Below are 144179 nucleotides of genomic sequence, written 5' to 3' on the forward strand. Positions count from 1 at the left end.
TTTTCAGTATTGGAAAGAAAGCTACAGTAACTTTGTATAATAGTATAATAGTATTTGTTACAGTACGGCCCGCTGACGCACATATGGCAGTCGAAGCGGCCCACCAATGGTAGTGAGTTTGACATGCCTGCTCTACACCATCCTTAAGAAACTGTGAAACACAGAGAGACACACACACATCATCGAGATATCAGTGTTTTCGGTATCAGGGAACCCTAAAACATTGAGATCCGCTGAAAACAGGAGATCAAACTTTTTGACAAATCTAAAGCTTTCTCTCCTCCCCATGGTGGAGGAGGGCGCAAAGCAAAAATGCATGTTAAAGCTCTTAACAATTACACAGATAGAATTTAAATGAACATGGAGAAAAAAATAAAGTAATTGCTTGCATTAGGAGTGCTGTAGATGAAGAAGGATCGGTCAGTTTTTTTTTGGTTTTAGTTCATTCAATAGAGCAATGTAAGGTGTTAAGATGTCTTCGAGATTGTCCTTGAATTCCATTTCATTTTCTTCATATTCAGAGAAGAAGTCCACGAGTTGTTTGGTGTCACCTAAGCTTTCCAACCTGAGCTCCTTCACTCCATCTTGCTTGTCGAGCTGTAGAGGTCATGTGGCTGAGAACATGACGTCAATTCATCAATGGCTTTCAACGACAACTCGAACCTGTGAAAGCAGATCCTGCAGATATGGAGATCCGACTGTGTTGTGTGCTCCACAAGTGTGACCGAGCTCATGCACACCATGTATCAAAAGTAATCAGCCACATTTAAATATGCAAGACCTTGACCTTTTTGGGGTTCCCCTAATTTTTGACTCTCTACACTCAAAAAAACATTCATTTTTTTGACCCTTTTTTGGACCATGTTTTGTGCAGGAAAAGACACCCTTATGATAAGGAGTAAACCAACAGGTGTCCTCAGCAAAAACGATCAGGCATGCCACGTCAACTGATCCTCCTAATGGGATACGAGGGTCAAAGTTCATCCTTTTCACAAAACTTTTAAAAACTGGTAATCAGTAATGTAGGCATGTGGAGTGACGTTTTATGCTATTTCAAGGTTTAAATACAATATATTTGATATTTGATTTTTTACCGGTGGTCTTAGCCTTCTAAGAGTTATTCCTATCAAACATAAGCATGTGGGGTGTCGTTCAAGACCAATTCAAGGTCAGTGATTATGAATATGCCTTCATTTTTGATTTTTGATCCTTCACTAAGGATTTAGCCCTCCATGGACCTCTGTCGGGGGGTGAAAAATGATACATTTCCATTACAGTTTAGAATATTTAAACTTTAAACATTTAAATCGAGGCACACATTTTAATATTTCAAATATCTGATGCCTTTCTTCTTGTTTATTATGTACTTCTACCTCATGAAGTAATTCATTACATCTCTTATGAACACCCAGAATTATACCGGCTTGTGCTAATTCAGACTTTTTTTTATTTATTTTTGTTTGTTCCAAGGGACTGTGGTCTTTCACAAAAGTTATTTTTTCTGGCACCCTTGTTTCCTCGTGTTTTCCTTTAATTGTGTCCCATTGTCAGCGGCCATATCTTTTATTAACAGGATCTTGTGTTTGCGTTTCTCCATGAGTATTCATTTAGACAGACCTGTCCTTATGTATGGAGGGCAGTGGATGGCTCGGTTACCATTTCAAATTTGTAAATCCATCTACGCACTCAGAGCCTGTCTTCATGATTTAAACTCAAACTCGTATAAATGAGATCAAAAAGTGACATGGAGTAAAATATATAAAGTGTGTTGGGCCATCTGGAAGACAACAGCTTGGGAAGGTTCAGAAAGCATTTGCTCCCGTGCGTCGTCAGTTCCTGATCTGCACCCAGATGTCTATTACTGCCATTACTTTTAGTCAGCTTTAATGTATTCAGTAAATTCAGAAAGTCTTCAGAGCCCTTCACTCTCTGCATACTTTACGGTGTTGTACATTTAATTTGAAATGGATACATTTGTTATTATGGACCGTCAATTTACCAAATGTAACCTTGGAGGCTTATATAGTGCCTTTCATGTCTATCTATCTATCTATCTATCTATCTATCTATCTATCTATCTATCTATCTATCTATCTATCTATCTATCTATCTATCTATTTTACAGTGCCTTTCACACTATCTATTTTATAGTGCCTTTCACACTATCTATCTATCTATCTATCTATCTATCTATCTATCTATCTATCTATCTATCTATCTATCTATCTATCTATCTATCTATCTATTTTATAGTGCCTTTCACACTATCTATTTTATAGTGCCTTTCACACTATCTATCTATCTATCTATCTATCTATCTATCTATCTATCTATCTATCTATCTATCTATCTATTTTATAGTGCCTTTCACACTATCTATCTATCTATCTATCTATCTATCTATCTATCTATCTATCTATCTATCTATCTATCTATCTATCTATCTATCTATCTATCTATCTATTTTATAGTGCCTTTCACACTATCTATCTATTTTATAGTGCCTTTCACACTATCTATCTATCTATCTATCTATCTATCTATCTATCTATCTATCTATCTATCTATCTATCTATCTATCTATTTTATAGTGCCTTTCACACTATCTATCTATTTTATAGTACCTTTCACACTATCTATCTATCTATCTATCTATCTATCTATCTATCTATCTATCTATCTATCTATCTATCTATCTATCTATCTATCTATTTTATAGTGCCTTTCACACTATCTATTTTATAGTGCCTTTCACACTATCTATCTATCTATCTATCTATCTATCTATCTATCTATCTATCTATCTATCTATCTATTATATAGTGCCTTTCACACTATCTATCTATCTATCTATCTATCTATCTATCTATCTATCTATCTATCTATCTATCTATCTATCTATCTATCTATCTATCTATCTATCTATCTATCTATTTTATTGTGCCTTTCACACTATCAATTTTAGAGTGCCTTTCACACTATCTATCTATCTATCTATCTATCTATCTATCTATCTATCTATCTATCTATCTATCTATCTATCTATCTATCTATCTATCTATCTATCTATCTATTTTATAGTGCCTTTCACACTATCTATCTATTTTATAGTGCCTTTCACACTATCTATCTATCTATCTATCTATCTATCTATCTATCTATCTATCTATCTATCTATCTATCTATCTATCTATCTATCTATCTATCTATCTATCTATTATATAGTGCCTTTCACACTATCTATCTATCTATCTATCTATCTATCTATCTATCTATCTATCTATCTATCTATCTATCTATCTATCTGTGTTGATTGTTCATTAAGGACAGGCTTGACGTTATCATCATTTTGTTTTTTTTGTTTTTATTTCTGCTTCTTTAACAGTGCAGCTGGGATCAGCATTTTGGACAAAACATTTACATCCTTTGATCTGCTCCTTAATCGTTGCGACCTCAAAGTGTTACTCCTCCCCATTTGCACCTGCTGTTTTCAGGTTAGTTTCACAGTATTGGTTGCCCCAGTAACTGAGTGGAATTTTGTTAAATCTTTCTTTGTGGAACAGGAAAATCTTGATCTCATTTCAAAAAGCAGGATTAGTAAATTATCTGTATATCTTTTACCTCACAGGTCATGTAATTCTGACTTAATCTGTTTTAGGTTTCACTACATCCTAGTGGTCCAAAATGGAATTAGCTAGATCTGTTTGAATCCTGACATACTAACAGGATTTCACACTAATCCTGATTTCTGGAAGAGACTCCTGTAGTGGATCTTCATTTAGGTGTTATCCTTGTATTTATTTAGTCATTTAGTCATTTTTTTGAACCTCTGCAAAGTTTAATTTCCCCCTTATGACATGTAAATAATAATAATAATATAATAATGATTTATTTATGTAGCGCCTTTCATGCACTCAAGGACACTTTAAAATTCAATACACACATTAACAAGACAGCAGAAATTACATAAACGAAAAAGAATAATACTCATTGAAAAGATGTGTTTGTAACAGAAGTTTGAAATTAATAATTGATTTTTCCTCGCAAAGCCTGAGAGGGAGAGAATTCCAAATTTTAGGGGCTATCACTCTGAAAGCTCTGCCACCCACAGTTACTAACCTGTATTTAGGTACAGTGAGTAACTTAGCGTCCAATGATCGTAATGCACAGGCAGGAGTATAAGGAAGCAGCAGCTCTGATAGATAATGAGGGGCTAAACCATGAAGGGCTTTAAAGGTGAGAAGAATAATTTTATATTTGATTCTTGAAGAAACTGGCAACCAATGTAAATCATAGAAGACAGGAGTGATGTGAGCAGATTTTTTAGTGTGTGTAAGTAAACGAGCAGCAGAATTCTGAACATATTGTAATCTATTGATATATTTAGTCGGGAGGCCATAAAACAAAGCACTGCAATAGTCCAGAAGGGTAGTGATGAAAGCGTGAATGAGTGTTTCAGTATCTTTCACAATGAGGAAGGAATGCAGATGAGCAATGTTGCGAAGATGAGAAAAGGCTGTTTGTACTATTGAGCTAATGTGTGATTGAAAAATAAGAAGCTGATCAAAGATGACTCACAAATTACGGACTGATGCTAAGGGTTGAACCAGGATCCAATCAATGTCAATTTTTAGCCCACAAAGGGTAGAGAGGACAGATTTGGTACCAACCAATAAGTTTTATCAGGATTGAGTTGTAATAAATTATCTGTCATCCAATGATTGATTTCCCGAATGCAGTCAGTCAGCGCAACAGGTGAAGATGTTGCAGTTGCATCAACACTTACATAAAGTTGTGTGTCATCGCCATAGCAGTGGAAGCTCAGACCATACCAACAAACAATCTCACCTAATGGGAGCATATAGATGTTGAAGAGGATTGGACCGAGAACTGACCCTTGAAGGATACCTTGTGTGAATGAAGTAGTGGCAGATTTGTATTCCCTAATGAAGGCGTAATACTGGCGATCACTGAGGTATGATGTGAACCAAGAAAGAGCAGCACCAGAGATACCAATAGCTGAAAGTCGGGACAGTAAAATGTTATGGCTAACTGTATCAAACGCTGCGCTCAAGTCAAGAAGAACTAGAATAGCGGCCATCCCAGAATCTATCTATCTATCTATCTATCTATCTATCTATCTATCTATCTATCTATCTATCTATCTATCTATCTATCTATCTATCTGTCTGTCTGTCTGTCTGTCTGTCTGTCTGTCTGTCTGTCTGTCTGTCTGTCTGTCTGTCATATAATGTCTAATTTCCGTTCATAATAAAATGCATGTCACATATTTGTATGAATTATGTAGTGCCTTTCATATCTAGCTATCTGTTGTAATCTGTACTGTGCATGTCACATATATCTACTGCTTATGTAAGGAGATCATTCCTCCCCCAAACTATGCGACTCTTCAATTCCACCCGGGGGGTAAACATTAACATTTACCATTATACAAAGTTATTATCTGTTTTTCACCTGCATTATTATCAATCTTTAATTTAATATTATTTATTGTATCGGTATGCTGCTGCTGGAGAATGTGAATTTCCCATTGGGATTAATAAAGTATCTATCTATCTATCTATCTATCTATCTATCTATCTATCTATCTATCTATCTATCTATCTATCTATCTATCTATCTATCTATCTATCTATCTATCTATCTATCTATCTATCTATCTATCTATCTATCTAATGCCTTTCAAATCTATTATATAGTGCCTTTCACATTTATTTATTATATAGTACCTTTCATTTTAATAAGTGAATTATATAGTGTCTTTCATATCTAGCTATCTATGTACCTATCTGTTCTACTGTATAGTGCCATTCATACCTATTTATCTAGTTCTTTATCTAAAACAAATGTGGGGCATAAATGATGTTTTTTATTCTACAGAAAGTGATTGCCTAGTAGTAAAATGTGAATTAAAAAAAACTAAAAGTAGATTTTGTTATTTATTTATGTTATAGACTAGTGTTAATATAACTGTAATTTTAACACACTTGTAAATGAAGGTCTTTTAAAATTTTAATCAATTTATCTATCATAATAGTGCCTTTCATATCTTTCTATCTGTGATATAATGCTATCTATCTAAAGATCAAAAGCTGAAATCTGTCGTTGACGTCAGTGTTTGGACTCGTGATTCAGTACTTTGTAGAAGCCCTTTTAGCAGCAATGCCAAACTTTGAGTCTTCCTGGCTAAGGCTGTACAAGCTTTGCACACCTGGATTTAAGCGCTTTCTCCCATTTCTTCCTGGCAGATCCTCTCAAGCTCCGTTAGATTGAGTGAGAAGTGTCTCTTTCAGTCTGGGCCTTGCCTGGGCCACTCAAGGACAGTCAGAGTCTTGTCCTGAGGCCACTCCAGTGTTTTCTTGACTGTGTGTTTCAGGTCATAGTTGTGCTGAAAGGTGAAGTGTTGCCTCAGCCTGAGGTGCCTTGCACTATGCAGCAGGTTTTCTTCAAGGTCCTGTCTGTATTTGGTTGCAATCTCCTTTCCTAAATTCTGACCAGTCCCCCTGTCTCTGCCACTAAGAAGCAACCCCATAACGTGATGCTACCACCACCATACTTCACCAGAGAGTTGAGATTAGACAGGTGCTGAGCAGTGCCTGGTCTTGTCCATAGAGAGAGTTTGATTTTTGTCTCAGTCTGGAGTCTTTATCCTCATGTTCTCTGAGTGCTTTAAATGACATTTAGTTAAGAGTGACTTCTGTCTAGCGTCTCTACCGTAAACACCTGATTGATGGAGTGCTGCTGAGATGGTCTTCCTTCCAGCAGGTTCTCTCATCTCAGCAGAGGACTTCTGAAGCTCTGTTAGAGTGCCTGTTGAGTTCTTGGTCACCTCCTTGATCAAGGCCCTTTTTGCTGGCTTACTCATTTGGATATACAGTCAACTCGAATCCTGGTGGCTCCGAACGTCTTGTTATTGAGTCCACTCTGCTCCTGGGAACATTCAAAGGTGTAGAAAGAGTTTTATCCCCCCACCAAGATCTGTGCCTTACCACAATTTGAACATGGATGTCTATAGATCTTCATGTTTTGCTTTGTGTCTTGACATGCAGTGTGATTTGAGGGACCTTCTATACACAGGTGTGCCTTTCTAAATGACTCCAGTCAAGTTCTAGAAACATCTCAAGGAGCATTAAAGCAAACGGGATACACCTGAGCACAATTTGGAGTGCCACAGCAATGGGCCTGAATACTTCTATGAATTAGAGATTTCAGTTTTTGATTTTTAACACGTTTACAAACCTTTCGTGAAACAGGTTTACAATTTGACATTATGGGTTAGAGAATGTTGACTGAGCAGCAAAAATCACAAAAGTATCTGTGTGGCATTAAATCTGCAACACAATAAAATATGCAGAAAGTGAAGGGCTCTAAAAACTGTCTGAATCCACTGAATGTGTACACTGATTGTCCTTTAAGAGTGAAGGTGTGATGGCCGGGGTACTGGCAACAGGAAGAATGCAGAGCTCTGGTAGTCCATCAAGTGGTAATGAAGGTGTGGAAGGGCACTTCCACATCTGAAATGGACAGGCAGAGCACACTGTGTGCACTTAAAGTCAGAGAAATGACGACTCGTAGGGAGGACTTTCTTATTTTTAAGGACTGGAGGAAATAGGAAAGGAGCCTCTCATTGGGAAATGTCACGTGAAAGGCCTTCCATGTACTAGAATTCAGAGATTGTGATCCATGACCTTCTCTTCACTTGCTACCTCCCATAGCATTTTAATGCAGAAATGGCCGACAGAAAGCAGCTTTCAAAGGTTGATGCTCGGAGAACTGTCAAGGATGACCCCCGAGGATGAGGTTTACATCAGGATGGGAGAGAGGATTAGTCGAGCTTCTCAACATGAGTCAGGCGCCCCTCAACAAGCTGCAGGAATGAAGACTGAACATGTTGTGTTCCTGCCCTGCCCCTTCAGGACTGCGTCCTTTATGGAAGGCGTTACATTCAGTAAATGTAAGATTGTTCGATCGATGACTGCCTTCGCTGCTGCTCCCCAAGGCAAGCCCATCATGTCCATAACCTGCAACAACCAGACAGCTGTTGAGTGGCCAGAGTCGATAAATCTGCTGCAAAACTGGCCATGTGGCTAATTCATGGGGAATCTAAATTATTAATAAGATAAACAAAAGTAGAAGAAGTGCGCTGCGCATTGCTCACCTAAGTGATTGAGTGGCAACAGTCGGGCTCGCAGTCTCCCGGCACCTTGACAGCCTCTTGTTTTATTGACCACGGCTGACGCTGGCGAGGCTCTGAGCTGGAAAAACACAATTAAGCTTCTTTTTTTTCTTCCCTCTTCTTTTTTGTTCATTTCCACCATTCAACCCTCTCGTAGCAGCAGAACCACAGGAGGCTCAGCCTGCAGATTCTGTGTGATGGGAGACTGGGGAGGTGGAAGGGAGATGTCCGGGTGTCGGGTGCTGAATTTGTGCCAGCTGCCCATTTCAAGTCAAGTCAAGTGTATTGTCATGTGTGCTCAGTACGATGACATTCTGACTTGCATGTCTGCTCAGCACATGTGACAAAAATACAGTAAATAAATATATACAGTATATATATATATATATATATATATATATATATATATATATATATATATATATATATACACACTAGCTGTCCCCTGCTGCTCCACCCACATAGTAGTGAAAGATGACAAACTTCCATCCATCCATTATCCATCCATCCATCCATTTTCCAACCCGCTGAATCCGAACACAGGGTCACGGGGGTCTGCTGGAGCCAATCCCAGCCAACACAGGGCACAAGGCAGGAACCAATCCCGGGCAGGGTGCCAACCCACCGCAGGACACACACAAACACACCCACACACCAAGCACACACTAGGGCCAATTTAGAATCACCAATCCACCTAACCTGCATGTCTTTGGACTGTGGGAGGAAACCGGAGCGCCCGGAGGAAACCCACACAGACACGAGGAGAACAAGCAAACTCCACGCAGGGAAGGCCCGGGAAGCAAACCCAGATCTCCTAACTGTGAGGCAGCAGTGCTACCCACTGCACCACCGTGCCGCCCCTCAGGACAAACTTAAAAAATCAATAATAAAATAATAAAAAATGTAATTCTGATCAAGTGGAAGGTCAAACATTGGCACTGCATCTGCTCGTGTTCAGCTCTGACAGGAGAGCGTACTCTGCGTGGGGAGAAAAGCACATGGCCGTGATATTTCTGGCAATCAGCAGCTACCCTCTAAAAACATCAAACGTTACTCCTTAACAATCTCTACATGATAATGTCTGCTGAACAAATGGAATCACTAGCTAAGCAGATGCAAGGTGCACTCCAACACATGGCGAGTGTGACGTGGAGAGTGACTCAAACAGAGGCTGGTGCGTGAGTGAGGCGGGCCCCCCCACAGGTGACAAACACGCTGTGTTGAGATAAGTTGCAAAATCAAACGGAATGTTCAAGCAAATTGTAGAAAAATACCTGATCTAAATCTGTTAAGTAGTTCTCTCATGAAAAGCGGGCGGACAGACAGACGTTGGATTATATATATATATATATATATATATATATATATATATATATATATATATATATATATATATATATATATTCACGGCATTCGAAGTCTGTGTCACAATCTGATTGTATGGGTGGTTACCTACCAGGTAACGCTTGTGGCTGGCCAGCGATCTGCTAACATCCGCCACGGTGCCCTCAGTTTGTGAAGAGCAGATCATAGAATGGTTGAAAATAGTTTACTGTCAAATAAATGCAAAGAGTACACGACACGTGTTTCGCCCTCATGAGGGCACCGTGGCGGATGTTAGCAGATCGCTGGCCAACCACAGGCGTTACCTGGTAGGTAACCACCCATACAATCAGATTGTGACACAGACTTCGAATGCCGTGAATGTAATTACCCGATCTACATGCTGTCAAATAAAACGAACAACATGCCGTGGCGCAACGTTAGGGGCATCGCCTCTGACGCTGACGTCCGAGGTTCGATTCCCGAGAGGGAGTGCAGTGGAGTGTGTACGCCTGATGAGCCCAGAATGAGGGCGAAACACGTGTCGTGTACTCTTTGCATTTATTTGACAGTAAACTATTTCAACCATATATATATATATATATATATATATATATTGTGATGGATTCGAGGTCTCTGTGACCCCTTGAACCCTCGGACTCGACTACAGACACCAGGTAAAAGTCCAATAATTGTATTTATTTGGACAATACAGTGCACAAAGCACCCTCCTCTCCACAATACTCAATAATAATAACAATAATCAATAATCAATCCTCCACACTCCCAGACACTTTGCCACCCTTCCTCCCAGCTCAGCTCAAATGTCTGGGCTCACCCAGAGTCCTTTTAAAGCCCCTGACCCGGAAGTGGCTCTAAGCCAAACCCACAAGTCCGTTTTCCTTCCGGGTCAGGGCAAAGTCCTTTTCTTCATCCCAGGAGCACATCGCTTCTTCCAGTCACGTGACTGTGACGCACTCCCGGGTTATAGGGCACACAAGAGCTTACTAGCCCCCCTACAGCGACTCCTGGCGGCCCCCAAGGTATCCAGCAGGGCTGTGTCAAAACACTACAAAGTCCATGAGGCCCTGCTGGAACTCGGGGAGCAAATATGCTGTCCGGAGGGCTCCTCCTAGCGGCCTGGAGGTGACGACCGGAGTCCATAGGTGGTCGTCTGTCACAGTCCCTCCCCCTTAGCGACGACCAGTGGGGCGGAGCGTTGATTCCCGCGAGGGACGTCTTCCTCCAGGAGAACGCGAGATCCGGGCCGTGGTTCTGCTGTCTAGATCCCCCAGCGAACCTTGGGGGAACGGTGTATCTGATGTCTCTTCGCTCCCCTGTCCTCTGGGGACAACTCCTCCACACATGGCCCGGTTGCCGGCAGTTGTAGCACCGCCGACGTCCTCCTGGTGGCCTCTCTTCCCGAGACCTGAAGCACCTCGGGAATTCTGTCAGCTCCACCCTGTCCTCCACCAAGGAGGGGTTAACAGCCGCTTTGCTGCTCTTTGCCCTTGTCTTTTCCCTGTTAGGAGACCCGCATTTCTGTGTGGGGATCTCCTGCTTTCTCTGGGGCTTGTGCACAACGTGAGGCTCTCTATGGAAGAGAGAGAGCCTCTTTGCTGTTTGCACGCCCGTTGTCCTATATAAATTCGGAGGCGGCGTCATTAGTACCGTATCGCTCCGGGTAACAGCACTATTCAGCTGCCCCGGGACGATCGGTGCTTCCCCCGCCTCTTCATTAACCAACGGCAACCCCTTTATCACGCGGGTCGGGCTTTTAACGTCCGCCTTAGTCCCGAGCAGCGTCTGATACCGCTGCTCCGGTTCTAACGGACAATTACCCGACCACTCCGTCATCGTGCCACATTCCCTTGTCGGAGACACAGCGCTTTGACAACCGCAACTTATTAAATGCGGTGCCGATTCACACTGTGTCCCCTTATTATATACGGCGCAGATATCCCTCACCTGCACCGCCGAATCAATCGAGGCCGGGGCTTCACGGCCTAACCGCCGAAGGTATTCATCCACCTTTTTTACCGGCGCTTCGGCCGTCGCTCCCAGGTCTCCGATGATCTTCTTTATCGCCTGTAGCATCTGTAAAATACTACGTACGGGTTCGATTAATTTTTCGAGGTCCCGCACGTCTATAAAGTTATTTATTTCGGCCAGGCGGTAAGCCCACTCCCTTGTTAGTCTTACCAGCCAGTCGGGAGCCAATGAGCACGTCCGCTGTCGGCACGTGCTCTGACGGGTCTCGCGGAGGCTTCTGGGAATTGGAGTCTTTTTTGTCTGAGGGCCGGGTTGCCTTCTTTGGCGAACTGCCGTCTGTCTTTATTAATTTCTCGACATCGGGAGCAGTCACTACTCGGCCCTCCTTACCTTTTTGCGGGGTGAGCGGTGCTTCGCTCGCCTCCCCCTTCCCTTTTGGAAAGTCCACGTCCGTTTTTTTTTCGGAGAAGGAGCAAACAGCGGGACGAGGACCACGTCCTTCCCGGAAAGCTTCGGGTTGGGTCACGTGTCCCTTATCGGCTGCCGACATGCGGAAGTCAGTCATCTCTCTCCCCGGCTCGAACAAGAGCTTGCCACCGTTTACAGGAGTCTCGTCTGCATCCCGCAGAGCCTCCGGATGATCTAGTCCGAGGTAGGTGCAAGGTACAAGATGCGTTATTATCAATTTATCCGCAATTATTTTCCCGGCACCTACCTCGTTGCAGTCTTCTTCCATAGGCTTCTCCCGCTCTGTGTGGTCGCTCCTACGCTCCTCCCGAGCATCGGCCATTACGAAAAGAGCTTCTCCACTGGCGCTGCCGCTCTGCTTGCCTCTCTTCTTCCCCATAACGGACCTGGTAAAGGTAGGTTCAGGCGATGTTTCTGCGTGTCTGGACGTTATCCTCTTAGGGTTCTGTCCACAATAAAATTTTGTAAATACAGGTCCTCTGCCAAATCGACAGCCAGAGAATCCTGCCGACTACGCCAATTGTGATGGATTCGAGGTCTCCGTGACCCCTTGAACCCTCGGACTCGACTACAGACACCAGGTAAAAGTCCAATAATTGTATTTATTTGGACAATACAGTGCACAAAGCACCCTCCTCTCCACAATACTCAATAATAATAACAATAATCAATAATCAATCCTCCACACTCCCAGACACTTTGCCACCCTTCCTCCCAGCTCAGCTCAAATGTCTGGGCTCACCCAGAGTCCTTTTAAAGCCCCTGACCCGGAAGTGGCTCTAAGCCAAACCCACAAGTCCGTTTTCCTTCCGGGTCAGGGCAAAGTCCTTTTCTTCATCCCGGGAGCACACTGCTTCTTCCAGTCACGTGACTGGGATGCACTCCCGGGTTATAGGGCACACAAGAGCTTACTAGCCCCCCTACAGCGACTCCTGGCGGCCCCCAAGGTATCCAGCAGGGCTGTGTCAAAACACTACAAAGTCCATGAGGCCCTGCTGGAACTCGGGGCGCAAATATGCTGTCCGGAGGGCTCCTCCTAGCGGCCTGGAGGTGACGACCGGAGTCCATAGGCGGTCGTCTGTCACAATATATATATATACAGTATATATATACATATATATGGCGGCACGGTGGCGCAGTGGGTAGCGCTGCTGCCTCGCAGTTGGGTGACCTGGGGACCTGTGTTCGCTTCCCGGGTCCTCCCTGCGTGGAGTTTGCATGTTCTCCCCGTGTCTGTGTGAGTTTCCTCCGGGCGCTCCGGTTTCCTCCCACAGTCCAAAGACATGCAGGTTAGGTGGATTGGCGATTCTAAATTGGCCCTGGTGTGTGGGTGTGTTTGTGCGTGTCCTGCGGTGGGTTGGCACCCTGCCCAGGATTGGTTCCTGCCTTGTGCCCTGTCTTGGCTGGGATTGGCTCCAGCAGACCCCCGTGACCCTGTGTTCGGATTCAGCGGGTTGGAAAATGGATGGATAGATATATAAATTGTGGCAGACCGCAGAGGCCCTTACCTTGCTGGGACACCTTGACCATGGAAGGACTGGGGGAAGAGAGTATTTTCAGGACAGTTACTCCCCCGGGCCATCACAGGGCAGCCCCCTTGGTTTCTGAGGGCCTGTGACCTCTGCATTACGTTTTTCATCAATATATGCTGCAGTAGCTCTGCTGTGGGGTCGGACCTGACGGGCCTGTCATCAGTCCCCACACACATCAATGAACTTTGGGAACCCATGACCCTTTGGCTGGGTCACCAGTTGCCTCTCCATGGACCACTGTTGGTAGGCACTAACTACTCCCCACAAAACCAGCCATTTTAGAGATTCATCCGTCTATCCATCACAATTTATCTCTTGTCAAAGTCACTCAGATCCTTATGCTTGCTTATTTTTTCAACACATCACCTTCAAGAACTGCCTGTTCACTTGCTGTCTAGCACAGCGGTTCTCAATCTGTGGGGCATGCCCCCCAAAGTAACAAAAAAGGGGGCACGAATGTTGCCATATGTGGTGTAATTTCGCTATTTGTAGGGAAATTTTAAACTTGTAGCGGTGTATCGGCAGCAAAAAATATAGGAATACATTTTATTAGGGTTTCAAAAAAACGTTAGGGGGGCGCGATTAAAACTGTTATGAAAACTGGGGTCGCAAATACTTAAAAGTTGAGAAACGCTGGTCTAGTATATCCCACCCCTGGACAGGTGCCATTGTTACGAGATCATCAGTGGTCCGCACTTCACCTGTCAGCGGTTTGAATGTTGGGGCTGCCTGGTCTACATACAGTACTGTGACAAAGTCCGAGGGGCTTCACATTTCCACTTATTTGCTTAGCAAACACTTTTATCAAAAGTGACTTACAGAAGGGGGTCAACGTAATTGAGTGTACATCAGTCTGTCTGTTCGGGAACAAGTGTGACAGGACAAGGTTACAAAAATGACCATCACAAGTGAAGAGCTCAGAACAAAACCCAAGCAAATTACAATTTCTTGGTTACAAAAATCCAACATTTCACAAGACCACAAAAGGGTCTTCACATGACTCTTAAACACAATGTGGGAGTCGGAAGTTTGAATGGAGGTGGGCAGCTCGTTCCACCAGCTAGGAGCTACATACAAAGAGTCTGGGCTGAGATTTGATACCACACGGAGGCGGCACCTCCAGCCGCTGTTCATCATCAGCCCTGAGCGGTCAAGAAGGAGCACAGGACCTCACAGGTGTCCCCATGTACGGAGGTGCTGACCTGTTGACTACTCTGTAGGATTTGAAGTTAATGTCTGCTGCTACAGGGAGCCAATGAGAAGAAAAGTGCCATGTGCCCGCCTCGGCTGGTTGAACACCAGATGTGCCACTGCATTTTGAATCATCTGCAGCAGCTCGGTGATGACACGTGTGCTACTCCTGCCAGTAGAGAGTTGCAGTCGTCCAGATGTGTCAAGAACAAAGCCAGGGCCAGGAGTTGTGCCGTCAGATGTGTGCTGATCTTGTGGATGTTGTATCGAGTGAATCTGAGAGACTGTGGCAACATGTCCACTACCTGCTAACACTCTTGGTGTTTTTAATAAGACTCACATTTGTAAAAGTATGCAATAAAACAAAAGTTGATGAAATTAATGGAAAATGTAAAAATGCTGCAGCTCTCGAGCCTCTGGACACACCTGAATGTTATGCCATGTCTGCTTTTTCTTCTTGTTGCACACTTTGTAATGGGGCTAATGGGAAATGAAACTTCAACTCCCAGCAGTCCCTGCAGTGGCTCTGATTGGTTGTCTGCTGAAGGTGCAGGGGCTGCTGGGTACAATAGGCCGGCGTGACATTTAAAAGGGGGCCAGTGATACAAAAAGTGGAAGTCTTTTGTGCTTCGTGTCTGGAGTTGCCTGTCAGTTTGCCTTCCCGTTTGGATACCTTGTGGATTCTTGGTTTGTCCCGGATCATCTCCTGTGTTTTGGACTGTCTGGTGTCTTACCTGTTGCACAAGGACTGTCTGAGGATTGGTTGTCATCCTGTGAAGAAAGGAGATCTCCTGATCCCATTCACACGTCGTCATCATCTCATCAGGAAATACCGGTAAGACTATCTTTACATTCATATACACAGTGCTGATCACTGGACTATCTACCTCCATCAGTTGCCATTTTCATGGACTTCATCGTGTGTGGTTTTGGTTAGTAATTTGTTATTGTTGAAATTGTGTTTATTGTATAATTGCTGGAAGGGAACTGGGGTGGGATTGTTGTAGTTTGTATAGTTATATTTTGTGTATTATTGTTTAACACATTCTGTTTTATTACCATAGTGAGAAGTCAAGCAAAATGACACCTTTATATGCAAGCTTTCGAGAAGGCAACTCAGGCACCTTCTTCAGGCAAAGATGTAATACAGAAACTGGAGTTAACATGTGTTTATATACACACCAGGACAGATACAGCCTTGGAAAACCTTTAAGCCAGACATGTTAAATGTAAAATTTTTTTGTCTCTGTGAGGAAGTGTGTGTGAGTCAGGCCAAGGCTGGGTGCGTTCCTGGGATCCTCCACCAAAAAAACTAAATAAATCACCGCCATATCGACGGTGGGAATCTTAGCTGGGTTTTTAGTCCGCTATAACTTTAAACAACGTCACGCAACTTCTTGTATGAAGTTCCCACTTCTTTCCTGAGCTCTGTAATAGAGCTGTGCTTTGCAGCTCCCTCTAGTGGCCTCTGTATAAGCTGCACTTTTTTTTCTGTATTTCGTTGAGGCAGCGGGCTCCTGGGCCTAAGGTCAGTGCTTTCTCCAGCTCACAGCTTATTACACCACACCATACCATACCATTTTATAAGCCTGCTCAGTCTTGAGAGGGGTCACAAGTACAGCTTATTATATTAAGGTGGAATTAAAACCAAAGTGGTCAGTGGAAGGTTGGGCCCTGTCGTGACTGACCAATGCTGACACACAGTGACAATAAGATGTCCAGTTAAAAGAAACTGCGCTTGTTTATTTAGAACCTTGGATTCTGTTGCTTTGGAAATGGAGCCCTGAACCACGCTAGCTACCTCTGGATACTGAAGCTGGCTTTTCATTACCACTTTACCAGTGGACTGTCTGCATTGTCCAAATTGTTGGTGTGGGGTTCAGAGCAGTTGCCTCCTGACTCTAGAGTCTTTGGTTCAAATCACAACCCACTCACTCTCTGTGGAGTTTGCACTTTTGGGCAGGTGAGAAAGTAATGGACTGCAGTGCTCATCAGGGTTCTGGGGTCTGCAACCACACTGCGCAGGCTCAATGGTGAAAGTCCCGATTATCAAGAGCCAGCCCACCAAAAGAAGAAAGAGGTGACATCTCGTAGTGTGCTGACAGCCCCGTAACCAGCTCTGCTCTTGTCACTCTCCATTACTTTTTTGTCACTCACAGCCACAAAGCTCTGAAGACGAATGAAACTTAAAAGACTGAAAAAAACATCTTTCTATACGCCAAGAACTGGTGCAAATGTCAGCCGAGATACTGTCTGTGTGGATCTTCATGTATGTGCTTAGCAGACGCTGTTATCCAAAGTGACTTACAGAAGAGGTCAGCATAATCAAGTAAACTTCAGGCCACTTAAATGGCTTTCTATCTATCTGTTATATAGTGCCTTTCACATATCTATCTATTATATAGTGCCTTTCACATATCTATCTATCTATCTATCTATCTATCTATCTATCTATCTATCTATCTATCTATCTATCTATCTATCTATCTGTTATATAGTGCCTTTCACCTATCTATCTATCTATCTATCTATCTATCTATCTATCTATCTATCTATCTATCTATCTATCTATTTTATGGTGCCTATCTATCTATCTATCTATCTATCTATCTATCTATCTATCTATCTATCTATCTATCTATCTATCTATCTATCTATCTGTTATATAGTGCCTTTCACATATCTATCTATCTATCTATCTATCTATCTATCTATCTATCTATCTATCTATCTATCTATCTATCTATCTATCTGTCTGTTATATAGTGCCTTTAATTATCTATTATATAGTGCCTTTCACATATCTATATTATATAATGCCTTTCATATCTATCTATCTATCTATCTATCTATCTATCTATCTATCTATCTATCTATCTATCTATCTATCTATCTATCTATCTGTTATATAATGCCTTTCACATATCTATCTATCTATCTATCTATCTATCTATCTATCTATCTATCTATCTATCTATCTATCTATCTATCTATCTGTTATATAGTGCCTTTAATTATCTATTATATAGTGCCTTTCACATATCTATATTATATAATGCCTTTCATATCTATCTATCTATCTATCTATCTATCTATCTATCTATCTATCTATCTATCTATCTATCTATCTATCTATCTATCTATCTGTTATATAGTGCCTTTGACATATCTATCTATCTATCTATCTATCTATCTATCTATCTATCTATCTATCTATCTATCTATCTATCTATCTATCTATCTATCTATCTATTATATAGTGCCTTTCACATCTCTGTCTATTGTGATGGACAGCTGTGGTCTTTTTCCATCTGGGAGGCCAATAAGTTAGAAGGACCAGGTGAGCAGACATGCACAGGACACTCCCTTCCTCGGAGTGCTTGATGGCAGCCCCCCAGGGTTGCAGCAGCACCTTGAATTCCTGCAGGGCTTCATGGCAGTTTGCTGCAGCTCTGCTGGATTCAATGACAATGGCCAGGGGGTCTGTGGAGGTGGCAGAGCCCTGCTACACTGAGCTTCCACCACACCTGGGAGTGATTCCAGATCTGGCTGATGAGCCACATGAAGTGCTCCCAGGAGCAGCAAAAAGAGGAGCCGCCTCACTTCATTTGGGGAGCCAGAGTCGGGAGGAAGAGGACAAAGCTTGCCAGAGGAGGAGTGGAGGCGGAACGAGGAAGAGAAAACGAAGAAGAGGAACGACTGTGTTGCATTGTGCTTTGGTGCTTGGGAACTGTGCTACTGTGGGGAGCAAAAGAGAAGCGCTTCCCATTATAATAAGGGTGTGCTGTCTGTCTGTGTCGGGAGGCCGGGGCGCCCTCTGGTGACCACAACATCTATCTATCTGCTATATTGTGCCTTTCACGTATCTGTCTATTATATAGCACCTTAGAGTTCTATCTATCTACTATATGGAGGTTTTCCCAGCTTTAGATGTATCTTCCGCTATCAGGTTCATAATTTATAATTTACATTTTTGTGCTTAGCTGATGCTTTTATTCAAAGTGACTCATAAAAGAGGTCAACACAATCGAGTAGACATCAGTCTGGGGGTGCTGTTTGGGGACAAGTGTTACAGGGCAATGGTACAAAACTGATCAGCACAAGTGGAGACCACAGAACAAAACACAAGCGAGTTCTAATGCCTCAGTTACAAAGCCTGACCACTACTATCAGTTAGACAGAAATTAACAAGACAAGAGGGTCTTCAAATCAGAAGTTTGACTGGAGGTGGGCAGCTCGTTCCATCAGCTAGGAGCTACACATGAAGAGTCTGGACTGAGATTTGAAGCCACGCAGAGGTGGCACCCCCAGCCGCTGCTCATCATCATCCCAGAGTAGTTGAGAAGGAGCACAGGACCTCACAGGTGTCTCCATATACGGAGGTGCTGTCCTGTTGACTTGGATTTGAAGTTAATGTCTGCTGCTACAGGGGGCAAATGTAGTGACCTGAGAAGAGGAGTGACATGTGCCTGCATCAGATGGTTGTCACTGCATTTTGAATCATCTGCCATGGCTTGGTGACCAGTGCCGGTGCTCCAGCCAGTTGAGAGTTGCAGTCGTCCAGATGTGATGAGACCAAAGCCTGGGCCAGGAGTTGTGCCACCTGCTCTGTCAGCTATGGTCTGATCTTGTGGCTGTCGTATCGAGTGAATCTGCAAGACAAAGAGTCTGTTACTACAGGGTCTTTGAAGGACTGGTGGTCACTGCTCACCACCCCAAGGTGTGGGTGTTGGTGATAAAGAGCCGAGCTGAACAGAGATGTGGTGCTAAACAGATAACCAGCAAGTCCATCTTTGCCAGGTTGAGCTGCCAATGTTGCTCCTTCATCCACGTTGCAGTATCAGTGAGACGTGCAGAGATTCTTGCTGACCCTGAGTGGTCTTCTGTAGAGAACAATAGGTACAGCTGTGTATTCTCAGGGGCGCAGTGATAACAGAAACCATGGGACAGGGTGACTTGGTGAAGAGGTGTAGGAGTATAGGAAGGAGAGGAGAGAGTCCTGCACCAATCTTTTTTGCACTCCCCATGCTTGCTTGGTGCACCCTTGACATCTCCTCATGCCAGGGCACACGGTAGGCTCTGCCCATGACGTATGACTCAAACCACCTGACAGCAATCTTAGTGATTCCAAGGTTGGAGAGGCTGGCAAGGAGGATCTGGGCAGGGGTTGGTGTCTGTGTGAGACTGCCCTAACCATGTCTGTCTCCTGCCTTTGGCCTTGTAATGCCAGGATGGGCTCCAGCTCTGTGGCCTCTGTGAATGGACGAGCATCTTATCTGCTTACGGGATGCCCAAAGAGCTGTCAAGCTGGCCTTCCTCACCCTTTCCTAGTTTCATCGTCATCTTCTATTGAGCTATACATTCCTCGTTATGGTGCCATCTTATTAGAAGCCCTCCCTGTGCCCACTCACTTATTGCTCGACAGCTGAACCCAGACAGAAGGCCCACTTTTCCTTTCTTGTCTCACTGAATGTGTGTCACCAAATGTGTGTCACCAGTTTTCTGCAATCATTGCATTGATTGATTCATTCTCAGTGTTGCCAATTAAAAGACCGATTGATTAACACTCACAATACAACTAAATACCCAGAAATATTAGGGGATGCCAGCCACGTGCTCTGGGCACTCCTGATCTGAAGCACTGGCCTGAACACATCTGCTCTGCCTGGAAACTCGACACCCTGTGTGCCCAGAGTGACCAGAGCAGTGCTGTCCTCAACTCAGCTAATCAGGGGATGGAGTGACCGCTGGCCACACTCCAGGTATTCACTCCAGTTTCTTTTACTACAGATGTGCATAGTGGACATGTGCTTTGGTTTTCCTCCAGATGCTAAAGCTGCACAGGTCCATGTGTTTCACTAGAAGTGTTCCTAGTAGACATGCTTGCTGTATTTACTCCAGATATTTAAACTGGACATGTGTGCGGCTTTTACGTCAGTGGTTTCCTGTAGACACTGTCACTGGTTTTACTCCAGGTGTTTATGGTGGGCACGCGTGCTGCTTCTGCTCCCGATGTTCAAAGTGGACACTTGCACTGGTTTCACTCCAGGTGTTCAGCCTGACCAGGACAACACCATCCTTGGCCCACCTCATGTACTGGTCTCACTCCAGATGTTCAGAGTGGAGATGTGCACAAATCTCACTCCAGATGTCAGGGATGTGCATGTGCACGGGTATCAATCCAGGTATTCAGCTGGCCCATACGCATTTATCTAACTCCAGATGTTCTGAGTCTGTGTAAAGAGCTCACTGCAGATGTTCTGCATCACCATATGCACTCGTTTCACTCCACAGATTTCATTCCCCATGGGTATTCATCTTACTCCTGTTGTCTAGACTCGACATATGCACAAATTTCACTCTTCTCATGGCATCTTAATCTTGCCTTTGATGTTGACAGAGGGCATCTAGACTGGGTTATCTGTGCCAGTTTCTGTCCTGATGGTCATCATTTGGCAGAAGACAGTGCCAGGTCCAGCCAAGCTGTTCAGTCTCGGCACAATGCAGAGCTCCGTCTGTCTCCGAGATTTGCAGTGGGGGTCCACTCCATAAATGCAGCTCTCATGCCAGATGTTCAGAGTGGACATGCCAGATGCTTCACATGGACTTCAGTTGTGGATATGAGTTTTGCGCTCCCACCAGATGGTGTTGGTGGACTTGTATTATAATCTTACTCAGGGTGGCCTCATGTCAGAGATTGAGAGCAGACGTCTGCAGTGGTCTCACTCCAGATATTTGACGACTCTGAACTTTAGTCTACCTGCTTGACTCAATACAGGGGGCTCATTGGTTTCAACTCGGCAGTTTAGGTTTGACCCCGTGACATTGACTAAATCCAGCTGTGCATTTTGCCCCCGATGTCTCCTAAATTTCCGATTTTGCGTCTTCCTCGGTTATTCTGTAAAACCGTTAAATCCAAATAAGTGGAGTCTGAAGGCTAAAGGTGCTCACGGCCGCTGTGCCACAGGGGGGCTGTTGGATGTCTGATTGAAATCCGTAACGTGGTGTGATGTAAAAGTTCAGTTTGGATCGAGTATGTGCGCTGCGGGAATGAGGAGGCATTGTCGGACCGCATTTGTGAGACGAGAGGTTATCTTCGTTATCTTGATAGCCCCGAGTCCTGCGTCTCGCCTGCTCCCCTCTCCTCTCCGCCTTTCGCTGTAGCCCCCCTCCCTCCCTTCCGCGAGCCGCCGAAATCATCGCCGCGGCAGAGTGCGCTTTTGCAGAGGGACGACTGCTCACAGCTGCGTCATTTGAACAAGAATCGCGCGCCTCGCTCCTCCTCTTTGAATTACTCACTGAGCCTCCAGCTAAAATCCGAGAGACACTCGCTGGGAGTCGGGCCAGTCGGGCTGTCCGTGGCGCCTCCGGACTCTCAGACAGAGCCGCGAGTGCGCTGCTGCCCATTTGGACCTGACAACGGACGGGGAAATCGGCGGTGTAAAGATCGAAGAAAGAGACTCGGACCTGTGGAGTGCAGAGCCACAAGCTGACGGGACCTGTCGCTGGAAATCTAGAGGGTTCGGACCCCGTATCGCGACCTGTGGAGCGTGGATCTGTCACTTCGGACTTGGCACTTGGGGTCCATCAGCACCGAGTTCTCTTTGTGGCTCATTTGAAGGCTTAATGGCATGGAGCGCTGGGATCTGATGATTTGAGCTCGGGGTTATAAAGCACCCCACCCCCTACACAACCCGCCCCCCACCCCAGATCCTGGAACGGCAGCACACTAACGGGCGCTTTTCTGCACTGAGGCGAGACCTCCGTGCAGCTGCGCCGGGATGTTCTCATTGGCGAGGCGAGCCGTAGCGTCTCCGCCGTCGCTGCTGCTGCAAGGCGCTCCAAGAATGAGGGGGGACAGGTGAGCGCTGCGCCTCGGATATCGTGACACCTGCAGCCGCGCCTTGGGGATTTCTACTTGCTTCTTCTCGCTTTCAAGAAGGATGCTGTTGAGAGGCCTCACTTAGTGGATGAGTTTCTAGTGTGCGGGTCTGTGCGGGAGTTCGGGGGGCTGGTGAGGATGCAGGCGGGCCCGAGAGCGCTGTGTGCGGCCACTGGAGCGTCACTTTGCTGCCTTTGCCTGCTTTGGCTAATCTACGCGCATTGGTTACGAGAAGGTAACATTTTCTAATCTACTCATTAATTATATAGCGCCTTTCATATCTATTCATCTGTTGTGCCTTTCCAGAAGTGCGCTTCTGTTTATGTTTTGTTTTTTGTTGCTATTATTTTATTTACACCTATTATATAGTGCCTTTCATATTGATCTATTATACAGCTCCTTTCCCTTCCAACGATTATTTATGTATCTATTATACAATGCGTTTCACGTAGAATGATCTGTTCTATACTACCTTTCACTTCTTTCAATCTATTTTTGTATCTATGATATTCCATCCATCCATTATCCAACCCGCTGTGTCCTAACTACAGGGTCACGGGGGTCAGCTGGAGCCAATCCCAGCCAACACAGGGCGCAAGGCAGGAAACAAACCCTGGGCAGGGCGCCAGTCCACCGCAGATCTATCATATTGTGCCTTACATATATGTATCTTTCATTTTTTGCTTTCATTAATCATTTATATGGTGCCTTTCATCTAGCTATCCTATCTTTTATATAGTGCCTTTCACATCTATCTATCTATCTATCTATCTATCTATCTATCTATCTATCTATCTATCTATCTATCTATCTATCTATCTTTGAGCATGGGAAAGGTGCTATTTAAATAAAACGTATTATTATTATTATTTATACAGTGCCTTTCATCTATCATATAGCACTTTTCATATCTATCATATAGCGCCTTTCACATTAACTGTTATATAGCGCCTGTTATTTCTTTCACATCTATCTATCTATCTATCTATCTATCTATCTATCTATCTATCTATCTATCTTTGAGCATGGGAAAGGTGCTATCTAAATTAAATGTATTATTATTTATATAGTGCCTTTCATCCATCTATCTATTATACAGTGCCTTTCATTATCTATCTGTCTATATTTGAGCATGGGAAAGGTGCTATTTAAATAAAATGTATTATTATTATTTATACAGTGCCTTTCATCTATCTATCATATAGCACTTTTCATATCTATCATATAGCGCCTTTCACATTAACTATTATATAGCGCCTGTCGTTTCTTTCACATCTATCTATCTATCTATCTATCTATCTATCTATCTATCTATCTATCTATCTTTGAGCATGGGAAAGGTGCTATCTAAATTAAATGTATTATTTTTTATATAGTGCCTTTCATCCATCTATCTATTATACAGTGCCTTTCATTATCTATCTGTCTATATTTGAGCATGGGAAAGGTGCTATTTAAATAAAACGTATTATTATTATTATTATTATTTATACAGTGCCTTTCATCTATCATATAGCACTTTTCATATCTATCATATAGCGCCTTTCACGTTAACTATTATATAGCGCCTGTCGTTTCTTTCTCTCTATCATTCAGTGCCTTTCACATTGTCTATCTCTCTTTAGTGCCTTTCACTTTTATCTATTTATCATTCATTCTATCTGTATTGTGCCTTTCCTAACTATATGTTAAATAGCGCATTTCACACGTGTCTTCCTATCTATAAATCTCTTATATTGTACCTTTCACTTTTTTCTGTCAACTCTATTGTATCTTTCACTTCTTTCTATCAGTTATATTGTATCTTTCACTTTTCTCGACCTCTTTATATATTTCTTACATAGTGACTATGTCACCTTGCGCCTTTCATGCCTCTCCAGCTAGCCATCTATTATATGGCGCCTTTCACTTCTGTCTATCTGCGACTGTAAATCTTGTGAGTGACAGATGCAGTGTGGTGACCGGAGATGCGAGTGTCGCATTCAAACAGCGTTCTCTTTCTGCTCTTCCGAGTCGCAGTTGCTGCAGTGGCCCGGACCCGCCGTTCAGACACAGTCCGTCTGTGCCGCGAGGCCCGTGCGCTCCTCCCACAGTCACGCATAAGCCGTTGATGTGTATGTAGAGACTGGACACGACACGCGCAGCTCGAAATCTTAGCTGTCGTCATATAAAATTCAGGCAGACAGCGATGTGGGCGCTCACTTCCTTCAGACACCCGCAGACAGACGGTCGCAGCCCGCCGCCCCCATGCTGGGCTCCCCGAAGTTGTTCCCATGCGCAGCCCGTCAAGTCTTTGCGGCTCTGGAGTCTCCTGTGCTCCTCACCGGGTCCTCCCACACACTTGGTCTTGGGCATCACAACTGGGCACCCAGTTGTCATAGTGACTCGCACACGCACGTTCTCAGGCCCACTCGGTTTTTTTGTACCGCGCTGCCGGTTGTGTAAGCACATGTGTGCCCCCTATAAGATCCACACTCTCCCGACAGCTGGGCACTTCTGGTTTGGCTGACACGCATCTTCTGAAGCTCAACGAGACGCGCATGATGAACACACAACCGCCCAGTCCAAGTCATACAGGGTGGGAGGTGTCACTCAGACGCAGCCCCCCCCCCCCCACAGTCACACGCGAGCACTGCACCGTCACACACACACACACACACCAGACGACATCATGCGCCTCACACACTCCAAGCGACATTTGTTGGTTTGTGCACATGAAGTTAAGTGTACAGCGTCTGTAAAATAAACTCCTCAGCCCCTGGGGACTTCACTCGTGTTACTGTTACACAGCACTGACAGTCACGGGGACCCAATTTGACATTTTTTGATACGGCTCAACAGAAAAAGACTCTTTAATGTCAAAGTGAACACAGATCTCTGCAAAGGGGTCTATGCTAAGAACTGATTGTATTCAATAATAATATTAATATGATATTACGAGACCCCTAAATCACCACTGCTGTGGCCAACTGGTGTTAGAAGTCACTGAATCAGCTCAATGGAGGTTCCCTCTCTGAGGTTCCAGATGATTCATTGTCAGGCCAACTTGTGGTCAGTCAATATGGTGGTCTAACCTACACAATGAAGACAAAAGAGAACACTCAGAACAACTGCATGATGTTGGGATGGAGACAAGAAAACCTCCAAGTCACTGAATAACCTTTGCAGTTCCAGTTAAACCAGTCATTAAAAAACGGAAAGAGTATGGCAGAGCTGTAAGTCTGCAGAGAGCAGGTGGAGTGATTGTGGAAGGAGAGGACGAGCGAGGGAGGCCATCAAGAGACTGCTGAGAACTCGGAAGGAGCGACAAGCTACAGTGGGATGAGACTGGGCAGACTTCAAACTCCTAAAACGGCATCGCTTGTAGTGTCTGCCCACCTGGACAGTCTGAATAGGACTCCGGTCTGAGAAGACTCGAATTTGGCATTTTCGTGCACTTTATTTTGATCTGACCTTTTTTCAGTTATACAGGGTTTGCCCTCAGGTAGCGTGGCAAAGAGAAAAAAAAACTGCACATGGCATTCCTACCAGAATTTGCCAGAAGGCATACTGGGGACTCTGAAGGACGAAGGTTTTGTGGTCTGACGAGAGCAAAATTTGTGTCTTTTGGTCCACCAACTAAACGCCATGCTTGGTCACTGCACATCATGAAAAAGAAAATCATCCCCAGCATGAAGCACAGAGGGGGCAGCGGCAGCAGGGGGTGGGTTGTGGTGAGGCTTCTCTGCTGCAGGGCCTGGAAGGCTTGCGAGGGTAAAATGAAGGCAGCAAAATGTGGAGGAAAACCTGACAACGTCTGCACCTTCCAGTAAAATGACAACCACAAGTATAAAAGGCAAAGCTACACAGGGATGGCCTGAAAATGACAACGTGAACGCCCTGAGGTGGCCGAGTCAGAGTCCGGATCTCCATCCAACGGAGACACTGTGGCTGTTAACTCACCAGCTCCGTGTAACCCGATGGATCTCGAGCAGATTGTGTGAAGAAAGAAAGGAGAAAAAGGTCAGCCATCATGGAGACATGCAAAGCCGACTAGAGAGATGTGTGCACACCGAATGAAGGCTGTCATGGCTGCCAACTACTCAGAACTGACAGTAACTAACAGTGCATCCAGAAAGTATTCACAGCGCATCATTTTTTCCACATTTTGTTATGTTACAGCCTTATTCCAAAATGGATTATATTAATTTTTTTCCTCAGAATTCTGCACACAACACCCCATAATGACAACATGAAAAAAGTTTACTTGAGGTTTTTGCAAATTTATTAAAAATAAAAAAACTGAGAAATCCCATGTACATAAGTATTCACAGCCTTTGCTCAATACTTTGTCGATGCACCTTTGGCAGCAATTACAGCGTCAAGTCTTGTTGAATATGATGCCACAAGCTTGGCACACCTATCCTTGGCCAGTTTCGCCCATTTCTCTTTGCAGCACCTCTCAAGCTCCATCAGGTTGGATGGGAAGCGTCGGTGCACAGCCATTTTAAGATCTCTCCAGAGATGTTCAATCAGATTCAAGTCTGGGCCACTCGAGGACATTCACAGAGTTGTCCTGAAGCCACTCCTTTGATATCTTGGCTGTGTGCTTAGGGTCGTTGTCCTGCTGAAAGATGAACCGTCGCCCCAGTCTGAGGTCAAGAACACTCTGGAGCAGGTTTTCATCCAGGATGTCTCTGTACATTGCTGCAGTCATCTTTCCCTTTATCCTAACGAGTCTCCCAGGCCCTGCCGCTGAAAAACATCCCCACAGCATGATGCTGCCACCACCATGCTTCACTGTAGGGATGGTATTGGCCTGGTGATGAGCGGTGCCTGGTTTCCTCCAAACGTGATGCCTGGCATTCACACCACAGAGTTCAATCTTTGTCTCGTCAGACCAGAGAATTTTCTTTCTCATGGTCTGAGGGTCCTTCAGGTGCCTTTTGGCAAACTCCAGGCAGGCTGCCATGTGCCTTTTACTAAGGAGTGGCTTCCGTCTGGCCACTCTACCATACAGGCCTGATTGGTGGATTGATGCAGAGATGGTTGTCCTTCTGGAAGGTTCTCCTCTCTCCACAGAGGACCTCTGGAGCTCTGACAGAGTGACCATCAGGTTCTTGGTCACCTCCCTGACTAAGGCCCTTCTCCTCCGATCGCTCAGTTTAGATGGCCGGCCAGCTCTAGGAAGAGTCCTGGTGGTTTCAAACTTCTTCCACTTACGGATGATGGAGGCCACTGAGCTCATTGGGACCTTCAGAGCGGCAGAAATTTTTCTGTATCCTTCCCCAGATTTGTGCCTCGAGACAATCCTGTCTCGGAGGTCTACAGACAATTCCTTTGACTTCATGCTTGGTTTGTGCTCTGACATGAACTGTCAACTGTGGGACCTTCTATAGACAGGTGTGTGCCTTTCCAAATCATGTCCAACCAACTGAATTTACCACAAGGTGGACTCCAATTAAGCTGCAGAAACATCTCAAGGATGATCAGGGGAAACAGGATGCACCTGAGCTCAATTCTGAGCTTCATGGCAAAGGCTGTGAATACTTATGTACATGTGCTTTCTCAATTTTTTTTATTTTTAATAAATTTGCAAAAATCTCAAGTAAACTTTTTTCACGTTGTCATTATGGGGTGTTGTGTGTAGAATTCTGAGGAAAAAAATGAATTTAATCCATTTTGGAATAAGGCTGTAACATAACAAAATGTGGAAAAAGTGATGAAGCGCTGTGAATACTTTCCGGATGCACTGTATTTGATGGATTCTTTTGTATTTTATGTGTGTAACTCACTCGGGCCGCTTGGCACAGATCTGTACTCACTTTGACATTAAAAAGTCTAAAAAATGCCAAGATAAATCAGTTGTGATGCACACAATGGAAATTAAAAATGCCCAAGGAGGTGAAGACCTTTTAAAAAGCGCCAAGTGCTGAAGCACAAGCCATCCCAGAGTGCACTGCTTCCTGCCTGATGACTGGGCAGCCCTGCTCATGTCTCTGTGGCTCACAGTGGGCTGTAGGGTTTATTTTCTTACTTTGGTTACCTATTTGAAAAGGAGCACAGTGCCAGTCGCTGCTCCTCCTTGGCTGTCAGCGGGTACAGCTGAGACACACACACAAGCGCACAGGTGTCTATGTAAAGATCTAAATAATTCAACTAATATAAATCCAGCACCCATTTATATCTTTCCGTCTTCCCACTCCATCCTGCTCCTTTTCTAAATTTTCACCAGCCACATATGCATTTGTTAACGACCTGCTTGGTAAGAGTAGGCCGACTACTTGTGTACTGCACCCCAATCGCCACCACACTTCTTAAATCCTGCCTTCATGCCATAATCCCAACTGTCACAACAATGATAAATACATCCCTTGAAACTGGCTTTGTGCCAGCCACTTAAAATTGCTTCTGTTACCCCAATGTTAAAAAAAGTCTGGTCTTGATCCTGACAATGTTAACAATTTTCAGCCCATCTCTCACTTGCCTTTTCTGTCAAAAGTTCAGCGTGTTGTAGCCTCCTAACTTATCAATTACCATCTGATAATTTGAGGGAACCCTTTCAGTCTTTCAGAGCACAGCACAGTTGTGAAACTGCTCTGCTTTGGGTAACTAATGATTTGCACATGACAACAGACTGGACAAACCAGCCTATTAATTCTGGTAGATCCTGATATTCTACTGTCCAGAATGGAGAACATGCTGGGTATCTCTGGCACTGCCCTCCAGTGGTTTAAGTCCTATCTGACTGATTGGCAAAAGTGTGTTAGTCTTGGCAACAGCAGATTCAGCTCAGTGCCAGTCACATGATGGGTTCCTCAGGGTTCTGTCCTTGGCCCTTTGCTCTTCTGTGTCTATATGTGTCCCCTTGGCCATATCATTTGTAGCTATGGACTGGGCTTTCATTCTTATGCAGATGATACTCAACTCTATTTCAATGTTAAAAGTGAAACTTCATCAGGCTTTCTCAGCTCACAACTTGCTTCAGTTCAGGTTGGTGAGCAGGCACTGGTACAGCGTGTTGATGCTCCCACCACACAACAAAACAGCTCAGGATCCCAGTTGGAAACCCCCAGGCAGACACGCGGCCCAGTCCCACCGTCTGGATATGACCCTCTATCTACCGCAGCCAGGTGTTACACTCATATGAAAAAGTTTGTGAACCCCTCTCAGCCTGCATAATAATTGACTCTCCTTTCAACAAAAAAGATAACAGTGGTATGTCTTTCATTTCCTAGGAACATCTGAATACTGCGGTGTTTTTCGAACAAAGATTTTTAGTGAAGCAGAATTTAGTTGTATGAAATTAAATCAAATGTGAAAAACTGGCTGTGCAAAAATGTGTATCCCCCTTGTCATTTTGCTGATTTGAATGCATGTAACTCAATGCTGATTACTTGTAACACCAAATTGGTTGGATTAGCTCGATAAGCCTTGAACTTCATAGACAGGTGTGTCCAATCATGAGATATAAAGGTATTTAAGGTGGTCAATTGCAAGTTGTGCTTCCCTTTGACTCTCCTCTGAAAAGTGACAGCATGGGATCCTCAAAGCAACTCTCAAAAGATCTGAAAACAAAGATTGTTGAGTCTCATGGTTTAGGGAAGGCTACAAAAAGCTATCTCAGAGGTTTAAACTGTCAGTGTCAACTGTAAGGAATGGAATCAGGAAATGGAAGGCCACAGGCACAGTTGCTGTTAAACCCAACAGGTCTGGCAGGCCAAGAAAAATACGGGAGCGGCATATGAACAGGATTGTGAGAATGGTTACAGACAACCCACAGATCACCTCCAAAGACCTGCAAGAACATCTTGCTGGCAGATGGTGTATCTGTACATTGTTCTACAATTCAGCACAATTTGCACAAAGAACATCTGTATGGCAGGGTGATGAGAAAGAAGCCCTTTCTACACTCACGCCACAAACAGAGTCGCTTGTTGTATGCAAATGCTCATTCAGACAAGTTAGATTCATTTTGGAACAAAGTGCTTTGGACTGATGAGACAAAAATTGAGTTATTTGGTCAGAACAAAAAGCGCTTTGCATGGCGGAAGAAGAAAACCGCATTCCAAGAAAAACACCTGCTACCTGCTGTCAAATTTGGTGGAGGTTCCATCATGCTGTGGGGCTGTGTGGCTAGTTCAGGGACTGGGGCCCTTGTTAAAGTCGAGGTTCGGATGAATTCAACCCAGTATCTTTTTTTTTTAATTAATTTTATTGTAATCATTCCGTACAAATAGATCAATTTTTACAAAAAACAGGATTGAAAACAAATCAAACCCCACCCCTCGAGGGTCGAGGGTTGGATAAATTCAACCCAATATCAATAAATTCTTCAGGATAATGTTCAAGCATCAGTCACAAAGTTGAAGTTACGCAGGGGTTGGATATTCCAACAAGACAATGACCCAAAACACAGTTTGAAATCTACAAAGGCATTCATGCAGAGGGAGAAGTACAATGTTCTGGAATGGCTGTCACAGTCCCCTGACTTGAATATCATCGAAAATCTATGGGATGATTTGAAGCAGGCTGTCCATGATCAGCAGCCATCAAATTTAACTGAACTGGAGAGATTTTGTATGAAGAATGGTCAGAAATACCTCCATCCAGAATCCAGACACTCATGAAAGGCTATAGGAGGACAGCGTCTAGAGGCTGTTAGATTGGCAAAAGGAGGCTCAACTAAGTATTGATGTCATATCTCTGCTGGGGTGCCCAAATGTATGCACCTGTCTGATTTTGTTATGATGCATATTGCATATTTTCTAATCCAATAAACTTCAAGTCACTGTTGAAATACTACTGTTTCCATAAGGCATGTCATGTATTAAAAGGAAGTTGCTACTTTGAAAGCTCAGTCAATGATAAACAAAAATCCAAAGAATTAAGAGAGGTTCTCAGACTTTTTCATATGACTGTACGTGGGCATCTCCTTGGCCTGGTCCAGCCATTTGGGTATTCAACAATGAGTATCCTGTGAGCCGGATCACCCTCAGGGAATCGCGCCACATGGCCGTAGTGCTGCAACTGATGCTCCCTCACAATGCAGGTCATGTGCCTCATTTGGGACTCCATGAGCTACCGTTCATTCGACACAAAGTCAAACCAGCAGTGATTGTTCAAAGAGACACAGTACCGAAGGAGTCTTCATCTCAGGTCACTGGATAGCGTCCATGTCTCAAAACCATATAGCAAGACAGGAAGCACCAGGACTCTAAAGACTTGGACCTTCGTCCTTTTGCTCAGATATCGGGAGCGCCACACAACCCTTTCCAGGGACCTCATGACCCCCCCATGCTCTCTCAATCCGTCTACTGACTTCATAGTAAGAGCCACCAGAGACATGAATGTCACTGCCGATGTAAGTTAACCTCTCGACGAGGTCGACACTTTCTGCTGATGGCTGTGCCTAAGAGGCCATTGAAGGCCTGGACGTTGGTTTTTATCAGGACACTCACTCAGTCTCTCGAGAGCCCCGATCAGAGCCTCCATTGACTCCGTGAAGATCATTGGCAAAGTCAAGATCCGCAAATCTCTCTCCACCAACAGATGCCCTACAGCCACTGGAATGTGGAACTATTTGCCTCAGTGAGATTAAAACCTGGATGGAGCAAATCTCTTTAAAATAAAATTGTAATAAAACCGAATACCTGCAAATTGGCACTAAAGCGTAACCTAAGAAAATGAGCTCCTTCTCAGTCACTCTTGACGGTGATCTCCTCAGACCTTCTTCTGATTCAAGGAATCTTGGTGTAATATTTGGTTCCTCCCTATCATATTCCACCCACATAAACCATTTTAAGAAACTTTTCTACGTTCACCTCCATAATAGATCCTGTTTTCGCTCATTCCTTCCTTTTCTAATGTTGAGAAACTTGTTCGTGCTTATATCACATCCCGCATCAATTATTTTTACTCCCTACTGGCAGGTGCTGCTTCAAATCTTAGTTCACAGCTCCAGATGATTCAAAACTCTGCTGCAAAGTTCTAACATGAACTAGCAACACTGGGCTCCGTGTGTCTTACAGAACTGAATGTAAAATTCTGTTATTAACCTACAAAGCTTTAAATGGCCTTGCACCGGACTACATCAGTGACCAACTCCATCGCTATGCTGCTGTTCACCCCCTAAGGTCTTCTGATTCTGGCAATCTTGTTGTGCCCCACACTAACCTGCACTCTATGGGTGACAGGGCCTTTAGCTGTATAGCGCCCAGACTTTGGAATGACCTCCCTAAATTAATGAGATCAGCTGACTCCATTCATTCTTTTAAAAATCAACTTAAAGCTCATCTGTTAAGGAAGGCTTTTAACTTAACCTGACATTCTGCCTCCTCTTTCAGTCTTCCTCTCTGTCCAGATTCTCAGTATAATTTGTGTGTGTGTTATATCACACATGATGCTAGGCTTTCTTTTATTATTGAATTTAGTATTTTACTTTGGTTTATTGTCTATTATTCTATTTAATGCCTTTGTATATCTTGTATCTATCTGTTTATTTGTATCCGATGTTACATATACCCTGCTATTTCAATAAGTGCCTTTAGCATGGGAAAGGCGCTATATAGATAAAATGTATAGTCATTATTATTACTTTGCTGTGATTAGATACACATGCACTGTAGCCTCCTGTGCCTTCACAGACAGAAGTCTGTTTTCCATTCTAAAGTGACACAATGGTGGACATTGATAGTCAAGTTCAAATCCTCATCACTGCTGAACAAAAGTCAAAATCACCTTTGGATCCCTGCTCTCCTCAACCAGTGCAGATACTACAGCAGGTCAAGGCACTATATACATAAAACTGGATGTCTCAGGGGGTCAGAGTCCTGAAGAATAATGACGAGTGGGCAATGACTTTCTGAGGAAATGCTGTTAGGTGCTGCAAGCTTTATGACTGAGAGCAGGTGTAATGTAAAGTCAGTCAGTCATCGTCCAACCTGCTATATCCTAACACAGGGTCACGGGGGTCTGCTGGAGCCAATCCCAGCCAGCACAGGACACAAGGCAGGAACAAACTCTGGGCAGGGTGCCATCCCACACACCAAGCACACACTAGGGACAATTTAGGATCGCCAATGCACCTAATCTGGATGTCTTTGGACTGTGGGAGTAAACCCACGCAGACATGGGGAGAACATGCAAACTCCACACAGGGTGGAAAACCCAGGTCTCCTTACTGTGAGGCAGCAGTGCTACCACTGCGCCACTGTGCCGCCTCATGTAATGTAAAGGCGCTATATATATCTAACATTATATAGTACTGGATGCCTGAAGAGGTTAGACACCTGAACACTAATGAACGTTGGGCAACAGCTTTCTGGGGTGAAACAATCAATGCAAAGAGAGAAGGTGCTGACAGCCACATAGCTGCAAGTAAGGGAAATGTAAAGGCGCTATATGTAGAGCATTATATGATATTGGAAGGCTCAGGGGTTCAGAGACCTGAACAATAATAACCGATGGGCATTGAGGAAATGTGGTCAGGTGCTGCAGCACAAATGAAAGCAAGTGTAACATAAAGGCACTATACAGTGCATCTGGAAAGTATTCACAGCGCATCACTTTTTCCACATTTTGTTATGTTACAGCCTTATTCCAAAATGGATTAAATTCATTTTTCCCTCAGAATTCTACACACAACACCCCATAATGACAATGTGAAAAAGTTTACTTGAGATTTTTGCAAATTTATTAAAAATAAAAAAATTGAGAAAGCACATGTACATAAGTATTCACAGCCTTTGCCATGAAGCTCAAAATTGAGCTCCGGTGCATCCTGTTTCCCCTGATCATCCTTGAGATGTTTCTGCAGCTTAATTGGAGTCCACCTGTGGTAAATTCAGTTGACTGGACATGATTTGGAAAGGCACACACCTGTCTATATAAGGTCCCACAGTTGACAGTTCATGTCAGAGCACAAACCAAGCATGAAGTCAAAGGAATTGTCTGTAGACCTCCGAGACAGGATTGTCTCGAGGCACAAATCTGGGGAAGGTTACGGAAAAATTTCTGCTGTTTTGAAGGTCCCAATGAGCACAGTGGCCTCCATCATCCGTAAGTGGAAGAAGTTCGAAACCACCAGAACTCTTCCTAGAGCTGGCCGGCCATCTAAACTGAGCGATCGGGGGAGAAGGGCCTTAGTCAGGGAGGTGACCAAGAACACGATGGTCACTCTGTCAGAGCTCCATAGGTCCTCTGTGGAGAGAGGAGAACCTTCCAGATGAAGAATCATCTCTGCAGCAATCCACCAATCAGGCCTGTATGGTAGAGTGGCCAGACGGAAGCCACTCATTAGTAAAAGGCACATGGCAGCCCACCTGGAGTTTGCCAAAAGGCACCTGAAGGACTCTCAGACCACGAGAAAGAAAATTCTCTGGTCTGATGAGACAAAGATTGAACTCTTTGGTGTGAATACCAGGCGTCACGTTTGGAGGAAACCTGGCACCATCCCTACAGTGAAGCATGGTGGTGGCAGCATCATGCTGTGGGGATGTTTGTCAGCGGCAGGGACTGGGAGACTAGTCAGGATAAAGGGAAAGATGACTGCAGCAATGTACAGAGACATCCTGGATGAAAACCTGCTCCAGAGCGCTCTTGACCTCAGACTGGGGCGACGGTTCATTTTTCAGCAGGACAACGACCCTAAGCACACAGCCAAGATATCAAAGGAGTGGCTTCAGGACAACTCTGTGAATGTCCTTGAGTGGCCCAGCCAGAGCCCAGACTTGAATCCGATTGAACATTTCTGGAGAGATCTTAAAATGGCTGTGCAACGACGCTTCCCATCCAACCTGATGGAGCTTGAGAGGTGCTGCAAAGAGGAATGGGCAAAACTGGCCAAGGATAGGTGTGCCAAGCTTGTGACATCATATTCAAAAAGACTTGAGGCTGTAATTGCTGCCAAAGGTGCATCGACAAAGTATTGAGCAAAGGCTGTGAATACTTATGTACATGGGATTTCTCAGTTTTTTTATTTTTAATAAATTTGCAAAAACCTCAAGTAAACTTTTTTCACGTTGTCATTATGGGGTGTTGTGTGCAGAATTCTGAGGAAAAAAATGAATTTAATCCATTTTGGAATAAGGCTGTAACATAACAAAATGTGAAAAAGTGATGCGCTATGAATACTTTCTGGATGCACTGTATATGTCATATTATATACTGTATAGCATTCAAAGTCTCAAGGGCTCAGGGACCTGAAGAATAACAGTCAGTAGGCAATGACGTTTTGAGAAAATGCGGTCAGGTGCTGCAAGTTGCTTTTTAGAGACACCATAAGTCAAGGTGGGAACTCATTGAGAGTATGCTAAGGTGTGGACCCTAACTCTGGAGTAGGGGGACCATCCCAAACTGAGCACACAGACACTACAAATGTCTAAGTTTGAAAGGCAGGATATGCAGCCTTTATTTTGGTGGGTCCACTCCTAGCATGACCATCAAGATGGTGACATGTAGTCTGAAACCTTCACAATCCTAATGATTTGAAAGTGCGAGGTGGCCCATGTAAGCCTCAAAGGTTAACAACTGACATTTTCACTCTTTAATTATGATTGTGACTATTGTCAGCCTAACTGCAAAGGCTGAGACCCCAAAACTGTTACTAAGACTTTCAGTGTGAGACCATCCCTTTGAATGAAGCCTTTTTCCTCTCATTCTTAAAGGCAGACAAAGCTGGAACCACATCTCAGACTGAGACCCCAATGTTTTTGCAGTGACAGGTATTCAAAGCAGTCTGAGACCCCCATTCACTACATATGAAAGGTAGGATGCCTCTCCGTTATTTAGGTGGGTCCTCTCCTTCCAGACTAAGACCTCTTGATGTTGAGGACAAGACCCTAAATATTAACTGGGTCTCTTAAACATGGACTTTGCTATCTGTAAGGCTGGGACCCCACATACTGTATGTTACAGGAGGACCACCTCTCTGTCTGAGATCTAAATCCTTTAATCCTCAAAGACAGACAAAGCTAAGAGCACCTCTCAGGTTGAAACCCCAATCTTTTAATCCCAACAGGCAGACCAAGTAGACCGAGACCCCCATTCTCTAAGAATGAAAGGCAGAAGGCCTCCTCTATATAGCTCCTTACAGACTAAGAGCTCTTAATAATAAGGAAAAGACCCTAAATATTTTATTTTAAGAGGGAGTCTATGAAAACATCAAAGTTAAGATGGTCTCTAAAACATGGAGTTTCTGCATTGTACGTTTTGGACCCCATATCTGTTATAGGAAAACTGTTTCAATGCGAGACCAGCTCTCCGACCGGGACCCTGATCCTCTAATTCTAAAAGGTGGACGAGACTTCAGAGTCTCTCCCATTGAGACCCTCATTTTCTAACGGTTTGTTACCTAGAGAGGTCTGCTCCTATCTTCTTCTTTGTATCTTGAGGTTGAGACTCTAACTGATTTGTAAGAAGCTGTCTATTTCAGCCGTACAGATCAGGTGGTCTTTAAGCTGGGGGCCACATCTGTAGCCATAATGTCGAGTCAGTGACTGGAAAACAAATCCTGATAAATGGCTTAAACGGGCAGCTCGTCATAGTTTGACAAATTGTCTTAGCATTGAGTCTTGAACTCTGCAGGCTTTAATTACGACTAGGGGACCCCCAAATCCCCCAATTCTATTTTCAATAGAAGCAGCCCACCTTTGAGACTGAGACCGAAATTCTCTTACCATGGGATGCATCTCTGTGCAGATTCAATATGGAGACTGGGCATCCTGTTGTCTAATCGTGAGGGGCTGGATGTGTCAGCCTTACTGCTAGGTCTCTGAGGTCCTGGTACACATTCAGTCCATTAAAAACAGATCCCTGCTGTCTGCTCTTCTTTGGTGCAAATATAGAGTGGAGCAGCCATGTTTAATCCTAGAAAATAATAAGAGAAACTAACTGATCAAGGTTGAAACTTTACCACTATGACTACAGAAATGCCACGTTTCCATAAGAGCACAGGGAAAGCTATACGGCCAACCCAAACAAAATTTCACAATAGTGCGGATAATTAAGGACTTGCCCTCATGAACAGCACTACTACACAGAGTTTTTACTTAGTTGTTTGCAAAAATCGAATGCTGACACGTCTAACGCACCAACCTTTGTAGTGGCGCTCCACTGACGTTAATTGGGCAACTCCACTGACCACATTTCTTCATTGCACATCGACAAGAGCGGCACCTGGAGGAGAGACACCACAGCAATGGAAAAAAGCAAATAAAAGTCTGAATTAGTGTAGGTCGCCCAAATTCAGGGTATCAATAAGAAATGTGAGGATTTACTTTATGTGGTAGAAGTACATAATAAACAAGAACAACTGCATCATTTCTCTCTATTATATAAAAAATTCCTGGGATGACACTTTTTTCAAGAGATTTTTTCAATTCCCGCAAGATGAGACTTTGGCCATGAGATTTTTTTCAAGTCCCGTCCTCTTCACCACCATATTCAACCACGCACGCGGTCCTCTCACTCGTATGAATGCTTTTAACAGACACAGTTCCTGCACTCTCAGCTCTTATAAATTTTAACGTTTTCCTCACTTTAAGTTCCCAATTAATAAAGACGTATTATGTCCAAATCTTATTGAAGGATTTCATCACGAAGGGTTATCAACAGCAGAAATGAGTACATGAAGTCAAACGAATTAACGTGAAAATTGTTGATTGGTTATACGGCAAATAGGTTAAATGTGTATCAATAGACTCTGCTGAAACAGTTGGTGGTGATTGTGCAGAAGATGAAAACATCAACTACATCTACATCCTCCGGTCTTCCTCCACGAATGACTGTAGAAAGAAGGATTTATCCAAGAAAGGTAATTCAGGGAATAACATTAGACACCAAAGGAGATCTTGATATGCCACTCGTATTAAAATGTTAACAGTTTCCCATTAGAATAGCTTTTGCAAAGAAAATGTACAAATCTCAGTGCCAAACATTTGAAAAAGTCATTTTACTTAATAGAGAGAAACAAACAAATCTCACTCACAGGCAGTTACGATGAAAGTTGTCACGATGAAAGTCTAAACACAGAATCAAAATTCAATGCGATATTAACAAAAATTTAATTAAAAAAATTGCTTTTACTGAAGTTTTACACTAAAAGTTTAAAATGTATTTGCATGTTAATTTCAAGGTCAAACAGAACGAAATCGTATTACGCAATCAATAACTCTAACATAACATGAAACATAATTTACTTTCAAATAATTATGTTTTACTATTTATTTTTTAATATGGTAAATTACTCGCAGTAATGTAAAATAGTTAGTTCTCTTATGCATATGTAACAATGAAAATAACAATCTGTTTAAATTGTACATCCGCACCCCCATACACGGGCGGCAGAACCACAAAGTGGCTAGTGCGTATCGCAGGTCCAGGAGTTGGCAAGCCAAACGAGCAGGGGGCAAAGCCACCTATTATTTGAAATATTAAAAAGGTGTGCTTCAATGTAAATGGTTATAAAGTCTAAATATTCTCGATTATAATAGAAATTTGTCATTTTTCACTCTCTGATAGACATCCCCATATGGTGTAATAAGACCAAAGGAGACAGTGAGAATATTGGGGCACCCGAGGGTAAAGCCCGTGTAACTGAAAAAATGTTAGATCAAAATAAAGTGCACAAAAAATGGAAAATTTGAGTCTTCTCAGACCACAGTCCTATTCAGATTGTCCAAGTCATATGGCAGTTCGGCCAGAAAAGGCGGGTTCAGGTGGGCGGACACTGGAAGTGACATCGTTTTAGGAGAGCTGTCAGTCTGCAGAGGAAGGAAACGAGAGTGTGTTATCACAAAGCACCACCCCCTAGATTGGTGGAGATTAACCATAACCTGAGCCCTTTAACTGTCTCCCATGCACACGCATGTGAGAGTACCCCAACTTAGCCTAGACCTGTCAGGTCGGGCGATCCAACATATGAGGTCATGGACATGAGAAAAAGCATTAGCATTGGCATGGAAAGTAATCCAATGATGTAGGTCTTTAAACTGATAAGGCAATAGGTCCAAGAACTACCCAGTGACACTGGGATTCACCTCCTTATGAAGAGCCTTCCACTGTAAAGATGCATGGTCCAACACCGGAGTGAATTCATGACCCAAGGGGTAGCACCTCAGCTGGTTAATATCCCTTTTAATTGGAAGGGCCTCTGTCTCCATCGCTGCATACCTGGTCTCATGAATGAATAGTTTCCGGCTCAGATACATAACGGGGTGTTCAACACCATAGACGCTTTGGCTCAGCACAGCTCCAAGACCTGTGTTTGAAGCATCGGTCTGCAAAATAAAAGGTAAGGAAAAATCTGGCATAATTAATACAAGTACTGATATGAGGGCCTGTTTTAGGTCACGGAATGCGGCTTTTGACTTTTCATCCCACACCCCTGTGTCTGCGTGCTTGCTTCCTTGTTAAATTTATCAAGAGCACTGCCCACTCAGAGAAGCAAGGGACAAACTGGTGGTGATTTCCCACTAACCCCTAGAAAGCTTGGACCTGCCACTTGGTTTTATGAGGGGCTCAGTTCTTAATGGCATCAACTTTGGCGAACTGTGGTCACATGGTACCTCTGCCAACCAAGTAGCCTAAATATTTAGCTTCAGTCAACCCAAAAAAACACTTTTTAGGGTTGCTCCCAAGTTCTGTTTCACCTAATGTCAGATGCACAGTACAAACCTGCCATACTTGATCCTTCCATGTGCCAGAATAAACGATGACATCATCTAAGTAGGCAGTACTAAAGGAATTGTGAGGACATGGCGTTCTATCCACTAGATGTTGGAAGGTCACAGGCACCCTGTGCAAACCAAATAGGAGGACCCAGTACTGCCACAGGACACTAGGGGTACTGAATGTAGCCTTTTCCTTTGCGGATTCCATTAAAGGAATTTGCCAGTACCCTTTTGTCATGTCAGGCGTGGTTAAATACTGAGTCTTGCCAAGCTGACTGAGGAGCTTATCCACTTGTGGCATCAAATAAGCATCAAACTATGAAACTTGATTTAGCCAGCGAAAGTCACTGCAAAAACAACAACTTCCATCTGGTTTTGGGACCAGTACAATGGGGCTGGACCAGGGTCTAAAACTGTCTTCTATGACACCAAGATCCAGCATCTATCTGATCTCATGTTCTAATTCCATTCGTTTGGCTTCCAGGAGGTAGTATGGGTGTTCTCCAACTATGACCTCAGGCTCCGTAATGAAGTCGTGGGCAATTGGGGAAGTTTTTCCAGGCCACTTGTCCACCACTTCCGGGATAGACAAGATGTCTGCTTCGAGCGCCTGTTGTTGTTTGAGTGTCAAATTCAAACTGGGGTTAAGGATTTTAGAACGAGTGAAGATGAAGCAAGGTTGTTCTGAGTAGGTATATAGCTCTATTTCCTTCCATGGTTTCAATAAATTCACATGATATACACACTCCGCTGGTCGACGATTTGGTTGTTTAACCAACTAGTCTACCAAACTCTACCTCTGCTTAATTTCATAAGGGCCTTGCCAATGAGCCAATAATTTTGAATGGGAAACAGGAACAAGAACCATGACACAATCTCCAGATTGGAATTCACAGAGAGATGTTCCATGGTTATAGTAGCGAGCCTGTGCTGATTGCGAACACTCAAAATTTTCTTTTAAAAAATGTCTAATCTTAGCAAATCTAATGCATAATTGCACAATACATTTTAAAATATTGGTGGCAGTACCTCTTCTTCCCAACCATCTTTCAATATACAGTGGTACCTCGGTTCATGACCATAATTAGTTCCAAAACTCTGTTCGTAAACCGATTTGGTTGTGAACTGAAGCAATTTCCCCCATAGGATTGTATGTAAATACAATTAATCCGTTTCAGACCATACGAACTGTATGTAAATATATATTTTTTTTAAGTTTTAAAGCACAAATATAGTTAATTAAACCATAGAATGCACAGCATAATAGTAAACTAAATGTAAAAACATTGAATAACACTGAGAAAACCTTGAGCAACAGAGAAAACTAACACTGCAACAGTTCACGCTATAGCGCTACCAACCGCTGGCTAAAAACACTTTTTATTTTTAATGAGTTTTAAGCACAGGGAAAAAAATGAACATTTGAAAAAATCCGTAATTTAATAAACCACCAAGAAAAGTAACATTGCGACAATGCACGCTACGAACCGATCGCTGTAAACAGAAGTGAAAACAAAATCAAGCCCAGTGCATTCTTTACCTTCTCTACCTTATGAGTCCAGCCCGCTCTCGCGCTGCCTGTGTGTGTGCGTCTGTCTCTCTCGCGCTGCCTGTGTGTGTGCATCTGTCTCTCTCTCGCGCTGCCTCTGTGTGTGTGTGTGTCACGTGCTCTCTCACTCTCTCTCTCTTGCTCGCTGCACAGGAAATGTACAGGGAGAGACTGAACACGTACAAACCGAAAGGGAAACTGGCTTGTTCGTATACCGAGTGTGCGGTTGTGAACCGAGGCAAAAGTTTGGCAAACTTTTTGGTCGTAAACCGATTGGTACGTGTACCGAGACGTTCATGAACCGAGGTTCCACTGTATCCAATAATCCCCAGGGTTGTCATCCATAAAATAATTCCCAAGGGAAGAAGCCTGTAGGGGCTTAAGGAACCTCCTGATAGGCAAACAACAAGAGTGGGAGTACGAGGGGATCCCAATTCTTCCCGTTCTTCCTGACCACCTTGCACAGCATTTGTCTGAGCATCTGATTAAACCACTTTACTAAACCATCAGTTTGAGGATGGTACACTGAGGCTTTTAGATGAGTAATCCTGAGTAACTTGGCTACTTCCTTGAACGTTTCTGAGGTAAAAAGTATCCATTGGTCCATTAAGACTTTGTTAGGGATGCCGTCACACACAAAGACCCCGACAAGTTTCTGTGCAATAATTTTAGAATTGGCCAGTCTCATGGGAATAGCTTCAGGGTAATGTGCAGTGTAATCCACAATCACAACAATGTATTTATGACCACATGCAGAGGGTTCAAGAGGTCCTATAATATAAACCCCTATGCGTTCAAAGGGAATATCAATGAGTGATGTGGAAGCTGGAGGAGCACGGTCCTTTTGAGAATTCTGTCTCAACTGACACTCAGGAAACGCAAAAGCAACGGACTTCCTCATTAATTCCGAGCCAAAAAAATTGGAATGTAATCCCCTGTAACATCTTCTCAGTTCACAAGTGGGTATCTAGGAGATGGGTATGTGCCAGTTTGTATACCTGCAACCGGTAAGTCTACAGAATTAACAACAATGATCTCACCTCTCCCTCATGCTCAGCTACACAATATGACAATTATTATTAATTACAAAGTGTGGCCACTGTGGCATGGAATAATTTGTATATTGTCCATCAATCAGAACAACCGTATTCATTACAGACTTGAGGGAATCATCATTCCACTGTTCTCCTTTAAATGATGCTGGCATTTGCCTAAATTGAAAGTGTAGTTCCAAGAGAGGATCTCGGATGACCTCATGGGGTGCAGCAATACTCCGCGATCTTTCGTCTCCGTAGAAACATCCAAGCGTGATTGCATTGTACTTTCCGCATCCCGCTGAGTAGCCACATTACCTTACTTCGAAGTCAGTGGATAATACAGAGTGGAGACAGTTTGAGATGGGTTATTACCATCAATAATGAGGCCCAATATTTTAGCAGAGGTGATATGTGTCTTAACTGCTTTTGCTTTGTGACCAATCCCACCCCAAGATTACTGGGAAAGGGGGGCTGCACATGACAGCCATCTTAATCTTATGAGTCAACCCTTGATATATGACAATACATGTGGCGGACCTATACCAGTGAGTTTCCCCATGAATACAGGTTAAACTGATCCGGATTCCCACTGTTGCAAAACCACATAATAGTGGACTACAATGAAGATGTTGCTGCTTTAGTCTATAAGTGCTCTAATATTATGCCCATTCCCCTATCGTTGTAGACAAGGAACAGGGGATTGACAGTGCAACAGTACCTCTCTCCTTGCACTCAGCTGCAGTCGATCAGTTCACCAAAGTGAAGGTAGTTGAGGATGTAGTAGAGGAGCACTGTGCTTCTCCGTAATTCTGACCGAGGACTCTATGTTGCGATGGGTAGGCTCTGGAGTAGCGACACATCCTATCCGGGACTTATGACAACCAGAAAAACGTTCAGCACGTTCGACCTGTTAGGATACACTGTGCCACTTGAGGGTTGGTATCAGGGATACCATGGAATTAAATTGTTACCTCTGGACTGGCTGTGTGAGGTAGTCAGGGAGGGTGTTCACTAAGTAGTCGCAAGCGATCAGCTCTGTAATAGCTTTGGAGCCAATTTTCTCTAACTTCAGCCACTGCCTGACTCTACCCCACAAATCAAAAGCCTGCAAGCGAGTTGGCCACTCAGGGTCAAATTTCCACTTGTGTCATGCCCTTGCCTGCTGGTCCAAGCTAATGCCATACCTGAGTAGCACCTTGGATTTTAGTTGCTTGTAATTACTTGGGATGGAACCATCTGTCACTCCTTTTAGAGAGTGACTCGAGCTCAGTTACATAACTCTGATTCAGTGAGCTGAATCTGTTGTACTCCCACCTGGACTTTGGGTACCTGTAGATCACTAGCCATTGACTGGAGGACCGCTGTTATGTCCTGCTGTTCCATCATTTCTTAAAGTAAATCCTGCAGACTACACCACTGTAATAAGACTAAAGGAGACAGTGAGAGTGCCGGGGTAACTGTGGACAAACTCGGTACAATTGAAACTAGGTTAGATCAAAATAAAGCATGTGAAATCACAAAATTCAAGACTTCTAAGACCAGAGACCTATTCAGACTGTCCAAGATGGCGATTCTTCCAGTTATATTGCTGCTGGGCAGAAAGAGGTGGATACAGGTGGATGGACACTAGAAGTGACGTCGTTGGAGGAGAGCTGTTAAGTTTTCTGGTCTGTAGAGGGAGGAAAACAGAAAGTGTTATTGCACAGTGCCATCCCCTAGATTGTTAGAGAAGTACAATCACCTGAGCCTTCAACTGTCTCCCATGCACACTCATGTGACAAGGGCCAGATCCGTAGGAAAGGATCAAAAATCAAACATAACATTATATTCATAGTAACTGACCTTTAAATAGTCTAAAACAATACCCCACAAGGTTATGTTTGAAATTTGTCATTTTTAACCATCTGGGAGTGGCTCTTAGAAGGGCTTAGAGGTTACAGAATCAAATATTAAAATTCTTATGAAATTAATGATCCACAACTTTAAAATAGCATGAAAGGATAATCCACATGCAGATACAGCTGATTTTCACTTTTTCAAAGTTTTATAAAAACTTCTCACATCCATTAGAGAGTGGAGCCCTGGGGTTGATTGATGTGACATGCACAACTCCAAGTCCTTCTGATTGTTTCTGCTGAAGACACTCACTGGTGTGCTCTTTATCATAAGGGTGTAATCTCCTGCACAAAGTTTGATTCAGAATGTCCTAAGGATGAGTGTTTAGGGTGTAGAGGGACAAAAATAGTGAAGAACACCCTAAAAGCTTGATATTTTGCATAACTAGACATCAAGACAAATCAAACAGTTTATCAAATGTTGGGTGGGGTTCTCGTACTGCTATGTCAGGAGGTGCCAGACAAAAAAATGGTGAATTACAAAGGGTTCACAAGTAATCTGTATGAACACACTAATTCTTAAACTTCCCAACATGCGCAAATTTTAATTTGACATCTTAGATAGAGACTGGACCTCAGTGCTGACTTTCTATGTCTTTGCACAGATTGCTCCATATGCTGCACACTTCTGGTTCATTATCCCGCTAATGCTACTACAAAAGTCCCAGGACAAACAAATACGGTGTCAAAAATTACACAAGATTATTTAACATTAAATACAAAAAAGTAAACGTAAGTCAACAGAGTGGATATCGGAGGAGATGATCTCTGAAACTGGGACCCCAATTCTTTCTAATCAACTTCAGCAGTGAGATTGGCCTTCTGCTTCTCTGACTGTAAATGGGCATCTCTTACTTTAGGACCCCAATTTTATACTAAAAAGGGGCAACCTCAGAACTGGGATGGTCTCTGAGATTGCAGCTCCTCGTTATGTAACAGGTTCAGCACTGACATGGCATTCTCATTAAGCCATTGTCACATTTTGTGACTTCTAGTTAGTTGCAAGGCATGTCAGATTTGCTGACTGGGTTGCTGATCTCGTTGCCAGACTGTGCCAACTTATGCAAATGAAAATCGCTGGCCATGTCACACTTATTGACTGCGTGACGACCTTCCAGCTAAATTATACTCACCCATTTTTGTAGCAGCCAATAGCTTAGCATGCTGCCTGACAGGGCTGGTGCTTTATGAAGGGTTAACAGGTACAGTGAGTTCAGATGAAATCTCAGCCCCTTGTTTCGTTAAGCCATTCTGTCATTGTACGTAAAATATGAGATACCAAATAGATGAGCTTCTTGTCCGTTTGTGAGGTCCAAAAAACCCACACTCCTCAATCCTTGTCGCTACATTCTGTGCACTTCTGGATGAACCTTCATTGGTTGTCAGCTCTCATGCACACAGAGCCCACCACTATGACTAAACATAGGATTGATTATGTCAGAGCGAGTTAAGGACTAATTGGAGTGAGTTATTGGGCGTGTCACATTAGGAGACTGAATTACAGGAATATGCTGCCAACTGTCTCCGACTCACTAGGATTATGTAAATGACGGCTACAAGTGCAAATTACTGGAAAACTCAAGCACTGTGACGAGGCCTTAACAGCCTCAAAACAGAGAAGGTCTCTGAACGGGTTGGCCGAGGCCGATTACGTTATCAATGGAAGCATCAACGTGTTTCAGGATCTTCACAAACCATCTGAATGTTCAGATGGAGACCCTGACTTTCAAATTCTGTCAATCTTAGTGCTGTGGCCAGGGGTCCTGATTCTTTACTTAAGAGAGGCAGCTTATGCCAGCCTCCTTAGTGAGCCTGTCTCTGAGGCCGAGACCCCAGAGTGCCTAGGAAAAGAGCGCTATCGAGCACAGGAGACCTGGCTGATTGCTTTTTCCGACTCCTGTGGGACACGGAGCTGATCATCTATTCTGAGCACCGCAGGTTCAGGCCAAGCAGTGAGGGAAATAATTTTCATCTCCTTAATAAATCAAAGTGATGGAGTGACTGACCTGCTCCATCACCCTGAGGCAGAGGCTTAAAAGACTGCCGGGTGGAAAGAATCAATTGGCTTTTTTTTTTTTTTTTTTTTTTTTTTTTAATGGTGTGGGCAATAAATGATGTCTCAGACTCGGGATAATTATCCGTTTATTAACTTGGGGTCTTCTTTTGATTGGTGTATGAGGTGAAACGAAACTGGCAGCCACAGGATGCTGAAACTGCCCTGAAGGATGGCCTACAGGAAATGGAACAGCAGGCTCCAGTGCCGTTTCTCTGGTGCCACTCGGGCGGCCTTCTTCACTGAACAGGTAGCCTTGTGAAATTAGTCTGTGCCAAGCTCCATCTAAATGATGGCCCCACAGAGGAAGGAAAGATATTACGGATTTGCCAGAATGCCACTGGCCACCATTTGCCATGCTGTTTCCCATGGACACCATTTTGAGTCCCAAACCTGAAGTGGACTGGAGGATGACTAGTATGACCAGTCACAAGCCATCTGGATGACTCACTGTTATCCCTTTTCAAGAAGGATGATTATGCAGGCAATGGTTAGAGATGTAATTTTTTAATAACAAAATCAAAGTTCACTGACACTCCAGTGTCTAGAAGACAACTTGGCCTGATCACTGACATGCAGGTGATGACTCTCAGGACCCACATGGAGCCTGGCTGCTTCAGCCCCGGAATGGACACCCATCATGATGAAGATGAAATGCGCAAGCAGGCTGAGAGCTTTTCTGCAGGAATAAAAGCTCCCGTTTCCATAGCAACCAGGTTGTTTTGGGCAACTGTGGCGACATACAAGCCCCTCATTAGTATCCGTTCTGGTGACGAGAGAAACTCACTCTCGATTTACCAAGGAGAGTCAAGAGCCCCTTCACAGGGTCCAAGTGGCCAACACGAGGGGCTCGTTTCTCTTTCCTCTTGGCATCTTTCAGCTGAACAATTGCATGTGGGTACAGCCTGCATAAAACCCTGGGCGGGCACAGACACAGAGGAACAAGACGCCAAATCTGGAAATGGGTGGTTGGGGGCACATTGAGGTATCTGGACAAATTTAGAAAAAAACAAACATTTGTGTGTGAGCGCTAGGGGGTCTGAAGGGCTGAGAGTCAGACATGCTGATTTGCTTTGATAGGACACTTCTGCACCGCTAAATGTCCCTAAATGACATTTTTAATAGGACATACACAACTGGTAATGTCCCCGAATGATCTCAGCCTTGAAACTGTGTATGATGATATTTTAAATTGGACACTAGATAAAAGCCATTTAGTGGTCATGAGAGCGTCCTGCACATCCTGGAGCTGCAAAGGGTGCCACATCCCACTGAAGCCAACCCACCCAGTGTGGGTATATATATATATATATACAGTTAATAATAACAGACAATTTCACAAGAAATAAACACTTAATAAAAATATTAGTCCACCACTCCTCCCTCTTACTCCATGCATTAAAAAAATAATTAGCTAAGATAATTTTTTCATGAAAAAAGCAGTTAATGAGAGGGTGGTCAGTGGAATGGTGAGGATGCAGGGAGTAGAGCTGGCGAAGGTGGATGAGTTTAAATACTTGGGATCAACAGTACAGAGTAATGGGGATTGTGGAAGAGAAGTGAAAAAGAGAGTGCAGGCAGGGTGGAATGGGTGGAGAAGAGTGTCAGGAGTGATTTGTGACAGACGGTTTCAGCAAGAGTGAAAGGGAAGGTCTACAGGACAGTAGTGAGACCAGCTATGTTAAATGGGTTGGAGACGGTGGCAGGAGACAGAGCTGGAGGTAGCAGAGTTAAAGATGCTAAGATTTGCATTGGGTGTGACAAGGATGGATAGGATTAGAAATGAGGACATTAGAGGATCAGCTCAGGCAGGATGGTTGGGAGACAAAGTCAGAGAGGCGAGATTGCGTTGGTTTGGTCATGTGTAGAGGAGAGATGCTGGGTATATTGGGAGAAGGATGCTAAGGATAGAGCTGCCAGGGAAGAAGAAAAAAGGAAGGTCTAAGAGAAGGTTTATGGATGTGGTGAGGGAGGACATGCAGGTGATGGGGGTAACAGAGCAAGATGCAGAGGACAGAAGGAGGTGAGAAAAGATGATCCGCTGTGGTGACCCCTAACGGGAGCAGCCAAAAGAGGAAGAAAAAGAAGAAGCAGTTAATTATTACATTACTCCATCACTACTCCCTCAGTACACACCTCCACAAATAAATGTGAATAACCATTTGAGATAATACAAACAATCCACCCATCAGCAAGATGGATATATTATTTTTAACACAATCATTATTCAATCAGATAAACAAGAACAAGACTCCATTTTGTTCACGTACAATTCCATAATTACATGGAAAAAGAGATTTTTTTTAATATTTGTTTCTATACACATTTTCCTTTCTTCAAATGAAATTCATAATTCACACCTCTTACCGCCACACATCTTATTAAATACAAAGTTCAATCCATTGTCACCATTACTCCCTATTACACTCCACCTCTTCTTCCACACATTAATTCAAACAAGTAATTAAAATACTCAGCAGCAGCCGATTTCCTGACTGAAGCACACCAATGCTTTCCCTTAATTTACCAGTTCACCCCCCATAATACCTGTCCTCTTCTCCACATTTCACTGAACACTTCCATGTTGTTAGACATGCAGACAGATAGATAGATAGATAGATAGATAGATAGATGTGAAAGGTACTATATAATAGATAGATAGATAGATGTGAAAGGCACTATAGATAGATAGATAGATAGATAGATAGATAGAGAGATAGATGTGAAAGGCACTATATAATAGACAGAGAGATAGATTGAAGTAAAGCAGTCTATAACAGATAGATAGACAGACATACCCAAAGAGTGAGAAGTGTGTATTTGGCCTGACTCTTATGTTGCCTAATATATCATATTGTTCCATTATTCTTCTTGTAGCCCTGACCAGTATGTCAGAACGTTTAGCTATAGAGCGTAGTGTCACCTCCTTCTGCAGGTGTTTACAAATCATATTTATCAGAATATCAGTGTATCATATGCTGCAGCTCTTGAATGTGCTCTTAAGATGTTCTATTAGAGGCAGTGTGGCGTAGTGATTAAGGCTTTGGTCTTCAAACCGTGTTTGCAGGTTCATATCCCACTACTGACACTCGGTGACCAGGAGCAAATCACATCCCCTGTCTGTACTCCAATCAAAAAAAATGTAACCAATTCTGAAATCTGAAATGTTGTACGTCCATCCATCCATTTTCCAACCCGCTGAATCCGAATACACAGGGTCACGGGGGTCTGCTGGAGCCAATCCCAGCCAACACAGGGCACAAGGCAGGAACCAATCCTGGGCAGGGTGCCAACCCACCGCAGATGTTGTAAGTCGCCTTGGATAAAGGCGTCAGCCTAATAATAATAATACACTGGCCCTTATCATCAATCAGACAACAGTGAAATCAACATTTATATTGGGATTGAAATGCCTTTTACTGAAGGTGCAGTCGCCTGATTAGTCATCTGATTACATTCGGTTTTGGCAGGATTAATGCCTGGTCTTAAATTGAAATGCAATTCACTTGGAGAAGTCGCTAAGCGAAATGCAATACATTTGCTTTGCTTTTAGCGATGACACACAAGCTATGGACATGAATTAAAATGAAATACGCTTGAAAATGGTGTGCCGTAGTGAAAATCAATCGATCATTTGGTTAGTATGTTTTTTAATTACAGCATGCTCAAAGCCATAATGAAATTCGCCATGTGAATGTACACTGCACTGCAATGTAGCTAACCTGTTGGATTGTATTTAATTGTACCACAAATAATCTTCCATAGAAAGCGCCCTTGTACCGTTCAGTAGAGTCTCATTACAAGTCATATCTAGCCATTTTTTTGTGTTAATCTCCTGATGTTTTATTTACTTTTTGTTGTTGGCTTTATTTATTGCACGTTGAAAAATCATTAAAAAGTCACCCGACACACTCAGTCATATAAATCTTGATACAGCTAACGCCAGCCAATTGAATATCAACGGCAATGACTGAGCAGTCAGTCCAGAATACAGTTGATTCAGGTAGATAACACATACAGTATAGCAGCATATGCTGTATCAAGATCAACGGGACTGCTGACAAAGTCTCAAGGTCACCTGTCACACGTTATACACGTTCAAGCCTCCCAGATGAATCACACACCCAAGTCAAAAGCCTAGAGTATTCTTTCTTTATTATCTTACCTGTCACCCTGTGTAGGAGATGTCCAAGTGCCGTTCTTATTGTGCTTTGGAACCAAGCTTCACAAATCCACGTGGTCTTCCTTTCTACTCTGCCTAGGTCAGCTGGCGGTGGGGACATGTGAAATCATCACTCTGAACAGAGACAGCAGTCAGCCAAAAAGGATGATTGCCAGGCAGACAGCCCGCTGTGCCTGCCGAAGAGGGCAGATAGCAGGGACCACTCGGTCAAGACCTGCCTGTGTGGATGGTGAGTCTCTTCTTTTTAATACTTGGACTTTTCCTGGCTGGCACATGCCACCTCCCCACTTTGGAAATTGTGGTGAGGAATACTTGCAGGCTTGTCCTTCAGATAAACTGTCAAGACCGGTGTTCTAATAATGAACACTGCTTAACCTTGCCTTGGGCAACTGCTGGTTAGCCATCCCCTGAAAGGCTGGCTTGTCATGTCTGGCTGGTGCCTGGTGCAAAGAGGCACATTTGGAAATATTCATTTACTTACAAGGGCCTCATAATTACTGCCGTGGGAAATGATTCCATTGGCTTCATCCTTGTTCCTCAGTCCATTAATAACAAAGCTCATTAATGCTTAATGTCACCATGCCAAGATCAGTGGCTTTCTGCAGCTGCAAGCTTTTTGCTCCTTATTTTATTTAACGTCTTGTAATCCCACTTAATGACCTAAGAGGAGGACTGAGACAAGGAGGACAGGCAGAATTTTGGGCTAGCCGGCCAAGCCAGGGATTTGTCTTCCGGTGCTATGGCATTTAGTTACAGGATAGAGAAGACAGGAACATTTTGGCAGGTAGCAACATGTGGACATAAGAGGCCACTGAGACCAGCTTGACCCTCACAATGATGGCTACCTCCCAGTGCCCGATGCCTTCAAAGAGGATGCAGGAGCAGAGTTCACTGCACGGGACAAGTCACTATTAATTAGGCCAATTATCCTCTAAATACTCTAATTAGGTGGGTGGTTATCTGGGTAAAAATGCCAAGGCTATTAGGCAGGCTTCTAATGAGGAAACTTCACATGTTTTATTAACTCTAATTAAAAACTGGAAGTGATAATCCTGGTGAGCACACCTCATGCACGCACGGCAGATGCATAATCACTTCATACATATTACCAGACAGATACTTTGACATCAAGTGGCAATTCAGTCAAGAGAAAAGGGCCAAGAAATCCACTGATAAGGGGCAGAAAGGTGACCAGGGGGGTTACACACAGGACTTAAAGGGGGGGGCATCCTGCCATCCAGCAATCTGTCTAGAGTCACAAGGAGCAGGAGCCGAAGCTGGTTACAGCTCAGCCACACATTATATGGCTCCTTTTAGCATTTTTTAAAATACATTTTCTTTACTTTAAATGGTTTTAAGCATCTTGTAACCCACTATTCTGCCTTAGCATTTCCATCAGAATTTTAAAGTCCTGTTAGACTTTTCCTTTTTTTTTTTATTCACAGTCCTGCCTCAATTTTAAAATAAGGTTGCATTTTACTGCAGGACCGCTTATACTCACTCAGACCTGACCACCTCTCGGCCTTCTTGACACAATTTGAAGTTCCATCTAGCAGAGGTGCATCTGTTCTGGGACTGAAACAGACAGCACATGGACAACGATCATAAGATTATATCTATCTGTCTCTTTTTTCTGAATTAAACACAACTAGCCCCAAAAATATATATCAAGAGAAAGCAATAAAAATATGTTTGCCCTTTCAGTACTTGTTTCTTTTATATATTTCGCTGCTGTTTCAGACTTTTTTCCCCCCATTTTTTCCTTAATTTCTCATTATTTTATTATTCTTTAATTCAAGTCCACTTACTTACAGTGTACTTCTTTCATCTCTACCTTGTTTTATTTATCCTCTTTTTATTTTGTATAGCTATTTACTTACATAATTTGCCCCTAATCTTTTCCTCATTTCCTTTTGAATCTCCTTTTTTCTTTTCTCATTTTTATTTTTGTCTTACTTATACCTCACCCCTATGTACAGTATGTGTGCGTGTACACAATAATGTATTGAACACCCCCATTTTTGCAGTTTTTATTGAAATGCAAGTAGTTCAATTCTAATAAATAATCTGAGATTGTACAAAGGTAAGTTGTAAACTAACAGGTTAAAAAAAAAGCTGAAGTTACTAAAAACTGAAAAATAATGTCATTTTCAGAGTTATACAAAAAGGGCTGCCTCGCAGTTAGGAAACCTGGGTTCGCTTCCCGGGTCCTCCCTGTGTGAAGTTTGCATGTTCTCCCTGTGTCTGCGTGGGTTTCCTCCCACAGTCCAAAGACATGCAGGTTAGGCGCATTGGCGATCCTAAATTGTCCCTAGTGTGTGCTTGGTGTGTGTGTGTGGCCTGCGGTGGGTTGGCGTCCTGCTCGGGGATTGTTTCCTGCCTTGTGCCCTGTGTTGGCTGGGATTGGCTCCAGCAGACCCTCGTGACCCTGTAGTTAGGATACAGCGGGTTGGATAATGGATGGATAGAAATACAAAAAGGCCCTTTTCAAGAAACAAGTAACTTACAGTTTTTCTGTAGCAGTGGAAGTTACTCATCTGTGAATGTAGTGAGAAGTCAAGCAAAATGACACCTTTAATTGGCTAACTAAAAAGATTACAGCAGGCAAGCTTTCAAGGCAGCTCAGGCCCCTTCTTCAGGCAAAGATATAAAGTTAATGCAAACAGTTCCTACAGGTGTTCTAACTTTTGTTGATTACTTACAAGCCCTCTGTCTGCATAAAAGCAATGCTGGAACAAACTGTCACTACACTTTCTGAAGCATTATTTGTAGTGATGCGTAATGAATAAACAAACTAATTATGTTGTACTTGTCTTGCTGTCTGAATGAACATACTGGTACAACGACATTAAAGAACAAATCTATGACGCATATGCACTGCGTGCTAGATTTTATATTGCATTCCGTGACACTCCGGAGCTACAGTGCATCCGGAAAGTATTCACAGCGCATCACTTTTTCCACATTTTGTTATGTTACAGCCTTATTCCAAAATGGATTAAATTCATTTTTTTCCTCAGAATTCTACTCATAACACCCCATAATGACAACGTGAGGTTTTTGCAAATTTATTAAAAATAAAAAAATTGAGAAAGCACATGTACATAAGTATTCACAGCCTTTGCTATGAAGCTCAAAATTGAGCTCAGGTGCATCCTGTTTCCCCTGATTATCCTTGAGATGTTTCTGCAGCTTAATTGGAGTCTACCTGTGGTAAATTCAGCTGACTGGACATGATTTGGAAAGGCACACACCTGTCTATGTAAGGTCCCACAGTTGACAGTTCATGTCAGAGCACAAACCAAGCATGAAGTCAAAGGAATTGTCTGTAGACCTCTGAGACAGGATTGTCTCGAGGCACAAATCTGGGGAAGGTTACAGAAAAATTTCTGCTGCTTTGAAGGTCCCAATGAGCACAGTGGCCTCCATCCTCCGTAAGTGGAAGAAGTTCGAAACCACCAGGATCTGGGGAGAAGGGCCTTAGTCAGGGAGGTGACCAAGAACCCGATGGCCACTCTGTCAGAGCTCCAGAGGTCCTCTGTGGAGAGAGGAGAACCTTCCAGAAGGACAACCATCTCTGCAGCAATCCACCAATCAGGCCTGTATGGTAGAGTGGCCAGACGGAAGCCACTCCTTAGTAAAAGGCACATGGCAGCCCGCCTGGAGTTTGCCAAAAGGCACCTGAAGGACTCTCAGACCATGAGAAAGAAAATTCTCTGGCCTGATGAGACAAAGATTGACCTCTTTGGTGTGAATGCCAGGCGTCACATTTGGAGGAAACCAGGCACCGCTCATCACCAGGCCAATACCATCCCTACAGTGAAGCATGGTGGTGGCAGCATCATGCTGTGGGGATGTTTTTCAGCGGCAGGGACTGGGAGACTAGTCAGGATAAAGGGAAAGATGACTGCAGCAATATACAGAGACATCCTGGATGAAAACCTGCTCCAGAGCGCTCTTGACCTCAGACTGGGGCGACGGTTCATCTTTCAGCAGGACAACGACCCTAAGCACACAGCCAAGATATCAAAGGAGTGGCTTCAGGACAACTTTGTGAATGTCCTTGAGTGGCCCAGCCAGAGCCCAGACTTGAATCCGATTGAACATCTCTGGAGAGATCTTAAAATGGCTGTGCACTGATGCTTCCCATCCAACCTGATGGAGCTTGAGAGGTGCTGCAAAGAGGAACTGGCGAAACTGGCCAAGGATAGGTGTGCCAAGCTTGTGGCATCATATTCAACAAGACTTGAGGGTGTAATTGCTGCCAAAGGTGCATCGACAAAGTATTGAGCAAAGGCTGTGAATACTTATGTACATGGGATTTCTCAGTTTTTAAAATTTCAATAAATTTGCAAAAACCTCAAGTAGACTTTTTTCACATTGTCATTATGGGGTGTTGTGTATGAAAAATGAATTTAATCCATTTTGGAATAAGGCTGTAACATAACAAAATGTGGAAAAAGTGATGCACTGTGAATACTTTCTGGATGCACTGTATCATCTTAATTTGATTTAAATGGCTGCTGTCTTCGGGAAAATAGCCTATCAGTAAATTATTTCAGCAAAACGGTCATGATGACAACTAGCCAATGACTGGCTTGGTAAATGACATCAAGCACCTCCCACTGATTAGATCACTCTGACTGAGTGACTGTGACCATTTCAGTACACTGCCTGACTGAATGAACCAGTGTGCCCCCTACTGATGTGGAGAGCCATTGCAAGTTCATTCACGACCTCACATTCACAGACTCACGCTCACTCCAGTACAGTACACTGAACTAAATCACTGAAAGAATCAGTTTTGTTTACAAACACATGTCACACAGTACATTGAATCTCAGTTTAATGACTGACTGGAGGGTCATCTACTGGAAATTGCTAATATTTTTACAAAACTACATTTACAAATGTACAATTATAATAGGAACAATACAATGTTCCAATGTTAGCCTATGTTTTAACTGCAGCATACACTAACCAGCCTATTACCTGTGTCATACACAACCTATCCCACTCTATAGACCAGCTTCATCCAAAACTGAAATCAATTTTATTTAGTCATAAAAGATGTAAGCAATCACATGTTGTGTTACTTTTGATATCTAGGTTATAAAATGTTGGCTTATTTCATTATTATTATGTGTGAATTATTGATTTTGTTGCTTGTTTTTTATATTATGTATATTTTTGTAGTGGTTAAAGTTGTTCCACTGTTATGATAGTATTTTAGATTTTAAACTAGAATATCGCTTGTTATTGTTTTTGAAGTGAATGAATCAGTGACTCAAAGATTCAAATCATTTCGGTGAACTGAATGAAGTTAATCATTGTTTGGCACATCGCTAATTATTTGTACAATATTACACTGTAAAATGCTATAATAATGGAGTGAAAAAAGCGATTAACAAAGGACAGACAGACAGACCGACTATTACAACACTTAAAAATATAAGAGTTTCCTTTAGAGAATTTGCAAAAAAAGCCACTGTGTCAGTGAATACATTGTCCAGCACCAGCAAAAGGAACATGGAAACTGGAGGAGACTCTGGAACGGATCTGGAAGACCCAATGCCTCACCAGAATCAAAAGACAACCGCTTGTTTTCTCAAAGAGGCCCTTTGGAATAACTCTGAAAATATATATTTTTTTTTTTTCAGTTTTTGGTAACCTAATCTTTTTTCTTTTTTTTTGGCAGTTAAATTTAATTTTTGTATCAATTCAGGTGATTCACTGAACTTGAACTTCTTAAATTTAAACAGAAACTGGAGAAATAGTTGTGTTCTACATTATATCAATGGCAGTATAAACAGTAGATCAAGAGAGAGAAAGCCAGAGACTTTCTTTCATTTTCTTTAAACCTATTTGTTTTAAAAATTCATTCCTTCAATTTTCCATCTCTGTCTCTTCCTGTGTCATTCATCATTTTTATTATTATTATTATTATTTTATTATTATTACCATGCTTATTTTAACTTCACCTGTTTGTTGTCTGGAACAAATCTTGTAATCGATATTTAACCCACTTCCTATTGTCCAAATGACTTGAAATTTTGCACACTTACTCACTTCCGGTGACAATACATGAATCAATAATCAGTTTCACTAATTGATCAAATAATCCATGTTAATTAAGAAATGAAATTTTCATATGAAGAATAGTTCAAGATTTCACTAATAGATGGCGCTAGTGACGGATAGAAATATTATCCATTTTGCATCTTGCATGAAGATGTATGCATATAAACGTCAAAGGAAGTGTTAAAATATTGATTACAAAAGTATACTAGAACAAACCCAAGACTAAAAATTTGAAAATAATATACATATATATATATATAAATACTTTTTAAAAACCATGCTTATATTAAGTTAAAAAGTGTTCTAAAAAGTAAAAAATAAGTCTCTCATATCATCACTCGTAAAATAAAAGCGTGGGCGCTTTTCATCAATCAACATTTAAAAAAGTGCCCACGCTTTTATTTTTTTATATACATACATATTATTTACTTTTTATTCATTCCTTCATTCTCTTTTTCCTTTATCCTGCTTTTTTCTCTTTCAATATATTTGTTTTTATCTTTCTTTCACTGCTTACGTACCTACGGTTTATGACCCATCTTTTTATTCCTAGCTCTGTTACCTGTTTTCCAGTTTCCATGACAAATCTCTTTATGGCTTCCCTTTGGCATTTATTTCCTTCACTAAACCTTTTTATTTTATTCATCTCGTTTGTTTTTCTTTTTTTTACTTTCTTGTATACAAAGTATAGGAAAAGTGTTGTAATCCTCCAAAGATTCGATGTTGAGATTTTTATGAATCTCACCATTTTAGACCTCCCTGACATTCTCGTATGCCAAGTATAGGGCAAGTATTGGAATCGTCCAAAAATTCTATTTCGAGATCTTAATGAATCTTGACGTTTTAGACCTCTCCTGAGTCCGAAAATACCACTTTTTGGAATTATGAGTGTGTACACAAAATAACAAACACAATAACTTGAGTACGCTTTCACTTAAATCAACCAAATTTTGCATTCAAGTATTAGGTACAAAACGTAGATTTCTATCAACTTTTGAGCTATTTCTGCTAACCAGAAGTGGTACATTTTTATTCATGCAGTTCCAGAGTCCGATTTGTTGAACTTTACTTTTATAATAATTATTCAATACATTATTAATTTGATTTGTTGTTGACGGTTCTTTAATGTACATAATATAAAAATATAATCATTGTCTTGCAGTTTACTCCTCATATATCCATCCCCATATCTGAGTATATGAGAAAGTCTAAGGGAGACCACTCCTGATTATTTGCATCTATATCCCATTTGTAATAATTCACACTTTTTTGCCTTTTAGTATGATTTCCTTCATTATCTTGCTTTCATCCATCAATATATTTATATAACACCTTCTAACCTAACCTTTACGACCTATTTTTTCCTTTCATCCCAGGCTGTTTTATCTCCTATTTTTCCATGTTTATTCTCTCCGTTTTCTTTGTCGTTTTTCCTTCTCTAAGTCTTTTTTTCTCCTTATATATTCACCTAACTTTTCTTTTTCCTGCGTCTTTTGTACTGGTATCCCACTTATAAATCTTTCTTTCTTTGCCTCCCTCCCTAGAGATGCGGATCATTAAACTGCAGAGTGTAGGTTTGCAGCTCACGCAGGGAAGGCTTTAGTTTATCGACAAGAACTTATTACAGGAGTCGGCCGTAATCACACGTTGCCTGATGAATTCCACGTTACTTGTCACCGGCGCTGATGACTTCCTACTCAGGGCAAAAACCCAAATGAAAGTGAAGAAAAAAAAAAGGCAAAAGCTGTAAATGAAAAGCTAAACCGTGGGAGGAAGTCGGAGCGAGTGACACACTGGACGGCAGGCTGTTATTTCTTGGCGAGCTACTACTCTGAGCCTCCACATTTATAAGTAGTGACTGTGCCTGCCTGCCGTTTTTGTCGCCCCGCCACCTTCTAAGTGAAGAACGCTGTCGGTGCTAGAGAGCAGCAGCGGAGACGAGCCCTGCAGTGCCTGGTCTAGGTCCTCTTTGGACATACCAGGAAATGCGTATTGTGACCCAACACGACAGCTTAAAGGCTGTCACAACACACTCAGCCTGCAGTCCTCGCATTCTCCACAAAGCCTACCCTTGTCCTCCGCGGTCCACTTAACTGCGGCTCTGTGCCCGCCATGGGCTCATCATCTATCCATAGCCACGCCCCTCTCTGTAATTGGCTGCCGCGACGCTCATACATGCGCTCGCCTAAGCTAATTGGCCGTGAGCGGTAAACATGCTCCTCGTGCAACGAGCGCGCTTCGGTGTTTTGTGACCTGCGTTTTATTTTCAGTTCGCCAACTCGTTTATCATATCAGTGGTTTTCTTTACTGTTCGTTTCAAACGCATCCTCTCCGTGTCCAATTTCAAAGCAGTCGTTCAGAACAGACCAGGGCGCCACCGAAGTGGCTTCTGGACATGGACTATTCGGTAACGGTATGGAGAGGCCTAATGTAACCGTATGGGAGCATAACACTGTCCGGATACAGTCAACGGTTACAGAAACGAGTCTGCACTGCTCACTTAGCACCTTGCATATAAAGGCTTGACTGCTAGACTTAGCACATGGAATACTAGTGTTGGGCATTTCGATTCACATTACTTACTATCCGTTTAAGTGAATCGATTCATTTTCATTATTAGACACCAGTGCATTAGTACAATCAAGGCCAAACGTTTTGAGAATGACACAAATATAAATTTTCACAAAGTTTGCTGCCTCAGTTTTTATGATGGCAATTTGCACTCCAGAATGTTCTGAAGAGGGATCAGATGAATTTCAATTGCAAAGTCCCCCTTTGCCATGAAAACGAACTTAATCCCAAAAAACCCATTTCCACTGGTGTTGTGAAGAAGGCTTCAGGGTGCCCAAGAAAGTCTGCCATGCGCCAGGACTTTCTCCTAAAGTTGATTCAGCAGTGGGCACCACCAGTGCAGAGGTTGCTCAGGAATGGCGGCAGGCAGGTGTGCGTGCAGTTGGGCGAAGGCTTTTGGAGGATGGCCTGGTGTTAAGAAAAACAGACTGATATTCTGCAAAAGGTACAGGGATTAGATTGCTGAGGACTGAGGTCATTTTCTCTGATGAATCCCCTTTCTGATTGTTTGGGGCATCCGGAAAAAAGAAAAGGTGAGCGCTACCATCAGTCCTGTGTCATGCCAACAGTAAAGCATCCTGAGACCATTCATGTGTGGGGTTGCTTCTCAGCCAAGGCAGTAGGCTCATTCACAATTTTGTCTAAGAACACAGCCATGAATAAAGAATAAGACCAAAACATCCTCCGAGAGCAACTTCTCTCAACCATCTGTGAACAGTTTGGACATGAACAATGCCTTTTCCAGCATGATGGAGCACCGGGCCATAAGGCAAAAGTGAGAACTAAGTGACTCAGAGAGCAAAATATCAAAATTTTGGGTCCATGGCCAGTAAACTCCCTATTGAGAACTTGTGGTCAATCCTCAAGAAGCCGGTGGACAAACAAAAGCCCACTAGTTCTGACAAACTCCAAGCATTGATTAGGCAATAATGGGCTGCCATCAGTCAGGATTTGTCCCAGAAGTTGACTGACAGCCTGCCAGGGTGAATTGCAGAGGTCTTGAAAAAGAAAGAAGGGACAACACTGCAAATGTTGACTCTTTGCATAAATGTCATGTAATTGTCAATAAAAGCCTTTGAAATTTACGAAATGCTTGTAATTCTACTTCAGTATATCATAGAAATATCTGACAAAAAGACCTAAAAACACTGAAGTAGCAAACTTTGTGAAAACCAACACTTGTGTCATTCTCAAAACCTTTGGCCACGACTGTACAGATGGTACAGAGGGAGTCACAACCCCATCTGATTGCATCACAAATATATAATTCATAAAGAATACATTATTTTGTTCATATATATATATATATATATATATATATATATATATATATATATATATATATATGTGTGTGTGTATGTGTCTGTGTGTGTGTGTCTGTGTATATATTGTGATATGTGGCCGGGCGTTCATCCCGGCCAATACCCCCAGGCTGCCAGGTGGAGCCCTCCCTGCAGCATGGAGGTCCCCCCGAATGCCAGCAGGGAATTCTGGACAATGCAGTTTTTATCCCCAACCCTGCTGGATGCCGTGGGGGCCGCTAGGGGATGCTGCAGGGAGGAACAAGGATTATTTGTACTACGCCCCAGAAGTACATTCAAGTCACATGGACAGGAGGAATGACGTGCTTCCGGGGAGAAGAAGAAAGGATTTTTATCTGACCCAGAAGTGTTCCTAGTTACGTGGACAGAGAGGGCGAAACACTTCCGGGTCAAGGACTATAAAAAGGACTGTGAAAGACCAGAGCATGGAGCTGAGCTGGGTGGAAGGGTGGCAACGCGTCTGGGAGTGGAGGATTGTTTATTGTATTGATTGATTATTGATTTATTATATGAGTATTGTGGAGTGTAGGTGCTTTGTGCACTTTAATCTAGTCCAAATAAATAATTATTGGACTTTTACCTGGTGTCTGAAGAGTGGTCAGAGGGTTCAAGGAGTCGAGAGGACATTCAAACTGTCACAATATAGAATTATATATTTAACATAATGGTAATTCATATGGCTGAGTAATCTACCCAGATATACTGGTAAATTCCATTTTATTTAGAAATAAATCTGGCAAACTAAGTTTATAATTAATAATAATCATTAATGACATTTACACTTTTCTAACCTAATCAAAGCACTTTACACAGACAGTGGGGACCCACTTTACCACCAGCAGTGTGCAACATCCACCAGGATGACGTGATGGCAGCCATTCCAGTACACTCACTACACATTAGCTATTAGGTGATGAAGGGGCGAGAGCGAGTTAGCCCGTTACAAACGGGGGTGACTAGGGGCTAGAATGGATGAGGCCGTGGTCGGCAGTTGAGCCAGGACCTCGGGAAACACCCTGCTCTTTATAGAAAACTGCCCAGGGAGCTTTTATGACCACAGAGTGTCAGGACCTTGGTTTTATGCCTCATCCAATGGGCAGTGATTTATTTTTACGTCATGGTGTCCCCATCACTGCTCTGTGGAATTGGGATCCACACACAGACCATAAGATAACTGCCCCGATGGTCTCACCGACACCTCTCCCAGCAGCAACCCAAGCTTGTCTTAGATGGTCTCCCATCCAAGTACTAGCCGGGTCTAAACATGCTTTGCTTCAGGTGGATTACCTATAAAGATTGTCCATTTAAGGTGGGTACAGATTTCATTCTGCCAACATACTGTAAATACAAAGATTCTTTATACTCCCTGTCCAAAAGTTGCTGCTTTGCCTCCATCGACCCATAGACTGCATACATAATATGGATACAGGGGCCAATTTGTTAGCCCAAATAAAGAAATTGACCAAGCCAAGATGGGAAGAAGGCTGCTCTGCCAGGTTGGCTATACAGACTATTCAAATAACATGGGTACAGAGAATACCCAGATGTGCTGTTCAGAGGGAGACTGCATTGCCAGTCTAAACACATACTATAAATGTGGAAAAACAGGTCACTTAGACTAAATGCAGAGAATGGTCACATAATGTGTATTCAGAGACTGCTTTGACAGCCAAAGGAAAATGAATGCCTAGTTAAGCTGGGCATGGAGAGAGCTGAGTAAAGTCTATCCACATAACCAATCTAGCCAGGGTACAGTGGCTGCTATGCCAATCTAATTATGCAAACAAATTACCTAATCTATATAAAGAGACTGCTCTGCCAAGTCTAAATCTCTAAATTGCCTACCAAAGAGGGCACACAGGCCGGACTGACCATGTATATGCTGGGTTCAAATGTAAGCACACAGATTACCTACCTAATCTGGGCACAGAGGATGCTTTGCCAGTCTACTTAATGCATACTGAACAGTTAATTTGTGTATTGCTGTGCCAGTTTAAATGTATAGATTACTTATCCATGGAGGGTACACAGGCCAGACTGACCACAAGGACTACTTTAATAAGACCACAGATTTTTCACCTAACCTGGGCACGGAAACTGCTTCTGCTAACTTAATTACAAAGACACTTCACATGGGACTCCTTATCCTGGACAGAGACACCACTCGGACAACCCAGGGGCTAAGCACTTACCCATGATACAGAGCCCAGTTTGTTTAACCTGAACCCGTAACCCACCCAGTTAACTCTGCCAGACCGAGCACACAATTGTGCCAACCCCTTCTGCAACCTGCTACTCTTAGTAACAAATGTGGAGTTCACTGTTCTGCCCACTTCCGTGAGGTGCAACAGATGTTGTGGATTTGCTTGTTGCTTCCAGGCACATGGCTGGAGGTCTGTGATGATGAAGGCAAACGCCAGAGTTGCACTCTGCAACAGCTGAGGAGTTGTCTATGAAAAGCAGTGGTACGCTTGTCGGATCAAATGAAAGGAATATGGAGCATGGCAGAGAGTGCCAGCAGGGCTGGCAGTCAGGTACAGGGCTGTATTTTGTGCCAGTTTTGCCATCATCATAGGGCCCTTTCATCTTTTTAATTCTTTAAAAGAGGTGTTAATGAAATATGGCTTCCCTTCAGTCCTGTGTGTGCTGTCTCACATTTTCAAGTTCAGATGGTGCTTTACTGAGCAGCTGAGACTCTCCTCTCTGTCTCTTATTGCAGCTCGAATCGTTAAAAGCCGGCAGTGGTGTGAGATGACGCCCTGCTCAGAAGGAGAGATCTGCAGTCTGCTGTTCAACAGGTCTGGCTGGACGTGCAGCAAAGGAGGAGGAAGGATGAAGACGGTCACGGTGAGTCCCCACTGTCTAATGGCCTAACCCATCAGAATAGCCAGGCACCGACAAGCACGCCGCTTGTAAGACAGCACTGGTTCAAATACCAGTTCAACCATACCACATGTCTGGTTCCTGAATCCTGCCCAAATTATATGTAATACAAGATCTGCATGAAGACCACCACAGCAGCCAGTGCTAAAATCTCGCCTGAGTCACCAGTAGATAGTAAGAGAGATCAAAATTGAATGCCAGTATGTGGTAGAGGGCTGACCAGTGACACCAGCACCAGTAAGTGGCAAGCCAAAACAGGAAACCAGTGGGCAACTGAAGGGACAAAATTAGGATAGCATTAGGACACGAGGGCACAGGTGAGCATAAGGACACTGTGCTGCGACAACCAGGTGCAAAAGAGGGCACACGGAGATCTGGCGCGGTGGTATGCTGAGTGAGCATCTCAGTAGGCATGGGAACATTGTGCTCTGCAACATCTGTTAGCAAGAGAGATCAAGCTGAGGCATTAGGCTGGCAGATACATTTGGGCACCTGTGTGGAGGAGAAATGCAGAGCTGGCATTCCTTTAAGTTGTAGCGGAGCTAAGCTGGGATGCTTTTAGGCAGGGGTAGGAGAGCTGGTACCCTGGAGGGTAAAGATCAAGGGTAAACAGACGCTAGAGTATATAGTAGGAAACTGAGCTAGAGCTTCAATGGGTGAAGCAGGGCACCACAAGAAACAATGAAGCAGCTAGGACAGCTTAGGGCCATAGGGGAGGCATGCTGGCACACCAGTGGGAAGCAGAATTAGTACCGCAATACCCTCTGATGAGACTGCAAGCGAATAAACTCAGACAAGTGCTTGGTAGGAGGGTAAGCACGTGTATGGGAGGCAGAGGTTTACAACAAGAAGAGAAACACAGAACTGTTATCTGGTCTGCCAAGTAGGGACACCAGTGAGAGACAGAACTGGCACCTAGCAAGCTGCAGTGGCTGAACATGGGCACTAGTATTGAGTGAGATGTGCCACCCTTATGCGAAGGGAGTTACTGTGCTGGAGTATCAGTAAGCAGGCTCAGGGACCCACGAGAGTTTCCAAGCCAGGTGGGAGTCATGCTGATGTTTGGCAGGGCTGCTTGGCATCTTTTTTTTTTATTCTGCATCTGCAGCCTTCTAAATAAAGTAGTCCCCAAAGCCAAGGAGCGGAGTGACACGGAGCGCTCGGGGAGCTGCCCTTGTTAATGGAGTTTACATATGCACTGTGCGTTGAAAGCTCGCCAGCTATTAATATAGATTACTCACCGGAGCTGCAACACACAGGCAATTTGTCTCCACTAGCGCTGTGCTGAAAGGTTCAAAGATTGTATTCTCTGGAGCTGATCCTCTGGAAGCCAATATGCGGCAGACAAGCGCGCACGAAACGGGACATCGGCGTGACTAATGAGAGGAATCGCCAGCCCGTGAAGCAGTGTGAGACGGAAAGGGGGTGTACAGGGAGGAGGAATCCATCCATTTTATGACACCCCACCCCGTATCCAGTTCATTATAGGGGACCTTTTCAAGTCCCTGATCCTTTAAAGCCAGAAGCATCAAAATAAGATCTGGGAATTAAATATATATACTGTATATAAAAAAAATACTTTTTAAAAACCACGCTTATATTAAGTTCAAAAAATTGTACTATAAAGTAAAAAATAAGTCTCTCATACATCACTCTCCAAATAAAAGGTGGGCGCTTTTGCTAGGATTTTAAGAAGTGTTTTTGAATGTTGATTGATGAAAAGCGCCCACGCTTTTATTTTACGAATGATGTATGAGAGACTTATTTTTTACTTTTTAGTACACATAATTTAAAATAAGAGTGTTTTTTAAAAAGTAAATATATAATATAATATATATAGTATATGTATAATATAATAATAATATTAATAATAATATTGGCACCCTGCCCAGGATTGGTTCCTGCCTTGTGCCCTGTATTGGCTGGGATTAGCTCCAGCAGACCCCCGTGACCCTGTGTTCGGATTCAGCGGGTTGGACAATGGATGGATGGATGGATGGATGTATGAGAGACTTATTTTTTACTTTTTAGTACACATAATTTAAAATAAGAGTGTTTTTTTAAAAAGTAAATATATAATATAATATATATAGTATATGTATAATATAATAATAATATTAATAATAATATTTGGGCGGCACGGTGGCGCAGTGGGTAGTGCTGCTGCCTCGCAGTTGGGAGATCTGGGGACCTGGGTTCGATTCCCGGGTCCTCCCTGCGTGGAGTTTGCATGTTCTCCCCGTGTCTGCGTGGGTTTCCTCCGGGCGCTCCGGTTTCCTCCCACAGTCCAAAGACATGCAGGTTAGGTGGATTGGCAATTCTAAATTGGCCCTAGTGTGTGCTTGGTGTGTGGGTGTGTTTGTGTGTGTCCTGCGGTGGGTTGGCACCCTGCCCAGGATTGTTTCCTGCCTTGTGCCCTGTGTTGGCTGGGATTGGCTCCAGCAGACCCCCGTGACCCTGTGTTCGGATTCAGCGGGTTGGAAAATGGATGGATGGATGGATAATAATATTGGCACCCTGCCCAGGATTGGTTCCTGCCTTGTGCCCTGTCTTGGCTGGGATTGGCTCCAGCAGACCCCCGTGACCCTGTGTTCGGATTCAGCGGGTTGGAAAATGGATGGATATATATTATTTTCAACTTTTTTGTCTTGGGTTTGTTTTAGTATAATTTTGTAATCAATATTTGAACACTTCCTTTAATATTTTTATCCGTTACTAGCGCCATCTATTAGTGAAATCTTGAACTATTCCTCATATGAAGATTTCATTTCTTATTCAACATGGATTAATTGATCGATTTGTGACACTGATTATTGATTCATGTATTGTCACCGGAACTAAGTAAGTGTGCAAAATTTCAAGTCATTTGGACAATAGGAAGTGGGTTAAATATCGATTACAAGATTTGTACCAGACAACAAACAGGTGAAGTTAAAAGAAGCGTGGTAATAAAAAAAAAAAAAAAAATCATATTTAATAAATTAGGTGAACGAGGCACAAAACAAATGGATATACAGTAAAATGAAAGGAGTCTCAACTGTTTGACAATATACACCAATTTTGACCCAGACTGTGGGTCCACGCTCTCCCTCATAGCGTGTGCTGTAGTATTTGCATTTTGATGTCGCTCCTCTAGTATTGCCACACATCCGGGTAGTGATACCCCATCCCTCCATCAACCCAATTCCAGTTTGGGAAGGCAGAGTGACTTGGAAAAATGGGATGGAAATGAAGTGGAGTAAGTGCCCTCCGAGATAAGAAAAGTATCTGCTGATGTCCCTTAACACTTTGCAGGTATAATAAGCGCATGGATATCATATCGTCCTTTGACATTTTGCAAATTTTCTCTTATTGCTTTGCGAAAGCTTTGGATTCGTCAAAAATTTCGATCTCCATTTTTCGCACGGATCTCGACGTTTTAGGACCCCCTGATACGGAAAACACTGATATCTCGATGATGGGTGTGTGTGTGTGTGCGTGTCGCAGTTTCTTGAGGACGATCTAGAGCGGTGATTCCCAACGTGAGGCGCACGCCCCACTGGGGGGCAATTTGATTTTTTAGGAAGGGGGGGCAATTCGAGAATTTAGGTACGTTAAACAATTTATAAAATTCACTGTTAAAAATGATGGAAAAATAAATGTTTATTTTTATTTTTTACAGAGACATCTATATATTTATATAAACATAGAAGGGATGGTGAATAACCCTTTAATTTATGATTTTACAACCGGCTTGAGTTTTTCTACTTAGAAATCGTTTTTCCCATTAAAATAATATGAATTGTAATAATGATTATAAAATTTTCCAATATAACAAAAATACACAGAAAAAGCTGTCATTAAAATTATTTTATATTTATGAATATCACGACTCTTATTATATGTTTTCAAAACTGTATTTTCATATTACTTCATATTATAATAATTATTTTTTAACAGTTTCTTAGTGATTTCTTTGTCAGTACTTCAACTATCCTTTCCCTCTTTTGTTTCCATGTTTTTTGGAAGCTTGTTTAGACCAAATGAATGACATTATGGGCTTCCTCCACGTGAGTAGGAGTCCACTTTGTGAATAGGTAATAATAAGAATAAGGTATATGTTACAGTGGGGGACATCATGATTTTAGAGGTGGGGCATGGCCAAAAAAAGGTTGGGAACCACTGGTCTAGAGCTAAAAGAGCTGGACGAAAAAATACCAAACCCGAAATTTAAGCCTGTTACGAGATGATGATGTGCTGATTAGTTTTTGAGCCAAATCGTGCAAGAGAAAGAGGCACACTAGGAGAACCCACCAATACTGTAATTCTGCAATTAATTATGAATTCTCGTCAATTGCTCTCGTAATGACCTGTTTTATGCTCAGAAAGATCAGCATCAGAGCTTGTAAATAATTACTAAAATGTTATAGAATAGTTTGGGTAACTTGGTTCCTAGAGCACAGAGCCTACTGACGCTCCTTAATTTTAACTACCTCATGTATATGAAGAATGGTTATTTTTTCTTACTTTATCCTAAAACTGGAGCGGTTTCACAGCCGGCATTGTGAGGATTTGATTTTAGACTACATTATAATGTTAATGGTCCCTGCCTGAGAGGGGCACACTTTTCAGGTAGCAATGGACTATCAGAAGGAGCAGGGCTACCTGAAGACGTCGGTCATAAAGAGAAGGGTCTGACCGCAGCCTGCGTCCACTGAAGTCCACATCGACCTGCCTTTTGATGTCAGTTGTGACACGCTTGATGATGTCAGTCAATACACTCCCATCGTCACTGTTAAGATAACTCAAGCTATTTGTGGTGAACGTATTGATAAAGGATCAACAAGCCAGACTTACAGATAGAGTATGGTAACCCTCCCACAGCGTAACAGTGGGTATGATGTAGGAATGTTTTATGGGAACATTGCGCGAGGTATGCCTTGGAATTGGTGTGTCAAGAAAGACGCAAAAGTGTCCTGAGTGATATTGGTAGGCTTTATTGCGAGTGACATCAGATGTTGTTGATGCAACGTGACTGACATCAGTAGGCTGCATACTGCAGTCACATACAGTTGTAGCGGTGCTACCTCTTTGGTTCCCTCTACTGCGTAGGTCACCAGACCCTTCTGTTGGACAACAGTTGCCAGGCCAAACCACTTCGGATCAGTTTAGCCGTGAATTCATCCGAGGCTTTGGAGAGGGTCTCAGTCCAGACAGTCTCAATCGTACAACCAGAGACATAAGCTTTTACAATTTTCGGTTGAGGAGAGAAAAAGTCTGGATCAGGACTCATCCCCTCTCCAAAGCCTCAGATGAATTCACGGCTAAATTGGCTCCAAAGTGGTTCGGCCTGGCAACTGTTGTCCAACAGAAGGGTCCCGTGACCTACGCAGTAGAGTGGGGATTGCTGGGGACCAAAAAGGTAGCACTGCTACACACTGCGGCCTATAAAAGGAGCTCCTTTTTACAGTAATTGTTCAGTTTTTGACTTTGTATTAGTGGGTCCCTTAGTTCATGGTGTCCTGATCTGGTTTAATAATACATTTGTTTCTGCCTTTATTTTCACGTCTTTTCTGATCTTTTTCCTCTTTTGTTATATGCTGTCTTAATTTCTGCTATTAGATTTTTGGGATTGTAAAATATTCCAAGTCCTCTTGTGATGCCATTCTGTTTTCTCATGGATGTTATTATTGTATATGTTATTGCAGTAGCGGTTGCTATGGCTAATATCCCGGGGCCACGCCGTGTGTGCCATTGGTATTGTTGACGGGCAAAAATTTGCCAAAGGATTTTTTTTTACCAGCGACCTTGTTCGCTGAATATTTCTCTGAAAATTCATCATTTGACTGTCTTAGACAAGTTTTTTTTTTCCCAGCACCCCATGATGCTTTCCAAGGCCAGTGCAGCATCACAGAGGAGTAGCAGCCATTTTGGATGGGGATGTCACTTCCCAATCCGATCCGTAGATACTGTACACACACATAGGTGCTTTATGTTTGGTGCCCGATCTCCTTCATGCATGCATGAATAATTTATGGCATGTATTTTCATTTAAGGGGTGCATTAGCTGACCATAATGAGAATGTTATGAAAGTAGTTTGTTGTTCTGCATAGATCAATTGTGCATTGTGTCTTCACTGGATTAGCGCAGATCAGCCCCCTAAGTATTTAACGCTGATCCCTTGCATCGCGGGCAGTGTGGGTGTTGGTTAGTTGTAGTGATTGTGAAGTAGAATTTTATCCCAGGGTGGCACGGTGATACAGTGGTTAGCACTGCTGCCTCATGGCTTAAGTAACATTGTAATCACAGCAATTATCCAGGAAAAATGGCAGCAACACTTAAAAGACCATTTCAGCATTATAATCCATTAAAGACTAGTCCAGTTTTTCCATCCTCATTGACTTCAATGCATTTTGCCAAGTTCACCGATATTCCTGGACATTTTCCACGTTTTTGCCAAATTCGATACGAAGTGAATTCAGCGGGGTTTGCTCATCGCTAGTCATTAATGGTCAAGTGTATAAAAGTCTGCCCCGTACACTTCCTGGCTGTCCAAGATTGAATAACGATCCTTTCCTTGTTGGTGCGAGCTTTCTTGTTTGATTTTCTGGCTTAATAGAATCCCTGCTTTGTTCTCTGACTTTGATTTTTGTTGGAATTAAAGAATCTAGGCTTGGCTTTTGAAGGCATTTCATCTTCTGGTCTTGCAATCTTTTCTTGCTTGTCCCTGCACAGGCAGTGAAACATGCATTCCATTTCAATACTGAAACATTTGACAAATGAGAGGTGACCATTCAGTCCATCAGACTTGTTTGGTTACTTGCCAGACTTTCACATGAACTATCTGTCCATTTTGTTATCCTACAGGTTTGTGCTGAGTAGGACAAAAGGCAGGAATTAATCCTGAACTTTAGGACAACCCATTACAGGTCAGCTAAGGTGGCCATTTAATCTTACCCTCATATCTCTGGGAGGAGGAGGAGGAGGAGGAGGAGGAGGAGGAGGAGGAGGAGGAGGAGGAGGAGGTTAGGAGCACAAGCTGATACAGCGCATTGCCGCACCCACCACATGACAAACCAACTCAGGGTCCCAGATTAGGACCCGAGTGCAGCCATACAATGGGTGACACCACAGCACCACACTATTTAAGTTGGAATGGACCATCTGAAGGTTTTTTATGGTGGCTGGAGTTCTGCCACTAACCCCCAAGTTTTTCCCTGCAGGTTGGAGGGCCTTCATGCAGATTAACGTCATACTCAGGATGGAGCAATTGCAGGTTAAGGGCCCAACGAAGTAGAGTCACTTTTGGCATTTACGGGATATCTCTGGGAATCGAAGGAAAACCAGAAATCTGTTGAAAACTCTGCTGACACCATAAAAGTGTACAGACTCCATAGGAACAGGAATTGAAACTCATCTCCTGGAGGTTTGAGGTATAAGTGACATTGCAGGACCATTAAGAAATCTTTTCCCTGTAAACCTGACCAGAAACAAGCAGCATTAAATAGAAGTTCGACCAGATGGCACAATGGTGTGGGGTGATGAATCTTGAATTCAAATCCTGGACAAGCTCACGTATTCTATGGAGTTTGCATGCTTCCCCAGTGTCTATGTTAGTTTTTTCTCCAATTTGATTTTTATCTGCATCCAACCCTGCAATTGGGTGGCAGGATTGACACACCAGCAACTATAAAAAAAACACACTATTCAGTTTGGTGCTGAGGTGTCACCTGCTGATGGCAGCGCTCAGGTCCCAATCGTCGTGTGGTGGGTGCACACGTTCCCAGCCTAGCAGTCAGTCATTGTCCAACCCGCTATATCCTAACACAGGGTCACGGTGGTCTGTTGGAGCCAATCCCAGGGCGTAAGGCAGGAACAAACCCCAGACAGGACACCAGCCCTCCGCAGGGCACACACACACACACACACACACACACACACACACACACACACACACACACACACACGCACACACACACACACGCACACACACACACACACACACACACACACCAAGGACAATTCAGGATGTGCCAATGCACCCCACCTGCATGTCTTTGAACTGTGGGAGGAAACCGGAGCACCTAGAGGAAACCCACGCATGCACCCATGCAAACTCCACGCAGGGAGGACCCGGAAAGTGAACCCAGGTCTCCTTACTCCGAGGCAGGAGCGCTACCACTGCGCTACCGTGCTGCCTCCCAGCCTAGTAGTAAAATTTGATTTTGTCCAGCAGTTCCCAAGACATACCTATTTAGGCAGTTAACCCTAAAGTGTTCCAGTATAAGCAAGTGAGGATAGGCAAATGAGTGAGTGAAGGCCCAGAATGCCATCTAGGGTTGGTTCCTTCATTTCACTCACTGCTTTTAAGATAACCTCCAGCTCTCTGAAACTCTGCACTGGAAATAGTGTGTTTAAAAATGGGGCAGATTAATATTTGCCTGTGGTAATCTGGTCCTCCATTCTGGGGTGGTCTCTGCATTTTTACTTCATGCCGCCAGTATAAGATCAAGATCAATCTCTGCAGCGCAAACATTTCACGTAAGCTTAACACGTGTTTAAACACTCGGGCCACATCTGGACTGTGTAATGTAAACAGCTTGGACAGCAGATTGGATTCCAGTTCAAATTCAGACATTCAGCTACCCTGCTAGTGTAAAAGCAGCATTGTTGGTCATGTGAGGAATCATCATTTCTGAAGGACCTCAGAGTAGTGTGACTGGATCTTCTGAATCAAAAAAAAGCCAATTTTGTTTTTGTTTTTGGTGGCTTTCCATGTCGATGTACAAGGCATGGCCTACCAGGTGGAGTCCCAGTAGCAGACCTGCTATGCTTTGAATTCCTTCTCTGATGTCATGAATGGGAAAGTCTGGACTGACCAGCATGGCTTCTTGTTTTTTTGTCAGCTGTGATCAGGAAAAGTGGTACAGAAAATGAGATGAGACAAGTCTGTCATTGCTTGGCCCAGATGGTTTACACTGCTTCTCCCAGAGCTTTAAGGATCCAGATTCAATTCCTGGGTTGATCATTTTGTATAAAGTTTACATGTACTTCATATTTCTGTGTGGGGTTTTCCCTGGGTACTCTGGTTTCCTCCCATATCCCAGAGATATGCAGATTGGATTTGGTGCCAGTTGGCCCAGTAGCTGTAATTGGGTATGTGCAGGAGTGGTGTCACATCTGAAGTTATTATTGTCTTGGAGTCCTTGGATTCATGGCCAACCTTTAAACAGAGAGGGGTAAGAATATGAGTGACTTCTCACTGGTGACCCTGAATCTGGCTGAACAAGTTACTTAACGTATAGAAGTTATAGATATTGTCAAACAATTGTTCACCACATGGGATGCACTTTTTTTGAGAATAAAAAATGGATAAGAGTGCGACCTGAGGAATTTCATGCTTGTCTCAATGAGACAGCAGTGGACAACCTTGTTATATAAACGGCTCAAAACAATAAAGGCACACTTTTTAATCCAAGTATAGCATCAAGGCAGTGAAACTTCTGGGCTATTGATCTGGTCAGTTAAGTAACAGAGGGGCTTGTTAATTAGTTTCAGCTTCTTTGGTGTTAATGAAATTAACAAGAGGTGCACTAGTGGGGCAACAATGAGACAACCCCCAAAACAGGAATGGTTTAACAGGTAGAGACCACTGACATTTTTCCCTCCTCATCTGTTTTTTAACTCGTTTTGCATTTGGCTACGGTCAGTGGCACCACTGGTAGCATGAGGCAATACCTGGACCCTACAGAGGTAGCACAGGTAGTCCAACTTCTCCAAGATGGCACATCAGTACGTGCCTGTCATTGCCAGAAGGTTTGCTATGTCACCCATGGGCATGGAGGAGATTCCAGGAGACAGTTACTCTAGGAGAGCTGGACAGGGACGTAGAAGGTCCTTAACCCATCAGCAGGACTGACCGCTATCTGCTCCTTTGGGCAAGGAGGAACAGGATGAGCATTGCCAGAGCCTACAAAATGACCTCCAGCAGGCAGGCCACTGGTGTGAATGTCTCTGACCAAACAATCAGAAACAGACTTCAAGAGGGTGGCCTGAGGGCCTGACGTCATCTAGTGAGCCTTGTGCTCACTGCCCAGCACTGTGGAGCTCAATTGGCATTTACCATAGAATACCAGACTTGGCAGGTCCACCACTGGCGCCCTGTGCTTTTCACAGATGAGTGAAAGATCACCTTGAAGACACATTTGACAGATGTGAAAGGGTCTGGAGGAGCTGTGGAGAACATTATGCTGCCTGTAACATTGTTCAGCATGACCGGTTTGGTGGTGGGTCAGTGATGGTCTGGGAAGGCATATCCATGGGGGGACGCACAGACCACTACAGCCTAGACAACGGCACCTTGACTGCCATTTGGTATCAGTGCAAAATCCTTGGACCCACTGTCAGACCCTATGCTGGTGCAGTGGCTCCTGGGTTCCTCCTGGTGCACAACAATGCCCGGCCTCATGTGGCGAGAGTATACAGGCAGTTCCTGGAGGATGAAGGAATTGATACCATTGATTGGCCCCCACACTCACTCGCCTGACCTCAATCCAATAGAACACCTCTGAGATATTATGTGTCGGTCCATCCGACGCCGCCAGGTTGCACCTCAGACTGTCCAGGAGCTCAGTGATGCCCTGGTCCAGATCTGGGAGGAGATCCCCCAGGACACCATCCGTCATCTCATTAGGAGCATACCCCTCCCCCTCGATGTTGTCAGGCATGCATACAAGCACGTGGGGGCCACACAAACTACTGAGGATGATTTGGAGTTGTTGCAATGAAATTTCGGCCAAATGGACTCACCTGCCTGCCGCATCATTTTTTTCCCTTTGATTTTCGGGGTGTCTTTGAATTCAGCCCTCTGTAGGTTGATCGTTTTCATTTCCATCAAGCAATGTGACATCCTTTCATTCCTAACACATCACCATATCAGTCCATAGCAGTAGAGATAGCCAGCAGGATTTCTTTTTCCCATTGAGATCTAATGTGTTTTCAAAGTGTTCCTTTAATTTTTTTTTGAGCAGTTTATTTTTATGCAGTGCCATTGTACAGTGAAGACCATCTTGGTGTGAACTCTTGAATTTTATGAGACTTGCTCAACAATATGTCCAGTGAGTGGGAATGAAGTCCATGCCAGGCCACTTTACATGCAGAAGCTTTATTTAATATAGTGCCTTGCTTTAGCACACTACAAAGGTATAATAATAAAGCCTAAGTCAGTCAGTCATTCTCCAACCTGCTATATCCTAACACAGGGTCATGGGGGTCTGCTGGCATAAGGCAGGAACAAACCCTGGGCGGGGTGCCAGCCCACCACAGGACACACACACACACCCACACACCAAGCACAGACTAGGGCTAATTTAGAATCGCCAATACACCTAACCCGCATGTCTTTGGACTGTGGGAGGAAACCGGAGCACCCAGAGGAAACCCACGTAGACACGGGGAGAACATGCAAACTCCACACAGGGAGGACCCGGAAAGCGAACCCAGGTCTCCTAACTGCGAGGCAGCAGCGCTACCACTGTGCCACCGTGCCACCCTAAAGCCTAAGTGCTTACATATGTTATTGACAGCGAGTGCACCAGCATCACGGTGGCACAGCGAGTTTAATATTTCAAAAAAGGCAGTTATGAGTAAATGCAGACATCAGGTGGGCACAACATTTGAGAATACCTGTTATATTTGCTTTATGCTGATGGAGTCATAGCCCAGTTCAGTCCACATGAGGTACTGACCAACAAAAACAGTGGTCAGTGAGAGCAGACGTTTGCTCAGTAAGAATTAAAGGCAAGAACGAGGGTAGGATGAGTGAGTGAAGAATTGAGGACGACAGAGCAGCTGGGAAGGATAAGCAGGAACAATTTGTGCAGAATAGGAAGTGGCAGGCACAGATTTGGCAAGGTGGACGAGACTTCACACACACACACACACACACACACACACTTGTTCCTAGCAGCATAGCAGTCAGAGGCTGCAAAATTGCTGTCAGGAGAAGGATGAGGAGGAGGAGTGGACACCCACACACGGCCATTGCTCAGCAGAGCAACTTGTCTTGGCGGCTTAAATGTGGAATGAGGTGCATCAGTCAATATGTAACCTGCAGCTGTGCTTCAGAATCCGCACTGCCAAATTATTAGAAAAGCAAGTGAAAGATTACAGTCACTGTGCAGAATCTCGCTAGGGCATCGTCACAAGTAATCAGTCGTCTTCCAGTCTACAAGATGGATCTGGCCGTGCGGTCCCTCAGGGGCAGGTTCAGGGGTGATGGCTAAAGACATCCTGTGATTTGTAGGTCTGTTGAATTGTCCGTGCTAACCGAGTGGTGGACTGAAGGCTGCCTTGGGCTGCAATGGTGTGGATAGCAAGGCAAATGAATGCTGTTGATATTCTTGAGCCACTGACCATGAGACAGTCCTGACAGTCAACACTGCTTAGCCATTGTTCACCATAGGCCTCCCACCTGGAGGGACAGGTTGGCTGGCTGCAAAGCAACAAGCCAACTGTGTTCTTGTAGGGCAGTGTTTCTCAACGTTTTACGTGTCACTTCCCACTATTTCCCTTGTTTATTTTTTTCTCGACCTAACGGGGCATCCCATGGTAATTCAAGCGCTATGTCGTCAGTGCAGAGTCGGGGTTCCCCTTTGCTGATTAGAGGACAATCGTTGGAGCGGAGTCTTGCTGCGATCCACTGCCATTATAAACAAGACCATCTTGCAACCCCAGGGTGGCAAATCTGAGACCCACTTTTGGGTTGTAATCAACTGGTGAAGAAATGTATGGGAGTTGTATGGGACATCTTACATTGGGTGACCTTGGTTCTGTATACTGTATGCTGAATTTCTTTGCTATAACAAATTCATGTTCATTATGACCACAGAAAGTGGTGATGTGTTGCTTGTTGGTCATACAAGCCAGTAAGAATTCTACTGTACTCAATAGTTTGTATATTACTATGGCTGCCACTCCTGTTGTTGCCCTCATCTTTTCAGGGTTCTGGTCTCAGGGTGCTAATCTGCTGTGCAGCAGTATCTTCAAAGGGTGCTGATCATCTCTGGACTAATGAGAGATTGTCACCTGTCATGGCCCTTACATTTTTGTTTATGTCTCTTTCCATTTTGCCCCCATAGCCTCTACCCAAGGAGCCATCTTAAGCTGCTGAGGGGAGGTGAGCTCTTTCTTTTGCCTTTCTTTCTAATTCTTGTTCCAGGGGGTGAGTTGCATTGGTCCATTTTATGTTTGTACACTGCAGGGATGGGGAGGGGGCCGGGGGGGTGTCTTGTCATGGTTAGTGCTTTGTGCCACTTCTCTCTGCTGTGGCAGAAGGGGGGTCTGTGTACCCGAGTGATCTGGAGGAGATCAGGAGGCAGCTGGTCCTGTGGTCCTTCATGTGGGCTGCAGCTTGCTGTACCGTCTTTAAAATTCTGTCCTCATGAACAGTTGCAGACATCAAAGACAAGTCAGGCAGCACGAGTCTGGGAAGGAAAATGATGCTGTGACTAAGGCTGAGGAGCAGCGGACCCTGAGGCTAATGGGAGACGAGACAAGTGTTAATATAGAAACCCACAATATGACTGGCAATATGACAGAGGACATAACTGGGGCTGACTCTTCAGTTTATCAAGACTCTCAACTGGGGGGGCTGCAGACCACTAGTGGGCCCAGTAAACTTTCTGGACAACCACAAGATGAATTGAATAATTATAAAATAGCAGACACTTACTTAAATCACTAACGATCAAGCTATAACAGGAGTGTCAAACGTAACGGCCGTGGTCTGAATCTTTTTAACCCAACACTCGTCATCCTTATTTAAAACACGTTACTTATCAGCTGCAATTACAGTTTTCTCAAAGACCCTCTTTTAAAGGGCACTTCATATATATAGATTGTATCCTTTATGGAAGATCAGCCTGACTACAGACAGACACAGGACACCCAATGTCCAAAACACACACGTTTATTTTCACCACTGCCATTGCAGCACACAGTGCACAAATCAGCAGTCAAATAAGCTCACAGTACTGCTTTCCTTTCTCTTCTACTGCCACCTTCACTCCTCTCCCGCAAGCTCTGTCCTCTGCCTCCCGACTCTGGCTTCCTGAATGGAGTGAGGCGGCCTCTTTTATACTGCACCTGGAAGTGCTCCAGATATTCTCCGATCCTCTTCCGGGTGTTGCAGAAGTGCTGCATGCCAAGGCTCCAGAGCTGTCCATGCACCCCCTGTTGGTGGCCATGGGCTTCTAAGCTCCAAGCCCGTGGCCCTGATGCAAATCAGGGAGGCTGCCCTCTCGTGTCCCAGGGGAGATACTGCTGTTGACATGTCCTCTTCCATGGTCCTCTCCTCAGAAGGGTGTCCCGACTGGGTAAGACCCCCGGCCGTCTGCCACACCTTATAAAGTTTAGCTAAATTCCATTTACAGCTGGCATTAAACTGTATCTCCAGTATCCAGAGAGTGATCGGACGGATGTCCCGCACACGCACGGCAATTCGGGTTTCGTGGTTGCTCACATTTATCAGCACACAGCAGAGCATTGCAGCTACTGAACTGTAATTAGAGTTGGAATGGGCTGATGGTATGAAACCAACAAGAAAAAGGGAAAGGAAAGTCACATGGCTCACTGCCATAAAGAACTTTAGTTTTAGCATAATGGCAAAGATGTGACAGTCTAATTGTATTATGTGATATCATCTACTGTTGAATTCTGCTCTCTACTTGTAATATTTCTGTTGCACTAGTATATTGTATTGAGGATTACTTGTGTTCTGTTCTGTGTATTGTGTTGTATTGACCCCTTTTTTAGGCAACCTACCTGGAAAGGGGTCTCTCTCTTGAACTGCCTTTCCGAAGGTTTCTTCCATTTTATTCCCTACAAGGGTTTTTTTTGTGAGTTTTTTCTGTCTTCTTAGAGAGTCAAGGGGGGGCTGTCAAGAGGCAGGGCCCTGTTAAAGCCCATTGTGGCCACTTCTTGTGTGATTTTGGGCTATACAAAAATAAATTGTATTGTATTGTATTGTATTGTAATGACGACAGTGATACCTCTACATCAGAGACACACAGGTGCCAGGGCTGGCCACGTCCTTCGCAGCTTACCTGACTGCTGCCACCACCCTACGCGATGCTTTTGTGTTTTCTGCTGAGTTGATTGTTGTATGTGGAGAGAAGACAAGTTTGCATTTCCACTTATGTTAAATGTGGTGGAAACACTCCAGTGCTGAATCTCAAGGATAACAAAGTAGCTTCTGTAATTATGAACAAATATCTGCAGCGACTAATTCTGCATTTAAAAAATTTGTTTCAAATTATTATTTTCAGAAATACTTAATCATTCAATGTTTATTTTTAAATAGTAATATGGTGTAGTTAGCAGCTTTTGTTTTTCGCAAAAATATCTGCAATGACAAGTTCTGTATTTTACTAATTACTGGTTATTGTTTGTCCCTAAAAATGGCAACTCATTTTATATTATAATAACGAAATTCAGGTATTAGTAAAATATCTCTGTTTAATAAAAAATCGGGAGTGGTCTCCCCTAGACCTTCTCGTATACTCAGATATGGGATGGATATTTGAGGAGTTAAACCGCAAGACAATAATGATATTTTTATATTATGTACGAGGGACGTTCAAAAAGTTTCCTTCCTTTTATTTAACTCTATTTATTAAGAATTTCAAAAACAAATGACATCACTTTTCTACATAGTTATCTTCGTTTGCGATGCAATTTTCCCAGCGTCGTACCAACTTTTTAATACCCAATTACTACTCCTCCCGCCTTCACCATTTCCAACGAAAATATAAAAGTGTGGAAACTTTTGGAACGTCCTTCGTACATTAAAGAACCATCAACAACAAATCAAATCAAATGAATAATATATTGAACCATTGTTATAAAAGTAAAGTTGAATAAATCGGACTCTGCAGCTGCGTGAATTAAAGGTAAAGTACTACTTTCATTTAACGGAAATAGCCCAAATGTTGATAGAAATCTATGTTTTGTACCTAATTGCTTGTATGTAAAATTTGGTTGACCTAAATGAAGCATACTCAAGTTATCATGTTTACACACACACCCAGACACACAGACATAATTCCAAAAATGGAATATTTGGACTCAGGGGAGGTCTAAAATGTTGAGATTCATCAAAATCGCAAAATACAATTTTTGGACGATTCTAATACTTTCCCTATACTTCATATACGAGAAAGTCAGGGAGGTGTAAACGTCGAGATTCATCAAAATCTCAACGTCAAATTTTTGGACGATTACAATACTTTCCCTATACTTTGTATATGAGAGAGTAAAAAGTGGTGGATATAGGAAGTGCAGGATGATCTGAGGAAAGTCCGAGTGGAGAAAACAGCAAAGTGGACAGAGATCAAATACATTTAAGTAATTGTTATTTTTGTTTATGTTGAAACGCCATTTTGTTTCTTTTTTATTAGGATGCCACAACAGGTCATTAGGGGTGATTACCGGAAATCGCGCCGCTGTTGTTTCATTCGTACAATGGTATTTTCACCAGTGAGACACCGCCAAGAATTGTCCAAGTTTCTACATATATAAAAGTGTAATTCTTGAGAGAAGTTTTCTTCTTTAGTGATTTTTTCCCCCCTCAATGAACCTCTGCACACTTTCTTTATCAGTACGATTTTGGTTAACATTTCTGATTGACCTTCTAGTGAATTCTGTCTTCCTGGTTTTAACCCGTACCTATTTTGACTTTGTTCAGATTTTCATCACCTGGGGGATCTTTTTTCCTGTCAGTTTTATCTCTGTAATTTATGAGACATTACACCGTCAACAAAATTGTCCCAAAATGGTGGTGCCCAGAAGATAAACAAGGGGGCACCATGGGAGACAGTATTTAATTTTAAAGATCATTAAAATGCATTGGAACAAAAATAACCTTAGTCATTGGGTTTATCTGCCTCTAAAACCCCCAAAACAACGTCTAGAATATTATTATAAACTGAAGAATATCTGCAAAAAACTAAAAGCAAAAGTCAGATCATTACAGAAAGTCTAAAACCAAAAAGAATTTTCTTATATGGAAGGATTAACAGTATATGGAGAGCACCAAGTATGACAAAATGGTATAAAGAACAAAATCCCAAAGGCCTCATGGGGCCTACTAATATAAGAGCTTCTACCAGACCCCATCCTCCCTCCTGTGCCCCCTTCCCTCAGTTTACTCCTTCTCCACAGTCTGACTCCAAGCTGAATTAACAACTTCTAGAAGACCCTGTAATACCCCATGCCTTTTCAAACCCCAGTGTAACCTTGGGCCCTGGACATCTTGCAGTTCATGAAACTAAGGAGCAGCGAGAGAATGAGGGACACCAACCATGACAGAAGTAGTGAAAAAGTAGGTCCTTTATTAATTCAGTGCCAAAACCAAACTTTCTTAAAATAGTCAGGAAGTCACAAGTGGCAGAAAACAAACATGCAAAGAACATAATAAATTATTTGTCCCAGGAAAGTTTGAAATGATTAGGAATAAATAAACTCTTAAAATCTAGAGATGCATCAATGCAGCCATTAACCTTCCTTATAGCCTATAGTTTACAGACGTAATTAGAGAAAACACCTTCCTCTCTTTACGAGGAAGACTTCTCCCTGAAATCCTTTCCATCTCTCAATTCTATTCCTTCTCAATCATCCACATCCAATGTCAATGGTCCACTCCACTCTTTATAGAACTCAAAGCCGATTTCACACATTCCTCTGTCCTCACTGCTCCAGAGTTCAGCAGATTCGGACTTCTCTCTGGTGATCCCTGGAAAAAGTCTCTCATCTCCATTCCTTCTCGATCATCCAGTCCCAATGTTGACCACCCACTTCACTCTTTAGATGACTCAGAGCCGGTCGGACACACTTGTCTGTCGTCACTGCTCTCGTGCTCAGCAGATCCGGTCTCACATTGAAGATGCCTGGAAAAAGCCTCCTCACGTTCCTTAAGCACTGCACGCCTTTCACGTTCCTCAGGCTCAGCACACTCTACGGGAACCTCACGATTCTCCACACTCCTTATGCTACCTGATGCTCTGCACACTCTGGCTTTAAATAACAATCCAGGGACACCTCACCAAATCCCTGAATGTCGTTCCATCACATGCTGGAATCCTTATCTTCTGGTGTGTCTCCCGACAGGTTTTAACTCCCCCCTTTAAATCAACAACAACAACAACAACAACAGCAGCAACATTTATTTCTATAGCACATTTTCATACAAATGATGTAGCTCAAAGTGCTTTACAAGATGAAGAAAGAGAGAAAAGACAAAATAAATAAGAAAACTGACATAGTCTCACGTGCAGATGTTGCCCCCTCATACATGTCGTCATTCCATTCCACTCTCATGCTCTTTTGCACCTCTCTACACAGCAGTGCACCCAACATGTATCATTCTTTCTGTGCTATGATGTCCACGTGCCCCTTTTGGTAAGTGCATATACTTAACTATCTATTTGTCTTACACTATCTTATAAATACCGTATATACTCTCGGATAAGTTGGGATTTGATTTTACCATATAATTACCGATATTTTATAATGTCAGTCGTATAAGTCGAATGTGGAAAACTCACACTATTGGTCCAAGAGATTGTGATATGCTAACGCCACCTGAGAGAGTAACCACGGAGCACACGGCCTACGTGACCACACGGTAATACCCTCACTATTCCAAAGTGACGTTTGCACCATTTTGTGTTTTTTGTATCTCACACCCTCATACACCTTTATCGTAAGAGCTTCCCTTATCCACGATGGATCGTTCAATCAGAAGAAAATATGAAGCTGGTTTTAAATTAAACATTGTTGAAGTAGTGAAAGAAATTGGTAACTGCGCTGCTGCAACAAAATTTGATGCGTCTGAGAAACTGGTGCGAGATTGGAGGAGGCAAGAAGATGTATAAAAAAAAAAACATTAAGTGTCATTTTTGAACAGGCGTATCAGTCGGGGTCTGATTATATGATTGATTTTTAATACATGAGTATATACAGTAGCTAAGTTCACTCTAGCCCAACTCCTGAGAATTATTTTCAAGGATACCATGTAGAAGTCCTGGGGGCCATACTCAAAGATTCCAATGGCAGCTCAGGGTTCTCTCACACTTCTTTACCCCTATAGAAGCATCTTGGTGTGTGCCAGACAGGTCGCCCCTCACCACCCCCCCATGTATTCGAGAAGCCTACATAGAGAGCACAGTGCTCCCATACTGCCTTCTAGTGACTTGGGGGATTCCCGAAATACTAATCAGTTTCCCTATTTTTTTTTCCTCAACCCCCATTCACATACACCAAGTCTGATTGACAAGATGCCACCTAGGCATAGAATGACTGGAGGTCCATAAAGGAGATGGCTGATGGGGTGAGTCTGATACATGCAAAATACACAATAATTAGACAGAGTGAACATTAAAACAATTATGAGTAGAAAAAAACATTTAGTCCAAGAAGCTTGTCCATCCTAGTCATCTACTGTAGATTGTCCTGAATAGCATTAAATCAAGATATGATGGTCCTTAACAATTTGAGGGCTGAATATTGTATTTCCAAAAACACAGTTTTTCTGAAAAGCACACAGAGCAATGATTTCACACTTAAGTCAACATAAAACGTCTGTTGCTATGTGCTGTGGGTGCTGTTGGCGCATGTTCGGCATCTCTGGCAGCAGTGGCTGCATTGGGGGCACCTCAATGGTCTGCAGGAATGCACGGTGGCCCAGCTGCCTGGCTGTCTTCGCACAGCAGGTGGGTGGCGGTGATGGTCACAGTGTGACACAATCTGGTTTGTACCTCTTGTCATCATAAGTGAGGGTCCTCCCAGGCAAACACTGCTGTAGTTGCATCAGCTACACGAAAGTGTTCAGCACCACGATCACCTGGGGACCGATCAGATGATGCTGGTACCTCACTTTCGTTTTTGATCTCCAGATCACTTGCATCAAACTCAGAGTCTGACAAGTCAGAGTCTGATTCAACGAAATTACATAAAACGTTCATGGAGTATTTTGCTTTGCACGTTCGCGTTGGTCTCTCACCAAATGTCAGTGCCATTTTATAGGTTTGCTCTTTGCTACTCATGCATGTGTAGGGAATCGAGGTTAAATCAACAAAGGTATGTGACTTTCCTTCTAGCAAAGAGAGTCGAACTAAAACATAAGGATGAGCTTTGTTGCAGTTTACAGCCGATTACCCTCCTGTACTCCTGAATTTTGACAAAAGTTGACATCAGCCCTGAAAGAGTCGGAAAGTGTGAGGCTGAGTTACAAGACTGTTGTAAGACTGAAGCAGGAGATCTAAGAGTCTGAGGCACAACAAAAGACTGAGAAAAAAAGAATCCAGTGACTGAGAGAGAGGACAAGTTTGAGACTGGCAGTGGATGTGGAGTCTGAGGCTAATACAATACAATACGATACAATGTATTTTTGTATAGCCCAAAATCACACAAGAAGTGCCACAGTGGGCTTTAACAGGCCCTGCCTCTTGACAGCCCCCCAGTCTTGACTCTCTAAGAAGACCCTTGTAGGGAAAAAAATCAAAGAAACCTCGGGAAAGGCAGTTCAACGAGAGACCCCTTTCCCGGTAGGTTGGGCGTGCAGAGGGTGTCGAAAAGAAGGGGGTCAATACAACAGAAAAGACAGAACAAAACATAAGTAATCCTCAGTACAGTATAAAAATAAAAATATTACAAGTATGGAGCAGAATTTAACAGTAGATGATATCCCATAATATGATTTGGATTTGTTCAGAGTCCTGGAGACCTCAGTCATCAAGCAGCCTCCCCCTATTGGCCATTCCACAGTTGAGTCAGCCAATCCGATGAAAGGACCCCTCTACCCGACGATTCCTGCAATCCTCCATCAGGGATGACTTTACCTTAGGCAGGCAAAACAACTTGGCTGGTGGGCCATGGCACCAAGTGCCACATTTGACAAAGGCTAAGACAAAGACTGAGTCTAAGGCCGAAATAGAGGATAATTCAGATAAAATGGCAGAGAGAAAGGCTAAGAGTGAACTTGAAAAAGAATAGCAGGAAGGATGTGCCACAGACTGAGATAAATAACGAGCCCAATAGAAACACAACATGTGAGCTTGAAGATGTACTAGAGGATGAGTGTGATAAAGAAGATGAAGGAGACACACCGTGGCCCAAGGTGATCAGAAGAATGACCATGTAACTGAGGCTGAGGCCCGCCACAATAAACAAGTTAAAAAAAAAAGAATCTCATTTCTCCAACACCAGATTAGAAAGACTGATCTAGAAAGATGTCGAGATAGAGCTTGGAGTGTGACAGAGCGGACGAGCCGAGCAGACAGAAGCTGAGAATGACAAAGGGGGCCCATCCATCTTTATATTTTATAGTGCGTTTCATACTGAACATTACCACAAAGTGCTTTACAAAGCAATTCACATTACGGTGCTGAGCGAATCAATCAACACACTGCCTGTACATTATGGTGGAGCCGAAGGGCAAAAACACAACAGCAAATTGTGAGAAGGGGAAATTCATCAAAGAAATGAGGGCTTGGAACTTCACGCTCGCTATTTCCTTAATTTCTCCCCCTCGTTTATTTTTTTGTTGCACTTTGTTTGTCTTTGGGGCCTCCAGCATTTGCTGGCATCACTGTGATTGATTCATGCTGTACCGTAATGCAGTAAGACAGGCATTGCATGAGCATGTGTGAAATAAGGGGAGAGAATGATGCGCCAGTCTTAATTTAGCGAAGGGCCGGGCAATTGTTTAAGTTCTGACTCTGGTGCTAGCTGGGCACATGTTGGCCTTACAATAATAACTAGCTATGCGAACTAGTCTAAGACAGGTTGAAATGTAAATAATTAACATAGACCTCAGCTTTAGCGCTTGCAGTGCACCATGTCTCTGTTATATGCCATTTCATATGGGATTTGTGAAAGCAGTACTAATGTTTGTGATGCACCATCTGTTGGAATGACAAATGCAATGCATTTTATTACTATAAATTATGTGATGTGTCATCTTTTTGAATCACAGAGACATAGCAAATGGGCAGGCACGCAGTCAGACACACAAACACTTATCCTTTAATTAGGGTGGATAACACCGGGGGGAACATGTAGATTCTTATTTAATTTACACCATTCCATTAGCCGTGTGTTGTATTCATTTACTCGGTTCATAAGAATTACTTTTGAATGCTTTGAAATCACTTCACTTTCTTTTTTGTCCAGTGCTTCCTGACTCACCAGTACGAGAAAACTCCCACATATGATATACCGTTTGACTCATCTTGATTTCTAGTTATGGGGGATATCAAGCTGTTTGGGATTGACCCTCCAGACCTGAAAACCCCTTTATTAGGCCATCTTGGAAAATAGTTTTTGCAGGAAATGGCAGCATTGTGATAAAGAATAGGTGTCTTAAGAACAAAATGATTAAAAACTGTGCATGCCACATCAACTGACCCCCAAGGGGTTCAGCCCTAATGGGATATGAGCGGTCAAAGTTACTTCTTTTCACAAAACATTTATCTTTTTATGCTAGCTTGAAGTTGCTGATATTGAATATGATAATATTTCTGACATAAAATTCTTTATTGGTGGTTCTACCCCTCTAAGAGTCGCACAGGATATAGTTAAAAATAAGAAATTTCAAACATAGGCATACGGGGTATCATTTCAGATTATTTCAAGCTTAGTGATTGTAAATGTGATGTTATTTTTGATTCTTTCCTAAGGAAACTTTTCTAGTCCTCTATGGTCTTTTATCAGAAACTGAAAAATGACAAATTTCTATTACAATCAAGAAGAGTTAGACATTAAACATTTAAACTGAAGCACACTGTGGACCACCAGGGGGTGTACCACTTCCCAAACCCCGACACAGACAGACTGAGACACAAGTTCCACATAGCATATGTTTTATTCTTCATTGGGGAAGCGTTTTCTGTTGCTCCCCACTTCACAGTACAGTACCGTACCATACACAAGCACCAAGCACACAAGTCCATTCTCTCTCGTCTTCGCCTCCACTCCTCTTCGCAAGCTTGGTCCCTCACCTCCTGACTCTGGCTCTCTGACTGGTGGTGAGGTGGCTCCTTTTATAGTGCACCCAGAAGCAGTGTTGTACATGAACTAGTTCAAAAGAGTGCGGCGTTCATTCAACAGGCTCATTTTTACGTTAAACTTAACGTAACCTATTTGCAAGAAGAACTTGAATGTGAGCGAGTTCAGTTTTAGGTGACATACTGGATCTGGTTTAGGTCCAGATTGAACGTAATGTAGGGGTGGAGCTGAATCCGTATACAGTATTCATATAAGCACAAATAGTGGATTTTTACGAATTTTTATTTCATACAAATTTTTTGCCATTTATTTGTATTCGGAAAAAATAGCGTAAAATCAAATCGGCACTGTCTGTGTCTGCCTGCTTGTGCTTAAGCTGCACCCCCACTGACACGAGCACACGGTGAAGCTCCACTTTCGCTTTTAGGAAAACACTGTACTTCATGAGGCCATTTTATATTTTTCCACGTTGGACATGCAATATGTGACGTGAATTTTGACCGGCAGCGTAATAAGTTAGTTCACCTACATGCTGGTTCCACAGTCACCATTTGTGTCACACGTTTGGAAATAGAGCGGTAATTTATATGTATACTTGCATCTATTTAATTTCTTTTTTGATCAGGAGGATATTAGCATACATGGTTATACGTGTTTGTTGCTGGGTATAACTCAAGTGCATTTAAATAAAAAAATAATTATAATTATTGTATTTAATTCAAGAAAACTGTAATAGCCTAATAGAAGGTATGCAAAACTGAAAAAAAGTAAACTCATGGGTCATTTATTCTCACTCCTTAAAAAGTACAAAACGAACTGAACATGAACGAGTTAAAAATTGAAATGGTGAACTATGAATGTGAATTTATTCATTTTAATCTGAGTGAACTGAACTTTGAGCGAGTTCTTGTGAGGTGTCAACTTGCACAACACTGGCCGGAAGTGCTCCGGGGGTTCCTTGCCCTTCTGCCAACTGCAATTCTGGGTATGGTGAAAGTGGTCCCTCCAATGACCCCCTAGCGTCACCCATGGAGCCCAACATGGCTGCTCCAAACTACAACTCCCAACATGCCCTGCAGAGATTCGTGGTGCTGTAGCAACCCAGGGGGGCTGCCCTCTAGTGTCTTGGGGAAGATAGTGACTCCAATATAGTTCCCTCGGTCTGTAAACCCAGCCAGGTAATGGCCTTGGCCATCCATCACAACACATTTTAATATTTCAAGTATTTGAAGCAACGATTCTTGTTTATTTTGTACTTCTGCAAAAGAAGATAAAAAAGGCTTGATCTTACCTAATAGACGAAGTTGGAAAAAGCAACTCTTAACTACAGAATTTACTTGTTTCTCAAAAGAGAGGTTACTATCAAAGGTAACACCAAGATTGCAGACTTGAGGTTTGGAAAAGACAGAGAAAGAGTCGAGAAGTCCAAGACCAATTTGGGCTTCATCTGATGGACCCACTGTAAGCACCTCCGTTTTATTTTGATTTAGATCAAGAAAATTATTAGCCATCCAGGATCTTAGTTCAGACAGACAGTTGTGGAGTTGATATGTTGTAGAGTTGCAGACAGGAATGTAAACCTGAGTATCATCAGCATAGCAGTGAAAAGAAATGTTAAATTTCCTAAAAATCGCTCCAATAGGGTGAAGGTATATAGAGAATAAAATAGGACCCAAAATGGATCCCTGAGGAACACCACATTTAAGAGGAGCAGTAGATGAAGAAGAGGAATTAAAAGTCACTGAAAAGTGTCTACCAGTTAAATATGACCTGAACCAGTTAAGAGCAGCCCCTTTGAGACCAACAAGATGTTCAAGCCGCAACAGCAATGTCTCATGGTCAATAATGTCAAAGGCAGCGGACAGGTCAAGGAGGAGAAGGACTGCCGCATCACCTGAGTGACATCTATCTATCTATCTATCTATCTATCTATCTATCTATCTATCTATCTATCTATCTATCTATCTATCTATCTATCTATCTATCTATCTATCTATCTATCTATCTATCTATCTATCTATCTATCTATCTATCTATCTATCTATCTATCTATCTATCTATCTATCTATCTATCTATCTAAACATACAAAGACTCAGCACTCTTGACTATAGGCCATTTATCAGCCAAGAATACCTTCTTTACGTACTGTTCCCTACTATTGAGTGGAGCTCTCACCCTCAGCTTTAATAAACCTTGCAGCACAGAGGTAATGGCAAATCTACGGCTGCACCAGGTGCTTAAAGAAATCTAACTTATTATTTCAATCACTCTATAGACATTAAGACAAAGCATAGAAAGTTAAAAGCAGCATGGTATTTATTACAAGAATAATAATACTACCACTGGAACATAGAATAATAGAAAATAAGTACTGATAGGAAAGTCTGGATATATATAGTCTTTAGAAAAAGCTTAAGAAAAAGTTACAAGTGACAAGGATGAATGTCCAAGGGTGGCGTTTGATTAAGTAATCAATGTTCATGAAAATGCTGTTAACTGACAATCGGATGAAAACTGGTCATACGTGTCTTTGTTTTCTTTTCTGATGTCGCTCTTCCGTCGTTGCTGTTTCTCTTCTTCTTCTGATGTTGCTTTCAAAATGAGGCATATTTATTATAAAGTTTCATGCCGTCGTTTCACAACGCATAATAGTTGCATGCACCTGATTGGCTGGCTGTCAATATGATGGATGAATTTTCCGAAACTCTTTAATCTATCTTTTCCCAGATAATAAAGTTTTTTGATATTGCCTCATGTCCTCCTTTCCCAGGCTGTAAACCAAATTGTTGTCCCAGATGTCCATCCTTAAAGTAATCAATAGCCTGAGGCATGGCTTAGTCATCCTTTCCCAGGCTGTAATACCAATTTAGCACTATGCTGTGAACGACTGTTATAAAAGTTGGGTGTAAGGGAAGAGGATATGCCTTTTTATTATAATGCCTCATACATCTGAATTCATCTTGTTGGGATTGAGCAAAATATAATAATAAAATATAGAGAATAATTTGTAGATGTTATACACCATAACAATCGTTTTGTCCGAGGGTTCCATTTTGGTGGCTCTAAGTGGGAGTTCTTGGGCCTAGTGGTGACACCCGGTCTTATTAGACGCTCAGATGCATGAGATGACTCGGAGTGAGCATACAGAAAGGAAGTGACTAAAGCCAAATTCGAAAGGTGTGTAATATTTGTTTTACACCAGGAAGTGTGGGGTATAGTCAGTGCTTGAAATTGGCCAGTGCACACCGGAACTCCATACAGACATTTCTCTGTTCTTGCTTATTATCAGTGTACTGGTGCATTCTGTCTGTTTGGACCTCATTAGCAACTCTTATTTCTAAAAACAACATGTCCGTTAGCACCTACAAGGGGAAAAAATCCCTGCTTTGCAATTAAAATTGCACATGTAAACGTGCCTTCTAACCTCCACGATATCTCGCCCTGCCATTATCGGGCACATACAACGAGGAGTACCAGCAATTCCTTTTTTCCACTTCAAGCACTGGGTAAAGTAATTACTACCGGAGGACTTTTGAAATTTTAGTCTCATCCAAATCTCTCAAATAATGGAATTTTACAGACACGTCGATTCGCCTGGGACTTGTTTCACCTGGAGTTACTTTTTGCGGTCTTTTCACAGAAGGCAAAAGGCTTCAGAATCTTTGCTGAGATGTGAACACAGTCTGTAAAAAGTTGATAAAGGATTCAGACGGGACTAAAATTACAAGAGTTCCTCTGGTCACAATTACTTTAGCACACCTCCTAACCCCATACAAATAGGCCTTTAGATGAAACTGAGACCTCCTGATGTCTAATTTAGGGTTCCATGCTCTGAGGTGATTCAAGATGATACAGGGAGTTGTTTAATGAGGTTGGACTAAAACCTCAGGCCAATTTAAGGCTCTCAGGCTCTTTCAGGGTTACTTCAGTCCTATTGGGATGGGATTCATTTAACACCAGAATGTGAGGCAATGTAATAATTACTGGAGAACTTTTGTAATTTTTAAATTTGATTTGGGCAGGATTCGTTTTTACATCAGGGAGGTGGGATAAAGTAAAGTCAGTACTTGAAGCGACACTCCGTACAGAAAGAGGTTTGGAGGCTGCCACCCGTATACTTGAATGAGGCTTCCAAAATGAAAGATCGGTTCCAAATGACAGGTCTCAACAGACTTCAGTCCAACAATAGAATGACAATAATAGGCAAACACAGCGGTTTTAAAACCGGGCAGAGGAAGTGATGTCATCGGGGCAGGAACAGGTAATGACGTCATCGAATCCAGGCAAAATTTCCCGTGCTTGGTCTGCCGATGAAAAAGAGGAAGGGTTACTGCACTCTGCCACCTCCTGGTCTGGCATGGAATTATCCCTTTGTGAGCCCTTCAGCTGCCTCCCATGCGCACGTGTGTGACAAGGTATGTAATGTATGCGTGCCATCAGATCAGACCACACTAGCAACCCAAATTTAAAAGAACTGTATGTCTGTTTACACCTTCAAGGGGGACAGCCCTGCACCCAGCGATTTTTCTATATAAATTGTGTATATCAGTGCTCCTTCAGACCTCTGAGGGGCTATAACACTGCTCCTCCACCCCCCCACACATCCCCTCTTTATTCAGTACGCACAACACAGAGTACCAGCAAAGGATAAACTAATCATTACCAAAGACCTCCAAAATTTTAGTCCCATCTGAATTTTACTGACACGTCAATTTGCACGGGACCACTTTAACTTTAATTTTTATTGAAGGTAAACCTCTTGGAAATTTTAACAGAGACATGAATGTGCAGTCCATAAAAAGGTAGTGAGTTTTATGGACAGGAGGAGTGAACATCAGAACATTTGTGAGGAGAACAGGCCATTCAGCCATACCACATACACTTTAGAAGACGTCCTCCACCTAAAGCTACACATGTCTGGGCCCGGCCTGTACTTGGATGGGAGACCACCTAGAAAAAAGCTTGGGTTGAAGCTGGAAGAGGTGTTGGTGAGGCCAGCAAAGGGAGCTTACCCTGTGGTTTGAATGTGGATCCCAATGACCCCAGTGCAGTGACGAGGACACCGTTGTGTAAAAATGGTGTATAAGTTTAATATGTCACTGTGCTCTGTGCAAATATAATATTTTATAAATCTCCCTTTTTTCTGCACAGTTGACACATAGCCAGATTTAGCACAGGGGTTCACCATATAAGAACTGCTAGGCAAGCATTTTAAGACAAGACAGTTTAGGGACAACTGCAAAATGGGCAGTCAGACTGAGGGCCATTGTATACTATTTCTGTGTGTCAAACTCAGCATGAAACTGTATACTCTTTTCCTTGTTTGGAATGGCATGATTCACCTAATTGGGTTCCTGCACATGAAGAAAGAGTATAAAACATTGGAACATTGCCCGGCACACATTTGAAGTCGACGGACGGATGAGAGATACCGTCATCCGATCCTGAAAATCCTTCTAACGCAGATCCTTCTAATCTCCACATGGAGCCCCCACTCCCGAACTGGGTTCTTGCCATTGGTTTCCTTCATCTGTTATGTAGCGTAAGCTGTCATTAAAGAAAGCTAAGTTATTTCTCCTATGTGATTTCTTATCACTAAGGGAGGGGTATCGCTTTTTCATATTATATTTATATACAGTAGATTGGGGAAATATAACACGTCGCAATTACAAAAGAACTCATTCCAACAAGGGAGCTAACGCCACCTGCTGGATACAATGAGAACTAAAACCGAGGTCCTGACTCTCTGTGGTCACTAAAGATCTCTGGGCGTCTCTCGTAAAGAGTTGGCTGTATCTCGATGTCCTGGCTAAATTACACTTCATGGCCTGGTCATTCTGCCCCCCTAATCATCCCCTGTCTCTAATTGGCTATCTCCCTCTCACCTAACAGCTAATGAGTGTTGAATGTACTGATGCAGAAATGGCTGCCGTCACATCATCTAGGTTGTAAGAGCCATTTGCTAGTTATCTAAGTTATATTAAATGTTTGCCTATTTATTAGTGCATAGACTATGGGAGGTTCTTATAACCCCCACAAGCTGAATTGAATTGGAATATTCCAACTATTTCTTGTCACTTTGACTACAGTAAGTAAGTAATGTATGGAGGGAACACGATTTTGAAATTGTGCCTTAACATGCTCAGTTGTATGTGCAGAGCCGTACGTTTAGAATGTACTGAATAAGAAGTAAAGCATAGCGAAATAATTCATCCTTAAGTATAGAAGCAATTGAAGTTTAACAAGAAGAAACATATTTCCTTTTTTTTTTGCTTTTTATTCTACGCGTGCAACAACCTTTTTTCTTTGTTCCTCTGTGGACTGTTTGCTTGGAATTTTCACCAAACGTTTGGACTGAGAAGTTTCTTTTGGCACGCGTTTGACCCATGCTTGATCCTGCCTTACCTAACAGCTACACAGGAGGATGCCACACATTAGTCATGGCTGAACAACAACAACATTTATTTCTATAGCATGTTTTCATACAAAAGATGTAGCTCAGAGTGCTTTACAGGATGAAGAAATAAAAAAAAGGAAAAACAAAAAATATACAATTAGGCAATACTAATTAATATAGAATAAAAGTAAGGTCCGATGGCCAGGGAGGACAGAAAAAACAACAAAAAAACTCCAGACGGCTGGAGAAAAAAACAAAATCTGCAGGGGTTCTGAGGCCACGAGACCACCCAGGCCCCACTAGGGATTCTACATAACATCAATGATCTCAGTCAGTCCTCATGGTTTTCAGGCTTCACGTGGAAGAATGATGGTCATGTGGACCTCTGTCCTTCAGTCCATCAATGTAGGGACAGCATGGTGCTTTGATCAGGTGGTGGTGGCGCAGATCAAAGTGGCTCCCCACTCATGGGTAGTGAGTAAAGAACTATATAACTGTAATAGATTATTATTATCCATCCGTGTCATCTACTGTAGATTCTCCAGAATAACATTAAGTCAAGATCTGAAGGTCCTTACATTCCCAAAGTGTGAGCCTGAGGTGCAAGAGTGATGCACGACTGAAACCGGAGCTGAGTCTGACACACAACATGGAGCTGAGATCAAAACAAGTCAGAGACGTGAGCAACTCAGACAGGACTAAAATTACAGTGGTTCTCTGGAATTAATTACTTTACCCCACATCCTGGTGTAAAACCAATCCTGTCAAAATAGGACTTTAGGGAAGTAACTGACATGAGAATGAGACCTTCTGGTGTCACCCGGTCTCATTTCAAGTTTACAGATTTGACATGACTCAGAGAGTTAGCAAATGAGATATGTCCATATACAAGGGGGGACCCAAAAATAACGAGAATTGAGGGGCGTTAGTTCTGATGTTTGCCAGCTAGGTGTGTGTACTAGACTGACCTCTGCATCACTTGGCCAAGCAGCATCCTTGAGGAAAGAAAGGTCTGTAAGGTCAGTGTCATTTTTCTTCTTGAGCCTCTGTTATCGTCTTCGTCGATTTTGTGATGGCAGACTTGAAAGAATAACGTGTTTGCATCAAGTTCTGTTTCCTTTTGGGAAAAACAGCAGCAGAAGCTGTCACAATGCTTTGAGAGGTTTTCAAAAACGAAGCTTTGAGGCAGGCAATGGTTTTTACCTTAAAGTGCTCAATCGATTGCGTGAAGCTGTGCGGAGAAAACGACCCGAATTGTGGTGATCAGGCGAATGACTTGACTACATCACGACGACGCTCCCATCTACACAGCATTGAGTGTGTGGCAGTTTCTCACAAAAAACGGGATGACAACAGTTTGGGTCCCCCCTACTCCCCGGACTTTGCACTGTGTGATTTTTTTCTTATTTCCAAGAATGAAGAGGGAACTTAAAGGAAAGAATTTTCAGGATGTAGAGGAGGCCAAGAAGCAAACGACGGAGGCACTGAAGGCCATCACTTTGCAAGAGTTTCTGAACAGTTGTGAACGATGGAAAAAGCGGTGGGACAAGTGTACTGTGTGTCAGGGAGGGTATTTAGAGGGCGATTACATTTTGGAAATATTCAGAGAAAAAAAAATTCTCATTATTTTTGGGTCCCTCCTCGTATCACCCAATCTCTTAAAGCTGGACGGTGACTCTGGATGACCCATGGAGCCGTTAACGTAACTGAGATGGGACAGAGACATCCTAATGTCAGCTCAAAATGTGAAGTGACACACGGAGGCAGAGGCTGAAGTGGGACTCGGGCTTCCTGAATCACATCACACCTGCTGTCCTGCCTACAAAGAACCAAGAGGCAGATAGGAATGTTACAGAAACAGGAGAGGAAACATAGTGGAAAAACCGAGCCAAAAGTGTAAACCAGAGATCTGTCCTGTGTTTCACCAAGTCCAAACATAAACTAATATCCATTGCCAAGTCAAACAAGAAAACTCACTTGCTCACCCTGAGGTTTAACTGTAATGTAAGATGGCCAGGAAGAGCAGTGTGCAGAACTTTATACCTTCCCACTAGTGAGTCACAGGTCATGACCTCTGGGACCACACCCCCTAACAACAGGTGATTGCATCATGGCAATGAAACCACAAAGGTGGCACCTAAATAAAAAACAAAATGGCATCAGAATAGATGCAAAAATAATTTAACAAACTTGAAACTAACATGCAACAAATTTTAAGTTTGAATTTCTTGTGTATTAAAACCATAGAAATGACATATTACTTTTATCTATGATCCTAAAGAGACACAGGAAACATTAAAGAAAATTTTTCATCATTACACCTACTGGCTTCATTGGACAGAGCGCCACCTCAGTGAACAATTCTTCACTGTCCCTCTGAATCACCTCTAACATGTGACCATTACGTGAGACCAGATGTCACTTGGAGGTCTCGGTTACAAACTACCTTTGCGTTCCTTTAAAGCTGAAGGGTCTGAGGTGACCAAGGGTGACACCAGGAATCAGTGACTGAGGTAGAGCTGAGACTTTATGGTGTCGGCTGGCGATAAATGATTTGTGCAAAGCTGAATTCTGACTGAAACTTGGTGTATCACTTAGTGAAACGATTCGCAAAAAAAATTGTGTGCTGTTGACACAAGAAGAAAACTTTTTATTCCTGCCTGGAAGTGTTTTCATGCATTCATTCTGCATGTGTCTGCCTGTCATTTAATATTTAAATAAAGTTCTTTAGCATATACAGTTATCACCAGACTTTTCTACTACAGGTAGACATGTCGTTGAGCCACCGGAAGTGTTCTTTGTCAATTATGGTGACAATCATGTGTTTTTTATGTATTTACACCAAATCCAATATGCAAATATGGAATCATCAGAATCAGATGACATCAGATTGAATGTAGCTTATGACTTGTGACAGAAGCCTAAGACGGGAGTCTCATTTTAGATGGGCATCCCCAATATCTACTCCCAAACCAAAGTCCAGCTCCGCTCCACCTAAAAGGTTGTGATGAGTTAAACAATTCATGCAAAATTAAATTCACAGCCAAACTTGTTGTTTTGCAAAACAATCAATGAAACAAATGGTGTTTTATTTCCGCAAAATTTGTGACATTGACACAAGAAGAAACGTGGAAGTATTTATATTATTTCATTCCACGTGTGTCTGCCTGTCATTTAGTATTTAAATAAAGATGTCCATAACAAAGAAAATCACCGGACTCATTTTCTGTCAAGTGTAGACATTTTGTGAAACTGTCAGACATCTCCTGGCAGCACAATCCCCATTTTGCCAGTGTCACAAGAATAGACAGAAGACATCAAAAAGGTTTGGGGCAGCCACCCGTATATTATGCCCTGGTTGTAAAATGGGTTTGTTTTAGATGAGTAGTGTTCAGGTCCAAGTCCAAAACAGAACTGAAGACATGTGGCAAAGGTGGCGGCTTTAAAGGTCTGGGTTGGAAGTGATATCATCATGGGTGCCGGAACCAGAAGTGAAATCGTCCCGACAGGAAGTGACATCATCACGGTCATCAGAACCCTGTAGGACTTCCTGTGAATGGTTCCCAGAGGATTGAGAGAAAAAGTCAGTGCACCTCACCACCCCCTGGTCAGGTATGGAATAGTCATTATTCAGGCCTTTTAGCTGCCTCCCATGCACACGTGTATGACACCAGTTATGATGACAGTCTTGGTGATTGCAATCCTAAAGATGCATCAGAGACAGAAATGTAAACTTGAAGCTCCAAGACACTGGGAGAAAGCATATCTTCAACCTCTTCTGCAGGAATCAAGAAACTAGAAAGTGTGGCTGCTAGGCTAATGGCTGGGGGAGGGGGTTGAGAGGGCCTCCTTCCATGTAATGTGTGTCATGATGCATTTTAATGTGTCTTCGTTTGCAGCATGTCACATTTTTAGAAGCTCCTCCACGGTGATGTGAATGAGAGGCATAAATCACTTGTGTGCAGCAGTTAACATGTCACATAGCTGCAGAAAAGAACACAGAGAAACACGCGAGTGTGACTGAGACTTCAGGGACCAGCATTCTTTGTTCCCCCCCCCCCCCCCCATAAAAAACTTAAAACCTACAAAGTATAGTAAAACCTTGATTATCCGTCCCTTGATTAACCATCAGCCTCCATCAACCGTCAGGGCCAAAAAATAGAAACAAAAATACATTGAGCACGCCAGTGCCTTCCTGTTACTGTACTACTACTGCCGTGCAGTACGCTGCGAGCTCTGTACATTGGAGCAACTCTTCCTCGTGCTAGCACGTAGTGTTCCTCTGCAGCACCACATGTCAGGCCGCAGTTTGAAATCACAGTGTTAGTTACATACCAACAGTTTTAATAGTGTTTCATAGCTTTTCTCTTTTGTCATAATTAATCTACTATATATTGTTATGGCCAATAAACATATGCGCATGGTGTTGGAATTCTCACAAGAAATTTAAATTATGAAACATTTATGAAACTGCAAAAGTGTTTCAAGTATTGCTTCAATTTACAGAGTACGAAGAACAGTGAACGGTATAAATCATGATGCCGACAAAATTGAAAAAGTGTTGAAACTTGAAACCATTGATGGTAATGTTCTTCTGTATTGTAATTTTCTTTTTAAATTCTGTTATCTTTTGTTAATATATTTTGATGTGTATGCTTCTTGTGGTGCGCTGTACAGGAGCAGAGAGGGTGGAATGAGTGCTGTAAGTGATGGGCCTGGCTGAAGGGCTTCTTAGGAGATGAGTGACAGGAGAAGTGAGGAGGAAAAGGAAGGTGCGGCAGAAGGAAGTTTTGAGTAGAGAGTCAGGAGACAATAAGCAGGAGTGTTTATGGTGTCGAGAGAGAAAGTCAGACTGTTATAAACTGATTGGTAGGGAAAGCTTTCTTTTATTATTTTGGAGGTGTGCTTCGTAACCCAGATAACGGAGTACAGTGGAACCTCGGTTCACGACCATAATTCATTCCAAAACTCTGGTCGTAAACCGATTTGGTCGTGAACCAAAGCAATTACCCCCATAGGATTGTATGTAAATATAATTAATCCGTTCCAGACCATACAAACTGTATGTAAATATATATCTTTTTTAAGTTTTTAAGCACAAATATAGTTAATCAAACCATAGAATGCACAGCGTATTAGTAAACTAAATGTAAAAACATTGAATAACACTGAGAAAACCTTGAACAACAGAGAAAACTAACACTGCAATAGTTTGTGCTATAGCGCTACCAACTGCTGGCTAGAAACACTTTTTTTTTAATGAGTTTTAAGCACAGGGAAAAAAATTAACATTTGAAAAAATCCGTAATTTAATAAACCACCCAAAAAAGTAACATTGCAACAATGCACTCTACGAACCAATCGCTGTAAACAGAAGTGAAAACAAAATCAAGCCCAGTGCATTCTTTAACTGCCTTCCTACCTTATGTGTCCAGCCCTCTCTCTCTCGCGCTGCCTGTGTGTGTGTGTTGCGCTCTCTTGCTCGCTGCGCAGGAAATGCACAGGGAGAGACTGAACACGTACAAACCGAAAGGGAAACTGGCTTGTTCGTATACCGAGTGTGTGGTAGTGAACCGAGGCAAAAGTTTGGCAAACTTTTTGGTCGTAAACCTATTTGTACGTGTACACAGACGTTCGTGAACTGAGGTTCCACTGTATAAGGTAGGGCATCATTTGTTACAGAATGAAGACTCCAAGTAAAACGTAGAAAACTCCAGTACCTCTGAGATGTATTTGCTTATTACGCTGGTCATTACAATATTATATGAATTAATTAATTTTGTTATTCCTATATTGTGTTTGTTAATATAGCTTTGTTTTGTAAATAAACATGATGATTCGATAAACTAATCTACTGTATATCATTTTTAAAATAGCTATTCTGTTTTCCGTCTTTTCTCTTATCTGTCACAGCCTCGGCCCGACCCCGATGGATAATCAAAGTTTTACTGTATTATTTTTGCTTTTTAGAGTTTTAAAATTGCCTCCAAAATAAATTTTAATGCCAGTTTCATGAGCACAGGGATAGATAGATTGGGCGGTGATCTCCAAGGGCCATCCAGTCTCATAAAGATGAAAGGTGTAAAAAAGTTTAATGTGACTCACGACATCCGTGTCTCAGACAGGAGTGAAACGTTTCGGTTTCGGTATTACCCCATCTCCTTTTAAATTTGCAGACCAGAAGAGATTAAGTTTGACTCTGGGTTCTCAGGGGGGATAGCAGTTGGCATCACTCGGTCTCGTAGAGTTGAAAGGTCGAGGTGACCTAGGGGAACACAGGATGATAGATCCTGAGATGGGACTGAAGCTTTCCAGTGTCACCCAGTCTTATTTAAAGTTAAAAGATTTGAGGTGACTCAGGGTGACAAAGAGGGTCAGTAGCTGTGGTGGGTTTGGGGGCACAGGCAGGTAACTCCACAGTCTCCTTTGGGCTGCTTATAGCTGACATGAACTCTATGACACTTGTTGGCATCCTGGCTCAACCTCAGCTTGATTGCTTTGGAACATTTCACCCCATAGCACTTCCAGGACACAGAGTATAAATTTTGTTAATGGTGGTATTTGATGCATTGTTGGTAATAAGAAGGCTATTGCACCCTCTAGTGAGTATTGTGCAACCTTGGGGATGGTATTTGAGATGTATCCCTAGAAATCTCACTTTTTTAAAAAGCTACCTGGTGGTGGTGGTGGGCTCTCATAGAATCTCACCCCTGAGATCCTCCTGTGTCACCAGACACCAATGTCTAGACATGTGCTTACCCTTCTTATGCCATTTGCACCCAGAACTCCTTCTTTTACAACACAACAAGCAAAGATTGATTTTTCCAAGATATAAAGAGAAAACGGCATAAATCACTAGCAATTACAGTGAATGGGCGGCTGGGAGAGGGCTTCATAAATATTTATTTGCACCGCTTCAAATTTATGAAATTCTGTTCTGATTTACAAAATCATATTTAAGTCTATTAAAGATTCATATGAACAGTTTAGAATGTCAAATTTACAAATTTGCAGCATGAATCATTTATGTAAAAATAGACAAGATACATATTTCTGCCAAGTTTCCCAATCTAAAACATAAATATTCTTTAGCCGTATCATGAGCTTCCCTAATTGTTGTTGTGTCCGAAATGAATGTGGAGCTCAAGCATGCCATACGTGAGGGGGTGGACAGTGGCCCAGTCTTGACCCAGTATGCCAGGGGGCTGCAGAGGCACATTATACTCCCACAGTTTCACACCAGAACTGTAGATGGTGGTACTGTGCAAAGTCCTACTATTGGGCATCCTCTTGCGTGTAAAGGCTGGTGGCATGTGGAGCAGCACGGAGGACCTCCTAAAGTGAAGAGGCAGAAGAAATAAGATGTGAGGGCAGAAGGTTCCACCTGGTTCTCACACCGTGGGATTTTCTAGTGTCACCCATAATGAAAATTCTTACTGTGCTGTGACGGTGGCCTTCTAGTATCCCAGTCTCTCTGGTAGACTCAGAGGTGAGATGTAGCTGGGCTAAAAAAATATCCCACCTAAAAAATATTTCTTACTTTATATATAAACGTCTACACGTGGAAGTGTGTGTGTGTCTGCCTGTCTGGCCCGGAAGTGAGAGGTGGAGTTGGGGTAAGGGCTCCCCCTCCGAGGATACACAAGCGAGGCGAGCGCATTGGCAAAACAAAACCTCCTAGGAGAGAGATGCCCAGAGTTGTTCCTTTCAATTACCTGACATCACTACATTTCAATTTTTTTTCTGACGATTTACATCAGAATAGTTTCTACGACAACCGGGCTTTTTACAGCACGGGCTTACACAGCTAATTTCTAATATTGTACTTACCCAATGTTGTTTATATTGATGCCCCAAAAAAAGTTTGATCTCATGTTTTCATGCAGAATTGAGATAACAAAGACTCTGACAGAAAAGGCCTCTATGGTGACCAATGATGGACAACAGCAAACAATATCAAAACTGTTCATGAAGAAATCTCACATTACTCAAGTCATAAAATGTCCAGTCGTATGCTCACAACGTCCGAAACACATGCCTTTTTACTAAAGTATTTTACCACCAACACGTCAGAAGTGGTCATCCAACCAGAAGCTAAGCATGTTTAGGCCCAGCCAGCATTTGGATGGGTGACTATCTAGGAAAGCTTGGGTTGCTGCTGGAAGAGGGGTAGGTGAGTAAGGGGCGCACTTACCCTCTGGTTTGAAAGTGGATCCCAATGCCCCAGTCCAGTGATGAGGATACTGTGCTGTAAATATGGCAGTATCCTTTGGATGAGATGTAAAATCGAAATCCTGACTCTCTGTGGTCATGAAAGATCCTTGGGCATCTTTCAAAAAGAGTAGGGTGGTTGAGTTGCCCACTTTGGCCTAGTCATTCTGGATCCCTAACCATCCTCTGTCCCTAATTGGCTAACTATCACCCCTCACCCCTTCACCACCTAATAGCCAATGTGTGGTGAGCATACTGGCACCCTGAAAATGGATCCCAATGCCCCCATGCAGTGATGGGGATACTGTTCTGAAAAGATGGTGCAGTGCTCCAGATGAAATGTAAAACCGAGGTCCTGGCTCCCTGTGGTCATTAAAGATCTCTGGGCGTCCTTTGTAAAGAATAGGGGGTTATCCAATGAAATCCAAATCATATTATGTGTTATCATCTACTGTTAAATTCTACTCTGTACTTCTAAAATTTTTATTTTTATACTGTATTGAGGATTTGTTCTGTTCTGTGAATTATACTGTATTGTATTGACCCCCTTCTTTTTGACACCCACTGCATGCCCAACTTACCTGGACAGGGGTCTCCCTTTGAACTGCCTTTCCCAAGGTTTCTTCCATTTTTTCCCTACTAGGTTTTTTTGGGAGTTTTTTCTTGTCTTCTTAGAGAGTCAAAGCTGGGGGGCTGTCAAGAAGCAGGGCCTGTTAAAGTCCATTGCGGCACTTCTTGTGTGATTTTGGGCTATACAAAAATAAATTGTATTGTACTACATTGTATCCCGATGTCCTGGCTAAATTTCCCACTATGGCCTGGTCATTTTGGCCCCCTAAACATCCTCTGTCCCTAATTGGCTATCACCCCTCACTCCTTCACCACCCAACAGCCAATGTGTGGTGAGCGTACTGGCACCCTGTGGTCTGAAAGTGGATCCCAATACCCCCATGCACTGATGGAGGTACTGTTCTGAAAAGATGGTGCAGTCCTTCAGATGAGACGTGAAACTGAGGTCATGACTCTCTGTGGTCATTAAAGATCTCTGGGCATCATTGGTAAAGAGTAGGAGGTATCCCAATGTCCTGGCAAAATTACCCACTATGGCCTGGTCATTTTGGCCCCCTAAACATCCCCTGTCTCTAATTGGCTATCTCTCTCACCAATTCACCACCTAACAGCTTATGTGAGGGTAGCATACTGGTGCAAAAATGGCTGCCATCGCATCATCCAGGTGAGTGCTACACATTGGTGGTGGTTGAAATGGCTCCCTACTTACTGTGTAAAGTGCTTTGAGTACTGAGAAAAGCTCCATATAAATGAAATAAATTATTATTACTATTACTGTTATTATTTAACCTATTAATGGAAAGCACTCCCAACAGCAACAGATTTTCACATAAGGGATGCAACATAAGAGCCTGTTATAGAAATCATTTTTCATATGCAGCTTCAGAGGCTAACTAAGCGCCATTCCTTAGCGTGTGTTTCAGTATAAAACCTCAAAGGCTAGGTGACTCACTTAATGTGTGTGAACATTTAAGTCAAAGCCCAACTCCAACCTGCAGGGAAAAACTTGGAGGTTGGTGTCAGAACTGGCACTCCAGCCACCATACAGTATAAAACCTCACACTGGTCCACCCCATCTGAACTTGTGTGGTGCTGAGGTGTCACCCGTTGCATGGCTGCACTCAGGCCCTAATTTGGGATCCTGAGTTGGTTTGTCGTGTGGGGGGTGGTGCGGCAATGCGCTGTATCAGCTTGTGCTCCTAACCTCTCTCTCTCTCTAACTATTAAGGAATTCTCACCAAACAGGAATTTTCAGACTATGAACCTCAGAGGATGAGTTCTGATGCGTGTCCTCAGTAAAAGAGGCTTTATACCGTCTTGGCAGTAATTACAATCATAGCGGGCAGATCACCAGCACAATAGCAAACTGAAAATTGTATACAGTGACAGAATCAAGAATACTGGAAATGCACAGACATGATTTCAGGAAGTCAGAGGTACTTATCTTCCTCTTGTACTTTTGGATCTTTTCTTTAAATATTCCAAGAACCTGAAACAAGTCAGAAATCAAAGCCCACCCAAATGGAACAATACATGACCGTACAACACTTCAAAAGAGTTACCGCCTGTCCCATTTGCTCCTGAAAAATACAAGAAGAGGTGAAACGGACCAGCATTTTGCATGTCATAAAACCCACAGCTTTTCCCCAAATAAAAGCTTACCTACGATCTGCTTTGTTGATATGCATAGTGTGATAAAATATCAGGCAGCAGACTGGAAAAGGTTTGAGGAAAGCCACCCTATATACTGAAAAATCACAAAAATACGAAGCAGAGTGTTCATGCATGCAGCTTGAGAGTTGAGCACAGTCTGATGAATTAAATGTGCTAATTCCACTCAATGTTGTATTGTGGGTATAGTCCTCTTCTTCTTCCTCTTCTTCTTTCGGCTGCTCCCATTAGGGGTTGCCACAGCGGATCATCCAAAATTGTTGTCCGCATATTGATCTGGCAAAATTTGACACCTGATGCCCTTCCTGATGTTACCCTCCCCATTTATCCGGGCTTGGGACCAGCACGAAGAAACATCCCCTGTGGCTGGTACAACTTGTATTTGGTTTTCCTGAGAATGTAATATAATAAAAGCAAAATGGCTGCAGTTGTATTGCCACGCTGAAAGTGGAAAGGAACTTTGAAGAGTGCTCAAAACAAATCCATAATACACAGAAATAAAAACAGATGGCATGTGGGGATTTCAAAACTGTTACTTTGTTCTGCATTGCACTGAGGTGAAAGGAGTGTGAGGATTGTGACTATTCTCTAAGTGATCTTCAGTGAGGGAACTTCCTAAATTTCATATTTTTATCCTAAGTTCTCGGTTATGACATGAAAGTGTAAAGTGATATTGTATATCAGCGATACATATATTGGCAAAAAATATTAGGCTTTTAATCTGATTTTTAAAGTTTACATTCATTCCAATAAAAAGACCACAAAGTTAAAAAAGTTAACAGCTGAACTGGCTAACAAGCTGAGACTGCTCTATATAAATATGGTATATATAAGGAGGAAGAGGAGGAGTCAGGACAACCAGAACAGGAACTGATGTGGTAGGAAAAGGAATTCTGGGTAGCAGAAATGATGTCATCAGGGTTTGCCAGAAGTGATGTCAGCAGTGGGGTGGGATCAATGGCGATGTCACTGTGAGTCCTCAGCTGCTCTGCAGGGGAATAAGAGGAGAGAGGGTCAGGTGAGAGCGCCAAGCCTCCGGTCTGGCTGACAGATACTACAAGTTGAGTCTGTAAACTGTTCCCCATGCGCAACTCTGTGACAATAGTTATAGAAAGATTTTTGAAAGATATAATAACGGAAATACACCCTTCTGAAAACCCCCCAGATGTACATATGTAGATATAACGCATGTCATAGAAACTCTTAAATGAATTCCGTTGAACTATGAAGACATAAAACTGGTGGAACGTCCCTTTGATTGACTGCTGAAGGACTTTCAACAGCCAGTTCTCACAAGATAAAAGGCCCTCTTTCTTTCCTGGAGACAAACAGCAGCTTATTGTTGATACAAATGTAATGTCCTTGTGCCCCATGCTCCAGTTTCCTTCTGAAATTTCACAGCAATCTCCCCATTTTTAGGCCCTTGTGGGCCACAGCCTGCAGGTAGCAGATTGGAGAATGGATGACTTGGGGTGAACCTCATGTGGGTAGCGTAGTGTAGGCCCTGGCCTGCTTTTGTGGCCTTATTTTGGAGGCCTTTATACCCTTCAGCTGTGTTTGGAACTTTTAATCCTAATAGAAAAACATTTTTGACACATTATTTTAAAAAATCAACTTTTAGAACACTTGGGTTGTCAATACAAATGCTTGACAGAGAATATGTTGTCACACGCGTGCGATTGGGAGGCAGCTAAAGGGCCTGAATAATAGTAGTACCATGCCAGACCAGGGGGAGGTGAGCTGCACTGACCTTCTCTCTCAATCCTCTGCAGACTATCCACGGGAATTCCAATTTGCTTCCAGCGCCTATGATGATGTCATTTCCAGCACAGGCGCTTATGATGATGTTACTTTCGGTACAGGTGCCTATGATGATGGCGCTTCTGGTACTGGTGCCCATAGACATAAAATTACTAGACACCTCATGACCAGCAGCATCGTACGTCAACGTCACCACCATATTGCGAGTGGCACTGCTGTAGCGTGAAGTAATGGATAAAGATGCCTCATGCATGTGCTGGTTGGGCTTGTACAAACTACTGTACGCTCCAAACCAGATCACAGGGATTACATTTCATAGGTAAAGCTGAACAATTGTTTTGGTTATATTTGGCAATTAGAAAATCCCGTTTTATAATCTTAACTTTAGCTACGTCAGGCTAAGCTAGCAAAGCTATGCATTTATGTGCTCAAGTGAGCCTCCAAAAGTATTTAGTCACTAACTATGTAGATTGTTGTTAGCTGTTAACATTTCTCAAACTTTGAAAGTTTCCCAAAGAAATCCACCTCAGGAAGCAGTGGTAGGTAGCCCTTAGACAGGATTTTGAGAAAGCTGTCCTGTGATGTGTGCCCTGCTAGTTTGGTAACAGATGCTATACCGGCATCACATGATCAAAGCTACCACTTGCTCACATTAAAAACCAAAGGAGGTTTGATGATTCCTTCTGAGGGTCCAGTCAAGGTGGTCAAAGTAGCTGAGCGTGTTATCTGACAGTCGACATTAGGACAAGCTGTCAGTGTATCTTTGATCAGTCAGTTTGTTTGGGCTGAGATTGGTTCAGATGATGTGTTTATTCTCAAGGAGCACATCGAGGAAACACAGTTTGAAATTGACAACCATCATTTTATGCTTATGTCTTTAGTTGTGTCTGTCTTCCACAAACTAAGGCTGCACCATATTGCCAGACTGAATACTCTCAAATTACAGAGTGGCAACACACGGAAAAAGCTATGGCAGACGGTTCTGTTTCATGGATTTTATATCCTATCCTGTATATATTTAAGTAACTACATTGTGTGTGAGTGTGTGTGTGTGTGTGTGTGTGTGTGTGTGTGCGTGTGTGTGTGTGTGTGTGTGTGTGTGTGTGTGTGTGTGTGTGTGTGTGTGTGAGAGAGAGAGAGAGATTGAGAGAGGAATGAGTGAAATGTTTTCAGAAATTATTAAGCCAATTTGTATACAATAAAATTGTTTATTTTTGTCATTGAGTGGATCATTTCACTGTTAAAAGAAAGACAAAGATAACTGGCAGTAACAGTGCAAAATTCACAATTGGTATGTCAGTTTGAAAAGATAAGTTTAGAGGGTAGTTTTAAAATGTGTTATTGAATCAAACTGACTTATATGATTGGGAAGAGAATTCCAGAGTTGATGAGCACTATGAGAGACGCTCGAGCTCTCACAGAACTGAGTTTGATGTGCGGTACAGAAAGTCGAGCTGCAGATGAGGATCTGAGTGAGCGAGAGGAGTGTAAGTCTGTAGGAGATCAGTGACACAGTGGGGAGCTTTAAATGTTCAGAGCAGGATTGTGTATTGTATGCTGTAGTCAACAGGGAGCCAGTGAAGTAGAGAGAGAATAGGTGTAATATGTTCAGTGGATTTAGAACAGCAGGTTATTATCCTGGCAGCAGAATTTTGAAGAAGTTATAAGCGATGGATAAGTTTTTGTGGGATGCCAGACAGAATAGCATTACAGTAATCTATACAGTGAGGTGACTAGGACATTAACCAATACATCAGTACTTTGTTGGGTAAGAACAGGACAAAGTCTAGAAATGTTTCAGAGATGGAAGAAGGCAGTCCGAGAAATGTTACTTATAAGGGATGAATTATTGAATAATAATAATAATTATTATTATTATTATTTAATAATTGCCATTATTAGTGTATAAATGGATATAAATAATTGCATTTAAAAGATTCGCCAAAATCTGTTGTATGAAAACGATACTGTTTTAAACATTATTGTTTTTTCATCAGAAAACCCGTTTTCCACATTTACCTATATTAGTTTAAATGGCACTTTTGCCACTCGCAATATGGTGGATCTATATATGTCTATGCTGGTGCCTATGATGACATCATTTCCGGTCCCGGCGCCATTGATGATGGCATGTCTGGTCCCTGATGATGTCACTGCTGGTTCCAGTCCTAATGATGTAACGTCCTGCCTCGGCCTTTAAAGCCCCCATATTTCTCATCAAGTCAGTTCTGTGTTGGGTTTAAACCTGTCAAGAACTCAATACGATTTACCCATTTGCAGCCAGGGCACAATGTACAGCATGGGTGGCTGCCCCATACCTTTTTGACATCTTTGGACTATTCTTGTGACAATGTGTATGTATCTTTTAAATTTCAGAGAACAGTGATGACTGTCAAGGGTATCTTTGCAGGGCACTGCATACATGGTTTCATACCATGAATAGTTCATTAAAGATCACAAAGGAACAAAGCTCTGGACAATAAATTAAATGGGCCCCAAACCCGAAAACACTGAGCTTCCAATGTGAAATTAGGAATAAAGTGAAGTATAAAGATAAACCCGAATGCATTAAGAGTTACACTCCTGACCACCTCTTCTCTCCACAGGTTTCCTGACCGCACGAAGACAGATGGAGGCACTCATCACACACAGCATCACATCTTCACACACCTGAATCCTGAATCTTGACCGCATGGGAAGGACTTCATCTGGCTGGAGCTCAGGCCCCATCACAGTCCCACTGTTCAATGCTTTGGACGGAGGCAGCAGTGGAATGGACCTGCCCAGCTCTGCCCAGTGGAGGAATCACTGAGGAAGCTCAGTTTATGCAGACTGTGGAGCAATGAATGGTCAGCAAGTCTGAGTTGCTCACAAGAGCACCCCCTCCTGGTTTGTTGTGGACTGAGTTGGCTGCACGCACCACGCTGGCACAAAGAAAGACATTCAGTTGGGCTGAAGAACTGAACATTTTTTCTGAAGCAGATGCAGCTATTACTCTTCAATGGGGGGGTGGGTGCACATTTTGAGGGGCTGGTGACCTGGAGAGCGGCTTTTATGTGGTGCATGGCTACGAGAAACTTTTTGTTTGTTTGTATGTTTTTTTTTTATTGACATTGTCACCTGCTCAGAATGTGTGGTGTTCAGCTGGGGTTGGGGGGATACTGGCCACTTCTTCTTTCTGATCATTGGCCAGCTTTCCATTGTACCTGGCAGGCCTCTGAACTGGGTTGGCAGACTTTTTTGGGGTGGGAGGTTTCCCCAGTTCCCCAGTTCTCCAGTGTAGGAGCAGGCTGATAACATGGTATACCAAGATGAGGGTGATCTGAAGCACCATTTTAAACCCTGTGCGCAAACAAAGTGATGGTGGTTGTGCCCAAGTAACAAGCACATGAGACCAAAGTTGTGCCCAAGGGGTAGGTAAAATGTCAACACTGCCTCTTTACTCGAGTGTCAAATGTTGAGGTCGAGACAATGGATGTGAAAGTGTGAATGGGTCCCACCATCAGCCTTAATGCCAATCTCACCAGCCTCCTGCTTAGTCCTACGTCAGAACTTGCTGACCTGTTTGCTTCAATTCCAGTCTCCTAACAGAAGATGGCCTGCAATTCCGGGAGAGTATATGCATCTACTCTGCTCTTAATTAATGAGCACAGAAAGGTCTGATGGTGGGCAGGCACTTATACCTTGGAAACATTGACCACAAAATAATGATTAAAACAAAACCAATGAATCTTGCCGCTCTGCTAGTGGGTGCATTGCTTATTGTGGAGCCTCCAGACCTTCACACCGTGGCATTGCCCAAGCGCCTGCACTGGCAGTATTCACCTTGACCTCTGTACTCGGGTAACGGCTTCTTCATCTGTCTTCTTCAAAAAGGACTTTCTTTGTTGTGCCAGTTGCCTTCATGGGTCCTCTCTGGGTTTTGCAGAGTTTCCAGCAGTGATATTAGTAGTACCAACTCATTCTGTTCAACCGACTTTATTAAATGGACATTTACAAAATCCCGGCATCGTAGAATGTGTGCGTTATTAGACAAATGGGTAAGTGTCCCATCTTTGTGCACTCCGTCTCCACTCCATGATCTGATTCTCCCATAACATGGATTAGGAGTGGATAATAAACTGGCTGATCTGTTGTCCCTGGAAGAAATTCATCTTACGGTATGAATTTTGGAAAATTGCAAACACATTTAAACATACTACATGTTCATATAAATCTGTACATTCAAATGGAAATGGGATATGTGACTCTGTGGTTGTGCATTTGTATCTTAAAGGTAATGTGGACCTGTATGTGAACCGTGTGTACTAAGTAGTGATGGGCACTTTATAGGCAAGTCGATGCAAAAAGGAAGGGAGGAAAGGAAAAGTGCAGTGTTTTTATTATAGCAAGACTCACAAAACTCAAAACGGCTTTAATTGAGTTTGTATTCGCATTTTTGTGAGAAATCCAGGACAGATTTTAACAATCTCTTCATCTATTCCGGGATTTTCTTACCTAATGAGTGCAACTGTGATGCTAGTCTCTTACTAAAATGCATATGGAAAAAGTTAAAATGTTTTTAATGTCTTCCCGCTATGCCACTATTTTGCCCAAGTCACATCAACTGTTGTTATGGTAAATTACCCACAAGCCCCTGAGAGGATGTGACACATGACATTGTGGGTGCGACCATATAAAGATTGGTACATTCAGTTTCAAACTCTCCAAGTATTTGGATATAAACACTGTTACTGTTAGGGTATTTATGTTATATTCAAAACTCTTTTTGGTTACCGAACATTCATTCTGGCATTAGGGTCTTTGATTTCTGCATAGCTTTTTAAAACTTGATGATCATGCGGCTTGATTTTACGGTTATGACTTTGGCTTCTCTTCTGAAATTGCTTTCTTCTTCTTATCCCTTTATTCTAAAAACTTCTATGTCTTTTTGTGTCACAACAACAGGGGCAAAGGCTTCTAAACTCAAGAAAGGGAGAGAGGAATCATTAAAACCCCTGGCCCCAAATCTCCAAAAAATGTTTAAAAAGTTGATTAACACAGAATTCAGAAAACAAGACGTAAATCAAAGAGACAAGCAATAATTTAATAAGGAAAGCCTAAAAGCAAAGAAGCCAAAGTCCATGATATACGTAACAAAGACAAAAATCTGAGTCAAAGAACTGAAGAAACCACATAGTGATAAAAAGCACTCACTACAAATGGTAAAGAAAGAAGAGCCAAACAACAGAAGTGAACTGGAAGGCCACAGCTCTAACACTGAGGCTTACTCAGACCAGGGGGTCAGCCCCACAGCAGCAGCGTCAGGGGGCCCCGTCCCCTTAGGCTGAATATATAAAGCACACAGAACAAAGACACACTTGACATAATAACCACAATAATAATTCATTAAATGTAACATAACTAATAATCTAAAGTAACAACCAGGGGGTCAGCCCCACAGCTGCATCCCCGTCCCCTTAGGCTTCTTATACAGTATATAAACGTCAATGTGTGGAAGTCCGTGTGTTTGTCTGTCTGGCCTGAATTGCAAGGCTACAGCATGAATCTCAAATAAAGCGACTCTCTGTCGCTAATTAAAACCGCTGAGAAAAGAGAAACTCGCTTAGCCACTAATACACAAGCGAGGTGAGCAGATCGGCAAAACAAAACCTCCGAAGAGAGAGAAACTCACTTAGCCACTAATAGACAACATAGGCGAGCACATTGGCAAAACGAAACCACAGAGGAAAGAGAACCTGGCTTAGTCGCTGATGCACAACCGATGCGATTGATTGATTGAAGTGACAAAATCCATGGTTTTTAGGAGCCCAGGCTTTTTACAGCAGGGGCTTACACAGCTAGTAATATATAAAGATCATAGAACAAATACACAATTGACATAATAACCACAATCATAATTCATTAAATGTAACTTAACTGATAATCTAAAATAACAGCCAGGGGGTCAGCCCAATAGCTGCTGCGTCAGGATGCCCCGTCCCCTTGGGCTTCTTATATATATAGCTGCTAGTCATAAAATTAGAATATCATGACAAAGTTGATTTATTTCAGTAATTCCATTCAAAAAGTGAAACTTGTATATTAGATTCCTTCATTACATACAAACTGATGTATTTCAAATGTTTATTTCTTTTAATGTTGATGATTATAGCTGACAACTAATGAAAGTCCCAAATTCAGTATCTCAGAAAATTAGAATATCAATTAAGACCAATGCAAAAAAAGGATTTTTAGAAATGCTGGCCAACTGAAAGGTATGAACATGAAAAGTATGAGCATGTACAGCACTCAATATTTAGTTGGGGCTCCTTTGGCCTGGATTACTGCAGCAGTGCGGCGTGGCATGGAGTCGATCAGTCTGTGGTACTGCTCAGGTGTTATGAGAGCCCATGTTGCTCTGATAGTGGCCTTCAGCTCTTCTGAATTGTTGGGTCTGGCGTATTGCATCTTCCTCTTCACAATACCCCAAAGAAAATCTATGGGGTTAAGGTCAGGCGAGTTTGCTGGCCAATCAAGAACAGGGATACTATGGTCCTTAAACCAGGTACTGGTAGCTTTGGCACTGTGTGCAGGTGCCAGGTCCTGTTGGAAAATGAAATCTGCATCTCCATAAAGTTCGTCAGCAGCAGGAAGCATGAAGTGCTCTAAAACTTCCTGGTAGACGGCTGCGTTGACCTTGGACCTCAGAAAACACAATGGACCAACACCAGCAGATGACATGGCACCCCAAACCATCACTGACTGTGGAAACTTTACACTGGACCTCACGCAACATGGATTCTGTGCCTCTTCTCTCTTCCTCCAGACTCTGGGACCTTGATTTCCAAAGGAAATGCAAAATTTACTTTCATCAGAGAACATAACTTTGGACCACTCAGCAGCAGTCCAGTCCTTTTTGTCTTTAGCCCAGGCGAGACGCTTCTGACGCTGTCTCTTGTTCAAGAGTGGCTTGACACAAGGAATGTGACAGCTGAAACCCATGTCTTGCATACGTCTGTGCTGGTGGTTCTTGAAGCACTGACTCCAGCTGCAGTCCACTCTTTGTGAATCTCCCCCACATTTTTGAATGGGTTTTGTTTCACAATCCTCTCCAGGGTTACGTTTATCCCTATTGCTTGTACACTTGTTTCTACCCCATCTTGTCCTTCCCTTCTCCTCTCCATTAATGTGCTTGGACACAGAGCTCTGTGAACAGCCAGCCTCTTTAGCAATGACCTTTTGTGTCTTGCCCTCCTTGTGCAAGGTGTCAATGGTCGTCTTTTGGACAACTGTCAAGTCAGCAGTCTTCCCCATGATTGTGTAGCCTACAGAACTAGACTGAGAGACCATTTAAAGGCTTTTGCAGGTGTTTTGAGTTAATTAGCTGATTAGAGTGTGGCACCAGGTGTCTTCAATATTGAACCTTTTCACAATATTCTAATTTTCCGAGATACTGAATTTGGGACTTTCATTAGTTGTCAGTTATAATCATCAACATTAAAAGAAATAAACATTTGAAATACATCAGTCTGTGTGTAATAAATGAATCTAATATACAAGTTTCACTTTTTGAATGGAATTACTGAAATAAATCAACTTTGTCATGATATTCTAATTTTATTACCAGCACCTGTAAACGTCAATGCAAGGAAGTCTGTCTGTCTGTCTGTCTGTCTGGCCTGAAATTGCAAGGCTACAGCATGAAGCTGAAAGAAATTGACTCCGTCGCCAAAGTGAAACCGCTGAGAAACAAGAAACTCGCTTAGCCGCTGATACACAAACGAGGCGAGCCCATCGGCAAAACGAAACCTCTGAAGAGAACGAATCTCACTTAGCTGCTGATGGACTACGTAGGCAAGCACGTCAGCAAAATGAAACAGCCGAGGAAAGAGAACCTCGCTTATCTGCTAAATGCACAACTGATGCGATTGATTGATTGAAGTGACAGAATCCATGGTTTCTAGGAGCCCAGGCTTTTTACAGCAGGGGCTTACACAGCTAGTAATATATAAAGATCATAGAACAAATACACAATTGACATAATAACCACAATAATAATTCATTAAATGTAACGGAACTGATAATCTAAAATAACAGCCAGCGGGTCAGCCCCACAGCTGTAGCATCAGGGGGCCTCACCCCCTTGGGCTTAATATATAAAGCTCACAGAACAAATACACAATTGACATAATAAACACAATAATAATTCATTAAATGTAACGGAACTAATAATCTAAAATAACAGAAGGGGAGCAAAAAACATAAACATAAATAACATTTACAAAACAATATTCCAAAGATAATTAAAAAAAATTAAAAAAACCTGCCATTGAATCCTTTTGACTAATAGAGCATTAACAAGAGATTCAATGGACAATTCAATCCAGTTTATTATAAAAACATTTGTTATTTATTTTTAAAAATGTTTTATCATATGTGATTGGGGGGGGTGTCAGCACATTCCTTCAGGAATGTTTTTGGAATGGTGGAGGGCAACAGAACACCTGGAGGAAACCCATAGGGAGAACATGCAAACTTCACACTGGAAGGACCCGGGACACGAGCCCTGGTCTCTTTACTGCAAGGCCTCAGCATTACCACCGTGCCACCTTAGCACAGAAGTCATTCAGTATAATCGACATATAATTGAATTGTGAAAGTCGTATTTATCAGTAATAATCAACTCTCACAGCTATTTAATATTCTGACACTCATGAATATGAGTCCAAGTTTTTGGTTTCAATCATCAAAAAAGTGAGACAGGTGAATAACTTTAGACCGGGCTTCGGACTTTTGTCTCTCTTTGATGGTGTCCTTTGGCCTCTTGTTTTATTCTTTATTTGCTTGGTTCTCTCATTAATGTTTAGTAATAAGACCATTGCGGGTTTGTGGACTCTGATTATGGACAACTGTTTTTCATTTTAAGCCATTGCAGGCAGGCATAACCGCAGATTTGCATTTTCTAGTGGTCTTCTGCACCTTCAGCGAGGATGTCACCCTTTGACTGGGAGGGCAATCAGAGACATTTATTAATAGACAAAAATGTGCAAACAAGAACAGCAAGGTATGAACTCTCTGAGAGCTGAATGATTTTTTCAATAAAGCACACAAAGCAATAGTTTCAATTATAAATCAACACAAATTGCCTGTTGCTGCGTGAGGTCGCTGTTGTTGCCACCTGTTTGGTGTCTCTGGCAGCAGCGGCTACACAAGGGCAGCTCAATGGCCAGCAGGAATATGTGGTGGGCCAGCTGCCTGGCTGTCTTCATGCTGCAGATGGGTGACGGTGGCAGTCGCAGTGTGATGCAATCTGGTTTGAATCTCTGATCATTGTAAATGGAGGTCCTCCTAGGTGGACGTTGCTGTAGGCGCCTCAGCTACACGAATGTGGTCAGCATCACGATCAGCCGATGCTAGTACCTCACTTTCATTTTTAATCTCCATCTCCAGATCACTTGCATCAAAATGAGAGTCCGACAGGTCAGAGTCCGATTCATTGTTAATACACAAAACGTTGTCCGTCCACGGAGTATTTTGCTTTGTGCATTCGCTTTGGTCTCTCACTGGATGTCAATGCCATTTTAGAGGTTGTTTGCTCTTCACTACTCAAGCACCTGCAGGGAATCAAGAGAAAATCAGTGAAGCTAAATTTCCGTCTAGTAAAGAGAGTCAAACTAAAATGTAACGGTGAGGTTTGTCACAGTTTACAGCTAATTATCGTTTTCTAACCCTGAATTTCGACAAAAGTCGACATCGGCCCTAAAAGAGTTGATGATACTTCTGCTCCAGCCAGGGCGGACCTGATATCAGTTTTTATGGCCATAGTGGACATTTCATGTACAAATTAAACACTCTCATCTGAAAGCCAGGATTAAGACCGCCACAGCCCCGAGTGACTTTGCTCATGTCACGCACGTGTGCATCGGCTTCCTCTGGACAACTCTGGTAAGTCCATAAATACCACCTAGGGGCAAGATGGTGCGCGATCACTAACAGAATCTCCTGCTTTCTCTACAGTTTCAAGCAGTTGCTAGGAGAGGAGGAATAGCCCCGCCCTAACCGACTGTGTCAGTCCCGCCCTCCATGGACCCGGGCCTATAAATAGGGAAGATTTTTTAACCCTGAAAAAATCAAGAGAGACATGGTGAGGAAAGAGAGAGATGGAAATCTCATCCTATTCAGCTGTCTATTTTGTTAGGAGCATGTGGCAAAGATTTCATTTACACATTTATTTTTGTGTTGGACTTTTTTGTTTCCAAATGACCAAGTTTAAGGGGAACAGTTGGCTTGGCACTCCAACAGTTGCATCAGGGTCCAGAAGCTTTATCACAGTGCACGGACAACCTGTCATTAAATGAGGCTTGGGATTTTCCACTCTTGGTTTCAGCTTACGGAGGCTGAATCATTTCATTGAGCGGTGGGAGTTGGGGGGGTTTGGTCCCCCTTGGTCATTTAAGCACGTGAAGACTTAACCACTTCATCACGCCTTTATCCCCCTTAGACATTTCAGCAAATGGATACTTGATCATTTCTTCAAGCTGATTGGGAAATTGGTGAAAGGCCCCTGGGTGTGCACCCAGAATGCCCTGATAGTAGATCCGCCCCTCCTCAGCTGTAACCAATCACTATACTTTGTGATACTCTCATAACTGTACAGATTAGTTTGCTGTTTCATGTCTAGTCAGCAGCAGACGCTTGTTAGGATATTGTGATTTTTTTCAATCTATTTAAGTGTGAGGGGTATTCTGGGATATTTGACACAAATATTTGAACAATATTAAGAAGAACAGGCCAGGTAGTCCTGTCCTTTCTGACACTAACCCCCTCTGTTTTTATCCAAGCTTGGGACTGGCATCAAGTTGCCCCCTTGGTAGCTACAGGGTCTATCTGTGTTGTGGGATCTACAAATGTAGAAGATCTGTGAACAGGAGAGAACACTGGAGGACTGGAGGAGCAGTGTGATTGTACCCATTTATAAGGGGATGGGCGACATTCAGGGTGGTGGAAACTATAGAAGGATAAAGCTGATGTCACACACACAATGAAAATTTGGGAAAGGGTTATAGAGAGAATGCATCGGGAAGAGACCACCATAGTGGAGGAGCAATTTGGTTTTATACCAGAGACAAGAACAACTGATGCAGTCTTTGAATCATAACAGCTCATGGACAAAATCAGAAAGGTTTGTATGCGGTGTTTATTGATTTGGAGAAGGCTTGTGATAGTCTGCAATGTCAAGAGGTTTGGAGGTGCATGAGAGAGGAAGGAAGGCCAGTTAAGAGTGTTAGGATGGTCCAGGATGTGTATGATGGAGTGAGGACTCGGGTTAAAGGTGGTGTTGGGGTAACAGACAAGATCCCAGTTACAGGAGGTCTGCACTGGGGTGTTCTTGAAGTCCTTACCTCTGTTATCTGGTTATGGATGTGTTGAGTCATGGGAGTGCAGGCTTTTTGGTGATGCCATTGTGATGTCTATCATCAGAAAAGAGGGACTAGAGAGGAAATTGGAATGGATAAGGGCTTTGGAAGACCGAGGGCTGAAGAAAACTTAGATGAAGAAGACAGAATATATGTGGTGTAATGTGGTGTGGATGATCAGGATTCAGAAGTTAGCCTGCAGGGAGAACTACTGAAAAGAGTTTAAATATCTAGGATCAGTGGTAGCCCAAGATGGAACATTAGATGAAGCAATAACTCCGAGAGCGCAGTGTGGATGGGACAATTGGAAGACAGTATCAGGAATATTGTGTAACTGAAGAAGTAAGGCAAAAGTTAAAGGTAAGTTTTATAAGTCAGTGGTGAAACCAGCAATGATGGAGCTGAGACATGGGCAGTAAAGGGAGAGCAGGAGACGAAGTTCAATGCGGCAGAAATGAGAAAGTTGAGATGGATGTGTGGAGTTACAAGAAAGGACAGAATTAGCAATGAGACAATCAAAAGTGGGAGAGAAAGAGAAAGTACAGGAAAGTAGACTGAAGTGATCTGGACGTGTGATGAGGAGAGACAAGGAATGTGGGCTAAAGAGTGATGGGAATGTAAGTGCAGGGGAAGAGAAAGTGAAGGAGGCCAAAGCAGAGGTGGACGAATAAAGTAAAAGAAGATCTGAAAGAAAAGGCCTGACTGGTGTGAAGGTGCAGGACCGAGATGTGTGGAGAAGGTTGATCAAGCATATTGACCCCACGTAGAAGTGGGAAAAGACAAAGAAGAAGAAGAAGAAGAAGGCCACCAGTACAATTGCTTAATTTCTCCAAAGCCATATCCAGTCGGGTTCTGAAGGTCTCTAAAGTTTCATTGTCTACCACACTCCTTGTGAGTAGATAAGCTTTGTAACATTGGTGTAAAATCTGCCCTGAACAACCTCACAACCGTGTCCCCGTGCTCTTGATCAAGTCACACTCTCGATTCACTGGACTCAGTCCCTTCATAATTTTAAACACTTTGATTATGTCACCTTTTCATTTACAAGGTAATCTCCATTCATTCACAACATCCTTTAGTTAAAGTTCCAGCTGATGTGCGCAGAGACCATAACAGATACCTTAGGTGATAATACTGCCATTTCACCAAGAGTCACAGTTGTCTTTTTCAGCTCCTAGTCTTGTCACCATGTCATCAGCTTTGTTGTGTTTTGCTGGAGTGGTGCAGACATTGCAGCTTCCTCCTGTGTGTACTGATGAAAAGAGAAAGGAAAATGGCATACAACCCCAATGTGTACAATGTAAATAAAGCCAGAATGCAATGATTTGCAAATCTTATAAACCTTTTATCACAAGAATAGACTGGAGATGTGAAAAAGGTTTGGGGTAGCCACCCGTATATTATTTCCTGGCTGTAAAATTAGTTTTAAAGGATGTACAGTGTGTACAGGTTTGAGTCCAAAACAGAACTGATTCTCTGGTACAAAGATGGCGGCTTTAAAGGAGAGTTGGGGAAGTGACATCATCATTGGGGCCAGAATCGGAAGTGATGTCATCGGGGGCAGGCGGAATTTCCCATAACTGGTCTCCACAGAAGTGAGAGAAAGAGTCAGTGCACTCCGCCACCCTTTTGGTCTGGCATGGAATTACTCTCATTCAGGCCCTTTAGCTGCCTCCAATGCACACGTGTGTGACACCTTATTTTATTCATAACAGAACACAGAAAGCAAGTCAAATGTGGAAAGTGAGACATTTTACTGTTTCATGAAAAATATGTGCGCATTTTGAATTTGATGGCAGCAACATGTCTCAAAAAAGTTGGGACTTGGCAACAAAAGGCATGAAAAATAAGTAGTTCTGTAAAGAAAAAACCTTTTTGCAACTTATTAGGTCAATTGGCAATAGGTCAGTCACTTGATTGGGTATAAAAAGAGCATCTTAGAGGGGCAGAATCTCTCAGACATAAAGAGTGGCAGAGAGGTTCACCAATCTGCAAAGAACTACGTCTACAAATTGCGGCACAATTTTAGATTAATGTTCCTAAAAGTAAAATTGCGAAGATATTGAATATCTCCACATCTACAATACATTATATCATCAAAAGATTAAAGGATTGAGAGAAATCTTTGATCACAAGGGACAAGGACTAAAATCAGTATTGAATGACTGTAATCTTTGGCCCTCAGGTGGCACTGCATTAGCAACAGGCCTGATTCGGTCATGGAAATCATTGCATGGGCTCGAGAATACTTCTGGAAATCTCTGTCTGTGAACACAAGCTCAATGTGACATCCACACTACTCACGCATACACACTGGGATTCGGCATCAAGTCGACGAGTCTAACAGTCCTCCTAGTAAAGAGGGCCTACCTACAGTGCATCCGGAAAGTATTCACAGCTCATCACTTTTTCCACATTTTGTTATGTTACAGCCTTATTCCAAAATGGATTAAATTCATTTTTTTTCCTCAGAATTCTACACACAACACCCCATAATGACAATGTGAAAAAGTTTACTTGAGGTTTTTGCAAATTTATTAAAAATAAAAAAATTGAGAAAGCACATGTACATAAGTATTCACAGCCTTTGCCATGAAGCTCAAAATTGAGCTCCGGTGCATCCTGTTTCCCCTGATTATCCTTGAGATGTTTCTGCAGCTTAATTGGAGTCCACCTGTGGCAAATTCAGTTGATTGGACATGATTTGGAAAGGCACACACCTGTCTATATAAGGTCCCACAGTTGACAGTTCATGTCAGAGCACAAACCAAGCATGTAGTCAAAGAAATTGTCTGTAGACCTCTGAGACAGGATTGTCTCGAGGCACAAATCTGGGGAAGGTTACAGAAAAAATTCTGCTGTTTTGAAGGTCCCAATGAGCACAGTGGCCTCCATCATCCATAAGTGGAAGAAGTTCAAAACCACCAGGACTCTTCCTAGAGCTGGCCGACCATCTAAACTGAGCGATCGCAGGAGAAGGGCCTTAGTCAGGGAGGTGACCAAGAACCCGATGGTCACTCTGTCAGAGCTCCAGAGGTCCTCTGTGGAGAGAGGAGAACCTTCCAGAAGGACAACCACCTCTGCAGCAATCCACCAATCAGGCCTGTATGGTAGAGTGGCCAGACGGAAGCCACTCCTTAGTAAAAGGCACATGGCAGCCCGCCTGGAGTTTGCCAAAAGGCACCTGAAGGACTCTCAGACCATGAGAAGGAAAATTCTCTGGTCTGATGAGACAAAGATTGAACTCTTTGGTGTGAATGCCAGGCGTCAAGTTTGGAGGAAACCAGACACCGCTCATCACCAGGCTAATACCATCCCTACAGTGAAGCATGGTGGGTGGCAGCATCATGCTGTGGGGATGTTTTTCAGCGGCAGGAACTGGGAGACTAGTCAGGATAAAGGGAAAGATGACTGCAGCAATGTACAGAGACATCCTGGATGAAAACCTGCTCCACAGCGCTCTTGACCTCAGACTGGCGCGACGGTTCATCTTTCAGCAGGACAACGACCCTAAGCACACAGCCAAGATATCAAAGGAGTGGCTTCAGGACAACTCTGTGAATGTCCTTGAGTGGCCCAGCCAGAGCCCAGACTTGAATCCGATTGACCATCTCTGGAGAGATCTTAAAATGGCTGTGCACAGACGCTTTCCATCCAGCCTGATGGAGCTTGAGAGGTGCTTCAAAGAGGAATGGGCGAAACTGCCCAAGGATAGGTGTGCCAAGCTTGTGGCATCATATTCAAAAAGACTTGAGGCTGTAATTGCTGCCAAAGGTGCATCGACAAAGTATTGAGCAAAGGCTGTGAATACTTATGTACATGGGATTTCTCAGTTTTTTTATTTTTAATAAATTTGCAAAAACCTCAAGTAAACTTTTTTCACGTTGACATTATGGGGTGTTGTGTGTAGAATTCTGAGGAAAAAAATAAATTTAATCCATTTTGGAATAAGGCTGTAACATAACAAAATGTGGAAAAAGTGATGCGCTGTGAATACTTTCTGGATGTACTGTATAACAGAATGGTGACTTTTATCGACGTTTACCAGCTTTTTTTTTGCCATCTGTCCCTGAACGTTCACTTTAATCGACATTTGCCCTGAACCCATTCTGTCGACATCTGCCCTCAAAGAGTTAATGCTAAGCAGAATGTTTTCTGCTCGTAATAAGAAAGAGAAAGGGAGATAAGTTGAGGAGGAGAAAGGGTTATTGACAGAGAGGAAAGTTAATCAATATGGCAAGTGAGCCCCCACTGAATTGCTAGTCCCTTCCACCTACAGTATGGATGAATACCGTGAGTATGTACTGTCCGTGTACGCCGTACCGTTATAGACTCTTCACCTCAAAGTGGAATCTGAGCTGTCTGGTGGTCATCATTTTGATCTCCTTGACCCACAGTGGTATCACATGCAAGTGAGAGTTTCACTGGACTCTGCACGCTGACAGTAATGACTATTCCTACTTGATCCCTCTAGTTGAATTGTGTCTACCACTGATTCCACACCTTCAGCAGCACTGGGCCTGATTCGACTTTTCTTTTCCCCTTCTTCGTGTACTATAAGGATTCATCCTGCGCTCTCCTTCATGTTTTGTGTAAGTGGTGATCTTTCAGATATTATTATTTTTCTCATTTATTTCTTATTATAGTGTCCTATAATTTTGCCCAGATGTAAGACTGATTGGTCTGTAATTACTAGGATCCATTTTGTCTCCCTTATTTAAAGGCACATTTGCAACTTTCTAATCCTCAGGTACTTCTCTCCTGCTGAAATAGATGATGACAGGTAGCTTCCTGACTTCCAGCCCTACACACACTTTCATGTTATTTTCTATAACCCTGGTAGCACAATTTTAACATCTGCATCACAGTCTTAATCAGCCATATTGTGATGACGTCATATACAGAGGGTCACCAACTCTGGTCTTGACTTACATAACATTATGTACACATGGCATATGACAGGGGTCCCCAACTCCATTCCTGGAGGTCCCCATTAGCTGCAGGTTTTCATTCTAACCCTTTTCTTAATTAGTGACCTGTTTTTTGCTGCTAATTGACTCCTTTTACTTTCAATTTAATTGACTTGTTTTTTATAGATTTGTTCCCCTGAATTTCTTCATTTCTTTTCTTAAACAGAAACGAAATGTGAAGTGAGGGAGCCAACAGAAGACCAACTAAGTCAGGGCCTCAAACTCCAACCAGTTGCTTCATTAGGCGCCGAGTCTTGTCGTTAATTAAACCCGTTCTTTAATTCCATGGCTTGTTGCTGCTCTCATTGTGCAATAGCTGACATTTCTGAAATTGTTGATTTTCTCTTTTCTAAGAGCTCTGTTGAAATGTTTTGAGGACCTGAGAAGATCGACATTTCTGAGACCTTCATCTTTCTTTATTTTCAGATATTGTATGATCAACACAGTTTGCTGGTCGTGCTTTGGCTCATTTTGTATCTCAAGATTGTTTGTCTGCTAATTAAGGAAAAGGAAACGTTTAAGGGGTCTGAGTCTTCAAGAGCAAGCCAGTTGCAATTAATTCAAAAGAAGTTAATTAGCAGCAAAAACAGGTCATTAATTAAGAAAAGGGTTAGAATGAAAACCTGCAGCCAGTGGGGACCTCCAGGAATGGAGTTGGGGACCCCTGTCATATGCCAGGTCTACATGATGTTATGCACCATGTTGTTGCCAAAATGTCAAAACATCAGAAAGTATCACAGGTCATAAGTACACAAAACAGAAGAAATATGACAAATGAGAGGAGACCACTCAGTCCATCAGACCTGTTTGTTTAGCTAATAGCTAAGCTGTCCCAACATCTCATCCTGATACTTCAAGGTTTCTCCTTCAACTCAATGGCTCGGTAGTTTGTTCCAGAGTCCCAAAACTCTTTGAGTAAAGAAGTGATTCAGTCCAAAATTGTACCCACCCTTAACTTCCACGGGTGTCCCCAAGTATGTGATTCAACATTAAGTTCAAAGAACTCAGTTGGATCTCCTTTGAAGCGGTGGTACTGGGGATTGAAACTTCAATTCCCAGCAGTCCCTGCAGTAGCTCTGATTGGTTGTCTGCTGAGGGTGCAGGGGCTGCTGGGTACAAAAGGCCGGCGTGACATTTAAAAGGGGGCCAGTGATACAAAAAGTGGAAGTCTTTTGTGCTTCGTGTCTGGAGTTGCCTGTCAGTTTGCCTTCCCGTTTGGATACCTTGTGGATTCTTGTTTTGTCCCGGATCATCTCCTGTGTTTTGAACTGTATGGTGTCTTCCTGTTTCATGAGGACTGTCTGAGGATTGGTTGTCATCGTGTGAAAAAAGGAGATCTCCTGATCCCATTCACACGTCGTCATCATCTCATCAGGAAATACCGGTAAGACTATCTTTACATTCATATACAGAGTGCTGATCACTGGACTATCTACCTCCATCAGTTGCCGTTTTCATGGACTTCATCGTGTGTGGTTTTTGTTAGTTGTTGAATTCGTGTTTATTGTACATCGCTGGAGGGGAACTGGGGAGGGATTGTTGTAGTTTGTATAGTTATATTTTGTTTAATATTGTTTAATACATTCTTTAATTGTTATTTTATTACCATTTGCTTTTCTGTCTCTGTGAGGGAGTGTGTGCAGGTTGGGCCAAGGCTGGGTGCATCCCTGGAATCTCCCCCAAAAAAATACATAAATCACAGTCTTATCGACATTGTGAGTCTTAACGTCACCGGACCATTACAACTTTACCGATGCCTTTGAGAATTTTGAAGATCTGGGGTTCCAAGGATGCTGTACCCTCTTTCCATGCAACATTGAATAGACCCCCCCAAACCACGCTATCCCAACATAAGATCTCCAATTGAATTTCATCTAAAACACAACAATATTAATAGAAAATGTATAATTCCAATAAACATATGAAAATGATAATTTAAAATAATCAAAGAAATCACAGAAGAGGAAAACAAACACATGCCAGTGTAAAGGTCAGGTGGAGGAGGATGAGTGGAAGCAAAAGAGAGAGAACAAAGGAAGAAAAAAGAAGGGAAAAGAAAGTGCTGTGTGCTGTAGAGAAGCACTTCACAATAAAACGTGTGTGTTGTTGAACTGAACTGAACTGAACTGAACTCAATGGAGGCTCTGATCAGGGCTCTCGAAGGACTAAGTGAGAGTCTGAGTGTCTGGGCTTGTGAGTGTCCTGATTAAAACCAAGATGCGGGCCTATAATGAGCTCTTAGGCACGGCCATCAGCAGTGTGTCTGTCTGCCGAGAGAGTGTCGACCTCGTCGAGAGGTTTACTTACCTTAGCTGTGACATTCATGTCTTTGGTGACTCTTCCTATGAAGTCAGTAGATGGATTGGGAGAGCATGGGGGGTCATGAGGTCGCTGGAAAGGGGTGTGTGGAGCTCCCGATATCTATGCAAAAGGATGAAGATCCAAGTCTTTAGAGTCCTGGTGCTTCCTGTCTTGCTATATGGTTGTGAGACATGGATGCTATCCAGTGACCTGAGATGAAGACTGGACTCCTTTGGTACTGTCTTTTCAGAGAATCCTTGGGTACTGCTGGTTTGACTTTGTGTTGCTCACAGAGTCCCAATGAGGCACATTACCTGCATTGTGAGGGAATGTCAGTTACGGCTCTACCGCCATGTGGCACGATTCCCCGAGGGTGATCCGACTTGCAGGATCCTCATTGTTGAGGACCAAGCGGCTGGACCAGGCTAAGGGGGCGCCCACGTAACATCTTGCTGTAGCAGATAGACAGTAATTTCCGTAGGGGTGGGACTGGACTGCGTGTCTGCCTTTTACCAACCAGGATCCCAAGCTGTTTCATTGTGTGTTTGGTGTGGTAAAAGTGCTGCGCCAGTGCACACTCCCCAACCTGACCTGTTGCTGAAGTTGTGTCCTGGTGTCTGTTGTGTCAGGTGTTTGAGGAGCTGTGTAGCCCCTGTTGACCACACCAGGGAGCAGACCCAGGCTGAAACATAAATCCCAGTGGCCCTTATTGTACAAACACCCCTGTTATCATCATCTCCATCTCAAGAGTACACGCGCACCACTGTCGTTTCTTCTCAGCTCTCGTGATGTGCAGTATGGATGTGCACCAAATCCTTCCAGATGTGAATGTGAATCTATCTAGAACCCTCCACAAACATCACGACTGTCCTGGCAGTGGTCTTCTTCATCTCCATTTGGAACAGTGGCCACCTCAGCCCCAGCACCGTCTGACTCCGAGTGTTGAGAGACAGTAAATCGTCTCACGCCAGGCATGTTGTATTTTTCGGAGGAGCCGAGCCGGCCCTAATCACTCAGTTTGTTAATTAACATCATTACACAGGTTATTAAAGATGCTAATGATGAGACAGTATAGCTTCCATCAGCCGACACGCTGGAAAAGCCTCCTTTATTGTGTTTGCAACATTTTTTGCCATCTGGTACGACTGTTAATCAGCAGCACTTATTCTTTATCAAGGATGTGTAACTACTGCATGAATAATTTACAAGACGGTCTGAAAGCAAAGTTATCATCCGGAAAACAAAGCAAAGCAATGAGCTACCGTTTAACGAGAAGAGCAGAGCACACCATCAAGGGGGGCTTGGGTGTGTGTGTGCGTCCAAAGATTATAAAATGTGGCGAGAGCACAAATAAAGTGAGCATCCATAGAAGATGTGGCTACTGAGTGTACCGTGTGTGTGTGTGAGTGTGAGAAAGTGGTCTGTTAATGTGGTACGTCCACAAAGTGAACTGTACGGTGTGAAATAATCAGCCTCGACACGCACAAAAAGCTCCAGGGCAGCCACCCTTATATTATCCCTGGCTGCAAATGGGTATGCAGATTCGCCCTGAAGTGCGTAGGTTGGAGTCCAAGAGTGAAGTGACGTACATGCAAGTAGTCTGGTCTTTTAAAGCAGGGGGACCGGAAGTGATGTCATTGAGGACCGGGACTGACGTCATTCTGGCCCTGGAACCGAAAGTGATGTCATTCTTGGGCCCGGAAGTGACATCATTCTTGGGGGGCGAATCAGGCAGAATTTCCCATATTTGGTCTGCAGAGATAACAGAGGAAGGTTTAGTGCCCCCGCCACCCCTTGGCTGTATCCAGCAGGGGGCTCTACCTCCCTTGTTGGAATTAATTCTTTTGTAATTGTGGCATGTTACATAACCTGAAAATATACAGATATAATATAAAAAGGCGATACCCCTCCCTTAGTGATACGGCTGTAAGAAATCACAAAGGAGATATCACGTAGCTTTCTTTAATGACGATTTATGTGGCATAACAGACGAAGAAGCCATGACAAGAACCCAGTTCACTCCGTTGGAGGGATTTTCCGGATCGGATGACGGTGTCTCCCATTTGTCCATCGACTTCAAAGGTGTGCTGGGCAATGTTCCAAGGCTTTATACCCTTTCTTCATGTGCAGGGCCATACTTAGGAGAATAATACAATTCTAAAACAAGGCAAAGAGAGGATACAATTTCATGCTGAGTTTGACACACAGAAATAGTGCACGTTGCCCATTTTGCAGTTTTCCTTAACTTGTCTTGTCTTAAAATGCTTTGCCTAGCAGTTCTAAATGCTGGGACCCTGTGCTAAATCTGGCGAGGCTGTGCATGTGAGTAGAAATAAAAGAAAAGCAGATTTAAAATATTTGCACAGAGCACAGTGACATATTAAACTTATATTCTGATTACACCGGCCTGGCGTGGAATTACCTTCATTTGGTCCATTCAGCTTCCTCCCATGCGTGACAATGGTAGATATCCAGCGTGCCTCAACAGGGTGATACGGGTGGTTGCTTGGCTGAGGACATCACATCACACAGGCATGTTAGGGGACTTTCATGAGGCATCCATAGTACTTACAGTTGATTCAGAAAGCATTCAGACCCCCGCACACTTGGTTGTGTTGTAGATTCAATTTGAAAAGGATACATTTGCTATTCTTTGCCCATCAGTCTACTCTAAACCACCTATGACGACAAAGTGAAAACATGTCTGAAGAAAGGTTTGTAAATTTGTGAAAAATCCAAAATACACCTCTGGGCTCAGGTACGTCCTGTCTGCTTTAATAATCCTTGAGATGTTTCCAAAACTTGATTGGAGTCCACCAGTGACAAACTGAATTGATGGGACATCGTGCAGAAAGGCACATGTGCACCTGCGGTAAGAAAGGCTATATATTGCGCCCAAACCCGGCACAGACATGACACGAGAGGCACATATAAAATAAAAAGACTTTTATTTTCCTTCAGCTGGAGGGCACGTCTTCCCCGTAAACCCCCCAGCCACAACACAGTCCTAAGCACTAAACACTAAAGTCAAAAACACTTCTCTCTCTTTCACCACCACTGAGTGTGGTTGCTGGCTCCTTTTATGGCCCACCCAGAAGTACTCAAGGTGCTTGATCACCTGTTTCCGGTTGCACTCCCAGGATTAGTCCCCGCTGGGCTCAGGGACCCATGCAGTGCCCCCTGGTGGCCAACCCAGACCCCAACAGGGCTGTGGAGAACTCCATCTCCCATGAAGCCCTGCGAGAGACTGAGTCACCACTCCAACCCAGTGGGGCAGCCATCCAGCATCCAGAGGTGTCCCGGTGGGGCATGGGACCTGGCTGTCCGCCGCACTGCATATAGAAGGTCCCCACAATTCACACTGCATGTCAGGACAAAAACCAAGCCATGAAGTCTAAGATACTCTCTGTAGACCACCGTGATCAAATTGTGCTGAGGCAAAGATCAGGGCAAGAGGGGGATCAAACCATTCTGTATAGCTTTAAGTGTTTCCAGAAGCACAGAGGTCTAAAATAATTGTGAAGTAGCGGATGTTTGGAACCACCAGGGTCTTCCTAGATGTGGCTGTCCCAACAATTCGTGTTTGAGTCTGCCTGGGTAAGTCTCCACCAGCTCTGCACACCTGGATTTAGGCAGTTGATCCATTATTCCTCGTAGATCCTCTCAGGTTCTGCTAGATTGGATGAGAAGTACCTGTACATTGCCATCTTCGGGTCTCTCCACAGATGTTCTATGGCAGGGGTGTCAAACTCAAGGACTGGAGGGCCACAGTGGCTGAAGGTTATCATTCTATCCTTTTTCCTGATCAGATACCAGTTTTCACTGCTAATTAACTCCTTTTCCCTTCAGTTTAATAGCCCTGTTTATAAGAATTCAGTCCTTGAAATTCTTTTCTTCATTAAATGGCAGCCAAACAGAAATGAGATGTGAATGACCAGTTACACTGGGATTTCAAACTGCAACCAATTTTACTCCAACCAATCTCTTAATGAGAAGCCAATTCTTGCTGTTAATTAAGCTCGTTATTTAATTCCGTGGCCTGTTGCCGCTCTCATTCCACCACAGCAGACATTTCCAAAACTGTTGATTTCTGTTTTTTTCTGAGAACACCGTCAAAATGTTTTGGTGACCTGAGAGATCAACCTTAGTGAGACTTTCACCTTTCTTTATTTTCAGATATTGTGTGATGGGCACAGGCTGCAATTAAGAAAAAATGAAACAACTAAGGGGCCTGAGTTAAGTTAATTAAAACTAAAGCAAAAGAAGTTAATTAGCAGCAAAAACTGGTCACTAGTTAAGAAAAGGGTTAGAATGAAAACCTGTAGCCACTGAGACTCTTCATGACCGAAGTTGGGGACCCCCGTCACATGCCATGTCTATATGATACTATGCACCACGTTGTTACCAAAATGTCAAAACATCAGAAAATATCACAGGTCATAAGAAAACAAAACATAAGAAATTTGACAAATGGGAGGAGTCCACTCAGTCCAACTGGCCCATTTGTTTTGGCTAATAGCTAAACTCATACTGATATGTCTTCATGGTGGTCCAGGTTTTTCCTTCAACTCCATAGCTCAGTAGTTTGTTCCAGAGTGCCACAACTCTTTAGGTAAAGAAGGGCTTCAGTCCAAAATGTACTCACCCTTAACTTATACCAGTGTCCCCAAGTATGTGGATTTGTCATAAAGTTGAAAGAACTCAGTTGGATTTACTTTACCAATGGCTTGGAGAATTTTGAAGATCTGGATAACATTAAAACCTTCAGAAAATGTCACAGCTCATAAGAACACAAGAATGTAAGAAGCTGTACAATGAATCAGGTTTAAGCATTCTGGTGGGCCAGGCCATGTGTTTGTGCGTTGTTGATGGCCATCATCTGATTGTCATAAACCCAGGGCCATCTTACCAGCAATTATAGGCCCCCTGGGCATAGTAGTAGTTGTGCTGGGATCCTTGTTTTGATAGTGTAGAAGAAGGATGCTCCAAAACCACAAAAAAAGAGTGAAAGACTGACCCCGTATAATGTCCAGTGGACAAGGAATGCAAGAAGTGAGATAAATTGCGGTTAAATTCTTTACAGTCATTCAATAAGAATAGAATAGAACAACGGCATTTATGTACAGTAAAAATGGTGGATGGAAATGAGTTGGTCGGATATGATGTCATTTGCTGTTCGTCGAAAGTGACATCATCTGTGGAAGCCGGAAGTAGCGTCATCAGGAAGGCACCGGAAGTGATGTCATGGTGAGGGCGCCGGAAGTAGCGTCATGGCGAGGGCGCTGGAAAGTGATGTGGTCTTGAGGAGTCAAAGGCGGAAGTGATGGTTGGACCTCATCTTTGGAACCCGGAAGTATGAAAGGTATTTTTTAATTTTCTTCTTTTGGTCTGATGAGAGAGAGAGACAGAGAGAGGCGTTAGTACTGTAAATCACACCCCTTGTCTCGCGATATTTCACTCACCTCCGGGCTTGTTGACTGCCTCCTAAGCACGCGTGTGTGACAATAGCAAAACAGAAATATATAGAAGGCATCAAAAACATCATGGGCCCCTATGCTACTGGGGACCCCGTCCAGTGCCCATTGTGCCCATTACGATAAGGCGCCCCTGCAAGTGGTGCAAACTGGGGTCCACTTTGGGTGAGCAGGAACAGCACAAGGTGTATCAGGCTAGTAAAGGAGAAGACTGAACTGGAACAGGATGGACAAGCTGGTGGGGCTGAGTGGCCTGTTTCTCATCACAATTGTAAAGGTTTAAAGGAGGGAGTGCAATAAGCATAAGTTTAATATGTCACTGTGTTCTGTGCAAGTATATCTTATAAATCTGCTTTTTTCTACTCACACAGATCCAGATTTAGCACAGGGGTTCACCATATAGAACTGCTAAGCAAGCAGATTGAAACAACTGGAAAACGTGCAGTCAGACTGAGAGCTGCTGTATACTTTTCTTGTCTGTCAAAGTCAGCATGAAACTGTATCCTCGTTGCCTTGATTGGAATTGCGTGATTCACCTAAGTGGGGGGCCTGCATGTGAAGAAAGAGTACAAAGCCTTGGGAACATTGCCTGGCACACCTTTGAAGGATAACGTCATCCGATCCTGAAAATCTTCCACTGCAACGGCGAAAATGGCAGACTCTAAACATCGGGTCTCCACTCCCGGACTGGATTGTTGCCATTGACTTCCTTTATCTGTTTATGCAGCGTAAGCCATCATAAACAAAGCTGTTATTTCTCTTGCGTGATTATTACCACCGTATCACTAGGGAGGGGTATCGCTTTTTATTTTATACCAGTAACGGCTGATCTGCACGACAACGTGCCAGTCAATACACCAGATCTTGAGCATTTGTAGTTTTCAACCCTCTTTCTCTGTACGTTTAGCATTCATTTGCTCAGAGGTTGATGTGCTTGCTACTTCCTGAGCAGCGTCTTGTTTTCTCTCACCCCAGCAGTCACTTCTTCTCTTCGTCGGCATCTTTTCACGTTAAAACTAATTAAGTCAGCATTTGTGTTGCAGATTATTTAGTACGTTTTCTTGTAATTTTTCACTTAAGCTGTGCACTTAAGTGTTCATCTGCTTCAAGAATGATTTAAGATATGAAGTGGGAAAGTGACAGCGAAGGTGGTAGGGATGAGAACGGCGCCCGTACGCATGCACCGCACGGTTGCCCTGCTGCAGAGAGTTGTTTCTATAATACAATAAAATAAAAATAAAAAGAGGAATAAGAATCATCATCCCAAAAGCGGATGGTAGATGTCACATACTGTAGTATATCCATCCATTTTCCAACCTGCTGAATCCGAACACAGGGTTACGGGGGTCTGCTGGAGCCAATCCCAGCCACAGATACTGTAGTATATGTGTACCAAATTTCAGGTCACTAGGTCAAACGGTTTTGCGAACACCTGGTGATTTAAAATACTGGACAGACAAATGGACAGCCAATGTAATCTTTATAATTTGGGTTACGTAACATGCTGCAATCACAAAAGTACTCATTCCCAGGGAGTTAGCGCTCTCTCCTGGATTCAAGGACCTCAGACACTCCAATGTGTTAGGCTGAGGCAGGGTTGCCCCACCCAGTGCCCGTTGTGCCCATACATTAAGGCGGCCTGCCAGTCATAACGACTTCAACCTTGCAATAAGCTAGGAAATGAGTACCATGATAATTCAACTGTCCCTTGAGCTGCCCACGAGCAATGTGATAATTCAGACTTGAATGTTTTTGATGATTCAGATCCATGAGGTGTGCTTTCCAGGACCAGAGTGTCAAGGTAATCAAGATCAGTGGTGACCCAGACTCTGGCTTTGATTAATCCAGATGCTGAGGGTCTTCATTATGATCTGAGGGGTCATCATAATGCATATTCAAAAACTATGGTGAGCCATATGACAGTATCATGCTGAGATGGCTAAGAATTGTGAAGATCTGAGCCATAAGATCACCCCAAACCTAATGTTGAGATGAGGATGGGAGTTGAGAGGCTCAATGACACAAACTCAAGTGGTGCAGAGAAGAAAAAAAAGAAAACGATTTAAAATCAGCTTAAGAGCCAAAGGGGCTGAGAGACACTGAGCTTGGCGTAACCACCGGTAGTCAGATGATCAATCGAGAAGAGCGGCACGGGTTCGTGGAAGGGAAGAACTGCCCCTAGTAAACACTCATCAGACAATGAGAGCTACAGCACATGCTGTCTGGTGTGCCTGCCGTTTCCTTATTAAAATAAAATACACAATATTACCACTTTCAAAAGAGGAGCCTCAAAGATTGATAACGGGCTTAAAGGATTTGCTCCTTGGAAAGGTAATTAAAAAACGATTTACCTGCAAATCTGCCATGCGCTGCGTGAAATCCAATAGATTCGCATTCATGTTCGTACAGGCAAGTATTTTTAATCCTTTGTTTTTATTTAATTAGCAGCTGGCTCATAAAGCAATTGCCTTCCCAGCAGCCTGCAGGCCGCGTGGCCACCTTGCCCTCCGATTCCCCTGGCTCCTTGTTTAATTTTTGTACACGGCACGTCACTCAGAGGTCTGCCATAGGAGACTTAATGCCATTTTTAGAAAATTGAAAATTCTGACAAACAAGTCCATCGGGCTCATTTGTTCAGCTAATAGCTAAGCTGTCAAAACATCTCATCCAGACACTTCTGAAAGCTTGTTAAGGTTTCTGTTTCAATTCCACGTCTTGGTAGCTTGTTCCAGAGTCCCAGAACTCTTTGAGCAAAGAAGGGCTTCCTGGCTTCAGTTCTAAATGCACTTCTTCTTAATTGTGGTGTCGTCAAGTCTGCAATTCAGCCTTAAGGGGAGAATTCTGCTGGATCTCCTTTATCAATGCTTTGGAGGGTTTGAATTCCTTCATGAGGTCCCCCACACAGTCTCCTCTGCTTGAAACTAAACAGGTTTAATTCCCTGAGTTTGTCACAGTAGGACATGTCCTCAAGTCCTGGGATGCACCTGTTTGTTCTCCTCTTCATGGCTTCAAGTGCTGCTATGTCTTTTCAGGACTCATTGCTCCAGTTTGGCTTGATTAACGATCAGGTCAGGGGAACACAATAACCGGGACACCTTCATACCTACAGCAATACACCTGTAGCTGCGTTTACCCCAAATTTACCAATGTCCTGCAGCTTTAGTTTGCTTCATGGGATTCTGGCAATAGCTTGACGTGTTGAAGTGATTCCACAGACAAAATATCTTTGTTTTTAAAAGCTTTAGGAAAAAGTCAAGGTAAAACAGTTCACAAAAAATAGAGAAAAAGATAATAAAGCAAGGAGAAAAGAAAAGATCTCGTTTAAGAAGAGTTCTGTTTAAAGCTTATACTTCTTTGTTTGATTCTTTAAGTTTGCTCATACAGTTGAACCATGTCTAGATGGTCAGAAAACTGTACGCTGCCATATAAAAACTGCAAATGGGTCTATCAGTCCACGCGAGCTATGAGTCTAAAACACAGACACACACTGACTTTATTAACACACTGCATTACAGACATGGCTAAGAAGGGTCTGTCTCATATTAACTTACAGGGGGAGAAAAAGTGATACCATCATCTATAGCTGTGGAATGAGAATTATATTCTATACTACTTAATCAAACACTAATAGAAGTTAAACTTAAAGATTTAACTTTCTAAGAATGTCTCTGACAATGAGCCTTATGATGCCTCACTTTGACTGGGTCTGCTCTGTTTATTCTTAACAAGTCAGTTCTCCTTCTTTTAGTGTTTAGTCATTCTGGGATCTGTATTATATCACATCTATCTATCTATCTATCTTATCTATCTATCTATCTATCTATCTATCTATCTATCTATCTATCTATCTATCTATCTATCTATCTATCTATCTATCTATCTATCTATCTATCTATCTATCTATCTATCTATCTATCTATCTATCTATCTATCTATCTATTAATAAGTGTGTCACACATGTGCGCATGGGAGGCAGCTAAAGGGCTCGAGGGAAGGAAGTTCTGAGGCATGCCGGGATGTGCAGAGTGCAATGATTCTTTTTTTCCCTTGCCTGTAGACCATTTCCCGGGAGATCTCACCTGGCTTCTCATGACGTCACTTCCGGGACCGAGCCAATGGAAGAAGACCTTACCGGCTCTGGCCCCTGTGATGTCACCTCCGGGCTTGAACCCAATGGCCGATGATCCTGAGCCAGACCCATACGACCTCACTTCCTGTCTTCCCTTTTAAAAGTCTAACCGTTTCCCCTATGTGTCAGTCTTGTTTTGGACTCTGTATTATGCACAACTGTGTTCTTTATTTGAAGAAACAACTTAGCAGCCAGGATACCATATTATACGGGTGGCTTCCCCCAACTCTTTATCAGTGTGATGTCTCATTATTATGACAAGTGCCTTTCACATCTATCTATCTATCTATCTATCTATCTATCTATCTATCTATCTATCTATCTATCTATCTATCTATCTTTCTATCTATCTATCTCTCTATCTATCTATCTATCTATCTATCTATCTATGATATAGTGCCTTTCACATCTATCTATCTATCTATCTATCTATCTATCTATCTATCTATCTATCTATCTATCTATCTATCTATCTATCTATCTATCTATCTATCTATCTATCTATCTATCTATCTATCTATGATATAGTGCCTTTCACATCTATCTATCTATCTATCTATCTATCTATCTATCTATCTATCTATCTATCTATCTATCTATCTATCTATCTATCTATCTATCTATCTATCTATGATATAGTGCCTTTCACATCTATCTATCTATCTATCTATCTATCTATCTATCTATCTATCTATCTATCTATCTATCTATCTATCTATCTATCTATGATATAGTGCCTTTCACATCTATCTATCTATCTATCTATCTATCTATCTATCTATCTATCTATCTATCTATCTATCTATCTATCTATGATATAGTGCCTTTCACATCTATCTATCTATCTATCTATCTATCTATCTATCTATCTATCTATCTATCTATCTATCTATCTATCTATCTATCTATCTATCTATTATATAGGTGCCTTTCACATCTATCTATCTATCTATCTATCTATCTATCTATCTATCTATCTATCTATCTATCTATCTATCTATCTATCTATCTATCTATCTATCTATGATATAGTGCCTTTCACATCTATCTATCTATCTATCTATCTATCTATCTATCTATCTATCTATCTATCTATCTATCTATCTATTATATAGCACCTTTCATATCTATCTATGTCTGAAAATCTGAAATCCCCCAAAGCCAGTAAAATACCCCCCTTTTGGTGTTGGGGGATTTCCCTGCTCTGCCACATATAAAAATTCATGCTCCGATCTATTTATTTGTTTTGTAAGTTTAAAGTTTGAAATTGTTAGTCTTTCTAATTCTTGTTCCACATCAAACGACAGTGTTGTTGATATTTAAAATGAATCCTAATTAAATGGGTGTACAAAAGACAGACATATACACCCAGCCCATATTGTAGTAAGCTCGGACCCCCCAACGCTGTATTTTTGGGCAGACACAGAGCTCTCTCCTTTTGCTTTGCTGGCTTTGTGTTCCTGCGAGTGATACCGCAGTGGTGCCTTCATTCATTTCGTACACCGACACAGAAGGCTGAGAACGCCTGCCCCAGAGGTTTCTCTTCTTTCTGGCTGTTTATTTTTTCAGCAGCACATTTAGTTTTTCATTCTCACAGAGTTAAATAAACCTTTTTTAAATAATTGTTCTTTACTTTTTCACTTTCTTTCCTGTAACCCTCTTGGCTAATCTACAGTATAATTATTTTGCCCTCTTTTCATGTATGAAAGTGTATTTTATAGATAAATGCCACGTGTTGTTGTAGCTCACCATTTTAACTGAATTGCCTTTCGTTTTGTGCTTTTCAAGAATCAGAAGCCCCCGAGTGATGAGGAGGCTCTTCATCTGAGTTTGACGTGTCGCTCATCGTCTGGACTCAGCCTTCTTAACTGTAAATTATATGCCAAGTCCAAGCTGGCCACAGTTGGGTCAAACCACAAGATGTCAGTTTGTTTGAGCCGATCCTTGGCCAAGCAGCACACTTGGCACGGTCTTTCGACATTCCGTGAGCACAACGTCTGCAAATGCAGGCTGGCAGAGCTGTGGCTTTGTTGTTATGTTTGTGCCACTTTCTGTGTTTGCTTTTAATTAGTGGCTCACAAAATAACTCACACTTAATTGAAATTCCTGTTTCTAACGAGACGCCTCTTCAAACACAAACACTGCGCGTCTTCCAGAAAAATGCTGATTCTTTTCTGATGGGAGTTCAGAACAGGCAAAAAGAAAGGGAAGTTTTTGCTGGACTGGTCTTATAAATAGATGCTTCCTGCCATTTCAGGGCATCCAGAAGGTCTTCAGACCCCTTCAGTTTTTTCACATTGTGTAGCAGCCTTTAAATTCATTTTTTCCCACATGGAGAGTCTAACTGACAAGCTTCATACTCCTGGATTTAGGGATTTTCTGCCATTCTTCTCTGCAGATCCTCACAAGTTCTGTCACCTTGGATGGAGGCCATCAACGGAGAGCCACAGCATGTTCAGGTGTCTTCAGGGACGTTCAGCTGGATTTAAGTCTGGGTCACTCGAGGACATTGTCCAGAGTTGTCCCAAGCCACTCCTGTCTTGTCTTTCCAGAATGTCATTAATTACCTTCGATATCTATATCTCTTGTTGGACCCAGAGACTCAAAAAAGAGTTGGGGAATTGGTCCACTTATAATGTCTGCCGATCTTGCACAAAAATGAGTGAAAAAAGGCGATAAAAATCATAACATTTGATGCCAAACAGAAGTTGAAGGTGAGTATTTATAGAAAATGGCGACCAGAAGGAAGTATTAGTGGAAATGACATCATAACTGGGAGATGGAAGTGACGTCATCAAGAGGCGACTGGAAGTGGCGTCATCAGGAGGCATCCAGAAGTGATGTCATCGAGAGGCAACCAGACGTGGTGTCGGAAGTGATGTCATCAGTTAGGGTCAGAAGTAACGTCATCGAAAGGCGACCGGACGTGACGTTGTCTTTGGGAGTCAGAGGTGGAAGTGATGGAATGGAATGGGAGCCATTTTGGGAATTCCGGAGCTGCTGATGGTGAGTGAATTATTTTTATGGCTGGTTAAAGAAAGAGAGAGACGTTAATACTTGATATTATCCCCTTGTCTCCACGATAGTTCACTCACCTCAGGACTTGTTGGTTGCCTCCAAAGCGCATGTGTGTGACAATATATATAAATCCAATGTCTGTCTGTCTGTATGTCTGTCTGCTTTGACGAGAGGAACTACTTAACTGAGTTAGATCTGTTTTTTTACTTTATTTGCTTGAACATTCCAGTTGATTTTGCGACTTCTCTCATCGCACTAAAATCATAGTTAGATTGCGGCAGCAATTTATTCGCACAAATCCGAGAGACGGGCTGCGAGCCAAGGAGATAGGGATGTGGGACCTCAGGAGTGGGAAACCAGATGGGGCCTTCCTCACTCACACACCAGGCTCCATTCGAGTCGCTCTACCTCTCGCCATGTGTTGGAGCATACCTTGCCTCCGCTTAGCTAGCGGTACCTGTTTGTTCAGCAGACATCTTCATCTAGAGATTGTTAAAGAGTAGCGTTTGACATTTCCGCTTTTTCACGAGAGAACTACTCCTACTTTTTCTATAATTTGCTGGAACATTCGGGTTGCTTTTGCGACTTCCCTTAGCACACTAAGTATCATAGTTCACTTGCAGCACCAATTTATTCGCGCAAATCCAAGACAGAGGCTTCGGGCTGAGGGGTGGGGGAAGTGGGCAGGGCCCTCCTTACTCACATGCCAGCCTCTGTTCGAGTCGGCCTGATGTGGCATTGCCAAGAGGGTTTTAATCCCTCTTATTCCTCTAATTGTGACGGGCATTCCCTTTCAATTCAAAAGATTACAGTTTCCCTGGTGAAGCTTTGCTTTTCAATGTCAATTAACAAGGCCCCAGAGACAGACACTCAAGTTGGCAGAGGTTGCTTAGCTTACTATTCTTCTCACATGGTCAGTTTTATGTCGCTTTCTCCCAGGTTAGTACCCCAAGAAACCTACATGTCCTTGTCCCTGATAGCAAAAACCAAACATATTGTATATCAAAAGCTATAAATATAAATTCTTCTCAATATAAATTACATTTTTTTTATTTCTTTATTGGTTTTAAAAGTTTCACTACTACATGTGCCCTGTGTGGAGGGTCCAGAGTACCCTGGAGCAGTATTAATTAAGGGCATCTCTCTTCTTTGCTCTCTTCAGCCTTCTGTCAACCATGACTAGTCAACCCTGCAGTATGATGCCACCAGTGCATTATGGATGAGCCTCCAGGGGCCCGTGACAGCAAGGGGCCCGACCCCCTCCTTGCTTGATGAAACAATTGACTATCCGCGAGTTGAAATGACAAAGGGGGGTCCCCTCTGGAGCATTGAAGTGACTGACTCTTGTGCAAGAGCGAGAAAATGCCAGCGCTGCTTTAAATGATGTCCGCACGCTTGCATTATTAATGTGCTAAGGTCCCCCCATGTGCCTGTGAGGGTCTTAACCCAGCCTCAGCCACCACTATACCTTCATAATTGGAATTGCATAAATGATGAGCAAATGCCTGGTCTCCACCAGACATGAATCTTGTATCTCACAGACTGAGAATCCCTTTTGTAAACTCTGAGAGGACTTTCATGTGTCTCTTAGTGAGGAAAGGCTTCTGGCTGGTGTGGACCACCAGGTCACGTGCTGTCACCCTAACCCAACACAGACAGGCAGATTCAAGTTCCAGTCCAACACACACAGTTTATTTACAGCTGGGAAGCGTTTTCTCTCTCCCCACAGTTCATAAGCACAATATAAATCCCAGTCCTTTACTCTTCTTTTCTTCTCTTCTCTTCCTTTCTCTTCCATCCTTCCACCTCCACTCCCTCTCAGGCAAGCTTCACCCACCTCCTCGCGACTCTGGCTCCCTGAGTGGAGTGAGGTGGCTCCTTATATTCAGGTCCTGGGAGGGCTCATCAGTATTACCTGGAATCACTCCCAGGTGTGGTACAAGTCCACTATAAAGCTCTGCAGCTTCCCCTGGTGGTCCCCACAGAACCCAGCAGGGCTGTGCCAAACTCCAACTCCCAGCATGCCCTGTGGAAATCTGTGGTGCCACAGCCACCCAGAGAGGGCTGCCCTCTAGCATCCCAGGGGAGGTGTTGCCTTGCCGATGCTCTCCACCCGTACAGGTAATGACCATGGTCACCAGTCACACAGCTGAGCCTTGTGGGGCAAAGCATCCTGCCCCACGAGGGCTGCTCTCCAAGATGGTCAGTCAACATTGTCTGGACCATGGTTCCGTCCTGCAATGAAAAGACAAGAATGGGACAGGGACGCACTGCGCCGACGCCCTCTCCAAGCGTCCATTGACATCCTAGTACAGGGGTGTTGAACGTCTGGTCCTGGAGGGCTGCAGTGGCTACAGGTTTTCATTCTCACCCTTTTCCTAATCAGTGACCAGTTTTCACTGCTAATTAACTCATTTTCCCTTCATTTTAATAGCCCTGTTTTTAAAGATTCAGTCCTATGAATTGATTCGTTTCTTCTTCATTAAATGGCAGCCAAACAGAAATGAGATGTGAAACGAGCCAACAGATGACCAGCTAAACTGGGATTTCAAACTTCAACCAGTTTCTTAATGAAAAGCCAATTCTTGCTGTTAATTAAGCCCGTTATTGAATTTCATGGCCTGTTGCTGCTCTCATTCTACCACAGCAGACGTTTCCAAAACTGTTGATTTTTCTGTTTTTTTCTAAGAACACAGTCAAAATGTTTTGGTGACCTGAGAGAACAACCTTACTGAGACTTTCACCTTTCTTTATTTTCAGCTATTGTATGATGGACACAAGTGAGCTGACCATGTGGCAGTTCGTTTTGTGTCTCATTATTGTTTGGTTGCTAATTACGGAAAAAGAAACAACTAAGGGGAGGGATCAAGTTAATTAAAATTAAGGCAAAAAAGTTAATTAGCAGCAAAAACTGGTCATTAATGAAGAAGATGGTTAGAATTAAAACCTGCAGCCACTGCGGCCCTCCAGGACCAGAGTTCGACACCTGTGCCCTAGCAGGACTGCGCCTCCACCCGTGGCCCACATGGTGGCACTTGTCACTCCCCCTCTCTCTTCCGCACCCTGTGGTGATGGAATCCCTGCCAGGCTTCACACCCAACTGAGGTTGGGACGTCTCTCTGCACCCACGGAGAATGGCTTTCCAACACACGTGAGCACAATGGTCATCTGTCAAAAAGTTCCAAATATGTGGAGTGTTCCAGAGGTGGCTGTCCTTCAAGAAGTTTCTCTCACTTTCACTGAGGCTCTCTGGGGCTTAGTTGGAGCAGCCATTGCATTCTATGCCACCTCTGTTATCAAGGCCCTTCTCTCCCATGATTGCCCTGTTTGGCCACAGCCAGCTCTAGGAAGAGTTGTGTGTTGTCACTCCCCTCCCTGACTTTCTGTTATCAAGGCCTGCTGGCAGGCACAGAAGTGGGGTCCGGTACTGGCTGGGACGGCGCTTCATCCTACCACAAGATTGTGATCCAAACACACTGCTGAGGTAACACAGGAGAGTGTGACAAAGCTAAAAATGGACAAGCCAGTCACCCAATTTAAATCCAATTAAGCAGGCCTTCATATGCTGAAGAGGAAAACTTAAGGGGACAAGCCACCCAAAACAAGCAGGAGCTGAAGATGATTAGAGGCTTGGCGGAGCATCACCAGAGAAAATCCTCAGCACCTGATTGATGTCTATGAATTGCAGACTTCAAGGATATGTGACAAAGTCCTAAATATGACGGCTTAATAGACCTGCTATTGCTGTGTTCCCAATCTTACGGTGCCCTGACATGGGTGGTCCATGTAGACAAAGTGCTGTGTGACTGACATGCATCCCTGAGGTGCTCCAGTATTACACGACCACCATTTCTGACACACAGTTCTTTCCCAAAACTTTCCTAAATTGTGGTCGATTGCTACTGCTAATTCAATCCAACAATGTTATGTTCATTTCATGTGACTTTCAGAAATCTTATTCTTGTTTCCAGCAGGCAAACCATAATGAGTTGCAAGGTGAGCCCACAGAGCATCAAGCCCACTTGGTGTCATTTGCACCCGGATCATACAAGATTTGCTCCAAAGAAACATTTGGAAAGGAAAATGTGAGGGACTGAGAAATGCTAACCTGCTCTGGTCCATGTCAGAGGTGAATGGCGCGCTCAGAAAACGTAAAATCAACAGTTTGGGGGAACGTCCTGGTGGGGCACAATGTGGGCACTAGCAAGCCATAAAATTAAATAATGGTTTCTCTAAGTAATAAAAATGGTTGCAGCTTAAATGCTGGCTCTCCTAAAACTGAGACCCCTGAGTCTGTTTGTCATCGCCTCGTCTTCCATCAATTTGTAGGCACTGGATAAAGAATGAAGGAAACAATGAAAGTTTTTGGAACTTAAAAAGCAAGTGAGTCTGTCTTTTTTATTATCTGCTGCCTGGAAGAACTTACAGAGCAGGTGGGTGACGTGTATTTGGGTGGGTGCTTCCCTGAGGACCTGCGGAGTGTGCTGATTACAGTGTCCAGCCAGACACCCACAAAGTCTTAGGGTGCCATCGGCATAAGGAAAAACTTTATCTATTATGGGGTGGGCATGGTGGGGAATTGCATGGGAGGTGGGGTGGGGGTGTGGGGTCACCAGCATTGCCCACCTTGTTACAATTAATCTGTCATTCTGTTTGCCAGACACACCAGCCGAGCGGCCTCTGAGATTTATTAAAACCTCGCCTGGGGGGTACTAATCATAATCTTCATCAGACAGGCACGACTCTGGCAGAGCAACTGCTGCACATACTTTATGGGGAGATTTGCTTGACATTTTTATTTTTTTAATTCTACTACTTTAACAAACTTCTGACTGTCTGACCTCAGAGATAATGAGAAGAAGTCGGGATGGAGGTGACCGAGAGGCTTGAAGGGATATGGAGGTTCAAGGATTTTATGTCGACATGTTACACAACAAAGCCTGAAATCTGTCCTTCTCAGTGGCATGAAATAACAGTCAGAAATGAAATAACAACAACAACATTTATTTCAATAGCACATTTTCATACAAACGATGTAGCTCAAAGTGCTTTACAGGATGAAAAAGACAAAATATATATAAAAAATAAAATTAGGCAATACTAATTAACATAGAATAAAAGTAAGGTCCGATGGCCATGGAGGGACCAGAAAGAAACTCGGCAGAAGAAAATAAAATCTGCAGGGGTTCCGAGACCACGAGACCACCCAGCCCCCTCTAGGCATTCTACCTAACATCAATGACCTCAATCAGTCTTCATGGTATTCAGAGTTCACGTGGAAGAACTTGATGATGATGGTCATGTGGACTTCTGGCCTTCAATCCATCAATGTAGGGACATCACGGTGCTTTGATCGGGTGGTTGTGGCGCAGATCCGGCAACACAGAAAACCAGAAAAAGAACAGCAGAGAAAGTAGGGGTTAGTACGGATTGTGGAGCCACCATGATAATAATGATAATTAATTGAATATACAGAGTATCAGGGTTACACTAAAATTAAGCTATGCAAAAGCCATGTTAAATAATGAGTTTTTAGCAGTTTTCTAAAATGCTCCACCATATTAGCCTGGCGAATTTCTATCGGTAAGCTATTCCAGATTTGAGGTGTATAACAGCAGAAGGCCGCCTCACCACTTCTTTTCAAATTCATCTCTTGGAATTCTAAGCAGAGGCTCATTTGAAGATCTAAAGGTTACGATTTGGAGTGTAAAGGTGACAGGCATTCTGAAATATAGGATGGAGCGAGATTATTTAAGGCTTTGTAAACCATTAGCAGTATTTTAAAGTCAATTCTAACGGCACTGGTAACCAGTGTAGTGACATCAGAACTGGAGAGATGTGTTCGGATTTTCTTTTCCTAGTTAAGATTTTGGCAGCTGCATTCTTCACCTCATTCTCTTTTTTGGGTGGTCCCGAGAGGAGTGCGTTACAGTAATCTAGACGACTAAAAACAAAAGCGTGAACTAATTTATCAGCATCTTGTAAAGTTATAAGAGGTCTAACTTTTGTTATATTTCTGAAGTGAAAAAATGCTGTCCTAGTAATCTGATTGATATGTGATTTAAAATTCAGGTCAGAGTCAATAAGGACCCTAAATTCTTTACCGCTGTCTTGACTTTTAAGCCTAATGGATCAAGTTTATTTCTAATACTCTCATTATATCCATTTTTTGCCAATCACTAAAATTTCTGTTTTCTCCTTATTTTAGTTTGAGAAAATGACTACTCATTCATTCGGAAACACAAGTAAGACATTGGGTCAGTGAATCAAGAGAGTCGGGGTCATCAAGCATGTAGTATTGTTTTAATTGCAAGTGCTGCTAGCGTATCTGAAGCTGATTTCCCTAATTTGCACATGAACTTGATGTTAGCACGTTGTTCAAACTGCGACATTGCACTGAATGACTATGCACATGTCTAACTCAAACAGTAATTACTACACGCCAAAACCAACTCAGACCTGTTGTAACTGGTTTACAGGCGTGCTACCCTCCCCTCCACAACAATGTGTGCGTAATCTGATCTCTCACTCTCCCACTATATCACAATTCCAAGAACTTTTTGACTGCCCCTTGTATTTACCTCCTTTGAAAAAGAGTCTTTGCTGACTACTTCTACAGTAGCTTGGCAGTTTAGTTTCTAGTCTGATAGTGCATTTTTACCTCAAATACTTACCTGATACAAATGAAAACTTCTAATTTTCCAGAATTCCATTTATTATCTTTGGTATTCCTCACTAAAAAGATGTACAGCACTGGAAGAAAGGAATTTCTGGAGTGATTTGCGCAGGCCTTTCAAAGCGAGTCTCCTCCATGATTTACTGAAGTTAAGTTCTGTGTGAAGATCTGCCATCATTCGAGACGATTAACAGTTTTTCTCCACAGACTTACCAAATCATCTATGCCAGCACTAATAACGTTAGTTGTATGTTTAGTAATCTGCTGAAGCTTTACTAAACTTTGGATTGTCAGACCATCAAACCAGGTAATGAAGCTGAAAATGGTGACAGGCTGAATCACACTGCGATAAAAGAACAACATGAGGTCCTTGTCTACTTTAAAGAGACTTCAGAGGAGACATAAGTGCGGATTGACTTCAGCATAGCATACCCTGACTAGAGCTGCTGATGAGTTGTGCACACTCATCTCTGTGGTTAATCATTAGGTCTAAAATATCAGTCATATGATACTTATAAACTGTTACTAATACTCACCTATTCTGCTTCTCATTTCAGTATCCTCATTTGGTGCCACTGCTCGACTTCCAAGTTGTTTGACTGCCTATGGAAAACTCAACTTTAATAATGGAGCACTGGCCGTAGGACATTCTTCCAGCTGAACAAGGTTCACAAACCTATTCCTATACCTATTATTCATTTTCCGCTTAATCATCTGGACTTTTATGTGTGTTTCGTTTTTACTGTG

The 144179-nt window shown here is 42.8% G+C and overlaps 1 protein-coding gene across 2 annotated transcripts; it reads left to right on the top strand.

Annotated features, from left to right (window-relative positions):
* The first annotated feature begins 22157 nt into the window (after nucleotides 1–22157).
* Nucleotides 22158–109187, top strand: LOC114647865 (chemokine-like protein TAFA-5). Of its 2 annotated transcripts, XM_028796536.2 has the most exons (5): nucleotides 22158–22820; nucleotides 51033–51182; nucleotides 63647–63774; nucleotides 76930–76967; nucleotides 108072–109187. In XM_028796536.2, the coding sequence occupies exons 1-4, from the start codon at nucleotides 22724–22726 to the stop codon at nucleotides 76951–76953; spliced, it is 399 nt and encodes a 132-aa protein (XP_028652369.1). In that variant the 5' UTR covers nucleotides 22158–22723; the 3' UTR covers nucleotides 76954–76967; nucleotides 108072–109187. The 2 variants fall into 2 exon arrangements, with proteins under 2 accessions (XP_028652369.1, XP_028652370.1); XM_028796537.2 differs by lacking the exon at nucleotides 76930–76967.
* Nucleotides 109188–144179: the final 34992 nt, after the last annotated feature.

The sequence above is a fragment of the Erpetoichthys calabaricus genome, chromosome 3 (genome assembly GCF_900747795.2).
Source record: "Erpetoichthys calabaricus chromosome 3, fErpCal1.3, whole genome shotgun sequence".
Classification (NCBI taxonomy): Eukaryota; Metazoa; Chordata; class Cladistia; order Polypteriformes; family Polypteridae; genus Erpetoichthys; species Erpetoichthys calabaricus.

What these genes read in the sequence shown, in the direction of transcription:
- LOC114647865 (XM_028796536.2), top strand. Translation starts at nt 22,724, where the DNA reads ATGCAGGCGGGCCCGAGAGCGCTGTGTGCGGCCACTGGAGCGTCACTT. An exon ending in CGCGCATTGGTTACGAGAAG is followed by an intron (nt 22,821 to 51,032) that starts GTAACATTTTCT and finishes TACTCTGCCTAG; the next exon opens with GTCAGCTGGCGGTGGGGACA. An exon ending in AAGACCTGCCTGTGTGGATG is followed by an intron (nt 51,183 to 63,646) that starts GTGAGTCTCTTC and finishes CTCTTATTGCAG; the next exon opens with CTCGAATCGTTAAAAGCCGG.